This window comes from Microcaecilia unicolor, chromosome 2 (assembly GCF_901765095.1).
Source record: "Microcaecilia unicolor chromosome 2, aMicUni1.1, whole genome shotgun sequence".
Lineage (NCBI taxonomy): Eukaryota > Metazoa > Chordata > Amphibia > Gymnophiona > Siphonopidae > Microcaecilia > Microcaecilia unicolor.
Window position 1 is genome coordinate 366,557,223 of NC_044032.1, and position 144,179 is coordinate 366,701,401.

A 144,179-nucleotide genomic window follows, 5' to 3' on the forward strand; every position below is an offset into this window, starting at 1 on the left:
ACCACCATGCCCAAAGGAGTGGAGGAGTGAGTTAGAGGTATATGCTGAAATGGACAATGTTTACAGCAGAACCCGAATCAGCGGAACCACTCCTAAACACCTATGAGAAATCAACTTGGAGTTTTTGGCTCCCGTGGAGGTTACATTGAATACCATCTGGAAGGCGCTTCAGGACCTAACGGTGGCAGTAAATAATTTTGTTTGAGATATAATTTTATTAGAGAGTTGCATGGACAATTCAACTGAACCCTTTGAGAGTAAAAAAATTGATATAACAAATGATTCTACATGAGCAAGAAGTGGTCATGATTTTGAAAATGATAATAGACCAGAAATTTTGAATAATAAAATGAATATTATTATAGATGATTAATATCGAGATTATTATTTTTCCCAGAGTTGCAGGTATGACTCCTAAAGTTTTCCTCAGAAATATTTCCTCAAATTATTACTTTAAAAGGAGTGAAGCCTGTGAAAACTGGGATTACTTTAATCAGTGGGATTTGAATTAGAGACTTAAGTATATGTATTGTTAAACAATTTCTGGTTTTTAAAAGAGAAAGAATGTAATCAGATGTATTATTTCTAACTAATATTGGACAATAAGTATGTTTTCAATGAATTGATTTGACTATACACCGTATTGGCCTTGAATAAGCCAACCAGATGATCAATGTGGAATAATGAATTAGACGAGTAATATCTGGGGATAATCAGGTTAATACCACAGTTTTTTTTTCTGTTCACTGTTTAATTGATCTCCTTAGCTTGTCTCACTCTCCCTATTTAGTGGTCAAAGGAACAGAATAAAATTATCTGACTGAAATAATTCCTACATATTAATTTCTCTGTATTTCCAGCAAGTTGTTTTATTGCTTGTAAAATTTTAAATGGTTATAAATAAAAAATTTAAAAAAAATCTTCCCAATGGAAAAGCCCCTAGGCTAGACGGCTTCACGGCCCGGTTCTATAAGTATTTTGAGAGCTTGGTTAGTCCTATGTTAACGAGGGTGGGAAATGGAGTTTCAGAAGGAGGGGAGCTCCCGAGATCCATGATGGAGTCGGGAGTGGTGGTCCTGCCTAAACCAGGAAAAGACCAGACTAGGTGCGGGTCCTATAGACCCATCTCTCTATTGAACGTAGATGCAAAAATTATTGCTAAAGTGTTAGCAAATAGATTGAGTAGACTGTTGCCGAAATTGGTCCATACGGACCAAGCGGGGTTCATACCAGGGAGTCAAGTGGGGGATAATATTAAGAGAACGCTACATTTGCTATGGGAGGCTCAAAAGACAGAAGGGGGAATGGCAATACTATCGATGGACGCGGAAAAAGCGTTTGATAGGGTAAACTGGGGGTTTCTACGGGAAGTGTTGGACAGAATGGGACTAGGAGGGAATTTCAGCTTATGGATTGATGCTTTATATAGGAGCCCGAGAGCCTGTTGGGAGTTACTCTGCCTTCTTCCCAAAATGTAGAGGGACTAGACAGGGGTGCCCGGTGTCCCCACTTTTGTTTGCTTTATACATAGAGCCGCTAGCAGAGAGTATACGGGAGCATCCAGGGATGAGGATAGGTGAGAGAGAATATCATATAGCGTTATTTGCAGACGATATGTTACTGTATGTGAAAGTCCCAGGGGGATACTGTTGGTGATTCAAGGGATTTTCGAGGAGTATGGCACATATGCAGGGCTGAAGATAAACATGGAAAAAAGTGAGATCATGGGAATATTGTTACGCAAAGAGGAACAGTCAATGGTGACGGATAGGTATGAGTTTAAATGGACGCCACAAAAAATTCGGTATTTAGGGATACAGGTACCAGGGAACTTGGATAGGGTATTTCAACTTAACTACGGCTGTTTACAGGAACAGATTAGAAATGATTTGTTGAGGTAGAAAAATAAGTGGCTGTCCTGGTGTGGGAGAATGGCGGTGATTAAAATGAATCTGCTCCCGCGCATACTGTTTTTATTTCAAGCATTGCCTATTGCGGTTCCGAAACCGTTTATTAGGAGACTACAAAGTTTTTTTAATGAACTTTATATGGGGAAATAAGAAACCGCGAATGGCACAAAGAATATTATGGGGTGAGGTGGGGAGGGGGGGAGAGAGCGGTCCCAAATCTCGAGTGGTATTATTGGGGAGCCCAAATGAGGATGCTTTTAGATTGGGAGAGGGGGTTGGAGAAACCGGCGGTTCAGGTGGAACAGTCATATTGGCCACAAAGGAGCTTGAGATCATTGTTGTGGACGACAGAGATAATAGGGAAAGGGCAACAGGGGGATCATAGCCCATATCTAAGGCATTTATTAGAACTATGGGGGAAGATAAGGAAACGGTGGGGATGGAAAGGAGGAGTATCCTCTATGGCTTCTATTAGGCGGGAACCCAAGTTCGGGGCGGGCAGGGAAAATGCCGTTTTTGCAAGATGGGAACAGAAGGGGGTGGTGAAATTTCAGGATGTGCTGCATGGGAGCGGAATGCGGAGCTTTGAGGAGGTGTGTGCCCGACACGGGATCCCAGAGAGAGAGAGGTATTTGCGTATATGCAATTAAAACATTTTATGGCTAAAGAGGGGTGGAGGAGGGGATATCCAAGAGAAAAGGAAAAGTCAAGAGAATCTATGGATATTATTGGGGAGAGTCCCAAAACCCATATCGGTAATATACCGGTTTCTCCAAGGGGTCGAGGATAAAAAATACCCATTCCAGGAAGCTTGAGAAAAGGGATTTGCAATGTCAATTTACAGAGCGGGAATAGGAAGCTACATGTGGGGAAGTACAAAAAGCTTCGGTTTGTGCGTTAATACAGGAAAATGCATATAAAGTACTAACACGATGGTATTATACTCCAGAGAGGCTAAAGAAGATGTATTCAGGAGCAACAGACGTGTGCTGGAGATGTAAAAACAGAAAGGCATATTTCTTCATGTGTGGTAATATTCTGGCAGGCAGTGATGAAAACGTTGGCCCGAACTATGGGAGTTTCACTGGTGTGTGGGCCACGGCAGTGTCTACTGGGATTGTATAATGAGCGAGAGGTGTGGGAGGAGAGTAAACTGATGCAGTGGGGATTGGCAGCGGCTAAGTGTCTTATCGTGCACAGTTGGAAATCAGTAGACCCCCCAAATATGGGGGACTGGAAGGTTAAGGTGAGACTTTTGTGGCATATGGAGCGTCTAACAGTATATAGAAGGGAGGGAGAGCTTTGATGTAAAAGGGGATGGGCAAGACTTCAACAAATGATTGAGGGACTTTAAGGGGTTGAGGACACATTCCAGGGAAGGGGGGTAGGCAGGGGGGGGGGGGAATATATAGGGATTAAGGGTTGAGGGAGAGCAGGGGGGATAGGGAGGGAAAGGGCAAAGATAGGGGGCAAAGTTGATCCCACCACCTGTGTTAAGATAGGTGAAAAACAAAGTTGGGGATAATATAGAGAGGAACATGGATGGAGGGTACGGTATTTAGAGAATGGAGTGAAATTAACAAGATGTGTTAATGTTGGTAATATAAGTTAGTGGGACAGCCAATAAATTGAGATGATGTAAAGAAATGGAATATACAGTGGTGTATATTGAATGGTCTGTCTGTTTCAAAATGTTTAAAAATATTTCAAAACATTCAATAAAAATTTAAAGTTAAAAAAATTGTATTGCTTTGACACCCTCCTGTCTCAATGCATATCTCCCTTTCTCTCACCTACCCACCCCCATCCTGTTAGAATGTCACTGAAATGCTTTGATGTTTCACTTATATATACTGTCATCTACCAATATTTGCTTATTTCCAATCTGACGAAGGGCAACCTTCAAAAGCTAATCAAGAAATGTATTAAGTTATGTCCAATAAAAAAGGTATCATCTTATTTTCTTTTCCATGTTTTATTTTGTTTTATTTCTACTGATTACCTTTAAAAGTGGACTAACACGGCTACCACATCTCTCTATTTATTTGTTGCATTTGTATCCCACATTTTCCCACCACTTTGCAGGCTCAATGTGGCTTACATAGTACCGTAAACGGTGTTAACCGATTCCGGTGTGAACAAATACAAGGTGTGAACAATATCAAGGTGATTTTATAGTAGAATGTATGGTAGGTACATGTATGGTAAAGACAATTGGGGAGAGCTTAGAGAGGGATAGGAAGAGTTAGGATATGTCCATTATGGTCTTTGGTTACGTTGTGTCTCAAGAAAGAGGATCTAGGGCCTTGCTGTCACACCAGACGGCAAACCTCCTCCATTTAAAAGAGTAACACCTCTTTGTAGAATCTTTCCTGGAAGCAAGCAAGACTCGGGCGACACCCTCTGAAAGACCCGAGGCGAATTCTAAGCTCTCAACGTCCAGGCCATGAGAGCCAAAGACTGGAGGTACTTAAAACAAGTGAATCTGCATGGTGCACAGTTTAGTGTAGTATTCACTAAAGTGTATAGGCCTCACCCTACAAGGAGAGGCCAATTTCTGTTGCTCAGCTGACCATGAGAAGACATTATTCACAGAGTTATAGAAGAAGAGGCTGAACACAGATCACAAGGGACAGGGCCTGCAGATTCAACATACTGACTACACCCTCCCTAAACATGAAGAAACAAGAACCAATGGGCAGTCCTAGAAGTAGAAGAGGTGAAAACATCTCAGGATCAGGAGAAACCAGAGCTCAAAGCTGAGTGGATGATCATAGCCCAATAAGAGCAGAGGAAGGTGACCAGAGACAGTTGAGAGGATCAGCAGGACAGTGAGCCACTGTCCAGGAGCAATTCGGGCAGAAATGCTGCAGATATTTCCCAGCAAAAAGAGGGAAAGAGTACTGAAGAGGTGAAAATGAGCCTGCTGTGAGAGCTTCAGGGAATCAGGGTGACTAGAATCCACTTAGGGTGCCTGACATGAAAGAAGGAATCCACCCAGGACAGCAGCAGAGTGAAAGGCTACACTTAAAGCTGCAGGAACACAGCCCCAGCCCTGAAGGACTCAGGAGCACCTGCTGAGAAAGGACGCAGAGTAGAGCAGCTTGTCATAAGAGATGCCATGGGGAGAGCAGATCCTGAAGAGACCAGGGGGGCAAGTCTGCATACTTTGATAAGCCTGTTTTAGGGGACTGAAGTCTGGAGCAGGGAGCTGGATAGAGACTCTGCCTGATGAAGCTAAAGACAGAGGAAGGAGTGCAGCCTGATGAACAGAGCCAGTATGAAGTCAGCCGAGCAGAAAGAGTACTCAGGTCTAGATATCCTGATACTGCCAGTACTGCAGCAACTCCTGTGCAAGGAAAAGACAGTGTGTGACAAGAGTGCAAGTGCATTTTTTTGTTTAGATAGAAATCTGAACTATTTTATTTTTTTGTTTACTACCTAGATCCCTAGTGTCTCCAAGGCTGCATAGAGTCAGCCAGAGCCAAGAACTAACCCCATGAGACTTGAAGATTGATGGTAGTAGAGTTGTATTAAATCTAGTTAGTACCAATGGTGTTGCCAGATTTACTATGTTGGGTGGACCCGATTACCACTGGGTTACCGCTGGAGCCCTCACTGCCTTCTAAATAGGAGGCAGTAAGGGATCCAACAGTAACATATAGTAACATAGTAGATGATGGGAGATAAAGACCTACATGGTCCATCCAGTCTACCTAACAAGATAAACTAATTTCATAAGGAATGATGTGATACTTCATATGTATACCTAGTCTTGATTTCTCCTTGCCATTTTCAGGGCATAGACTGTAGAGGTTTGTCCAGCACTGTCGTCGTTCTAAAAAGTCTGAAGTTGTCATTGAAGCCCCTGAAAAGTTCCACTCCATCCCACCCAAATCTATTCAGCCACGATCAGGGTACAGACCATTGAAGTCTGCCCCGCACTGGCTTTGCTTCCCAATTAGCGGTGTTGCCACCAAATCTTTGCTAAGCTTCTTTGGATCCATTCCTTCTGAACAGGATTCCTTTGTGTTTATCCTACACATTTTTAAATTCCATTACTGTTTTCATCTCCGCCACCTCCCGCAGGAGAGCATTCCATGTATCTACCACCCTCTCGGTGAAAAAATTTCTTCCTGACATTATTCCTGAGTCGGTCCCCCTTCAATTCATGTGCTCTACATCTACCACCTTCCCATCTCTGGAAAAGGTTTGATTGCAGATTAATATCTTTCAAATATTTGACCATCTGTATATCACCCTTGTTATTTCCCTTTCCTCCAGGGTATACATGTTCAGGTCAGCAAGTCTCTCCTCATATCTTGCTACGCAAACCCCATATCATTTTCATCACTTTTCTCTGAACCAGTTCAAGTCTTTTTACATCCTTAGCAAGATACAGCCTCCAAAACTCATTTGTTCAGCTGGTTATACCCCTCTCTAAGCATACTATCATCCTTCTGGCCGTGGCCACTGCCTTGTTGCATTGGATTGTTGCCTTGAGATCCTCAGACCACATCAACCCCGAGGTCCTTCTCCTGGGCCAAGGTTACCAATCTCTCCCTTCCTATCTGGTACACCTCTTTCGGATTTCTGTACCCAAGTGCATCACTCTGCAATTCTTTGCATTAAATATTAACTGCCAGACCCTTGACCATTCTTCCAACATTTGGAGATCCCTTCTCATGGTTTCTACTCCTTCTGGGGTTTCCACTCTATTGGCTCTCTTTGTGTCATCTGCAAAAAGGCAAATGTTTCCTTCTAACCCTTCAGCAATGTCTCTCTCAAATATATTAAACAGAATCGACCTCAGCACCAACCCGAGGCACTCCACTGCTCACTTTCATTTTCTCAGAGCGAATTCCATTTACCACCACCCTCTTGTCACCTGTCGGTCCTAAGTTCAGCCCTCTCAGCTTATTCATGAGTCTTCTGGGAGGGACCTTATCAAAGGCTGTGCTGACATCTAAGTAGATTACATCTAGCGCATGTCCTTTATTCAGTTCTTTAGTCTTCTACAGGGCCACCAAGAGGGGGTGATAAGGGGGCAATATTCTCCTGGGACCGGCCTCCAAGGGGGACCAGGGGTCAGGGTCTGTCTGTCTCCTGCTGTGACCCGGGTGATCATGTTAACGCAATCACCCAGGTCCCGAAAGGAGCAAGAGAGGCAGACTCTGGCACCGGGCCCTCCTTAGAGACTGGAGAGGAGCAGACACAGGATTCCAAATTGTGTTTGGCTTTGGGGCCTCTGTTTTGGCTGGCGGAGGTTCCCAAGCCCCGCCGGCAGAAGCCTTCCTTCAGTGCTGTTCTGCGCTGCATTGACTGACCTGCGGCTGCATCCCTTCACATCATGCATGCTCAACTTCATGAAAATAGAGCATGCGCGACATGAGGGGAAGCAGCTGCAAGTCAAGAAATGCAGCAAACAGCGCTGGAGAAAGGCTTCTGCTGGCAGGGCTTGGGGACCGCCACCAACCAGCGTATGTGGAATTGCGGCGGGGGCAGGAAGGTGGGGAAAAATTTGCCAGAATTTGAAGACTGTCAGACCAACCAAGACCACCGCCGCTGTGGAAAGTGCAGTGTATGCAGTCACTCGATGGGCATATCCATTTTTATACATCCAAAGACCTCAAGAAAATACCATTTGAACCACACCTCAGACTGCAACACTCCATGCATTATTTATCTCATTCAGTGCCCGTGCCCCATGTTATACATAGGGAAGACCATCAGAGCAATCAAGACTAGAGTAACAGAACACAGAAGTTGCATTAATAGAAAAATAGAAAGTGCCCCTCTAGTGAGCCATTGGATAAGGGCAAACCACAGCATTTCAGATCTTACGTTCCTGGTTCTCAAGGTATTCGAAACAGATAAAAGAGGTAATATGGACAGCCAGCTTTTGAGAGAAGAACAGAGACTGATATTCGAAATGGACACATTAGCACCTACAGGTCTCAACAATGATATAGATTTTACAGTTTTTTTATGAAGGACTTAGGTTCTCCCTTATGGGATTTTGATTTGAATATTTTGTTTTTTTATTATTTTTAAATATTTCTTCAATAATGTATTTTTTAGTTTTTATTTTAAATTATACTTTTTTACTTTTTATTTGTATAATCAGATGATGATTTGAACACTTTTTTATTATCTTATTATTTTTTTATTCCATTACTAATATGTCCTTTTATAACATATTCTTGTGTTATTATTAGTTATTATTCGTGGTCATGTAGAGGTACAGTTCTTATGCAGATATATTTCTTCTTATCTAGCATGAACGACTCGTAGGCACATTCACGATAAGAATGGGTTTATATTTGTCATTGAATAGAGAGTACAAACTGCTTTAGCTTTTAATTCACTTATGTAGATTTGCATTACCTATCTGCCTGAAAATTTTAACCTTTGATGCTCATCACAGACCATCTCACTATGTTACACTTAAGAAAAGGTTTTATGATGAAGAATGTGTTTTCATTACCTATCTTCTATGACCGTACTCTATGATGAGAGGACCCCTCAATTTTAATACACTTGTGGATATTTTTTAGCACTATGATTAAATCTTTTTTGTTCCGCATCACATTTTTCGTTGTACCCCTTATGAGGCATATATATGGCACATCTTTTAAAACCTATCTTAACAATATATAAAGGTACATTTTTTGAACCAAATAGTAAGCCGTGCAATATCATCTGGATATCGGACTCGCATTCCGTTTACACCTTTTCTTATCAGTAGTTTTTATTTTATTAATTTTTTAAAATTTTTTATTTATCTTTTAATTTATTATATTCATAATATCCATCATAAATGTAGGCAAAATGAAAATTTCCATATAGAAATAACAATTTTTTCCCCTCATATATCACTTAACAGTAATTGACCTCAAACATGAGGATCCAAGAAAGAAAATAATTATTATAAAAGAAAAAAAAAGTTCACTTGAATGAAACTAAATCATTCTTACAAAGGGGGGAGGGTCAATCAGTAGTTACAGCCGGTACCGAGATAATTACAGGAAGCTGTTGAAGGGGCTTCTTCATTTGTTCTCTTAGCTCCAAAAATTCTTGTAGTTTCGTAGGTTCAAAAAAAAGGAAATTATTTGAATCTAAAGAAATAAAACATTTACAAGGGAATCGGACCAAAAAGGTCCCCCCAAGAGCCAAAACTCTCGGTTTAAAAGCCAAGAGCGCACGGCACCTGGCTTGTGTTTCCCTTGAAATGTCAGGAAATATTTTTATCTTAGAACCCAAGAAACTATCAGACATATGGCGAAAATACAACTTCAAAATATTATTCCTATCTAGGTCAAAAGCGAAAGTCACTATAAGAGTAGCTCTATCTGCTACCTCTGACTTCTCCAAAATATCAGTCAAATTCATGTCCACATTCTCAGTCATAGAAGATTTTTTTGAAATATAGATCGCTTTTGATACCACAGGATGGTTATCAGCTGGAATTTGCAAAATGTCTGAGAAATATCTCTTAAGAAGTTCAGCTGCAGATATAAATGGTGTTTTTCGGAAATTAATCAATCGCAGATTATTTTTTTTCAGTTGGTTCTCCAAAAATTCCAGTTTTTTCGAGGAAACATAATTGTCTTTAATTACTAAATTTACTGATTTTTTCAGAGATACCATTTCAGTATTTAAAGTCTCAAAATTTTTCCCCTGAACTTCCACCTTTGTAGATAGGTTTTGACAAATTTCTAAACTCACTTGTTTGCTCCTGTGAAGTTTTGGACATCTGAAGAAGTGAGTTGTTCACACTCTGCAAAGCTTCCCATAAAGCGTCCATTGTAACAATTGTAGGCTTCACCAACCTCAACTCCTCAACGGAAACCGCTCCGGGAATCTTTGGGGAGGGGAGACCACTCTCCAAAGCATTAGATGGCACTTCAACCGGAGTCGATGTTGCACCGGGCCCTCCCTGAGTTCCGTGGCTTCCATAACCACTTTCGGGCGATTCCAGCGGTAGCTGCGACGGTGGAACATAATCATTTCCGGGTCTTGGAGGGGTGGCGCCGGCAGGAGGACTTAGCGTCACTCCTTCTCCACTGGTGTCCGGCAAAAACGCCTTGGTGTTCCCTGAAGTAACCACTGGTGTTCCCGACGTTGTGACCCCGTAGCGCTCCAAGGTAGGCTGAGACGTGGTGGGATTTCCAACAGTGTTCAGGGAGAGATAAACAACTTTTTTCCTTTCCTCTTACCCATTTCCACGGGTAGCGCGCCAAATATTCTCAGAAAGCTTGGAGAGAAACACGAGTCAAACTAACGTGCATCCTCCCTTGTCGCCATCTTGGATCCTAATTTTTATTATTTTGTTTTGTTTTACTCTGACTACTCGCACTACTAGTAACTCTCCGATTGTAACCCTCGATATCATGATGTTGTTCCCTGTTCCTTATAATTAGGCTGCAAGTACCAGTAGGTGTATGGATACTACATTTGTGTGTTTAGCTTTGACACGCACTCAAATTTGGCCATTAAAATAGACGTAAAAGTTTTTCAGACCAAAAAATGTGTTTGAGGAAATGGACGTGCATCTTAATTCGGCTCCGTGATATCACCTCATTTAAGTTTTTACCCCAAAAAATGTGTTTGAGGGAATGGACGCCTATCTTTATTTGGCTCTATGACGTGTATTTCACTTTGGCCATCACAAAAATGTATTTGAGGAGATGGACGTCCATCTCAATTCAGCTCCGTGACATCATCTCATTAACATCTGGTGACCTCATTTCCGTTCTTTTTGGCGCCAAATTAGATTAACTGCTGATATGCTTGGCAGACACTTTTCACTTTTTGCAGATGCAAAAAGATACGTTCTGCTTTTCACTGTGTGCTTAGATCGTAAGGGTCTTTTTCAAGGTAAGCCCCCCCCCCCCAGGTAAGCTCCTTTTGATATAAGTTTGTCTGTCTTACTGAATTACATTATGTCTGCTTTACACATTTTTCCTACTGTTCTGTTTTTGTGCACTCAAATCCATTCAATTTCTGATTACTTATATTTCGCACACTGCATAATGCTCTCAGCGTTTTTAAATACATCTTTTTAGTTGCGCTACAAGTATGGTTACATATGCACAACCATATCCTTAGACTATATGACAACCATATCTTTGGATTCATTTAGCTCTTCTTATAAAAACACCGTGATAAGATTGCAACTCTTCCGATGAGAAACCTCTGGCCCCCATATAAGATTTTATACAGGTTATCGCTCCCGCAGGGTTCATATTTTTTTCTGTAGTGTTTTTTCTGTAGCTCTTCGTTAACCCCTCTGTATTAATTCAAATTTATAGTCCTTTGAATTTACAATCACCAATTTTTTCATCTTCATTTCATACCAGCTCATATCGAGATTATTTATCCATATCAAGACCATCAAAGGTTTGTTATTTTGATTTTTTTACCTCATTTGTAGGACTTTTTTTTATATGTTCCGCTATTTCTAGTTTACTAATATATTATCATATCCCATTAGCAGAATTTTGCAATATACATCACAATCTCACTTTTGGGTTGCTTTCCAGCATAGGAATTGAAGAATACATGATGTTTTAACTTTACATTGTTGGTCCCTTAATGCCCGTGTTAATGTTATCCTTGCTGTACTTTATCTATGGTGATCAGTAGTACATATATTTTTTCTAAAAGAATTCTTTAATTGAAAAGGTTCAGTTCCCCGTCACTAGAGTTATCTGTCTAAACATATGCAAATCCCATATGAAGATGTATAGGATTTTGTGAACCACACTTATGTTTTTTTTTTTTTAAATACAGTTTATTTAAGCACTTATCAATATGACGTGATGCTCATGCTTGTGTTATTTTGTAACTTTTTTTGCTCCTGTGTTACATAAAATGTTTCTATTATAATTTATATTTTTGTCTGATATTTTTACTTACATATGTTCATACATGGCTCATATGTATTTTATTTTCCCGTTTAAATTAATATATTGTTTATATGTCTTTTTAATATGTTTCTTTAGACTCCTGAGGCAGGCCTGTGGCCAAAACACAGTACTATGTTGAGTCGACATTAAAGTTTGTTCATCATATACAACCATGAGTCTTGTTACAAATAGATCTAGAATTAATGTTAACAGCTAGGTATTGCAGTAAAAGACGAAAGCACATAGTTAATGCAATTCACATTAATCAAATTATAAGTAGAAACAATTCTACTGGTCTTTTATAGTGATTAGAATATGAGTGTCTACTCCTCCTCCATGTATATATTTTCTGAAAAAAAACCTCCCAATATAGGTCAAGTAGTAGAATAACATGGCAAATCACAGTATATCAATTTTCAAACCAAAAGTATGCACAGACTATGCTTTTCAAAATTTGCTGGTACCCATACAGGGAAGGGTATGCATGTACTATTTATGTAAGCACTCAGTTATAAAATTACCTCTAAACTAGCATTTTATAACATTTTTGCTTGCAGAATTATGTCAATAGCCAGGCTGGTTTCAGATTTGGAATTAATCAGTTTGTTTTTGGTGCACTATATTGCAGAGCTAGGCTGTGAGATACCTGCTGCTACCTCCTGAAAAATGATCTTTCAAGGAGGAGCTTGCAAGTCGAACAGCAGCCTGAACTGAGCAAAAGACCTACAAAGGTAGGCAGGGAAAGAAATCCTGCTTGATGTAGAAGTGCATCTGTGATCTGAGGGTTTTGTAATAACCCTAAGTGGTGTATTGTGAAGGCTTGTTATCCTGGGGACGGAAAGGAGTGTTGCTACATGTTCTCTTTGTCTAAAGTCTGATTTTTGTTGTTGTTGTTTAAATCTTCTGGGTTTTTTTTTTTTTGTCTGAAGGCATAGAAGAGTTGATATTGGAAAGTAAAAGGCTTTTTAGCCTAGAGGAAAAGTTCCTCCCATGCTTTCTTGGCTCAGAGCCATTCAAAGAAGGAATTCAAATTCTGTAGGCTGGACGGAGGAGGAGGTGAACCTTTCTGGTTTACCATGGAAAGATCATGTATGATTTGTTTTTCTTAGGGCAATGTCTCCAAATGACTTTATTTTATACATACCATTACAAAAGTGAACTTCACTTACAAGTCAAGTTATAATTGAGCATGATCTGAATCTCTCTAATTTACTGCTAGAACTCTTCTTACTGCTTGTATTGTGGCAAGGAGCTTACATCTGTTGCTCCTTTTCTCCCCTTCTTTTTGTGCTCATAGAGTGTAATACATACAAGTAACATATCAAGATGAGCTTCATTTTCTTTTTAATTACTGGTAAGTTGGAACACCCAACACTGTTTCTTCTAAGCTGAGTGGAAGTCCTCCACCTATAGTCCTGCCAGTGGGTGGTGCTGTTTCACTATCATATTTTCAATTGTAAGGAACAAGCAAAGCTCTGAAGGACTCTGGGGAACCTGCCTGTCTCTAGAGATTGAAAACACGATATTGAAGTAGCACCCCCCCCCCTCCAGTAGCAGTAATGTAGTTGGAGGACTCTCACTCAGCTTAGATGCAATTGTGACCCAATACCATTGGGTCTGTTTCTGTATTGGACTCTAATTGCATTTCTTTTCACACCTCAATAGTAGTGCTTGCTCTGCTGAGATTTGGTCTAGATATAATACAGGGTCACCACATGAAGATACTGAGTGTGACTCAGTTCTATTTCTCTTCCCCTCACACCTTTCAAACTGGCTAGCAGGCCTCAAAATGGCTGGTAGGCCTCAAACTGGCAGACTGCTGAGGCAGAGCGCTGGAGCTTGCTCAGTGATCCACTATGCACTTTAGTAGATGTTGCCTGCAGAGGTTGGAAGAGGTTGTTTTATAGCAGTATTGCAGAGTATTCATAGCTAGAATAGGGGAGTAATGCCTGTCTCCTCTCAGTGAAGTATGGGCATGTGAATCAGAAAAGAGTACAGCTGATATACCAGAATAAAAGGTGGTGAGTTATGCAAGACCTCCTCACAGCATTTTCAAAGAGTCTGAAATGACATTAGAGGTCATAGAAAGTGCTGAACAAGCAAGAAAGGCATGTAACAAGGTGACTGGTAGAGCTTATGTGTCATAAAAGATATAAGGGTGTTTATACCGTTACTGTAGCAGATTCAAACAGGTATCTTGTTTTGTAAACATTTGATGAACTCCTTTCCCATTGTAAGGGAAGAAATAAATTCCCCCTAATGGCTTCAGGAATCCTATATGATAATATGATTATAGGAGTGGCAATGCAAATGTTTCTGCCTTAAGTGGGAGGAGTTTGTAATATAATATAAGAGTATATTACCCTTAGTAAAGACGGTGTTCTTGTCCTTTTCCCCCTAGTCTTGGGAGTAACCAGGACAGAAGGAACACTTGGACTCTGGGGAACATGGTACATTAGCCAAGATGCTAAATCTTCAGAAATATGTCCACAGTGTTGAGGTCTATGTCCCAGAAGTAAATTTGAAGAACCAGAGGAACTGTGTGGTGAAAGTTCAGTAAATCAAGAGAAGTAGTACTGGGAACCTAAGGTAGAGAAGTATAGGTTAAAAAATTCATTTTGTTTTTAGTTTAATTTAGGGCACAACTAGATCAAAGCAGCACTGAAATAACACAAAACAAGTCCAGAGATGGGGTAGAAATGTTCAAGTCTACATAGTAACATACATAGTTACATAGTAGGTGACGGCAGAAAAAGACCTGTACGGTCCATCCAGTCTGCCCAACAAGAAAAACTCATATGTGCTACTTTATATGTATACCTGACCTTAATTTGTATCTGCCAATTTCAGGGCACAGACCGTAGAAATCTGCCCAGCACTAGCCCCGCCTCCCAACCACTAGCCCCGCCTCCCAACCACCGGTGCTGCCATCCAATCTCTGCTAAGCTTCTGAGGATCCATTTCTTCTAAACAGGATTCCTTTATGTTTATCCCATGCATTTTTGCATTTCCTGCCCTATACTGGTTCCTCTGGGCCAGACAGGAAACAAGACTAAGATTACCAAAAATATGAAGCAAAAACTAGGCACGGGCCGAGTATAGCAGACTTTCAAAAGCAGAATAACTCTTCCTTGAAAATAGCTGTCTTCCAACCTAATGTCACAGGTATAAGGCTGACTTGTGCATGATAGATAAAATTTAATGACACTGGAAAGAAAACTGTCATTGTGCTGTTTTTTTCCTATTCTTTTGAGCCAGACTCAAATTTAGCTGAGTTTTATAACCAGCTTTTTTGTTTAGTTGACATAGTAAATGAAATGACTGCAGAAAAAGACCTGCACGGTCCATCCAGTCTGCCCAACAAGATAAACTCATATGTGCTACTTTTTGTGTATACCTTACCTTGATTTGTATCTGTCATTTTCAGGGCACAGACGGTAGAAGTCTGCCCAGCACTAGCCCCGCCTCCCACCACCGGCTCTGCCACCCAATCTCGGCTAAGCTTCTGAGGATCCCTTCCTTCTGAACAGGATTCCTTTATGTTTATCCCACGCATTCTTGAATTCCTTTACCGTTTTCATCTCCACCACCTCCCGCGGGAGGGCATTCCAAGTATCCACCACTCTCTCCGTGAAAAAATATTTTCTGACATTTTTCTTGAGTGTCTGCCCCCCTTCAACCTCATTTCATGTCCTCTAGTTCTACCGCCTTCCCTCTACGGAAAAGGTTCATTTGCGATTAATACCTTTCAAATATTTGAACGTCTGTATCATATCACCCCTGTTTTCTCCTTTCCTCCAGGGTATACATGTTCAGGTCAGCAAGTCCTCTCTTCATATGTCTTGTAACGCAAATCCCATACCATTCTTGTAGCTTTTCTTTGCACCGCTTCAATTCTTTTACATCCTTAGCAGATACGGCCTCCAAAAACCGAACACAATACTCCAGGTGGGGCCTCACCAACGACTTATACAGGGGCATCAACACCCCTTTCTTCTGCTGGTCACACCTCTCTTTATACAGCCTAACAACCTTCTAGCTACGGCCACCGCCTTGTCACACTGTTTCGTCGCCTTCAAATCCTCAGATACTATCACCCAAGATCCCTCTCTCCGTCCGTACCTATCAGACTCTCCCCGCCTAACACATACGTCTCCCGTGGATTTCTACTTCCTAAGTGCATCACTTTGCATTTCTTCGCATTGAATTTTAATTGCCAAACCTTAGACCATTCTTCTAGCTTCTGCAGATCCTTTTTCATGTTTTCCACTCCCTCCCGGGTGTCCACATCTGTTACAAATCTTAGTATCATCCACAAATAGGCAAACGTTACCTTCTAACCCTTTGGCAATGTCACTCACAAATATATTGAACAGAATTGGCCCCAGCCACCGATCCCTGAGGCACTCCACTACTCACCTTTCCCTCATCCGAGCAAATTCCATTAACCGCCACCCTCTGGTGCTGTCCGTCAACCAGTTCCTAATCTAGCTCAGCACTTTCGGTCCTATCTTCAGCCTGTCCAGTTTATTTAAGGAGCCTCCTGTGGGGAACCGTGTCAAAAGCTTTGCTGAAATCTAAGTAGATTACGTCTATAGCACGTCCATGATTCAATTCTCCAGTCACCCAATCAAAGAATTCAATGAGATTCGTTTGGGCACGATTTACCTTTGGTAAAACCATGTTGTCTCGGGGGTCTTGCAACTTATTGGCTTCCAGGAAATTCACTATCCTTTCCTTCAGCATCGCTTCCTTTACTTTTCCAATAACCAAAGTGAGGCTTACCGGCCTGTAGTTCCAGCTTCTTCCCTATCACCACTTTGTGAAGAGGGACCACGTCTGCTGTTCTCCAATCCCATGGAACCTCTCCCGTCTCTAAGGATTTATTACACAAATCTTTAAAAGGACCTGCCAGAACCTCTCTGAGCTCCCTCAATATCCTGGGATGGATCCCATCCGGTCCCACGGCTTTGTCCACCTTTAGATTTTCAAGTTGTTCATACACACTCTCTTCCATGAACGTGCTATATCCACTCCATTCTCAAATGTACTTTTGCCAGTCCATCGTGGTCCTTCTCCAGGATTTTCTTCTGTGAAAACAGAACAAAAGGTATCTATTTAGCAAATTGCTTTTTCTTCATCATTATCTACAATAACGGTTCGCAGTATCTTTTAGTCCCACAATTCCCTTTTTAGTCGTTCTCCTTTCACTAATATACCTGAAGAAATTTTTTGTCACCCCTCCTTACATTTCTAGCCATTTGTTCTTTCCGCTTGCACTTTCGCCAGACTTATCTTTCTCTTGGCTTCTTTCAGTTTTATCTGGTATTCCTCCCCGTGTTCCTCTTCTTGAGTTTTTCTGTATTTCAGGAATGCCAACTCTTTAGCCTTTATTTTCCTCAGCCACTTGTTTGGAGAACCATATCGGTTTCCCTTTTTCTCTTGCTTTTTATTTACTCTCCTTACATAAAGGTTTGTGGCCATACTTATAGCTTCTTTCAGCTTGGACCATTGTCCTTCCACTTCTTGTACGTCCTCCCAGCCCATCAGCTCCTTCCTCATGGTATTCCCACCATTTTACTAAAGTCAGCACACTTGAAATCCAGGACTTTGAGTTTGAGTGGCCGCCCTCCACTTCAGCTGTCATATCAAACCAAACCATTTGATGATCACTACTGCCCAGGTGGGCACCCACTCGGACATTTGACACACTATCCCCATTTGTGAGCATCAGATCCAGCGTCGCTCCCTCCCTCGTGGGTTCTGTCACCATTTGTCTGAGCAGAGCACTTTGGAAAGCATCCACGATCTGTCTACTTCTTTCCGATTCCTCAGATGGAACCTTTCAATCTACATCCGGCAGATTGAAAATCTCCCAGCAACAGCACCTCTCTCGTTTCCTCCAACTTTTGAATATCTGCGATCAGATCTTTATCTAATTCCTCCAATTGTGTCGGAGGTCTGTAGACAACACCCCACGTGGACAGAGGTTCCATCATCTTTTAAGGTGATCCATATCGCTTCTTCCTTTCCCCAGGTCCCTGTCATTTCAGGTCGCCGCAATATCATTCTCACATATAGAGCTACTCCTCCACCTTTACGACCCTCTCTATCCTTCCTAAATAGATTATAGCCTGGTATGTTTGCATCCCATTCATAGGAACCATTGAGCCACGTCTCCGTGACTGCAACAACGTCTAAGTCTGCCTCCAACATCAGGGCTTGAAGGTCATGAACTTTATTGCTTAGACTGCGAGCATTTGTGGCCATTGCTTTCCATCTACATTTCCTGGTATGTGTTTCAACATTAGTGATTTGGGGGTGTCTTTTCTATTTGGGTACCTTCATATCTTTTTGTTCCAACTTCATTGCTTTTTTTCTTCTGCTTCAGTTCTATTTTCAGGAACATCACAGTGCTGTAATGGAGCAAAAGAATTCTGTAGGAGCAACACTTGTGAGGGCGGATGCCTTCTGTGTCACATAACAAAATCTGCCTGAGCCTACCGTGAACCATCAATTCTTAGGTGGTTTTATTCTTTGAAGCAGTGGTGAGAAGTTGGTATGATTCTGTGCAGGTCCTAGAAGCTGCTTTAAGTGCATCCAATTCATGCTTTACTTTACTGAGCTCCTGTTTTAAACTAGATAGCTGAAGACAGATAGGACAAGCCTTAAGCCTCCAGATGATGGCCTTGAAACTAAATCACCACAATTATTACAGAGATAAAAGTCATCCTGATTCGTTAAAATGGGTATGAACAGGTGTACTATGTTGGGGTTAACAGTCTGCAAGATTGCCTGAGTATGACTGAGGAGTAATGTTAATGAGTTTTGGCTTGTCTATAAATGAGTGTAAAACCCTGGGGTGGGTGGGTGGGACTATAAGTCCCAGTGAGTCAGCTAAGTGCTGTAGCAAGGAAAGTTCTTTAAGTGTGACCATATAATGGTACAGTCTGATCAAAGAATTTTCAGTTGATTTAACTTTCAAATTCCCTAGAATATACTTTCCTTTTTGTAAATAAAAATAAATAAATCTAAATATTCCCAATAATTATAGCAGTTTCATCAATGTAAAATGCAACTTATAACCACAATGTAGTTTGAAAAGGTTATCCTCTATCAGAGCTAGGCAGGAAAGGAAAAGAGGGTTCACAGGACAAATTAATTAAGCAATAAGCATTAAATTAAAAAGAATATCAGGTATCTAAACCTCTAGCCAAAAAGTTGAGAAGTTAGAATAAATATCACAATTTACTTTGCAATAATTTGGTTCAGGTCCAGCACATGGAATGCTACAAACAAGTGGTCTCTGTCTTCAAGCCCAACCCACCTCCTGCTGTGCAGTGATTTCCTCACAGTGAGGGGGAGATGCACTAAAGACTCGTTAAAGCCCTTCCCGATTCCCTTAGCGAATCGGTAAGGAAACGGGCATGCATCAAGGAAAAGGAATGCAAATGAGCTGCTCGTTGTAGCTCACTTGCATTCTCTATTCCATTGGTAAACAGTCGGCCAGTCGGCTGGTTGAGCATGCGCAGAGCAGCCAAGCGTTAGATGCTGGCTACTCTGCGCATGCCAAATACATCCAAAAAGGACGTCAAGTGCTCATGAGGGACTTTAAAAAAAATAATTTTTTTAAAGTTATGGCACCTTCGCTATGCCTGTGGCAGTCCCTGCGCCTCCCTGTGTCGCCCGGGAAAGGAAGACAACGACGCCGCTCACCCCCTCCACGGCCTGCTGCAAGAACGCTCCGATGCGGCTTGGGTTCCTCCATTCCATGATCTCAGCTCAGCCTGCACCCCTGAGAGCCCAGCCCAGGCAAGAAAAGTGCAAGAGAGCGCAGTTGAGGACCTCCGTCGTTCACGTCTTTGATACCCGTCCATCTTCAGCTCCTAGGTCTCTCTCGGCCAATCACAGCGCGTTTAGCTGGGGGGAAGGCTGAATTTAATGACACTGGAAATAAATATGTCATTTAGGACTAGATTCTATATTAGGCACCTGAAAAATTGGTGCCGAAAATATTTCCACCTAGGTTTCTTCATTTAGAACCTAGTGGTGTTATAGAATATGTCTAGCGGCCCATGCCTGTGGTCTAACTCTAGGGCGTGTCCACTAACGCCAAGCAAAAACTTAGTGTACGTACACCGCGCCTAAATTAGATTGAAACAGGTGTATTCTATAACCCTGCGTGTCAATTTTTGGAACACTCACAGCCCAGCCCATTCTATAACCCCTTTTGGCAGCATGCATTAAAATTTACCGACAGACCACTTTACAGAATATGCCTACAGTGCGTGCGTAAATTCTGATTAATGCCAATTTGGAGGGGCATATCGAAAGGGACGCCCAAGTTTTGCTGAGGACGTCCTCAGAAAATGTCTCGCTGAAAGGGCGGGAACCCGTATTATCGAAACAAGATGGACGCCCAATCTTTCGTTTCGATAATATGGTCGGGGACTCCCAAATATTGAAATTTAGGTCGTCCTTAGAGATGGTTGTCCCTAGACTTGGTCGTTTCTGATTTTCGATGGAAACCAAGGACGACAATCTCAGAAATGACCAAATACAAGCCCTTTGGTCATGGGAGGAGCCAACATTCATAGTGCACTGGTCCCCCTTACATGCCAGGACACCAACTGGGCACCCTAGGGGGCACTGCAGTGGATTTCATAAAAAGCTCCCAGGTACATAGCTCCCTTACCTTGTATGCTGAGCCCCCCAAAACCCACTATCCACAACTGCACACCACTACCATAGCCCTTACGGGTGAAGGGGGGCACCTACATGTGGGTACAGTGGGTTTCTGGTGAGTTTTGGAGGGCTCACATTTACCACCACAAACATAACAGGTAGGGGGGGATGTGCCTGGGTCTGCCTGCCTGAAGTGCACTGCATGCAGTAAAACTGCTCCAGGGACCTGCATACACTGCTGTGATGGACCTGAGTATGACATTTGAGGCTGGCACAAAATATTTTTAAAGATATTTTTTGAGGGTGGGAGGGGATTAGTGACCACTGGGGGAGTAACGGGAGGTGATCCCCAATTCTCTCCGGTGGTCATCTGGTCAGTTCGGGCACCTTTTTGTGCCTTGGTCGTAAGAAAAACAGGTCCAGGTAAAGTCGTCCAAGTGCTCGTCAGGGATGCCCTTTTTTTCCCCATTATGGGTAGAGGACGCCCATGGTGTTAGGCACGGCCCAGTCCTGCCTTTGCTACGCCTCTGACACGCTCCCGAGAACTTGGTCGTCCCTGCGAACGCCCAAAATTGGCTTTCGCTTATACCGATTTGGGCGACCCTGTGATAAGGACAACCCATCTTCCGATTTGTGTCGGAGATGGGCATCCTTCTCTTTCGAAATAAGCCTGTTATTGTCAATTGCTTGTTAAGCGTCAATTATCAGTGCTGATTGGCTTGCTAAGTAATTAAATTGCATACGCAAATCTAGAATATAACCTGATTGGGCATATAAGAGAGCCATACTGGGTCAGGACCAATGGTCCATACTAGCCAGTATCCGGTTTTTCCGAACAGTGGCCAAGCCAGTTCACAGTACCTTGGCAGAAACCCAAATCTTAGCAACACCCCATACTACAAATCCCAATTAAGCAGTTGCTTCTCATGTCTGTCTCAATAGTAGACTATGGACTTTTCCTCACAGGAATCTGTGCAAACCATTCTTTAAACCCAGATACGCTAACTGCTGCTACCACATCCTCCGGCAAAGAATTGCCAGAGCTTTAACTATTCATTGAGTGAAAAAAATATTTCCTCTTATTTGTTTTAAAAGTATTTCCATGTAAACTGATTTACTTCTACTCTTCTACACCACTCAGGATTTTGTAGACCTCAATCATAACTCCCCTCATCCATCTCCTTTCCAAGCTGAAGATCCCTAACCTCTTTAGCCTTTCCTCATACGAGGAGTTCCAACCCCTTTATCATTTTGGTTGCTCTTCTTTGAAACCTTTTCTAATTCCAACTATATCTCTTTTTTGAGATACGGCGACCAGAACTGAACGCAGTGCTCAAGGTGAGGACGCACCATGGAGCGACACAAAGGTATTATAGTATTTTCAATCTTATTCACCATCCCTTTCCTAATGATTCCTGGCATCCTGTTTGCTTTTTTGGCCACTGCTGCACACTGAGAAGGTTTCAGCGTATTATCTACATAGTGCAATTTTGACTGCACTATATAGAATCCGTGGGTTAGGGGTTTATTCCTGTAGTTTTTGGTTAGAAATGACAAGAGAGACATGTTGTTTACATTTCCCATGTTTCAAACAACCTAACCTAAAAAGCAAGGCAAAGCAAGTAGTTTCAGGTTGCTTCTATGATACTCTGGGGCTAATTGCCAAGAGGTTGGGGTGCCTATCTGTCCAATAACTGAAGCATTTGGGGTTTGCAGAGGAAAGAGAGGCTGAGGGGTAAAGACTAGAGTCTTCAGAGAGGAATCCAAGGATCAGCCAACTGGCAGTCTTTGATATCTGGATTGATGTTGATGTGAATCTGAAAGGCTGTGCTGACTGAGACTGGGGATATGACTGAGACAGTAACTTCTACAGAGATAGAGCCTTGCCATTATCTTTCCCATCCAGGGCTGAACCAAGGATATTTGATGCCATCTGCCCCACTCCCCCCATGGTTGCTCAAGGTCCAACTCTCATAGTTCAGCATCTCCCATTCTATTCTTTATTCCCTCATGACCAGCATTTTTCTTTCCCTACCCCCCATATATCCAGCAACTCCCATTTCCTTCCCTACTCCCATGCTCAGCCTCTCCTATTCCTTACCCTATCACCCCTCCAAAAGGTATCCAGAATCTCAGTTCCCTTTCACTATCCCTCCCCTGTACCCAGCTTTTTCACTTCCCTACCCCCAAGGTGTTCAGAATCACATCTCACCTTCCCTTCCCTATGTCACATATCTTCTTCTCCCCCACCCCCCCACTGCCTGCTGCTGCTACTACCCTACTGCCACCAGGCTGAGATTGTACCACAATAAAAGTGCAGCATGGGGCCTTGAGCACAAGCCTGCCCTTAAATTCGGATATTTCCCACCTTCTGTGATGGAAACTTCTTGTTGGAAAAGCATTGAATGATCTGGCAGGGCTTCGACATGGAACTGTGCTGAAAGGTCCTGCACAGTGATGACAGTAGCTTTAAAGTGCTGCTGTTCTGCCATACTTGTGTCCCATTATTGTCTCCTAAATTCTGCCAACCTAAATGGATGCTTAGTCTAACTAATAGTAACACCTGTCCTGTTCTCTCCACTCAATATGGCCCCAGGAATCAGGGGGATAACATGCCAGACTCCACCCTCACAACTACTTACATGCTGTGTCCCCACAATACTCCAAGGATATACCATGTCTGAGTCTATGATAGTTTTAAGGATAAGTTTCTAAAGCAAAAGGATAACGTACATGTCGTAAGAGACACTGGGCCTGATATTCAGCTGGTGGCCGGCAGCACTTATGCTGTCTGTCATCGGTGTTAAACCCAGATATTCAAAGCCAGGCCAGTTCCAGCTACCATGATTGAATATCCAGGGTTTTTCAACCACTAAAAAGTTAACCGGTTAAAGCCGATTTCAGTGGTAACTGTTAACCTTTTAACGGTTAAAGATAGGCCTGCTATTTATGCGGCCTATTTTAACTGCTGAACATAGCCGGTTAAGTACTGAATATCCACACCTAACTGGCTGTGTCACCCAATATAGCCAGTTAGAGGCTAACCTAGGATATTTAGTGGGAAATAATGGGTTATCTCCCGCTAAATTTCCAAGGTTAGGCGCCAATATTCTATTTAACCGACAGTTGGTTAAATAGCTTGAATATTGGGGGAACTGTCTCCAACCTTACTTTTTAAACTTTGGTATTTGTATATAAAAAAAACAAAAACATGCTTTCTATTCCTATTTACAACCTGCTTATCATTAGGAAAACTGAAGCACAAAATACAAGACAATAGGGAAAAAACAGCACTAGGGGCCTCCAGAACTGGGATAGCAAGAAGGTCTTTATTGTGAGACCTGAAATGGAACATGTTTCAGCAAATATGCCTGCGTCAGGGTTTGGTTAATTTTTTTTTTTAAAGCTATCCAAAGAAACACATGTGCAAAATGTCTTTCAAAACTGTGCTGAGCAAACGTGTCTGGTTTCATAATAAAGAACTTCTTGCTATCCCAGTTCTGGAAGCCCCTAATGTTGTTTTTTCTAGTATCACTTGAGTCAATCATGTTTGTTTGGGTCTATATTACATCCTCCTGAGGTACCTCAGTACTTTTCCTACATGCAAATAAGGAAAATAGAACTACAAGATGATACCTTTTTATTGGACTAACTTAGGGGTTCTTTTACTAAGCTGCGTAAATGTCTACACGCGCCCAAACGTGCGCCAAAATGGAGTTGCTGCCTGGCTACCACGTGGTTCTTCCGGTAATTTCATTTTTGGCGCACATTCATACCGCGTCCGAAAAATAATTTTATTTTTGGACACGCACCAAGTGGCATTTAACACACGTAGGTCATTACCGCCCGGTTACTGCGTGAGACGTTACCGCTAGGTCACTGGCTGGCGATAAGGTCTCAGACTCAAAATGGACGTGCGGCATTTTTCATTTTGCCACACATTTTCGGTAAAAATTTTAAAAAGGCATTTTTTACAGGTGCGCTGAAAAATGATTCTGCATGTGCCCAAAACATGCGTCTACACTACCGCAGGCCATTTTTCAGCGCACCTTCGTAAAAAGGCTCCTTAATACATTTCTTGATTAGATGGCAACCTTAGTTCTTACAGAAGAGGACTCAATAGATACCTGGGCTTCTTCAAACTGCACCATAAATTTGCACTGCCTGTCACTTTCTGGTTATCCTAAGATATCAGTTCCTCTCACCCTTTTCTTTCTCATTCATAGCGTCCTTGGAAGGCACATTGGAGGTAATTCTTTAACTGTGCCCCTATAGAGTGCCTATGTGGCTCCTACTTTCCTTTATAGAATACTAACAGTGAAATCATGCATCTGTACTTACGCAGTAGCACTTGTGCCAGCCATGGAGCTGATGTAAGTGCTCGCATCTAAATACCGGAGATATGTACATAACTTATAGTATTCTTATAGGTTAAGAGCATAAGTGTAAGTCCCACCCATGCTTCTCCCTGGTTCTTCTTATGTATACCCCTACCTGTAAAATATGAGCTATGCAAGATTAGCATAATCTATGTGGGGAATCCCTGTTCTCATCTAAAGAAACTACAATCTCTCCAGAACTCTGCCATCAGACTCCTTTGCCACGCTCAACGATAGGACCATGTTTCTCCTCTCCTTCAAATGCATCACTGGGCTTCCGGTTGAAACAGCGAATGATATTTAAAGCTCTTATGCTCACTTTCAAGTCTTTTAGGGTAGGTCTTCCTCATTATTTGTCATTCCTCATGATTCCATATTGCTCTGCTCTTTCAGTGACCACCATCTCAATCTACTAGGCCCTAAACAATCCCAACTAGAATTCCCCAGACAAAGTACTTAATGCAGTCTCATTTTATGGAACATCCCTGCCTCTCCTTCTTCGAGCAGAATAGTCTTTAAGAAATTTAAATCTGCCATAAAGACTTGGCTTTTTCACCTTGCGTTTACTCCCCCTTAGGCTGTTTGTGCTTCTTCCAACTGGGTGCATGCCGGTCCTTCCTCTCTTCTTGCTCCCCAACCTCCCTCCCTACCCCCCCTCCCCCCAGATTTAACTTGCCTGCTATAAATGGAATCTGCACTTCCTGCCAAACATTTGTTGCTCCCTTCCTTAAAATTACTTGCATTTTTTATTTTTATATTGTAAACCAGTTTGAACTGCAAGTTAGCAAAAGCAGTATAGCAAATGTGAATATAACTATATTTACAGAATAGTGTTTAGGTGGAATTTTGTATTTACGCTCATATGTGCACATGTGCACTATATATTATTATATATGCTAATCATTCACCTGAGTATAAATGTTAGTGCATATTACCCTCTCTGGGATCAATTCTAAAAACAATGTGTTACCATTTATGGGCCCAATATTCAGACGCCGGTGATCAGCATTTTGCTGACCACAACTGGCATTAATGCTGGGCTATATGTCTGGGCACTGGCACTGAATTTCTGCATTTACGGAGATGGCTAACACATAGCCGGCTAAGGGGTCCTTTTACAAAGCTGTGGCAAAAGGGGGCCTGCGCTGGCATCAGTACGTGTTTTTGATGCGCGCCAAGGTCCATTTTTACCGCAGTGGGTAAAAGGTGGGGTTTTAGGAAAAAATACTGATGTGAAACACTTGCTGCACACCCATTTTGGGTGGAAGCACTTACCACCACCCACTGAGGTGGTGGTAACGGCTCCCACGCTATCCCAGCGGTAACCGGCCATTCCATATCATCAAGCTGATCAATCCATAGACTGGTGGGTTGTGTCCATCTACCAGCAGGTGGAGATAGAGAGCAAACTTTTGCCTCCCTATATGTGGTCATGTGCTGCCAGAAACTCCTCAGTATGTTCTCTATCTCAGCAGGTGGTGGTCACACACAGCAGCAGCTCTGGCTAGGCCTCCAAGCCTAATCCTTAGGTTTTGTTGAGGCCTGGGGTTGAGGGCTCTTTTGAGCAAGTGCAAACCTGGTGGTGCCAGGTCCCTCCTTTTCTCCCCCCTCCCGCTGGCTCCGTTAAAAAAAAAAAAAAAAAAATTTAAACGTCTTTAAAGGCGTTTATTTCGACGTTTATTTAAACGTTCATTGCAGCTACTCACTGGGACACCAGTTCGTTACAGCTCGGAGCGGCAAGCAGGTAATTTTACCTTTTATAGCGGGCAGGGGGTTCCCCGATTCTTCTCCTCGTGGCATATGGCGTCGGAGGGCGAGGGTGCAAAGGGTCGCTCCCCGGATCGCTGGAGCGCTTCTAGAGGGGATGCGGGGGTATTAAAGCCTGATTCGCCCTTGTTGGGTGACAGTTTCGTGAACCGATGAATGTCCCGGTCCTTCCTCCGGCGCGGCGGTTTTTCCCGCCATAAAACGCCCATCCCCCGCTCCTCGCCTCCGCCATCTTGGCCGGCCACGGCGGCTCGGACGGCTTCTTCGTGGGCCGCCCTTGAGGTTGGAGACATTAATGCCATGAACGCCCTTAATTTGGGCGACGGCACAAAAGCGGCTAAAGTTAAGCGCCGTTCTTCCCGCGCGGCTCCTTCGTGGAGTGTCGCGCCGGACGCCATTTTGGATGCGCAGCATGTCCTCTCCCCCGCTCTTGCGAGCGCCGGTTGAGAGTGCGTCTAGGGCTGTTGCCCAGGCTGCGGAAGTGCACAGTCTGGGGGGTTTCTCCCCCGAGTTTGTTTTGCTGCTGCATCAGGCTTTCCTCAGGCAAAACGCTGGCCCTGCTCCCTCTTCTGGTAAAGAGGTTGAGGTGTCCCAGAGGTAAACGCCCTCGGGTTGATTTTCAGGCCTTGGAGGACTTGTCTCCTCCGATGTAGATGAGGGCAGCGTGTCTGAGGTCTCCCAACGGTCCTTTGCGGATTCCTTGGAGGAGACGGATCCCCGCTCGGATGGAGCGGATGACCCCTCTGCAGCGCGGCTTTTTAGCCCAGAGGATTTGCCCAACCTGTTGTTACAGCCATGGACACTTTGAAGTTTCCTCTCCGGAGGACGTCTCTCCCTCAGCCCCTGTTGGCTCTGCCATTATGCTGGGGACGAAGCGCCCGCCTAGAACCTTCCACGTGCATGATGCCATGCACACCTTAATTTCGGCTCAATGGGATGTCCCGGAAACGAGCCTTAAAGTGGCTAGGGCTATGTCCCGCCTCTATCCTGTGGCTGTGAGTGAACGTGAGGCCTATCTGTGGCCTACCGTGGATTCTTTAATCACTGCGGTGACTAAGAAACGGCGTTGCCGGTGGAAGGTGGCACGGCCCTAAAGGACGCCCAAGACAGAAGATTGGAGGCGGCCTTAAGGTCGTCCTTTGAGGCAGCTGCTTTAAGTTTGCAGGCCTCAGTTTGCGGCTCCTATGTGGCCAGGGCGTGCCTGACTATGGTGCAGCGGGCTTCCCCCTCGGATCTTTCCTTGAGGGCTGATTGGCCGGCCCTGGAATCGGGCTTAGCCTATTTGGCAGACTTGCTGTATGATGTCTTGAGAGCCTCAGCTAAAGGCATGGCTCAGACAGTCTCTGCGCGGCGGTGGCTTTGGCTGAAACATTGGTCTGCTGACCACGCCTCTAAATCCCGCCTGCTAGATTGCCTTTTAAAGGCAAGCTGCTCTTTGGGGTCGAGCTGGACAAAATCGTGACCGATCTCGGCACGTCTAAGGGCAAGAAATTACCAGAGGTCAGGGCTCGGGCTAGTACTCGTCCCGGTACCTCCAGAGGACGTTGCAGGAAGCCCGTCGGTACCGCCCGGGCAAGTCGGGTTCCTCTGCCCCCTCTTCCTTCAAGAGGAATTTCTCCCCCAAGCAGCATTCCTTTCGCAGAGACCGCCATCCCGGAGGTGCTCCCTCCGGTCCTCCCCCAGGGTCTCGTACCCAATGACGGGGCCTTGGTCCACGCCCCAGTGCAGATTGGAGGACGGCTGGCCTCGTTTCTGGGCGAGTGACCACAATAACTTCAGACGCTTGGGTGCTGGAAGTCATCAGAGACGGCTACAAGCTAGAGTTCTGCCGACCCTTAAGAGACGGGTTTGTACCTCTCTCCTGCAAGTCTCCGGTCAAAGCTGTGGCAGTGCAGCAGACCTTGGACAACCTGATCCGCCGGGGTGCGGTCGTTCCGGTGCCAGAAAATCAGATTGGCAAGGGGACGTTACTCCATTTACTTTGTGGTACCAAAGAAAGGAGGTTTTGTCCGGCCTTTCCTTGACCTCAAAGGGGTCAATCAGGCCTTGAAAGTGCGGCACTTTTGCATGGAGACTCTCCGCTCTGTTATAGCGGCAGTGAAGGCAGGAGAGTTCTTGGCTTCCTTGGACATCAAGGAAGCGTACCTGCATATTCCCATCTGGCCTCATCCTGCGTTTTGCAGTCCTGGGACGACACTTCCAGTTCAGAGCCCTCCCTTTTGGGTTGGCTACTGCTCCGCGGACCTTTTCCAAAGTAATGGTGGTCATAGCGGCCTTCCTGCGAAAGGCAGGAGTACAAGTCCATCCTTATCTGGACGACTGGTTGATCCGAGCCCCTCTTATGCAGAGTGCGGCAAAGCTGTGGACCAGGTAGTTGCTCTTTTGAGCTCCCTGGGATGGATCATCAACTGGAAGAAGAAGAGCCAGCTGCGCCCGACTCAGTCCCTGGAGTATCTGGGAGTTCGATTCGACACCCAAGTGGGCAGAGTGTTCCTGCCAGACAATCAGGCTCAGGTGGACTAGTTCCTAGTAGCCTCTCCTCTTCGGGCTTGGGACTATGTGCAGCTGTTGGGCTCTATGCCGGCCACGATGGAAGTAGTGCCCTGGGCCAGGGCTCATATGAGACCACTATACTCTCTCTGCTGCAGCGCTGGACTCCGTTGTCGGAGGATTATGCTGTGCGCCTTCCCTTGGACCCAGCAGTGCGCAAGGCGCTGAGCTGGTGGCTGCAGACAGTCAAGTTGTCTGCAGGAATGCCTCTGGTGACCCCAGAGTGGATTGTCGTCACGACGGACGCCTCTTTGTCGGGCTGGGGAGCCCACTGTTTGGGAAGGACAGCGCAGGGGCTCTGGTCTCCTGCAGAGGCAAAGTGGTCTATCAACCTCCTGGAACTCAGAGCCATTCGGTTGGCGCTTTTGGAGTTCATCCCGGTACTGGTCTTGAAGCCAGTACGGGTCCTGTCGGACAATGCCACGGCTGTGGCCTATGTCTACCGTCAGGGAGGTACCAAGAGCGCCCCTCTAGCCAAGGAGGCCATGAATCTATGCCAGTGGGCGGAAGCGAACCTGGAGCAGCTTTCAGCGGCCCACATTGCCGGGGTCACGAATGTCAAGGCGGTCTTTCTCAGTCGCCATACCTTGGAGCCCGGAGAGTGGCAACTATCTGCTCAGGCGTTCTTGGACATCACGAAGCGCTGGGGCCAGCCGAGCCTAGATCTGATGGCGTCATCGGCCAGTTACCAAGTGCCGCGCTTTTTCAGCAGAGGACGGGACCCTCGATCCCTGGGAGTAGATGCTCTTCTCCAACAGTGGCCGACACAAGAGCTCCTCTATGTGTTCCCGCCCTGGCCCATGTTGGGCAGGGTGCTAGACCAGGTGGCAAGCATCCCGGCAGGGTAATCCTGGTGGGTCCGGATTGGCCCAGACGTCCCTGGTATGCGGACTTGATCAGGCTCTCAGTCGACGATCCTCTGCGGCTGTCAGTGGAGCAGGGCCTGTTACATCAGGGTCCCGTGGTGATGGAGGATCCCTCCCCCTTTGGTCTTAAGGCCTGGCTATTGAGCGACAGCGTCTGAGGAAGAAGGGCTTCTCAGACAAGGTCATCGCCACTATGCTAAGAGCGAGGGAAGCGCTCTACTTCTACTGCTTACGCCAGGGTTTGGCGTATCTTTGCAGCGTGGTGTGAAGCAGGCTCACTTTCTCCCTTCACTGCTCCAATTTCTTCAGTGTTGGCGTTCCTGCAAGAAGGTCTGGAGAAAGGCCTGTCGCTCAGTTCCCTTAAAGTCCAGGTGGCGGCTCTGGCTTGCTTCAGGGGCCGCCTGAAGGGTGCTTCCCTGGCTTCGCAGCCAGATGTGGTGCGCTTCTCAGGGAGTTAATCACCTGCGCCCTCCTCTGCACTCAGTGGTGCCTGCGTGGAATATCAACCTGGTGCTAAGAGTATTGCAGAAGCCGCCTTTTGAACCCTTGTCAAGGGCATCTCTGAAAGACCTGACGTGGAAGCAGTCTTTTTGGTGGCTATCCCTTCAGCCAGAAGAGTTTCCGAGCTCCAGGCGCTCTCTTGTCGAGAGCCTTTTCTGCAGTTTCACTGAGGCAGGAGTGACTATTCCGCACAGTGCCTTCCTTTCTTGCCCAAGATTGTTTCTCGCTTCCATGTGAATCAGCAGCTCTGTCTCCCTTCCTTTCGTAGGGAGGACTACCCAGAGGAGTACTCTGCTCTTAAATATCTGGATGTGAGGCGAGTCATCATCAGATACTTGGAAGTGACCAATGATTTCCGGAAATCTGATCATCTGTTTGTCCTGTTTGCAGGTCCTCATAGGGGTCTGCAGGCTGCTAAGCCTACAGTGGCAAGATGGGTCAAGGAAACCATTGCAGCGGCTTATGTGGCCGCAAGGAAGGTGCCGCCTATCCAGCTGAAGGCTCACTCCACGAGAGCTCAGGCGGCCTCGATGGCAGAGGCCGGATCCGTCTCCTTGGAAGAGATATGCAAGGCGGCAACTTGGGCTTCGGCTCATACATTCTCCAAGCATTACCGTTTGACGGTGGCTGCACGGGCGGAGGCCCGGTTTGGAGCTTCAGTGTTGAGGTCAGGGATTTCAATGTCCCCCCTGGGTGAGTACTGCTTCGGTACATCCCACCAGTCTATGGATTGATCAGCTTGATGATATGGAAGGTAAAATTATGTATAATCATACCTGATAATTTTCTTTCCATTAATCATAGCTGATCAATCCATAGCCCCTCCCAGATATCTGTACTGTTTTTATTCTGGTTGCATTTCAGGTTCAAGTTTAGTCTTCGGTTACTTCAGAAAAGACTTCGTGTTCAAGTTTTTTCACTTGGATTCTTCAAGAGTTGAGACGAGTTTGTGTTACAGTGAGCTGCTGCATTCCTCTCCCCCCCCGTTTTACGGGGCTGGATTGAGACATAAATTCTGCCGGCACTCCCTCCCGCTTCGTGCGGCTGTAGGGCAGCTTTGTACCCCTCTCGCTTCGGCGGTGTTAGGGTCAGTCAGCTCCTCCCGCGGTTTGCGGTTGCAGGATAAGCCAGATCCCCCCGCATCGGCGGGTGTGGTGTCCCTCCCCCGCTCCGCGGGGATGAGCTGGACGGATTCCCCTCCCCCACTTGTGTGGGGATGAGCTGGGTTAATTCCCCTCCCCCGTTTCGGCGGTGGTGAGCTGGGCAGAGTGTCCCTTCGTGGGTGTAATTCTTTAAGTGCTGAGTCCTGCGGATGGAGCTTTGATATCGACATACTGAGGAGTTTCCGGCAGCACATGACCACATATAGGGAGGCAAAAGTTTGCTCTCTATCTCCACCTGCTGGTAGATGGACACAACCCACCAGTCTATGGATTGATCAGCTATGATTAATGGAAAGAAAATTATCAGGTATGATAATACATAATTTTACCATGTGCGGTACTGCCTGATTACCACCAGGTACATACCGGTGCTACAAACATTTTTTTTTAATTTTGCAGCGCCGGAAATGGTGCGCGCTGGGGGTGGGAACTGTTACGATTTTGCCCATGTTTCAGGCTCTCATTCATCTCGCCCCCTGCTGGCAGGACCTGGTGGCTGCTGTGGATTAACTACTTGCTGTTTCCCATGTTCCAGAAGTCATGCCGGTCCGGTTCGGGTTTTCCAGCCTTCCAGACTGGCTTGGGATTTTTGGAACTAAGCAGCACCCTTACCTGGTGAACTCCCTTGTTGTTTGCCTTTATTAACCACCTGGAAGCTTTCTAGTTTTCTTTGCAACAGAGGTCCTCAGTGGAGTCTTAGACTGTGAGAGTTTTGTTGCAGTGCTACCTTGCTACTCTTTGTGTCAGCTAGACCTTGTCTGTTTCCTGATTTATTTCTTCTGCTTGCTGCCTGCCCCAGACCCGGCTTGTTCACCTGGCTTATTCTTTTGCTTGCTGCCTGCCCCAGACCCGGCTTGTTCACTGGCTTATTCTTCTGCTGCTGCCTGCCCAAGACCTTGTTTGATTCGTGGACGTTTCTCCTGCTCGCTGCCTGTGCTTCTGTTCCAGTCCAGTCCTGCCCTGTTTGGTGGGTCCTGCCGGCCGCCTGCAGCCAGGGGCTCAACTCCTGGTGAATAGCGGCTAAGCGCAGGTGAAGACTAGGGTTCCTGCTTTGCCTGGTCCAGCTCGTTGCCTCTGCTGCTACTCCTGTCCAGCTGCTCCAGTCCGGTCTGTGTCGTGCTGCCTGTTTGAGGGGTTCTCCTGCCACTGCCGGCCATCGGTAGTGGTCCAAGGGCTCACTGTTCATGACAGGCGTGGAAGCGTGACAGGAACTACCATCGGGCTGCTGCGGTAGCCCGGCGGTACTTCCCTTTTAGCAAGAAGTATCGTCGCTTTGTAAAAGGGCCCCCTAAGAGTGATATTCAGCTTTTAGGTGGTCCTATTTATGTGGGTAACCTGGCCAGATTAAGTGCTGAATATCAGCACGATCAAACGCTGATGCTAGATCTAGGGAAACTGTCAGCACCAAAAATCCCTGATCCAGAATTTCATGAGTTTCACTTAAAAAAAACAACTGATAATTGATTCTGTACTGGTGCGCTTTCCTAAATCCAGCTTGTCTCGGTTGAAGGACATTAGTAGATTCCAAAAATTAAGCAATTGCTTGAGTACTACTCGCTCTAAAACCTTAGCCGCAGAACATAAATTAGAAATTGGTCTATAGTTCTGTATGTCAGTAGGATCTGTCTTACAGAATGGGGAATGAGAGAAGCAAGAACAGTATTATAGGAAGAGGCAGCCTCATTGACAGACTTGGATAACATAGAGGGGCATTTCGATATGATGTCTAAGTCCGATTTTGGACATTTTGCACAAAACATCAAAAATCTGAATAGGAAAGGAGGTCATTTTCGAAAAAGAACTACTATCTTTTTCCAAAAATACTGTGTCGAACAAGGTTTTGAGCTTTGGATGTTTTTTCGTCCATTTTCAAAAAAAAAAAAAAAAGCCTGAATAAGTGCAAAACGTAGATATTCATGCCATTGGGATATAGGAGGAGCCAGCATTTGAAGCAGACTGGTTCCTCGGACATCGCAGGAGAGCAGTGGGGCACCCTAGAGAGTACTTCATAAAAATGCTCTCAGGTACACATCTCACCTTTTGCTTCTTTATCTTGTCCCCTGAGCCTTCCAAAACCCACCCAAAACACACTGTCCCCCACTACAATAGCCCTTATGGGTGAAGGGGGCATCTATATGTAGTTACAGTAGGGTTTTGGTGAGTTAGGGAGGGGTCACAGTTTCCACCACAAGTGTGACAGATAGAGAAAGATAGGAACTTGGGTCCCCCATTGTGCACTGCACTGACCACTACTCTACTCCAGGGACCTTGTAATACATCCCTTGGCTGTACTGCTGGTATGAAGTCTGGTTGAGGTATTTTCTTGTCTTTGAGGAGGCTGCTGCAAAAAAAAAAAAAAAAAAAAAAAAAAAAAGCTTACTGCAATCCCAATCCAGTCCGGGATTTCAGTCTTGCTTGTCAGGGTAGCTTCCAATAATTCTTTGTAGAAATAGTTCTGCAGTAGTGCACAGTACTTGTCTATTTGTTCTTCTAATATCCAAAAACAAAGGAAGGCACACTTCACCCTTCTCCCTCCCAGTAAAGCCCTTTTATAATCAGTTTGTTTAAGCTCTGTCCTTCAGAAGGGCTGGAAAACCCTGAAGCAGCACAGTCTTGTCTCAGGACAACAGAACTAAAGCACGTCCACTGTTTGCCAGTTTAAAGTTAATTTCACAGTTTCAAATAGTTAATAGCTTTTCACATATTCACAGACAGCCCCAGTATATCTCTAGCTGGTGGGCTCATCCCATCACCGTCCTCCTGTCACTGGGACAGTGTGAAAAATACAGAGTTCTTCCAGCCACTGAAGCTCCCAACAGTTGGTTTCATTAACTCTGGAGACACCTCCTTTCTCTCCTCCTCTTCAGGAAAAGTTGTCTCTGGAACAGTCTGAGATACCACCTAATCATCCCACTCAATCTCAGTCTCTTCACTTCAATGACATAGCCAGATAGCCAGTTCTGGGTGGGCCTGAGCCCAAAGTGGGTGGGCACAAAATTTTCTTTGCCAAACCCTACCCCCACCTCAAAATATAAATACTTTAGCTAATGAGGATCCCCAAGCTCTATCAGTTGAAGACTTTTTCTGAAGGTAGCCAGAACTCTTTTACCAAACTTGGCAGACAGCAGCGATGACCCTAAACCACTGATGCCGAAACCCCACACATACTTAGTTGTCAATGATTCAAGGATGCTGTTGCCAACTCCAAAGCTTGGTAGAAGGGAGTTCTGGCCGTCTTTGGAGGAGGTCCTTAGCTGGGGATGTTTGGGGATCCTCACCAGCTATATAGCAAGGGACAGGACTGATGTTAGACCTGCTTGGGCCCAGGTCAGAAAATAAAGGGAGGGCCCCCTCCCCGATTTCCTCTCCTATCCACCTCCCCTCTGATTTCCCACCTGCTATTACTATCACACCAACAGACCCTCACCAAATATAGAACAAGGGATCACAAATTAGAAATAAAAATGTTTAGATGAAAATTAAATGGGAACCCCAAAAAGTTAAACTTAGCATTACTGCAACACTGGAGACATAAAACAGAAATGCATTTCCTTTTCTACTGAACAAAATACAAAGACATTTGCTATGCACATTTCCAAAAGCTATTCCATTTAAAACAATCAAAATAAAATGCTTTGTTTCTACCTTTGTTGCCTGGACATTTTATTTTTCCATCTTGCTGGTTCCAATTTCTTTTTTCTGCTTTACTGTTTGTCATCTGCTAATTCTTCTTCAAGCAGCTGCAGACCATTTGTCTTTTCTCCTCGCTCCTGTCCATAGACATAAGTACATAAGTACATAAGTAATGCCATACTGGGAAAACACCAAGGGTCCATCGAGCCCAGCATCTTGTCCACGACAGCGGCCAATCCAGGCCAAGGGCACCTGGCAAGCTTCCCAAACGTACAAACACTCTATACATGTTATTCCTGGAATTTTGGATTTTTCCAAGTCCGTTTAGTAGCGGTTTATGGACTTGTCCTTTAGGAAACCGTCCAACCCCTTTTTAAACTCTGCTAAGCTAACCGCCTTCACCACATTTTCCGGCAATGAATTCCAGAATTTAATTACACGTTGGGTGAAGAAAAATTTTCTCCGATTTGTTTTAAATTTACTACACTGTAGTTTCATCGCATGCCCCCTAGTCCTAGTATTTTTGGAAAGCGTGAACAGATGCTTCACATCCACCTGTTCCACTCCACTCATTATTTTATATACCTCTATCATGTCTCCCCTCAGCCGTCTCTTCTCCAAGCTGAATAGCCCTAGCCTCCTTAGTCTTTCTTCATAGGGAAGTCGTCCCATCCCGCTATCATTTTAGTCGCCCTTCGCTGCACCTTTTCCAATTCTACTATATCTTTCTTGAGATGCGGCGACCAGAATTGAACACAATACTCAAGGTGCGGTCGCACCATGGAGCGATACAAAGGCATTATAACATCCTCACACCTGTTTTCCATACCTTTCCTAATAATACCCAACATTCTATTCGCTTTCCTAGCCGCAGCAGCACACTGAGCAGAAGGTTTCAGTGTGTTATCGACAACGACACCCAGATCCCTTTCTTTGTCCGTAACTCCTAACGTGGAACCTTGCATGACGTAGCTATAATTCGGGTTCTTTTTTCCCACATGCATCACCTTGCACTTGCTCACATTAAACGTCATCTGCCATTTAGCCGCCCAGTCTCCCAGTCTCGTAATTTTTCACAATCCTGTCGCGAGTTAACGACTTTGAATAACTTTGTGTCATCAGCAAATTTAATTACCTCGCTAGTTACTCCCATCTCTAAATCATTTATAAATATATTAAAAAGCAGCGGTCCTAGCACAGACCCCTGAGGAACCCCACTAACTACCCTTCTCCATTGTGAATACTGCCCATTTAACCCCACTCTCTGTTTCCTATCCTTTAACCAGTTTTTAATCCACAATAGGACATTTCCTGCTATCCCATGACCCTCCAATTTCCTCTGTAGCCTTTCATGAGGTACCTTGTCAAACGCCTTTTGAAAATCCAGATACACAATATCAACTGGCTCCCCTTTGTCCACATGTTTGTTTACTCCTTCAAAGAATTGAAGTAAATTGGTCAGGCAAGATTTCCCCACACAAAAGCCGTGCTGACTCGGTCTCAGTAATCCATGTCCTCGGATGTGCTCTGTAATTTTGTTTTTAATAATAGCCTCTACCATTTTCCCCGGCACCGACGTCAGACTCACCGGTCTATAATTTACCGGATCTCCCCTGGGGCCTTTTTTAAAAATGGGCGTTACATTAGACGGTCAGTGGCCCAACTGTTTGGGGAGGCTAAAGGGGGCAGAGTTAGGGGTGGTGCTTATATCCATAATTGTTTGACAACACACTGGAAAAAAAATAAGTAAAAGTAAAATAGTCACAATACCTTTTATTAAATTTAGATATTAGATATGTATCATATATCAAAGAATAAAGTGGTTGTTCAAAGCACATATTAACCAATGTATACTATTCAAAAATGTTATCAATTATTAAACACTGCTATTTCCATCCATTGAAAATCCCAAAATGAAATGGTCACATTAGTAAAGTAGCATTATGCATGAAAAGGCAGCACTGTAAATATTACACTGGGCAGACCCTAATACACCAAAATACCACCCATATGGAAAACACAGACCAACAATATGAAACAATGGATCATAATACCACAATTCCTCACATACAGCCACAAAACAACCTGTTAGGGTGGATAGTGTTCACAATGAATTCCTTTTATTAATGACCAGATAGAGATAAGAGTTTTCAATTTTGGTACAGTATAAGTCATCACAAGAACAAAATATAAGAAAGCCAATGGACTGCATTAGGGGATTATAGCCCATTTAGTTATGTTTAAACAAAAGAGATTTGCATGAAACAAAATATTTTTGACTTATAAAACCTCTCTCTCTGCCCCAATTCAACATTGCCCCATTGACTTGCCCCCACCATCCAACATTGCCCCTATGTCTCCTCATCTCTCTCACCTCCTTTCATCATCCAGCATCATCAACCCATCCCCTCACCAGTCTCCTGTTCAACAAAGCAATTTAGCAATAGGAGACCCAAATCAATGGACTGCATTAGGGGCTTATAGCCCATTTAGTTATGTTTAAACAAGAGAGATCTGCATGAAACAAAATATTTAATTTTTACTTTAACATATAAAACCTCTCTCTCTCTGCCCCAATCCAGCATTGCCTGTCTTGCCCCTCACCACCATCCAACAACGCCCCTATGCCTCCCCATCTCTCTCGCCTCCCTTCAACATCCAGCATCCCCTCACCAGTCTCTTGTTCAACAAAGCAATTAGAAACCCAAATACTCCTTACTGCTTGCTTGCGCAATCCGCTGACTCCCTCCCTGGCTCGGTCGGTGTCTGTCTGATTGAAAAGAGCCGCAGCATGCTGCAACACTCAGATTCACAGTCACAGCCAGGCTCTGACATGGGAAAGGCAGCAGGCAGGAACTGTGTTACAGGTGGGAGGTTCCGTTCTGGCAGAGCTGGAACCGCTGGGGAAGGAGCCTTAGGGATATATCGAGTCAGGTAGGCAGCCGGTCAGAAATGAGCGGGAGGGCGGGGGCGGGTGGTGTCGGTACCGGCAGAGAGAGAAAAGTACAATTTTGGTTCTGCCCTGCTGAATTCGAGAAGGCAGGGGAAGCAGGCAAGCCTCTTATACTACTACTACTACTTGACATTTCTAAAGCGCTACTAGGGTTACGCAGCGCTGTACAGTTTAACATAGAAGGACAGTCCCTGCTCAAAGGAGCTTACAATCTAAAGGACAAATGTACAGTCAGTCAAATAGGGGCGCCTATGCTCCTGTCTGTTCCCTTACTACTCCTGCCTCTGACATATTGATCATTCCTTTTTAGCTCTTTTCTACCTCTCTCTTGCCTTTCTTCTCCTCCTTTTACTTTTCAATTACCTATCAAATTTTCATCTTCTTTCACCCACTAGCTTTCCCATTCCCCATCTCACTCTTCCCCCTACATTCTCTTTCATCATTAATCTACTCCCCATTACCATATTTCTACCCTCTGAAATCACTGTCCTCTGATTCATTTCCTTGCCTCCCCCTCCTAGTCTCTCCCAGAGTTCCACCATTCCCATCGTCTTCCTCCCTCCATCTTTCTACCTAGCATCTGATCCCTCTTCTTCCCCTCTCCACCCCACTTTGTAGCCTGACATTTTTCCTGTCCCTTCTCTCTTCCCTCCTGCCCTCTCCCCGATGGTCCAGTATTTTGTCTCTTTCTCCACTCACCACCCCCTGTGTACCTCTCCCTCCTTCTCATCCACCCCCATGTCCAACATCTCCTCCTCTCATACCACTGTCCACCATCACTCTCCCCTTCTCGTGTTCTAGGTCCAACATCTCTCCCTTCCTCCCCTCTACTATCATGTCCAACATTTCTCTCTCCACTCCACTCTATGTCTAACATTTCTCTCTTTCCTCCACCCCTATGTCCAACATTTCTCCCTCTCTTGCCACCTATCCCCTCTCTATGCAGCATGTCTCCCTCCCCTCCACCTCATATGCAAGATTTCTCCCTTTCTCACCTCTCCACCCCTTTGCTGCATATCTCCCTTCTTCCCCCGGGCAGAATCTTCTCCCCCTATGCAGCATTTTCCTCACATGTTCCCTCCCCCCGCCATACAGCATCTTTCCCCATGTTCCTTCCCCTGTTCAGCATCTGTCCCCCATATGTTCCCTGTCTTCCCTCCCCCGTGCAGCATCTATCCTCATCTTCCCTCTCCCCGTGCAGCATCTTTCCCCATCTTCCCTCACCCAGTGCAGCATCTATTGTCCCCTTCTTTTCTCTTTCCTATCCCACCCACAAATCTCCTTGTGTTTCAAAGAGTTGCCAGCAGTGGCAGCGATTTCTACATGCTGCCTACCACTCAACAATCTCCTTGCAGCCGCTAAGCGCTAACCCAGAAGCCTCTCCTCTGCTGCATCTTGACACTGACTGGGTAGAAACCGGAAGCTGCAGCAGATGCTTCTGGGTTAGAGCTTTGCAGTTGTAAGGAGGTTGTTGAGCGGCAGGCAGCATGTGGGAATCGCTGCGAGCCTGCAACCAGTGGAAGCTACTTTAGGGACATCGCTGCTGGGTGAGCCTGACTCCAAACTGGGTGGGCCCAGGTCCACCCATGGCTACACCTCTGCTTTACTTCCAATTTCTTCTTTATTATTAGCCCATGGGAGCCCCTCCTCTTCCCAGCTGTGGCCCATGTCCATATTATATTGCCTTGCCAACCAGGGAGCCTGGGCTAATTCGGGATCATGGGCTGTCTGTAGGGTTTGCCTCTGAAACTGTCAGGGATCTATCCTTTTGGGTCCCTCCCCTTTCTCTGGCCAGGCTGGGTTTTCTACCTCTTTCAAGATACTATGCTGGGGCCGGGGGTAATACAGGTTAGAACTTTCCCTGCTCTGCCTGTCACCCTTAGCAAGAGCCCATGAGTCATTACAACCTGCATGCTGCTTTAATATACAAGACTTTAACATTTATTTATTTGTTGCATTTGTACCCCACATTTTCCCACCTATTTGCAGGCTCAATGTGGCTTACATAGTACCGTGAGGTGTTAGCCACCTCCGGTGATGAAACAAATACAGTGTGATGTTGTTACAGAACATTGGAGAATCAAGAGAAGAAGACTGATATATTGTTCATTGCAGGTTATGGCTTTGTTGTGTTGCTGAGTTCAGTTACTTAAGTTGGATCAGTAGTGTATGCCTTTTCGAACAGATCGGTCTTTAGTGATTTCCAGAAATTGAGGTGATCCTGCATTGTCTTTATGGCTTTTGGTAATGCGTTCCATAGTTGCGTGCATATATAGGAGAAGCTGGGTCTGTAACTTGATTTGTACTTGAGTCCCTTGCAGCTAGGGTACTGAAGATTTAGGTATGTTTGTTATGTTCTAATTGTGTTTCTGCTTGGTAGGTCTATGAGATCAGCCATATAACATCTGAGGCTGTCACAGAAGCTGGTAAGACATTTTTATTCACATTTTTTGGGGGGTGGGAGGGGTCAATGACCACTGAGGGGGGTATTGGGGGTCACCCCTGTTTACCTCCAGTGGTTATCTGGTCATTTAGGGCACCCTTTGTGCCTTATTCGTTCTAAAAACAGGTCTAGGCCAAAACGTCTTGGTTTTAGTCCTGGAAGTTTTTGTTTTGTTCCATTATGGTTGTAAAACATCCAAGTGTTAGGCATACCCTAACACCCCCTTTGAACCACCCCTGGCAAGCCCCCTTCTGATTTGGCTGCACTGTAGACAAATTGCATAGATAAACGTCTGCAAAGTAAGTTTTGGAAATACTAATTTGGATGTTTTTAGAAGAACTGGTGCTTTATGAGGTTATCAGGTTCCACATTAGGAGTCACTGACCAGGAAAAGGATGTAGGAGTCATCGTTAATGGTACTTTGAAACCCTCTGCTCAGTGTGCTGCGGTGGCAAAGAAAACAAATAGAATGTTAGGTATTATTAGGAATGGAAGAAAAAATAAGGATTTTAAAATGCCTTTGTATTGCTCCATGATGCGACCGCACCTTGAATACTGTGTGCAATTCTGGTCACTGCATCTCAAAAAAAGATACAGTGAAATTAGAAAAGGTACAGAGAAGGATGATAAATGATAGAAGGGATGGGACGACATCCTTATGAGGAAAGGCTGAAACGGTTAGAGCTCTTCAGCTTGGAGAAAAGACGGCTGAGGGCAGATATGATAGAAGTCTATAAAATAATAAGTGGAGTGAAACAGGTAGACGTGAATCACTTGTTTACTCTTTCCAAAAATACCAGGACTAGGGGGCATGCAATGAAGCTACAAAGTAGTAAATTTAAAATGAATCGGAGAAAATATTTCTTCACTCAACATGTAATTAAACTCTGGAATTTGTAGCCAGAGAATGTGGTAAAGCAGTTAGCTTAGCAGCCCTTCCCCATCCCCTACCTTTAGGTGGAGGAGGGAGGTGGCCTCCCTTATCTTCCATCGGCGCCGCCTCGAAAATGGCGGCGCCCAGCCCTGCCCAGGACGCCGAAGGAAAAGGAGGGAGGTCACCTCCAATTGAAGGTAGAGGGGTGGAGAAGGGCCACTAGACCACCAAGTGGGGGGGGGGGGGGGATTGACCCCTGGCCCACCAGCGACATCTGAGGGTATGTTGGGGGGGGGTTAGGAATGTTAGAGACCCACTGGATCTCCAGCCCCCGAACTTCTGTCCGGGGGGTCGGGGAGACAGGAGGTCCGCCGGACCTCCAGCCCCCTGTCACTGGAGGGGGGGTCGGGTCAGGGTTCCCATGGAGGGGGCTGCTGTATTGGTGGGAATGGGGGCCTGCTAGCATGCAAATGCATGCTGGATAGGGCTCACCATTCCTCCCCAATGGTCTGCAAACCCTAACACCAACTCCGAGCTGGCGTAGGGTTTGCCGCGACCAGTGTGCCAATCTTTGGCGCGCTGGACGCTGATCATTGGAGATGAATAGGTTTAGCATGCATTTGCATGCTACTTGTGCTGAGCCCTGTTTTGCATGCATTTTGCTTGCTAGTTGTGTTCAGAGCCCGCGTTGTTTCATGCACTCAGGGGCTGTTATCATGGGGTGGTAGCAAACGCAGGCGCTAGTATGGCACTTACAGCCTCTAGCACCTGCGTTTGCTTCTGATCATCGGCCCATTAGTGGAATGCACGACTTGGTATGAGAGGTAATGTGCTGGGGCTGCTTGGCAATGGTGATCATTACATCAATAATTTGAGATAATAACTGAAGTGAAGATACTAAGGTAATCTACTGCATCAAAATTTAACATTCTAAAGGGAAGCTATGATAAAATGAGGAAAATGGTTAAAAAAAAAAAAAAAAAAAAAGCTAAAAGAAGCAAATGCAAAGGTTAGCAGTTTACATCAGGCACTGACATTGTTTAAAAATTCCCTCTTGGAAGCCCAGACCAGATTTATTCCACATATCAAAAAAGGTGTAACGAAGGCTAAATGATGGCCAGTATGGTTAAAAGGTGAGGTAAAAGAGGCTATTTAGAGCCAAAATGCTAGAAGACTAAAAAATATTTTGCTCAGTGTGCGATGGTGGCTCAAAAAAGCAAACAGAATATTAGCAATTATTAGGAAAGGAACAAAGAATACCATAGTGCCTCTGCATTGCTCCATGGTGAGACTGCACCTTGAGTATTGCGTGCAATTCTGGTCACTGCATCCCAAAAAAGATATAGGAGCTCATTTTCGAAACAGAATAATGTCCAAAAAGTGGCACAGAGCAGCATTTGGATGTTTTATTTACCAAAGCGTCCAGATCACTATTTTCAAAACACATTTTAAAGACATTTTTCTATGCAGTTCATCTGCAGTGCATCCAAACCACAAGGGGGGGTGTCCAGGGCATTTTGGGGGCGAGATTTGGGCATTCTCAAAATTTGGATGTTTTTCTGCCAAAATGGAACAAAACAAAAATGTCCAGGGCTACAATTTAGATGTTTTGGTGTAGACCTGTTTTTATCACAACTAAGGGCCCTATTTACTAAGCCGCACTGTAGGCGCGCTATTGTTTTTAGCGTGCGCTAATGCTAGACACCCATAGGGGTGTCTCTAGCATTAGCACGTGCTGAATTTCAGAGCACCTTAGTAAGCAGGGCCCTAAGTCACAAAAAGGTGCCCTAAATGACCACTGGAGAGATTAAGGCAGGACCCCTCCTTACTTTCCCAGTGGTCACTGACCCCCTTCCATCCCCAAAGATGTAAAAGAAACAGTACATACCAGCCTCTATGACAGCTCCTGATGTTATGCTCAGTCCTATTAGAGCAGCAGAAGGTCCCTGGATTAGCCTAGTGGTCGGTGCAGTGTACTGTAGAGAAGGGGACCTCGACTCATAACCCACTCTGTTACACATGTTGGAAAGTGTGAGCCTTCCAAAACACACCAAGAACCCACTGTACCCACATATAGGTGACATTTGCAGGCATAAGGGCTATTGTAGTGGTATACAATTGGTTACAGTAGGTTTTTGGTGTGTTTTGGAAGGCTCATCATACAATATGGGGGTAATTGTGAGATGTGTACCTGGGACCTTTTATGTGAAGTCCACTGCAGTGGACCCTAGGTTGTTCCACAGCTCTGCTGAGATGTCTGTCTGGCCAGTCTACTAAGAATGCTGGCTCCTCCTACATCCCAATGGCTTGATCTTGTGTGTTTTTCACTTGCATTTTTTTTAAATGGTCAAAAAAGATAAATGCACTAAGCACAACAATGTCTAGCAAAAGGCCATTTTCAAAACAAAGAGAGAGACATTTTTCAGGTTTGAAAATGGCCATGTTCACTACTTGATTTGAAAAGAAACTTGTTGTAGAGGCAAAAGCTCAAAGCAAAAACTTTTTCAGGTACATTAGAAGCAAAAAGCCTGTTAGAGGTCAGTTGGACTTTTAGATTATCAAGGAGTAAAAGAAGTACTCAGAGAAGGCAAGACCAAAGTGGAGAGACTAAATTAATCCTTTCCTTCAGTCTTTACAGAGGAGGATGTAAGAGAGTTATCTGTGTCAGAAATAGTATTTAAGGGTGACAATACAGAAGAACTGAAACAAATCTTGGTGAACCTGGAAGATGTGATAAGCCAAATTGACAGGTTGAAGAGCAGGAAATCACCTAGACTGGATAGTAATACTGAAATAAATAAAAAAAATAAAATTAAAGATCTATTGGTAATCTAGAACCTGTCATTAAAATCATTCATAATACCTGAAGATTAGAAGGTGGCCATGTAACACCAATTTTTTTACAAGGATACTTTAGAAAGAAAGTACCTCCTATAGCCATAATCTTAGACTTCGGGCCAAGAAAGGACTTTCGTCTTGAGTACTCCTAGCCACATCAGGGAACAGTGAAATTGCCTGACCACAAAATAACACAGATTTCTTTGGGAAATATGACTTGAGGATAGAGAGCTTCTGATCAACTGATTGAAAAGTCATCACTAATGTGGCTCTTTTAGGAGTTAATTCTTGAGAGGATTCCAAAAGTCTAGAAATATCTAGGCTATCTGGAGAGGCAATTTTATCAAGTTCCCCTTCCTCACATGTCATATTTTTGCCATAAGGCAAATAAAAAGCGCTAACTACAACCAACAAATCAATATTTGAATAAGATAACACATCTTTCACATAAATCTTAAACAATTCTAAAGGAGAAATAAAACGTCACTGGAAAATTTAACAATCTCAGCGTCTTGGTCCAATGTCTATTCTCAAGTGCCTCTAATTTCATATGAGCTGATAAATTACCTTTTATAGATGATGTTACAACTGCTTGAACATTAGACAGCTGAAATTCTGATTTAGACACTCACTGTTCAACCATGATTATTCTCTGTTCCTGCTCAGCCACTGTACTAGCTTAGTCCTGAGTAAACTTAGAAAACTGATGAACAGTAGCTTCAAGACTCTTCTTAATTCTAGTTATCACAGTCAGAACTTCCTTAAAGATGGACTCTGGTTGAGTATGACAGTCCGCAATCATTGAAGTAATATTAGTAATAGCAATCGGTCTGGCAATGGTAACATAGTATCAGAAGTAGAATTGTCTTGCAATAAAGCAGAGACCTCCTGAGACTGATTAACCCGGTCAGGATCTTCAGGCATGCCAATTACAGTGAGCCGCTCTCTTTCATGTAACAATGCTGGTTGAGTGGGCGGAGTTCGAACTCCCAACATGGGTGAGATCTCAGGGGAGGAAGCAATACTCACATGAGCTGACTCCAGTGCTCCAACCTACACCCGAACATGCTGGTCCATTGGTCTATGAATAGGGGTAAACCTCATAGCCATACCAATAGAGACTTTACCCTTCTTATTAGGTATGGTCAATGATGAAGGATTTTAATCGCAACTAATTGCATGATTAAAACTTTTAATTGTGCAATTAATCATGGCATGCATTTTGGACATTTCTCTTGCCCTTGCCCCTAGTACAAAATAAGTACCTGAATATATGTAAACCGCTTTGAATGTAGTTGCAAAAACCTCAGAAAGGTATATCAAGTCCCATTTCCCTTTCCTACTGGCTGTCTCCTATTAAACATAATCATTTTCAAGTCATGAGTAAACAAGCAGGACTGAGGGGAAGGGGTGTAGGAATCATTCAATTTTAAGTCCCTATATTCAATGAACACTTTGGGGATGATTTTATAAAAGTTTTTCATGCACATCTGCCAGCACATGTGCAAAACGTACCACTTATAAAATTATCCCCATACAGTGCATTTTCGCTATTTGCGCATTCAACATTCACGGACATGTATACGTAACCAACAAATCACCTTTTACACTAAGTTCCCAGCCATTCACAGACATGTGCATTTTAAAACAAGTTCTTTTGCTTTCGTCTTTTGCGTCATTTCCAGATATTTGTGGACATGTGCATTTTAAAACAAGTTCTTTCTTTCACTTTGCTGGCATTTATATCAGAACTGAAAGGAGTGGAGTCACTGGTGGTTCTAGTTTGCTGCTGATATAGATATCAGAACTGAAAATGTCACTTATGAATCCTGCAAGTGAGTCTCAAGATAGCATTCATAAGCGGAAGAAATCTGTGATGTGCCTTAGTGATAGAGTGGTAGGAACCTAACTCTGTATTTCCCATAGGAACAATGCATCACTTTTTGTGATTTCAAGGTTCACGCTATTTTGTGTGAATAGTGTGAACGCACTATATACAATATATATGTTGTGACAAGAACACATGTTCTTGCATGTGACTTAGGTATAGACATGTTCGCAACTGGAGTTTGGTGGAATGTAGGTGAAGTCCTGTGTCAGTTTAGAGGAAGGAATCCCTAGATGAGAGAGAATTCCCTCGTTGTCTAAGTATTTACGTCTTTTATTTTTGCTACAAAGATTGTAAGCCCACTATGGACAGAGAAAGTACCTGCATATAATATATGTAAACTGCTGTGTTTGTACCCATGGCCCTTTGTCCCTTTTAACCATCCAGCAAGTGTATTTGCTGGTTTGAGGGTTATAAAAAATGGTTTATCAAGGTGCTTTAAAAATGAAGCACATAGACTTACAAAGTTACATGAGTAAGTTATGTAACTTTATAAGTTTATATGCTTTGAAAATGAGCCTCGTGCACAGCTTTTAAATAAAATAATAAATTTATTACAAATTTTCAGGCGTTTTGGATTTTCAAATGTGGGCTAAAACTAAACATAGTACTTCTGATTGTAGGATAGCCAGTATTGATAATTGCTTGATTGTTGAATTTGCGAGCAAAATGTTACGATCACTGCTTGCCCTGGGATTGGTAGCATGGAATGTTGCTCCTCTTTGGGTTTCTACCAGGTACTTGTGACATGGATTGGCCACTGTTGGAAGCAGGAAACTAGGATGGATGGATTATTGAATGTCATTACAAATTGCACAAACAATTGAGTCTTGTTTCTATTTTCTTAGACTGCTGCATTGTTTAGATCCATTTTTGGATTGTGTGAATGTAATGAAGGTAAAATTATACTTTACCTGCTGATAATTTTCTTTCCTTTAGTATCAGCAGATGAATCCAGAACTGGTGGGTTGTGTCCACCTACCAGCAGTTGGAGATAGAGATTACAAAGCTGAAGACAGTGATGCCAGATGGTCAGCTCCTTCTTCACTTCAGTGTATGTCTCATCACCAAGCAGAATCAGACAAGAAACCAGGAAGCCTTCTCACCAACCAAACACAACAGAAACTCGTCAGTCTGACTTAGAGAAACCACGACTGCAATGGACTCCTCTTCAGTGGTTTCTGTTCTCTCTCTTTTTTTCTTTGCTTTTTTTGTTTGTTTTTTAAACTAAAGACCAGAACACAAACAGCCGTGCAAAACAGTCAAGGCTGACAGAGAGCGGGATCCTGGATTCATCTGCTACTACTAAAGGAAAGAAAATTATCAGCAGGTATGGCATAATTTTACCTTTGTAAGCATATGCAACAGATGAATCCAGGAACTGGTGGGATGTACCAAAGCAATCCCTAATTAGGATGGGACGTAAAATATACCCCATATGAAAAGGAGCTGAGGGCCACAGCTTCTAATATGATGCACAAACCAACCTTAAACCTGTGACCTTCAGGTTGAAAGCTAGCTGTCTTCTAGAAAAAAAAACTATTTTACTGAAACTACTGTAGCTGGAGGTAAAGCCCCCATGGCAGCACTGAGGTTCCATGGTTACCATGGAGACCAGAACACTAGCCCCAGAAAATAATAGGTGGAGCCAAAGGCACTAAGCCTAGAAACAACCTTGTAAAGGTACAGAAAAAAAAAAAGAAAACCTACAGTATCTGGTATTTCCAGGCAGTCTCCCATCCAAGTAGAAACCAGGGCCCAACCCTACTGAGCTTGCAACATCAGAGGAGATCAGACACACTCAGGGTGGTATGCGCAGGAGTTACCTTTACTGTCAATATAAAGAGAACTCCACAAAGGAAGTGAGGGAAACTCTCTGGGTGTTTAAGCAACTACCCTCAGAGAAAAAACTGAGGGGACTGAAAAGTCTGTAAATAAAAAATACTAAATAGGCCCTTTCAAAGGCCCAACACACAAGGAGCCCCGCTCTGCTGCTGTTCACTGTTTCCCCACACCAGGAACAGCCTTTAACCAACGCAGGAACTGTAAGAAAATCTTAACTCATCACAGACAGTAAGGCCTAATGGAGACTGCTGCCATCAATGCACCCACTTAGGCAAACATGGCTTTCCAGCTCAGGCGATTCCTGCTGCCTCTGTGCAGAAAGAGACTGCCCTGAAAAGACTCCCTCCGAATAGAGGAAGACAGGGGAGCCATGGACCCTACTGCTGAGCTGGAGTGTAAACATCTCCTTTTCGGGGCAGGGTCCATCAGTGGAGACTGAGACGGGGAACAAGCCAGAAATTTCCAAAGGCTGAACTAAAAAGGAACTGTCAGTTCTCCTACCAGATTTCTGTAACATATAGGCATATGGAGCCGCAGAATGAACTCGGGAGAAAAGGTCAGAAGCCCCCCAGTCCCAGAGAAGCCCCCAGATCAGCTGATGTGCATCCCGAAAAACAAGGTTCACCGTAGAAGGACTATCAGATTCCTTCTGGAAAGCCTTGCTGACTGGAACCCATCTGCCCGAGATGGGCGTAAAACTCTCTTGAGCCCGAAGCTATCGAGAGGGAACCAGAGAGGGGTCTCAATGACCCCACCTCCAACACGGCACCCAGACACCTCTCCTGGGACACAGGATGTACCGCAGAGGGTAGCAAGGCCACTACTGTACCTGAAGAAACCCTCAAAAGGGGCGGGCTACAGACAAATGCTGAGGGGGCAAAAGCCACTTCACCCAGTGGACCTGGAGAAAAATGAGGACAAAATCTGGGCACAAAACAATTCCCCCCAATCAGGAGAGGTCAGTACAAAGACTGAAGAGGTCAACATAGCAGAGGCGAAGCTGCCAACATAGCCAACAGCCGGAAAGTGGGAGCCGCATCAGGAGGCGCCAAAAGAAAATGCCTCAGAATGGGAATCCTGCTTGAGAGAAAGAAGTCCCTGGTACCTGCCTGTGCACCTGGCAACACACGTCCCTGCTGCCACCAAAGCTTGCTCACAACACGAGCCTCCTATGGTGGCCTCCGCCAATACCGCACGTCCCCCAATGGCAGAAAAAAATGAACTCACTGGAGAGGCAAAGCCAGACTTCCTACCGACAGCAGGACTCCCAGGCAAGCCTGTCATCAAACAGGCTCAGCAGGCTACACACAAACACAGCGACTCCAGAGACGCTGCCCCCACGGCTCCTCTTAGCAACCTGCTGCCCTGTTGCAGCTGCAGAGTCTGCATCCCAAATCGCTTTTTTTTTTAACAGCTAATAACAGCAGCAAACACAAGGCCTGTTGGGTTTTTTTTGTGTGAGGAGGGCTACAGCCAAACAACAGCCCAAACTCTGGGAAGAAAGGGATCGCGGGATGAGGCAGGGACCCAGGTCACCAGGTATGCTCCTAAAGTTGGCACAGAACCCAAACACCCCCTAAGCTCAACTGGCCAAAAGGCCCAGGAGCAGGTGAAGAGATGAATCCAGGAGCTGGACATAGAAATATACTGAAGTGAAGGAGGAACTGACCTTCTGGTATCACTGCCTTCAGTTTTGTAATCTCTATCTCCACCTGCTGGTAGATGGACACAACCCAACAGTTCCTGGATTCATCTGCTGCATATGCTAAGGAATAAGCATTAACTATTGTAACTCTTCACAAAGACCAATTTAAAGCAGCTACAGAAAATTCTAAATGCTGCAGTCAAACAGGCTGGAAATTAAAAACACGATCATTTTACTCCATTGTTTATGAAATGTCATTGGCTTCCTATCAGGTTTAAAATCCTATGCTTGCGCTATAGATGTTATGATATGGATAGATCACAGCATTTTGCTAAGTTTTGGTGCCATGTAAACCAGTCAGATCTCTAGTCATCTCAGATGGGACTGTTATAGTTGTACCCTCCATCTGAAGTTCATTCTGTGACAACCAGACAAAGTGTGTTTTATTATGCTGGCCCCAAATTTTGGAATGTTCTTCATTTAGAACTTAGGGAGGAGACAAATTTCCTCCATTTTTTGAAAAATAGTTAAGGGTCCTTTTACTAAGGTGCACTGAAAAGTGGTCTGCACCGGTGTAGACGTGTGTATTGGATACGTGCAGGTTCATTTTCAGTGCACCTGCAAAAAAAGGACTTTTTTTAAGCTGAAAATGGATGCTTGGCAAAATGAAAATTGGCACGCATCCATTTTGGGCCTGAGACCTTATCGCCACCCATTGACTTAGCGGTAAGGTCTCCCACGTTAACTGGGCGGTAATCATCAACACATGTATAATGCCGATTACTGCCCAGTTAGCAGCACACACCGGAAAATTTCTGGCGTGTGCATTGGGCACGCGTAAAAAATTAGATTACCGCCTGGGCCATGTGGTAGCCAAGCGGTAGTTCTGAATTGGCATGCGTTGGGCACGCATTGGCGCCTACGTGGCTTAGTAAAAGGGCCCCTCAAAGACTGAACTTTATACTCAGGTGTTTGAAAAGGTGGGGGGGGGGGGGGGGGGGGGGGAGAGGGAAGGGAAGATAGAATAACATAAAACTCCAAAATCAATTTAATATACTGTATTGTTCTATTTTTATTGCACTGTAATCTGCTTTGATTTTAAAAGCAGAAAATTAAATATAATAAGGTAGCTCAAACCTCCCAGTGCATTATTTTTTCTCCCCTCTGCATCATATCTAGAAGAATCAAACTCTAGCTGGATATGGACTGGTTCAACAGTCAGAAGTCTGGGAGTAGAGAGAAAAATGAAGGTCAAACGAGGAGAAAACCTAAGGGGGAAGATCAAAAGTTTTAATTAGTGTAGTCAAACCTTAGGCACTGTCAAATGTGAGGCAACGCACAGCAACAACATTACAAGTTAGAAACTAGAATCAGGGTGTCAGTAATCTAGTAAAGTCTAAAATGAATAGTTTTTAAATGATTTATTATTTTTTATTTATTTGCATTTATAACAAAGATTCACACTTATTCCAGGTAAACCAAGGTCATATTAGCAAAGGAAAATCAAGAAGAAAAAAAGTAAATTTCCAAAAGAGGAAAAAAATGTTACAAATAATAAAACCTTTCCTTAGACCACTATATTAAGGAGGAGTTAACAGAAAGATAAGGAACTCTTAATAGGAAACATAGGGATCTTTTTACTAAATGGCTGTAAAAGGGGCCCTGCGGTGGCATCGGCGTGCAGGTTTGCTACACACTGAGGCCCCCTTTTACAGCTGCTGGTAAAAGTTTTTTTTTCTTTTAAGAAAGGAAATGGCTGTGTGGTAAGTTAAACATTTGCTATGTGGCCATTTCCTGGGTGAGCCCTTAGGAGGCTGTAGAAGCTCTGGTGGTACCCAGGAGCCCTGCAAAAGGGCTGAATTGCCATGCGCCAAGTTGGCTCAACCCCTATCACCATTTTGCAAAAGGGTCTCATAATTTAGAAATAGGTAAAGGCAGTGGCGTACCAAGGGCAGGGCGGTGGGGGCGGTCTGCCCCGGAGCACGCTGCTGGAGTGCTGCAAAGAGCAGCCGTGTGGTTGTCAGCTCTGCTGGCTCCCTGCTTCCTCTGCCCCGGAACAGGTTACTTCCTGTTCTGGGGCAAAGGAAGCAGGGAACCGTGCGGCTGCTCCCAGCAGGTAAGAATGCATCTGGGGGGGGGGGGGGGGGTGTCGTGCTGCACCCGGGGGGACGGACAGACGCCGCTGCACCTGGTGTGGGGGGGGGGGGGGGTGCGCAGCGGCGATCCGCCCCGGGTGGCAGCCGGCCAAGGATCGCCACTGGGTAAAAGCTCTACCTAAATGACCCCACAATTCCAAATACTTCAATCAATCTAATTAAGCTGTTCCAGAACTACCAGAAAGTCAATTGTAAAATCTGGAAAGAGAGTATTCTTCAGAATCTGTCAACAATTTTAGAAGACTCATTATCAGAAGTTCCTACAAGAGCCACTTTGCTGGCCTTATTTGTGTTTGAACAAGATCTCTGGGGTCCTTTTACAAAAGGGTGTTAGGGTTAGCGCTGGCTTCCGAATCCTGCTGCATATCAATTCCAGTGCTATAAAATATTTTTAAATTTTCTAGCACCTTGGGCATGTCCAGCGGTAATCAAGCAGTGCTGCTTGGTTACTGCCAGGCTACCGCCAGAGCCCCTACTGCTTCCAAAATAGGAGGCAGTAAGGGCTCCCCCAGGAAATGGCAACACAGCAAGTGTTTAGCTTACCACACAGCCATTTCCTTCCTTAAAAGAAAAAAAAACTATCTGCGGCAGTAAAAGGGGGCATCAGTGCGCAGCAAACCCGCACACCGAAGTCACCGCAGGGACCCTTTTACCGCCGTTCGGTAACCCCTAACGCAGTAATTAAACTTTTTTTTTTTTAGAAATTCACAACTTTTATTCTGGGTTCAAAAATACAAGTATTTCCTGATTTTGCACGAGAGACTCAAAGAAAAAGAAAGACATTTTTGTTGTTAAAAGAAAGAGTATTGCGTATAGGTGGCACCTTTATGTTAAGGTTCCCCTGTAAGTGTTATATTTCTTTGAATTCTGTTAATTATATCTTTTTAGAACCTGAGAAATTATCAGATTTTGTTTCCTCTAAAGAAAGTACTGCAGTAGTTCCTGAATGATAGCGTGAAGCCCAGCTGCAATCCTCTAGGCTCTGTCTGTCTCAAAAATGTATTAATTTACCTTTAGTTTACCTATACTTATATTTCCTAGTTCTTGGATCAATATTATGTGGACTAAATTGTTATTGATTTTGCCTTTATTAAGGGAATTAATTCCCATTTCAGATATTTGTTTTATTTCTAGAAGTGATTTATGTTGATTGCATAAATGTATTGAATAAATGTAAAAAAAAAAAAAAAAAAAAAGAAATTGTGGATGTTTCCTGCTGTTACAAAGTCTACCCAGAATAGCAGAAAACAATTTCTATTATTGAGGGAGGAAATTAGATCCCTAGGGGCCTCTTACTTGTTAGCTTATCCATGTAAATGTATAGTTCGATATCTGGGTGTGAAAAATGTTTTGTTTTGGTGTTTTTCACACTGAATCATCTTAAATCTTTTGTGGACTTGAAGAAGGTATCTGGTAGTTCTGGAACAACAAAATGATGAATTTTGGGGTGGGTGAACAGCAGACTACAGCATTTTCAAAAATTACCAAACCAGTAATAATAATTTTAAAGAAAAGTAAATATATTCATATTCTGTATGCTTAGGTGAATGGGTGATGTGTGTGTTTGCACCTCTCATCATGCTCTGGCCAAGATCATTTCAGTATTTGAATTGTTACATCAGGGTTCTTAACGTGATATACTGTACACGTGTGAGATGCAGCTGCTTGGTGTCACAAGTGAAGAGACTTGAGAGAGGGCAAAAGATCACATGTGCTTTCAAAAATAGCCCAAGGGAAATGAACCTGACATCATGACCTACAGTCTCTCCGTATCTCACTAAAATTGCCGATCTGGCTTAAACACATCATATGAAACTGAATCCCTCCAAATCTGAAGCCATTATTTTTTCCATGCAGTCCCCAGCTCCATCTTATCCCTCTCCACCTAATAATGGTGTTAGCATCCCTTTCAAGGACTCAGTTAAAGTCCTTGGAATTACCCTGCATGCATTTCTATCCTTCCTCACGTAGGGGGTCTTTTACTAAGTCGCGCTAAACGTTAGAGAAGCCAATGCATTCCTAAAAACTACCCCCTAACATAGTGAAGTGCTTTTTCATTCTATGACAAATCCATACCATATGACCAATTCTTAAGTGTCTTCCCTACAGATTTTGCTTTTGTCTCTGGTTATATCAAAATTGATTTCTGTAATTCCCTTTATCGTGGTCTCAGGGCTGGACACACAGGGGGCCCAGGGCAGAAACTGGGGAGGGGACTCCAAGGCCTACCTGCAGGCTATTCCTCCTTCAGTTTGAGGCAATCATGGGGCCCCTCTGAGGGACAGGAGCCTAGGGAAGGTGCCCTACTTGCCACCCCCTAAAGCCAACCCTACATAGTCTACCATCTACCCAACTCTGGAGACTTCAATTAATTCAGAATACCGCTGTCAAATTATTCTTTAACAAGAAAAGGTTCAACCATGTCACCCCCACCCCTATGTCCTCCTGCATTGCCCTCAAATCTTTAATCATTGTACATCAAGTTGTGCATACTCGCTCACCCTCCTTATTCTGTAAGTTCATTTTCGTACCCTTTGCTCCTCCAGTCAGCATCTCCTTACAGTGCCTTCATTTCGCCATATCTTGCTTGATGCTATTCGTCACTCCTGCTTTAAGCACTGTTGCCCCATCACTTTGGAACTCATTCCCATCCCCCCTCAGGGCTGAATTATCTTACCTGGAATTTAAAACTGCCCTTAAGACTCATCTCTTTAAACAAGCATTTCTCATAACCTGATTTATTCTTTGTTCTTTCCAGAATTTTCATGCTCGCTTGTTGCAGCACACCGTTATGTGTTTTTCCACACCTACTTTCCTTTTATAAGATTATTATGGCTCTGTAACTGAGTTTAATTCTTATTCCTTTTGTATGTTTTTATCTTGCCTTCCCTGTTTTGTATTTTATTATTTCTATTCCCTTTTTAAAATATTTTGTTAACTGCTTAGATGTATATTTATATGGATTTGTGGTATGTCAAAAATAAACTGAAAATTGAAGCTTGAAATTTGATTAGCACTATGCATATGATTGTGTGATAGTCTATGTGGAACAATGCTGCCATCTACTGTACAGTTAGGTCATCACAATTTCTAGTCCCTACAAGGTAATAAATAGAAATAAATCAAAACAGAGAAAAGAAAATAAGATGATACCTTCTTTATTAAACTAACAATACATTTTTGATTAGCTTTCAAAGTAATGTGAGGAGATGCCAGGGGGTTAGGGGGGGCTGAAGACCCACTGGAGCTCCAGCCCCCAGGTCGCTTGGGGGGGGGGAGTGTCAGGTTGGGGTTTGTGCTCCTGCGGGGAGGGGGGCATGGGCTGCGGCATTGGAGGGAATGGGGGGCCTGCTACCACGCAAATGCATGCTGGACAGGGCTCACCATTCCTCCCCAATGATCTGCAAACCCTTACACCAGCTCCGAGCTGGCATACGGTTTGCCGCTGACAGCGCGACAACATTTGGTGGGCTGGTCGCTGATCATTGGGGAGAAATAGGTTTAGCATGCATCTGCATACTACTTGTGCTAAGAGCCCTGTTTTGCATACATTTGTAAGCTAGTTGCGTTCAGAGCCCTCAAGCACATTGTTTCACATGCTGGGGGGCTCTGATCATGGGGTGGGAGCAAATGCAGGTGCTAGTATGGCGCTAACAGCCTCTAGCCTGCATTTGCTTCTGATCATCGGCCCAACAGTTAACATTGGACCACTTACCACATCCTAAATAGGAAGCGCTGAGTGCTTCCATGATAACTTGGAGCAGGTACCACGCATTAATTTAAATGTTAACACATGACCTGCAATAAAAAAAATAGTGAGAATGCCCCTTCTTGATGCAATATTAGTTTTGGGCTTGCTCTGCATTAAAATTCTGTATTATAACTCCTTAAGCCCCAAACGTAACGTATTTTACTAGAAGGGCCCCCAAGAATTCTGAGCACACCTTCCTGTTCCGTTTCTATTTCCTGGAGTTAAAAGTACACAACCTATGAAAACTATCTGTCCGATATTCAAAATCATTTAATTGGCCAGGAACGCCACCTGGTTGGTTAAATGGTGCTTAACTGGCTATCCACTGATATTTAGCATGAGATAACCGGATGTCTCCCGCTGAATATTCCTGGTTAGTACTTAGTGGATAGCCGGTTATATCACGTGATATAACCAGCTATCTGCCAATTTTCAGCGCATCACTGTCTGAGTGTGGCAGTCAAATCTGGCCACATCAGTATCCGGTCTATCTTTAGCCACTATGAACTTAGCCAAATAAGTCAATATTCAGCACTGTCCAGCTATGTACTTAGCAGCCAAAAATAATCCGGATATTCAACAACGGTCACCGGAAACAGCCCGGCATTCAATATCCAGAATCACCGCCAACCGCAGGAGTTAGCCAGGCTATCTCCTACGGTCTGAATATCGGCCTCTATGTACAGAATTTTAGCCACTGAGTGACGGGGAGTTTCCAGCCCAGAGAATTTACCCACATAACTACCTTTGAAAGCTGTCAATACCATATCCATTTCCTTTCAGAGGCACCAAAGGTAGGTAAAGCGAAGATACTTACCTGTAGCAGGTATTCTCAGAGGACAGCAGGCTGATTGTTCTCCTGTGTGGGTCGACGTCCGCGTCAGCCCACGAAGCGGCAATTTTTTCAAGCAAAAAATATATGTTTTGCCAGTCTTCTGGTGCGTGAATCACGCGCACCATGCATGCGTGGAAGACTTCCTGCCCGTTGCGCGAGCATGCCCCTTCAGTTAAATCAAAAAGCATACAAATAAACTAATAACAACTCAAAAGGGAAGGTGGGCGGGTTTGTGAGAACAATCAGCCTGCTGTCCTCAGAAAATACCTGCTACAGGTATCTTCACTTTCTCCGAGGACAAGCAGGCTGCTTGTTCTCACATGTGGGGTATCCCTAGCAACCAGGCTCAGCAAAACAATGAACATTGGTCAATTGGGCCTCGATGACGAGGACATAAGAAAGATTGACCTGAAACCATAAACAACAAACAGAGAGCAGCCTGGAAGAGAACAAAAATGGGTCTAGGGCGGGTGGAGTTGGATTCTAAACCCCGAACAGATTCTGCAGCACTGACTGCCCAAACCGACTGTCGCGTCGGGTATCCTGCAGAAGACAGTAGTGAGATGTGAATGTGTGGACTGATGACCACGTTGTAGCCTTGCAAATCTCTTCGATGGAAGCTGACTTCAAGTGAGCTACTGACGCCGCCATGGCTCTAACATTATGAGCCGTGACATGGCCTTCAAGAGTCAGCCCAACTTGGGCATAAGTGAAGGAAATGCTATCTGCTAGCCAACTGGAGATAGTGCGTTTTCCGATGGCAACTCCCCTCCTGTTGGGATCGAAAGAAACAAAACAATTGGGTGGACTGTCTGAAGGGCTTCGTCCGCTCCACGTAAAAGGCCAATGCTCTCTTGCAGTCCAAGGTATGCAAACTGCTTTCGCCAGGGTGGTTATGAGGACAGGGAAAAAATGTTGGCAAGACAATTGACTGGTTTAGATGGAACTCCGACACCACCTTTGGCAGGAACTTAGCGTGCGTGCGGAGGACTACTCTGTTGTGATGAAACTTGGTATAAGGTACATGCACTACTAAGGCCTGAAGCTCACTGACCCTACGAGCTGAAGTAACAGCCACCAAGAAAATGACCTTCCAGGTCAAGTACTTCAGATGGCAGGAATTCAGTGGCTCAAAAGGAGCTTTCATCAGCTGGGTGAGAATGACGTTGAGATCCCATGACACTGGAGGTTTGACTGGGGGCTTTGCCAAAAGCAAACCTCTCATGAAGCAAACAATTAAAGGCTGTGCAGAGATAAGCTTACCCTCTACACACCAATGATAAGCACTAATTGCACTGAGTACGGTGTTGGTCTTGAGGCCAGACTTTGGTAAGTATAGAAGGTATTCAAGCAAGGTCTATGTAGGACAAGAAAGAGGATCTAGGGCAGTGATGGCAAACCTTTCAGAGACCGAGTGCCCAAACAGCAACCCAAAATCTAATTATTTAACGCAAAGTGCCGGTACTCATTATGGGCGGGGTCATCACATATGACTCCACCCCTATGATAGCCACACCCCTTACACCAGCCATGGTGCATATAAACAGACATCATTGAACATATGATACTAGTATAGGAGAAAAAAATAACATGATTTTCTTTCATTATAAATCATTTCTGTAAGCTGTTACAGCTCCAGTATACCCATTGCAAAATAAGACAGCAGATGTAAATTGTCAAATTGGACATATTCCAAACACTAAAATGAAAATAAAATGATTTTTTCTACCTTTGTTGTCTGGTGATTTTGTTTTTCTATCCATATTGGTCCTAGTCGCTGATTCTGCTGCTCTCTATCTGTTCTCTTAACTCCGTTTCCAGGGCTTCCTTTCCATTTATTTCTTTACTTTCCTCCTTCCTTCTTCATTTCTTGCCCTCCATCCATGTCCAGCAACCCTCCTCTCCCCTCCAGCCACCCATGTCCAGCCACCCTCCTCTCCCCCCTGCCCTCCCCTCCAGCCACCCTCCTCTCCCCCCTGCCCTCCCTCCCAGCACCAGGCATCCCTCCCTCCCATCCAGCACCACCCAGCATCAGGCCTCCCTCCCTCCCACCCAGCAGCAGGCCTCCCTCCATCCCACCGAGCACCAAGCCTCCCTCCCACCCGCCCAGCATCAGGCCTCCCTCCCACCCAGCACCAGGCCTGCCTCCCTCCCTCTTCCAACCAACCAAACAAGCATCAGGCCGCCCGCCCGTCCTCCCTCCCTCCCTCCCAGCACCAAGGCCCCCCTTCCTCCTCCTCTGAAACTTAAAAGGCGTACCTCGGGGTTAAGGCGGCGTCGGCAGCGGAAAGCGTGTTCTTTGCTCGGCGCGCCTTTGGCCCTATGAGGGCGGGACCAGAGCTTGAGAGACAGAAGGGAAGGCCGAAGGCGCGCCGACAAAAGAACACGTTTTTCGCTGCCGCCGCTGCTGCCGCCACCTTAACCCTGAGGTACGCCTTTTAAATTTCAGAGGGGGGGGCCCTGGTGCTGGGAGGGAGGGAAGGCGGGCGGGCGGGCTGGCTGGTGATTGCTTGGTTGGTTGGAAGAGGGCAGGCGGCCTGGTGCTTGGTGGGAGGGATGGAGGCCGGCCTGGTGCTCGGAGGGAGAGTGGGTGGACCAGTGACGGCACGCGTGCCCTCTCTGGCACGCGTGTCATAGGTTCGCCATCACTGATCTAGGGCCTTGCTGTCACACCAGATGTGAAACCTCCTCCATTTGAAAGAGTAACACTTCTTCGTGGAATCTTTCCTGGAAGCAAGCAAGATCTGGGAGGCAACCTCTGAAAGACCCAAGGAGGCGAACTCTAAGCTCTCAACATCCAGGCCGTGAGAGCCAGAAACTGGAGGTTGGGATGTAGAAGCGACCCCTCGTTCTGGGTGATGAGGGTTGGAAAATACTCCAATCTCCACGATTCCTCAGAGGACAACTCCAGAAGAAGAGGGAACCAAATCTGGCGTGGCCAGAAGGGAGCAATTAGAATCATGGTTCCGCGGTCTTGCTTGAGTTTCAGCCAAGTCTTCCCTACCAGAGGTATGGGAGCAAACGCATACAGGCCTGTTCCCCAATTTAGGAGAAAGGCATCTGACGCTAGTCTGTCGTAGGCCTGACGCCTGGAACAGAACTGAGGGACCTTGTGATTGATCTGAGTGGCAAAAAGGTCTACCGAGGAGGTGCCCCACACTCGAAAGATCTTGCGGGTTACACCCATGTTCAGTGACCACTTGTGAGGTTGCATTATCCTGCTCAGCCTGTTGGCCATACTGTTGTATACACCTGCCAGATAAATAGCTTGAAGAAACATACCATGACGGCGCGCCCAAAGCCACATCTGGACGGCTTCCTGACACAGAGGGCGAGTTCCGGTGCCCCCCTGCTTGTTGGTGTAATACAGGGCAAACTGATTGTCTGAATCAGAATGAGTTGACTGGACAGCCAATCTCTGAAAGCCTTTAGAGCGTTGCAGATTGCTCGTAATTCCAGGAGATTGATCTGAAGACCTTTTTCCTGAAAGGACCAAGCTCCTTGTGTGTGAAGCCCATCTACATGAGCTCCCCATCCCAGGAGGGATGCATCCGTCGTCAGCACTTTTTGTGGCTGAGGAATTTGGAATGGGCGTCCCAAGGTCAAATTGGATCGGATCGTCCACCCCTGAAGAGAAGTCTGGAAGTCGGTGGACAGCTGGATCACATCCTCTAGATCCCCTGCAGCTTCATACCACTGGGAAGTGTTTTAATTTTAGGGTTCAGAGACCCCCAAGAAGGCTGGAGTGACCTTAAATCTGACTCCATCTCTAAATAGCACTAGTACTGGGGTAATCAAGGAGTTGTGAAGTTCTAAAAGGAATTGCCACTAAGAGAGATGTTAGGTCTAAGGAAAAGATACCAGCCTTATGACAAACTGGATTTAGATTACAAGTTATACAATGCAGCAAAAGATAGCCTGATATAGCAAAAGCATTTATACTTACAGCCTTTCATCATTAAGTGAAGCCCACAGAACATCATTTGGGATGAGGAGTTTATTTGCCAAGATACAAGTCAAATCAGTGATTGACAACAGGCACGTACAATCAATTAGTTATAGGAATATAATAATCCAGCTGCAAACAGGTGTTAATTAGTTCCTAATCTTTTATAATTTCTTTTACCAATTAGAGGTTTTACAAGGGAAAGCAATTAGGTAATTTGTCAATTCTGCTGGACACACTGGTTTCCCTTGGAGAGAGAGAGTGGCAACCCTTCTCTCTAACTTAAACCAGGAAATACCCTGATTTTTATAGGTGCCCTCAGGATATGGATAATATGACAGTAGATATACCTGATTGGATCTATGCTAATAACAAAAGAGAGGGAACGAAGTACAAACTAAAGTCCAAACAAAGAAAACAGCACCACGGGCCTTTAAAAATGGAACACAGTTCTTTAATGAATGAGCCTTGACAAAAAGACCCGACACGGGCCGTGTTTCGGTGACTAGCACCTGCGTCAGGGGTCTACATAGAATACAAAACATAGAAATAATATATTTTAAAAAAATTTTTAACATATAATGAATAAAACCAAAGATTAATATTTAGACTCATCAAGCATACATATATAAGCCTATATAAACACCTAAAGCATTTAATATTTTAACATTCTCATATATTATTATATAGTAATTTGAAAATAAATGGATAATTAATCAAAACAAAAATGGTAACTCACCACAGTGATGACGTGGAAAACTTGGGGAATAACTCGAATATATTCCTCTACAATATATTATTCCTTACTTTTGGACAAAAAATTATTTTCATATATTAATATTATATGTTTAAAACGCTTATTTTAATTATTTATAATATATTTTATAAAAAGGTCATATTATATAATACTGGCTATAACTAAATTTCATATTCATAAAAGCTTAAACTAACAGGTCAAAAATAATTTTTTTTAAAACATTTTATAATATACAATAAATTTCAAACATTACACTGATAATATCATAAACCTTCAAAAACATTCAAATCAGCACAGAAATGAATAAATATATACATCTTCAAATATAAAAAAGCCAAAACTATAATATCTAGTGGCATTACTTGATCTTAATTAAAAAAAAAAACATTTAAGATCAAGTAATGCCACTAGATATTATAGTTTTGGCTTTTTTATATTTGAAGATGTATATATTTATTCATTTCTGTGCTGATTTGAATGTTTTTGAAGGTTTATGATATTATCAGTGTAATGTTTGAAATTTATTGTATATTTTAAAATATTTTAAAAAAATTATTTTTGACCTGTTAGTTTAAGCTTTTATGAATATGAAATTTAGTTATAGCCAGTATTATATAATATGACCTTTTTATAAAATATATTATAAATAATTAAAATAAGCGTTTTAAACATATAATATTAATATATGAAAATTATTTTTTGTCCAAAAGTAAGGAATAATATATTGTAGAGGAATATATTCGAGTTATTCCCCAAGTTTTCCACGTCATCACTGTGGTGAGTTACCATTTTTGTTTTGATTAATTATCCATTTATTTTCAAATTACTATATAATAATATATGAGAATGTTAAAATATTAAATGCAATGTTAAAATATTAAATGCTTTAGGTGTTTATATAGGCTTATATATGTATGCTTGATGAGTCTAAATATTAATCTTTGGTTTTATTCATTATATGTTAAAAAAAATTTTTAAATATATTATTTCTATGTTTTGTATTCTATGTAGACCCCTGACGCAGGTGCTAGTCACCGAAACACGGCCCGTGTCGGGTCTTTTTGTCAAGGCTCATTCATTAAAGAACTGTGTTCCATTTTTAAAGGCCCGTGGTGCTGTTTTTTTTGTTTGGATCTATGCTAATGTCATGGTTGTCACTGATTGGCTCATGCTAATGAGTAGCTTCTATCTTGCTAACATGGTTTTGTCTTTAGCTCGCTTGACCACAAATCTTAAGCAAGACCCTGCATCCAGCTACACCTTTCCTTTCTCACACCATGGCTGACCACAATCCTGCTCACAGGAAAGTCTCCCTCCCCTCTTGGACAGCTAGTTCCCTATTTTCTTTGCACCTGGCATGACTCACTCATTTCTCAACTTGTTTTCCTAACTTACATTAGAGAAAATTCCACTTTGTAACAGATATGGGCTTCCATTTTGTGCTGATATCCTCCATTTTGTTTCCATACAGTGGGGGAAATAAGTATTTGATCCCTTGCTGATTTTGTAAGTTTGCCCACTGACAAAGACATGAGCAGCCCATAATTGAAGGGTAGGTTATTGGTAACAGTGAGAGATAGCACATCACAAATTAAATCCGGAAAATCACATTGTGGAAAGTATATGAATTTATTTGCATTCTGCAGAGGGAAATAAGTATTTGATCCCCCACCAACCAGTAAGAGATCTGGCCCCTACAGACCAGGTAGATGCTCCAAATCAACTCGTTACCTGCATGACAGACAGCTGTCGGCAATGGTCACCTGTATGAAAGACACCTGTCCACAGACTCAGTGAATCAGTCAGACTCTAACCTCTACAAAATGGCCAAGAGCAAGGAGCTGTCTAAGGATGTCAGGGACAAGATCATACACCTGCACAAGGCTGGAATGGGCTACAAAACCATCAGTAAGACGCTGGGCGAGAAGGAGACAACTGTTGGTGCCATAGTAAGAAAATGGAAGAAGTACAAAATGACTGTCAATCGACAAAGATCTGGGGCTCCACGCAAAATCTCACCTCGTGGGGTATCCTTGATCATGAGGAAGGTTAGAAATCAGCCTACAACTACAAGGGGGGAACTTGTCAATGATCTCAAGGCAGCTGGGACCACTGTCACCACGAAAACCATTGGTAACACATTACGACATAACGGATTGCAATCCTGCAGTGCCCGCAAGGTCCCCCTGCTCCGGAAGGCACATGTGATGGCCCGTCTGAAGTTTGCCAGTGAACACCTGGATGATGCCGAGAGTGATTGGGAGAAGGTGCTGTGGTCAGATGAGACAAAAATTGAGCTCTTTGGCATGAACTCAACTCGCCGTGTTTGGAGGAAGAGAAATGCTGCCTATGACCCAAAGAACACCGTCCCCACTGTCAAGCATGGAGGTGGAAATGTTATGTTTTGGGGGTGTTTCTCTGCTAAGGGCACAGGACTACTTCACCGCATCAATGGGAGAATGGATGGGGCCATGTACCGTACAATTCTGAGTGACAACCTCCTTCCCTCCGCCAGGGCCTTAAAAATGGGTCGTGGCTGGGTCTTCCAGCACGACAATGACCCAAAACATACAGCCAAGGCAACAAAGGAGTGGCTCAGGAAGAAGCACATTAGGGTCATGGAGTGGCCTAGCCAGTCACCAGACCTTAATCCCATTGAAAACTTATGGAGGGAGCTGAAGCTGCGAGTTGCCAAGCGACAGCCCAGAACTCTTAATGATTTAGAGATGATCTGCAAAGAGGAGTGGACCAAAATTCCTCCTGACATGTGTGCAAACCTCATCATCAACTACAGAAGACGTCTGACCGCTGTGCTTGCCAACAAGGGTTTTGCCACCAAGTATTAGGTCTTGTTTGCCAGAGGGATTAAATACTTATTTCCCTCTGCAGAATGCAAATAAATTCATATACTTTCCACAATGTGATTTTCCGGATTTAATTTGTGATGTGCTATCTCTCACTGTTACCAATAACCTACCCTTCAATTATGGGCTGCTCATGTCTTTGTCAGTGGGCAAACTTACAAAATCAGCAAGGGATCAAATACTTATTTCCCCCACTGTATCTATTGACCTAACTTTTCCTAATTTAGCTTATTTAGGCCTCAATCTGGGCTACAAACTAGGCCATACTTTTCCAGTAAGCTCCCAGTTATGTCAGCCATCAGATTTCTGACTCAGCCAAGGTCTGTAATGGCCTGAGCTCTATGACTGGGCCCGCCACCATTCCAGTGGGGGGGTCTCTGGCTGTACCATAATTATACAGAAGCTAGGGTCCATTGAGCTGATTTGATCTCATATGTAGATGTGCCATGGGAGTTACATGAACTGTGGAAGCCATGTGCTCCAGAAGTCTCAACATCTGCTGAGCCGTGATCTGTTGAGACGCTCGAACTATGGACACCAGGGACAGGAGGTTGTCTGCCCTTTCTCAAGCTGTCTGAGTATTCAGTAGAGCTCCAATGAATTCCAACTTTTGAACTGGGGTGAGATGGGACGGAGTAATTGATCACGAACCCCAGTAGTTCTAGCACCTGAATAGTCATTCGCATGGACTGTAGAGCGCCTGCCTCCGAGGTGCTCTTCACCAGCCAATCGTTGAGATAAGGGAACACATGCACCCCCAGTCTGCGTAGCAACGCTGCAACTACCGCTAGGCACTTTGTAAACACTCTGGGCGCAGACGCCAGACCAAAGGGCAATACGCGGTACTGAAAGTGCTGTGTTCCCAGCCGAAATCGAAGATACCTCCTGTGAGCTGGAAGTATCGAGATGTGTGTGTAAGCGTCCTTTAAGTACAGAGAGCATAGCCAATTGTTTTCTTGAATCATGGGAAGAAGGGTGCCCAGGGAAACCATCCCGAACTTTTCTCGGACTAGAAATTTGTACAGGGCTCTTAGGTCTAGGATGGGACACATCCCCCCCTGTCTTTTTCTGCACAAGGAAGTACCTGGAATAGAATCCCAGCCCTTCTTTCCCTGGTGGAACGGGTTCGACCACTTGGGCCTTTAGAAGGGTGGAGAGTTCCTCTGCAAGTACCTGCTTGTGCTGGGAGCTGTAAGAATGAGCTCCTGGTGGGCAATTTGGAGGTTTGGATTCCAGATTGAGGGTGTATCTTAACCGGACTATTTGAAGAACCCACTGGTCGGAGGTTATGAGAGGCCAACTTTGGTGAAAAAATATCAACCTCCCCCCAACCGCCAAGTCGTCCGGTACGGACACTTTTACTGAGGCTATGCTTAACTGGAGCCAGTCAAAAGCCCGTCCCCTGCTTTCGCTGGGGAGCAGCAGGGGCCTTAGACGCACGCTGTTGATGAGAACGAGCGCGCTGGGGATGAGCCTGGGCAGGCTGCCAAGAAGCAGGAGTGTACCTACTCCTAGCACAGGCATAGGGAGCACTCCTCTTCCCTCCAAAAAACCTCCAAGATGAGGAGGTAGTAGCAGAAGATGCCCGGCGGGAGAGAATCCATAGCATCATTATGCTTCTTGATCTGATCAACAAGATCCTCTACTTTCTCACCAAAAAGGTTGTCCCCCAGCAAGGAACATCCGCCATTCGCTGCTGGACCGAATGATCCAGGTCAGAAACACGCAGCCATGAGAGTCTGTGCATCACTATACCTTGAGCAGCAATTCTGGATGCTACACAAAAGTGTCAAACGTAGCCCTGGCCAGGAATTTTCGACACACCTTCTGCTGCCTGACCACCTGGCAAAAAGGCTTGGCTTGCTCCGGAGGGAGTGCATCAACCAAGCTAGACAGTTGCTTCACCGAGTTCCGCAAGTGGATGCTCGTGAAGAGCTATTATGATTGAATTTTGGCGGCAAGCATAGCGGCCTGATACATCATCCTACCAAAAGAATCAAGAGTCCTAGCTTCTCTGCCTGGTGGCGCCGAAGCATAGTCTCCAGTACTCCTGGCTTTCTTGAGGGTGGAGTCCACCACCATAGAATTGTGGGGTAACTGAGACCTCATCAATCCAGGTTCACCGTGGATCCGATACTGGGATTCAACTTTCTTCGGGATCACAGGGCCAGACAGCGGGACCAACCAGTTCCGCATAATGACTTCCTTCAGTACCTTATGCAGAGGAACTGTTACAGCCTCTTTAGGTGGAGAAGAATAATCCAGGACTTTGAGCGTTTCAGTCCTGGGCTCATCCTCAACCTCCACAGGGAAGGGAATAGCCGTAGCCATTTCCCGGACAAAAGAAGAAAAGGATAGACTCTCTGGTGGAGATAGTCTCCTCTCTGTTGGAGGGGAAGGTTCAAAGGGAATCCCATAGGACTCATCAGAAAAGTAACTGGGATCTTCCTCTGACTCCCACGAACGCTCCTGTTCAGTATCGGATAAGACCTCTCTTAAGGTAGTCCGAGACTGAGCCTGCCTCGACGCCGAGGAACGACGTCCTCAATGGCGATGTCGAAAGGCCGACGGCCGCTCGGACTGCGGCGAAGCTTCCTCCACCGGCGAAGCTTCCTCCACCTACGTCAAAGTGGAGTCGACCTGAGTGGCAGCTGATGCCCTTGCCGTAGGCAACACTAGGGCCAGGGACCTCACCGCAGGAGAAGGGCCAGACACCACTGCAGCAGACGGTACAGAAGGCGCAAGCACCCCCAACACCGAAGGTGACTGACGTAGCAGTCCTTCCAGAAGTTCTGGAAACAAGGCCCGGATGCGCTCATCGACAGCTGCCATCGGAGAAGGCTGCGGGGTCAGTGGAGCAAGCGGTGTCAGAATCTATCGAGGCTCGGGAGCAGGTACCAGGCTGCTAGAAGACCCACGCATCGGCACCTCCTGTATAGAGGGGGAGTGATCCTCTCAGCACCGACGCTTCTCGGGTGCAGACTCTCTCGATGCCCCGGAGCTCCTGGCACCATGAGTTGAAGGAGAACGATGACGGTGCTTCTTTGCTTTCGCTCAACGCCAGTCATCGAGACTCCTCGGTATCGATGAGGACGTGGAATCCTCATGGGTCCTCGGGGATGGGTCCAACAAAGGTCGGTCCTGGGGGCCCTGCATAACAGGAGGCATCGAGGCAGGTCGATACCTACTCGACACCTCACTGCTCCCAGCGCGCATTGGTCTCTCAGCAGCCAACGTCGATGCTCTTGATGTCAACGCCGCCGCCGACCTCGGTACCGATGTTGATGTCGAAGGACCGGACCGAGCCCCAAAAAGCTTTTCTCGGGCTTCTTGAGATGCTTTAGTCCGTTTCTTCATATGAACACACAGACTACAAGTGGCTGGGCTATGGTCGGGCCCAAGGCACTGGATACACCAGGCGTGGGTCTGGTTGCACCGAGTACAACGTTTGAAGCCGCTGGGTGTCTTCGATGACATGGAAGGAAAAACGGCTTCGGCGAAATCAAAAGATGCGATTGTGCCTTTGAAAAGAAAAAACGGCACAAAAGAAAGGGAAGAACTGAAGGGGCACGCTCGCGTAACGGGCAGGAAGTTGTGTGCACGACTCGCGCGCCAGAAGAGTCTAGCAAAACATATTTTTTTTCCTTGAAAATATTGCCATTTCCTGGGCCGATGCGGACGTCGAGCCACATGTGAGAACAAGCAGCCTGCTTGTCCTCGGAGAAATATTTTTATGTTGCTTCTTTAATTTACAAAACTGATTATGACAGTTACAGCTTTCTAAATTTATACCTTGGTCCTAAAAAAACCCCACTCTTTCACTTTCATTCTTTTGAGCAGTAAATTATACTTTTGGGATGTTCCACCCTGGGCATCTCTGAGCCCATATTCAGCCTCAAGGTAAAGGAAACACTGCCCACTTCAGGGATACATTAAAGGAGAACACCAAATTTATCATCAGTCCAGTTGTGTCTGTATCTTTGGGGCCGATGGTGCTCTCTAGACCTTCTTACAGCCTCCTTCTGCTCCCTCACCTTGTGCACATTATAGCCTCCTCCTGCCCACCTTCCCAGACCAATTAGACTCACTTCTACCCCCACCTCTGGAACCGCATCACAATCTCCTTCCCTGAACCACATCACTGCCTGTTCCTCCTTCCCCCTAGACCAATGGTTCTCAAACCTTTCCTTGGGGACCATCAGCCACTCAAGTTTTCAGGATATCCCAAATGAATATGCATGTTGATTACTTATATAAAAATAATTGAGCAATTAGAATACATAAATCAATCCTTTATTAATCATATCACAACAATATCTTAAAATTTTTCACTATTAGCTGACTGGCTAGACCATCCATTCTCACAGCATCAAAATACTTTGACCAAATTCAAAATATTATAACCTCTGAGCTAGACAATGAAATCACTATACTAATCTAACACAAGATATGCTTAAACAAATGTTCTCTTCTCAGCTGTTTAAGGCAACTTGATTAAAAAAGTCCCTTTAGAGTCAATACTCAATGTCACTTCTTGTAGAGCCGCCAATTAAGCCCTGCGTTTTTGCTCGTACATTAATTCCTTGAAGTATTTTCACTTATCAAAGCTCCTTCGACAGACAATCTTAGCATCAGTCGCTTAACACTATCTTTAAACTAGGGCAAAGAGGGAAGCTTTAAAAGCATTGCTAAGTGATCAAACCATAGTAATAATGCAAGCAGATAAAGGGGAAGGCATAGTAGTTCAAGATAAGCAGCAATATTTAGAGGAAGCTAATAGATATTCAGTTTTAACAGCAACTGAAACTAGATCCCACTAATCATTATTTGGAAACAGTTAAGCAAATTATTTACAACATTTGAAAGGGGGATGGCATCGTCAACTGCAACATGGATTCTCTGGTGGACTGGTCTAGCAATGAACCACAGAATCCATTCAGAAGTTAAAACAGTTGCATATAGAAAGTGTGGTAAAAGCATCATTGAGAATAGCCTCACAGCTCACCAGAGAATCCATGTTGCAGTGAAACAATATAAAGGCTTTAGGCAGAAGGGTCTCCAGCCCCCCTAGCATCCCCTCAAATAGAGCCCTGGTGTCCCAGTGGGCCACGGATCAACCCCCCCCCCCCCCCAACTGGTGGTCTAGCGGCCCTCTTCCCCACCCCCCTAGCTTCATTGGAAGAGGGAGGTGGCCTCCCTCCTCTTCCATCGGTGCCGCCTCAAAAAATCCCTGCTCAGTGCATCCTTGGATGCGCTGGGTGGGGCTTCACACCAGAAACTCCCTTATATGGTGTGAAGCCCTGCCCAGCATATCCCAGGATACACTGGGTAGGGCGCCACGATTTTGGAGGCGGCACCGAAGGGAGGTCACCTCCCTCCTCCAACAAAGGAAGGGGGTGGGGAAGAGGACCACTAGACCACCTGGTCAGGTGGGTTGACTCGCAGCCCACCAGGCCTCTATCTGAGTGAATGTTAGGGGGGCTAGAGACCACCGGATCTCCAGCCCCCCCCCACCTGAACTTGTCTCCAGCCCCCATGTCGCTTGGCTCAGGGTGGGGGTACTAGGACACCAGAGTCATGCTATTTGGGGTCTGGTGGTCCCATGGACCTCCAGCCCCTGTGTTTGACAGTTGACAGCCCAGAACTGTCAAGCAAGTGCGGGAGGATTGTGCCCGATGCTAAGGCACAATCCTCCCACACTTTACCCTATGATCAGAGATAATAATAGCATTCAAATTTATGCACGCTATCTCTGATCATAGGGGCGGTAAAGCCCAGTGCTGTTCCACGCTATTTTTAGAGTGCTGGTTGGAACAGCACAGGGCTTTCCGTCATCTGCCCCTTAGATTTTCTGCACGTCATGTTTTTATTGGTTTTGGATCAAGTATTCCTTGTTTTCAACTGTTTTTATAGGTTACTCTATATACATTATGAATGCATGACATCAGCAGGCATATAAGTTAGGATGACAGAGCAAGTTTGTTTTTAATGCATTCACAGCGATTTTATAAGAAATTGATCCCAGAATATGTAAGTACACTGAGATTTTTTTTTAATGGTTTTACCTTGTTTCAGCCTAGTATGGCTGTTTTGATAATCTGTGGTGTTTGTCCCCTTTAGTGCTTGCTATGTTCTAACAGCTAAACCAGCCAGGCTGATTTTTGCACTTTACACCAGCTGGGTAAGCCATTTGTTTGAACTATTTCACAATTGTGTATTGTTTGAGTACCCAAATACTAGGTTTTAATATGGTACCATTGTTAAAGGTGCTTTTTAGAGTTCCTCTTGTGTTTTAAGTTCATTCATTTATTTATTTATTCATTCTATTCATTATTTTCAGAAAGACACTGAATGATTTTATTTTCATTTACAGTGACCTACTGCCCCTGACGCAGCCATTTGTACTGGCAAAACATGGCCATGTTGGGTATTTTCTGTTTAATTTCGGGCAGCTTTTAATCTATTAATAAAGACTGTTTCTTTACAAGATCTGCCTTGTTGCTTTACCTTCCGTGTTTAATGTATTGCACATTTTCAATTATTTTATTGATATGCTTTTTATGTATGCTTTTTTTGTTTGTTTTTAGACTCCTGATGAAGGCTTTTTAGCCAAAACACAAATTCGTGTTGAGTAGCTCCCTGAACAGAATATAGCATCACATCTTTACACATTCATCATTTGGACTCCTCTGTCACCTTTGCTGTTGTTGTTGTCGTCTTCTGCTTAACTTTGCATAGCTAGACCTTACATGCATATGCTATTGCTTTTATCCTCAATTATTTTTATTGATGACATATAAAAGAAGTCCACACAAACAGTTAAGTAACATTCTAACCATATCATAGATACTTCACATTTTTGCTTTCTCTAAACAGCATCATCAATTCTTTAACATTTTTCCCCCCTCCCTTGAATAACAAGATTTAATGTCTAAAAGCAAAATTCCGGGTGGGGTAGTCCCGAGGGGACTGGACTCTGATGTCCCCCCAAGACTCCCCAGGCCGGCACATTATTATCTACTTATTCCCTCCCTCCCCTCCCTGTGACTCATTATTTAGTTCTGGGAATGAATGTCCGGGGCTGCATGAGCCAGTCATATGTTCAAGAGGGAACTCTTAGCTCTTGGGGGCATAGAGTCCAGAAACGGACCCCATCTCGAGCAGAATTTGTCCAACTCAGTCGGATTTCCGTCTTTTATCATCATTCTCTCAAAGCGTAACAGTTGCACCATCCGCATTCGCCAATTCTGGAGTGAGGGACCTTTTGGGGTTAGCCAATCCACCAGAATAGTCTTTATTGCAATCATAATGACTCGCTGTACAAAGAGAGTGAGCCCTTTTGGCCGGGGAGCCCGCAGGCAGGGCTTCCCGAACAACAGCATCGGAGAACAAGACCACCTAGTCCTCCACAAGGCTGAAACCCGTTGTAGTAAAGTCGTCCAAAAATTCTTCACTGCAGGGCAAGTCCAGTACATGTGTCCCAAGGTCGCTCCCGCAGTATGGCACTTGGGGCACGCCCCATCAGGGGAAACCCCCACATGAAACGCCCGTCGAGGCGGCATATGCATCCGAAACACAAAACGATACTGTAGTTCCCAATGATCAGTTAAGGGTGACACTCTGTAAAGGGCCAATACATGTTCTTTAAGCAAGCCTGATGAAATGTCTACCTTCAGGTCTCTGCTCCAGGCCTCAGCATATTTACCAAAGTCTGGCTCCACAGCTGTGTCTTTAATATGTCGGAGGTGAAACCTCAATGGGATTTTTTGTTGTGATCCCAGCGAGAATGCCAGTGGTAATTCCTCCTGCACATCTTCAGCCAAGGCCTCCCAAGTCAAACTCTTCGTATAATGCAATAGTTGCCAATAATGAAAGTAGTCTTTAGGGCGGAGCAGCCCTCGATCCTGCAGTTTCTGAAACGATTGCAACTTTCCTTCTCGTGTTAAGATCTGGTGTAGGTAGATTATACCTCGCGCTCTCCATTGTTCAAAAATGTTATATATCAAACCAGGCTGAAATTCAAGGTTCCCGCAGATTGGCAGCAGTGGGGTGACTTTTGGCGAAAATTGATGTAATCTGCAAATCCAGCTCCAGGCTCTCTGTGCTTGCAGCAAAAGGTTTGAAATGCGTAGTACTGGAGAGGCCCCTCCACTCCCATGTAGGCAACTACTAAAGTGAGTGGGTGCAAACAACCGTAGTTCTATTGTGGTGGCCGAGAAATCCGCAGAGTTGCGGAACCAGTCTGTGACATGTCTCATTGCACAAGCAATCTCTTAATGTCTCACACTCTGCAGGCCCATCCCTCCGTACTCTTTCGGTACATACATACTCTCCAATGGGAATCTCGGCTTTTTTCCCCGCCACAGAAATTTCCTTAACATTCCATTCAATCGTTTCTCGTCCCTGTTGGTAAGGTGTAGGGGCAAGGTTTGGAACATATATGACCAGCAGGGGATAATCATCATGTTGTATAATGTTATACGTCCTGACAAAGAGATAGGAAGACCCCGCCATTGCTCAAGTTTCCTTGCTGTATTTTTCATTAATTTTTGGATATTTATCTCATACAAACCACTTAATGTATTGGGGATTAATACACCTAAGTACTTCATCTCTGTCCTTGCCCTCTGCAGCGAGAAGTCATCTGGGTCGGGGCCATCCAGTCGCTCAGGTAGCCTCATTATACGTGATTATTCCCGGTTAATTTTGAACCCTGACAGTACACTAAAGCATTCTATCTCCTCGAGCAGTGCTGGCAGTGCCGACCTCGGGGACTCTGATATTATCAATAGATCATCCGCAAAGGCTAACACCTTTACTTTCTCTCCGCTTACTGTCACCCCTGACACCCCCTCTCCCTGTTGGATATTTTTAATCAATGGATAGCACAAAAAGGAGCGGAGAGAGGGGGCAGCCTTGCCTAGGCCCCCTCGCGATGGGAAATTGTTGTGTTCTAGATCCATTAACCAGCACAGCTGCTCGAGGATTTGAGCATAGCGACTGGATAGCCCCATAAGCCCAACCCCCTACACCCACATGCCTCAACACCGCAAACATATAATCCCAGCCTACTTTATCAAATGCTTTTTCAGCGTCCAGGCTGACCAGCATCGCTTCACCGCCTGAACGCTGAATTTGGGCTTGGGCTAGTAGTAATCGTCGCACATTAATTCCTGAGTGCCTATTGCGCATGAAACCCACTTGTTCCTGCCCGATAAGACTGGGTAGGCACTCCTGTAGTCTATTAGCTAGCAGTTTAGCTAAGATCTTTATATCTACATTGATTAAGGAGATAGGCCGGAAAGAGCCAGCCTGGTTCTCCGGCTTTCCTGGCTTTGGCAATAGTGTTATTAGTGCCTCATTTGCATAAGCAGGAAACTGTCCTTGAGCTACTACCTCCTCAAAATACGAGTGCAGGGGGCCCACTATGTGCGGATTTAAGATTTTATAAAATTCACTAGAGAAGCCATCTGGGCCTGGAGCTGAATTCGCAGGGAGTGACCTAATGATATCCTGAAGTTCCCTTCCTGTAATAGGCCTATTCAGGACCTCTACCTCCGCTGCCTTAAGTGTCAGCATTCTGGCCTTCCGCAAATAATCTGTCACCGCCTCCAATGATGGTGGGGATATATTTTTATATAGTTCACTATAGAAGTGCTGGAACACCTGTTTTACTCCTTCCCTCCCATTCTGAATATGTCCTTTCCGGTCTTTCACCGCCACTATCGCTCTAGGGCCACTCCAGGCCTTGACTACCCTTGCTAACATGGCACCTGATTTGTTCCCATACCTCTGGAACCGGAATTTCCTAACTGCTAGGGCTCTCGAGGCTCTTTCATGTAAAAGTGAATTTAATGTTATTTGAGCTATTTTCATCTGCTCCTTATTAAAGCTCGATGGAACCGCCGCAAATTGGCGCCTAGCTCTCTCAAGTCTACGTTCTAGATGGATAATTGCCCCATTAATCTTGCGCTCCCGTTGTACAGTAAATGCAATCACTGCACCCCTCAAAACTACTTTCGCCGCTTGCCAGAATAGTAGGGGAGTATCCCTATGTTCTTTGTTAAATTGTGAGTATTCCCCCCAACTCTTTAGCAGGTGCTGTTTAAATGTTGGGTCTGATGCTAGGTACGTGGGAAATCTCCACCCTCTTCCCCCAATCCCCAGGTCTCGATCCTCTAAATCCAACCACACCATGGAGTGGTCCGAGATCTCTTCCGGGCCTATCTCCACTTCACTCACATAGGGAAACACCCGCTGATCCACCAAAATGTAATCTAGACGAGAGAAAGTCCCAGGGGCCCTAGATAGGTGGGTGTATTCTCGCTCCTCTGGATGTAAAGTGCGCCAAGAATCCACCACTTCAAGTGCTTGGATGAACTGTGATAGAGCCCTCACCTCCGGGCCTCCCCGGGTTGCCCTTCTAGGGGACGAGCAGTCAAGTGTGGGGTCAGCCACTAAATTAAAATCCCCCATCACAAGCAGCAGCAGTGACCCATGAGGGAGGCACACTTGGACTAGGTGGTCGTAAAAGGATCTGTCATATAAATTTGGACCGTATAGCGCTACTACTAAGTACTCCACATGGTGCAGCCAGAGACGCACCACCACATATCTCCCCCCCTGGGTCACTACCCACCAGGTGTGTTTTCGCCACTACTCCCTTTCGAATTAAGATTGCAACCCCACTCTTCCTTCCTTCGGCCGCTGCCCCGTGTACCTCACCTACCCATGTTCTCTTCAACTTTTGTAACTCCTCTTGAGATAATCTCGTCTCTTGGATACAAGCCACATCTGCATGGTGTCTCTTTCAGGCTTGCAAAATCTTTGCCCTCTTAATTGGGGATGTAATGCCCCCTACATTCCATGTTATGAATCTAGTCCGAGCACCCCCCCTTCCTGAATGAAGTTATTTCCATAGTTACCAAACCACATTAAGAGTATGGGAGACTCCGGTGCCCAGCTCCACCCGAGTCTCCCCGCTCCATCACCCGACATCTCAAGGACATTCCCCGTGCACCCAGTCCCCTTCTGTTCTGTGACCCTCCCTTCCCCCCTCTCCCCTACCCTCCACCACCCCAAACTTCCCCCCTACCCCTAATTCCTCCCCCCCCTTATCACCTTTGACCTCTCCTTTCGCAACATCTACTAAGAGAGCTCCGGTCAATTAATGGTAGGGGCCCCCCTCCCCCATTTTTCTCCTTCCAATCCTCTCATCTTTGCTGCGCTAGAATTACAATAATTTACAACAATTCAACAAATCCGCAAACATACAGATCCAAGTTAACTTCATAACATTTAACTGTGGTACAACTCTGTGCAAGCTTTGCTCTAGCTGCGTTACAGCTGCAGTGCGCCTGCGATCTTAGACCATCACAGCCTGCTACCTGCTCATGTGTTCCCCCTTCAGCCATTGTGACCAGGGGAGGATGCGGGATTGTCCCGTAGGAGGGACTGGGCCTCTTCTGGAGAGTGATACATCTTCCAGTCCCCCTGTTCCAACACCTTGAGCTGAGCTGGATACAATAGCATGAATCTTTGGTTTTTCGCTGCCAAATGGCGGCACAGAGGTCAAATGCTTTCCTGCGCTCCTGTAGGGCAGCGGAGTAATCCTGGAAAATTTTTACTGCTGTTCCATCAAATGTGAGTGAGTCCCATTTGGATCTGGCGCCTCTCAGAATTTCTTCCTTGTGCAAGAAATTATGAACTTTTATGATGACCACTCTCGGTCTGTTTCCTCCTTCAGTTCTCCTGCCCAGACGGTGTGCTCTCTCCAAGCACAGTGGCCCACTGCTATCAGAGAGAGCAAATTCAGATTTCAGCCAACTCTCCAATTGCGTGGGCAGAGTGCGATCTGACACTGATTCGGGAATTCCAATTAGGCGAAGATTAGACCTGCGAGACCTGTTTTCCAGGTCATCTAGATGTTTTGCCTGGGCTCGCAATGAATTCTGCAGGTCCTGCAGCAGTGATCCTCTGCCCGTGTTTGAGTCCTCCAGCTCCGAAACTCGTACTTCGAGCTCCCCCGTCCTCCTCATCGTTTCTCCCAGTAGCGATTCTACACCCGCAATCTGGTCAGATAATTTTGTCAGCTCCTGTTTCAAAGCCTCTCTCACCGCTTCTGTTATCTGTTGAAGCTGCAATGGGTGGAATTGTGGAGGGCGTTCGGGGACTGGGCTGGGCGCCATCTTGGATTCTTCCGATCCTCAGTGCTTCTCAGCTGTTTTTTTCGCCGATTTCGACGCTGAAGCCCGGGTTTCCTTTGTTACAAAGGGATCCATATATATGCACAAGGTGCGCTCACGTTTTGTAGTTATTTTTCGTCTGGTTTTCGCTCGTTATGCGGGGAATGGAGAAGAGGGAGCCCCAGAGAGAAGATAGACGCGACTTCCTCTCTCAAACCATCACGTGACCTACTGCTATTGCTTTTTATACCAGTAGTTCCCAAACCTGGTCCTGGAAGCACCACACCCAGTCAGGTTTTCAAGATACCCACAATGAATATTCACGAGAGATCTGCATGCACTGCCTCCACTGCATGCAAATCTATCTCATGAATATTCATTGTGGATATTCTGAATACCTGACTGGCTGGGGTGCCTCCAGGACCAGGTTTGAGAACCACTGATTTAAACCCAAAGGTGAAACCTAAGGGTGCTTGAACAATTAGGTATAAACTGTGTTGTTTCTAACTTGTTTTGTACTGCTTTGGGTCCTACTGATCTGTACCTCTGCTGTCTCTTATTTTGGAAGATGGAAATAAGGAAATAAAAAGTTTGGGTGTACTCTACAAGTTGCTGTTTACTTTTGCAATGTGTGTATGGATGCCTGTTCTGCTGTGTACATGTGATAATGTTTGAATAACATGTCTATGATTTCTGAACATGCAGCATTATTAATAGGAGAGACTTTTAAATGCCCAGTTAGGTATATATGTGTTACGATTGTGGTCGTGACCCCTCTCAAACTTACCTTATTTCTGGTGGTCAGCTTCTTAGCTGGCTTCTGTTTGAGTTAGCTCTGTCTCTGTGTGCTGGCTGCTTCCAGTGTGGCTCTAATTACTCCACTATACTGCACCTGTGTGTGTTAAGCCTCTCTGTGCTTCAGTATACTTCTTGCCTGTGTCTAGTAGTTGTGACATCATCAGTTAGGGCCTTGATAAGGAAGTGGTGTTCTTCCATTCAGGGCCTTTGCAAACGCCAAAGGTCCAGGTTAGTGTTGGTGCAGTTAGCACTTCTGCCTTGTCTTGCTTGCCTTGAATCCTATCCTGATTCCAGTCCTGTTGGCTCCCTTTCCCTCCTGTCTGAGAACCCTGTATTCCTGGTGCAGTTAGCACTTCTGCCTTGCTCTTGTCTGGGTGCCTGGTGGCACTTCTGAATCCTGTCTGCTTTTGGCTTCCTTTCCCTCCTGTCTGAGTACCCTGAACCTCTGTCTGCCTTGCTTTTGTCTAGGTGCCTGTGGGCACTTCTGAACCCTGTCTGCTCTGCTTTTGTCTAGGTGCCTGTGGGCACTTCTGAATCCTGATTCCTGGTGTTCCAGCCTGCTAGTTCCAGTACCAATATCCCTCCAAGTCCTGCCGCCTGCCTGCACCCAGGGGCTCAACCCCTGGGGAACGGCAGCTAAGTATAGGTGAAGCCTGGTTCTAGTCCCGTGTGTTCCTGTCCAGTGTGTTCCAGTCCGGTGCGTTCCACTTCAGTGCGTACCAGTCCGGTGCGTTCTAGCCCAGTGTTGGTTGGTGGGTTTTGCCTGCTGCTGCCTCTCCTCGTCAGCAGCCCAAGGGCTCACGATTACTCCAGAGTCTGTGCCTGCGTGTTTTGAACCTGAGAACCTAACAATATGCTAATCTCAATTTTGTTAAATGTTTTGAATATATCCAGTGACTTGCTCCCAAGATATTACTGAATTCTATTATTCTATCTCATTGTATCTTCCAAATGTAAGCTACACTGAACCCGAGTATCCTGGGACAATGTGGGATATAAATGTATTTTTAAAAATCCTATATCCTCCACCTTACCCCATTCAGTTATGTTTAAACAAACAAGAGATCTGTATCAAAATAGTTATTTTTATTATTTTTGACTTATAAAACCAGTTGTCCCTGAAACAAACATTCTCAAAACAGAACAATCCATTATCTAAAATGTAAACTTCTACAAAAGAGCTGAAGTGAAGATGTGATTCCATGTGTCCCAATAAAAGGAGAGTTTAATTTGACTTCCTTTTAATTTCAATATAGTCCATCTATATAACACCAGGTTTCCAAAGGCAGATTAGAAGAGTAGTTAAGATGAACCCCATCAGGAAACAGGATATCTTCACTGTAATTTAGCCATGTATTACTGTATTCTATGGGCACAAAATACAGAGTTTATTACTGCTGTGTCTACCAGTCTACAATAATTTTTTATGCTGTTTTTAGTGATTTTCAATTTTATTTCATGATATATATCTACATATGGGAAGCTTTCAAATAACTAAAAAAGATAAAATTCTTTTATCCTCCATCTTTTAAGGCCCGGGCTTTTCAACTGGAACCAGTGGCGTAGCCAGACCTGACATTTTGGGTGGGCCTGGAGCTAATATGGGTGGGCACTATGTATATAGGTATGAGTAGCACTTAATGATGGATTTCTAAGTAGTCTGCCCAACAGCTGCCCTGCATCAATATAAACCACATATATACTTAATAGAAAAACAGATATTGGTAATACAGTTACATTATCCCATATCTTAAACTTGACCAGACATAAGTCTGCAATAATGGCAAACATCTCAATACACATGACAGGATCCTGCAATATAATTACAGCAATAGCATAGATCCTTCAAACTTTGCTTTATAACAAATGCCTGATTAAGTAAACGTTGAAGTCTTTTTCACTTCCTCTAGTTCTACTCTATCTCCCTTCTGATGCTGACAAAATAAAATGACCACGGTTCGGTACATATCCTTCAACTTTACATTATAATAAATATATATGCCTTATTAAGCTGTATTAATCAAACATTTAAAATGTGGTAAATATACCTTTGAAGACTTCTTCCTTTTCTACCTACTATGGAATTTGTCGCATACAGAGAACATAGCTAGAATGTTTCCTCTTATAGCTTTCCATAGGAAAAATGTATTTAAATTCATGTAGCACCTCAATAATAGCAACACAAAATCCCTTCACCTCTAGGTACTTTGTGAAGTTACTACTACTACTACTACTATTTAGCATGTCTATAGCGCTACAAGGCGTACGCAGTGCTGCACAAACATAGAAGAAAGACAGTCCCTGCTCAAAGAGCTTACAATCTAAGTTACAGAAAATCCTGCAAAGAAGCTTCTTGAGTCTATGTTACAAACCTTAACCAATTCTGAATACAAATGCCAATAACAGTACCTTTAAAAAGGCAGCAGTGAATACACACAACAGCAATACGCATCTCATTGGAAAGGCCAGACAAGTCAGACTCCTAGATCCCCCACACAAACTACATGCCAGCAAAATCTCTCACCTGCTGGTTCACATACAGAACACAGACCAACCCTCATCAATTATAGAATTAAGGACCAAAAATCAGAAATTGTCTTGTAGCCGGGCATCAATCCTTCCCTTCCTTACCCCCCTATCCATTCTTGTAGCCTGGCATCGGCCTTTCCTTTTTCTATCCCACCATCCAGCCCTTCTACTCTACCCCCACTATCCATTCCCATAGCCCAGCATCAGTCCTTCCCTTCCCCACCATTCATCTGATAACTAGGTATCTACCCCACCCCTCCCTGCACGCAGTCTAGCATTAGCCCTGTCCTACCCCCTTACCCATAACTCCCTAGTATGGCATCCCCTCACCCCCAACCAGAAACCTGCCAACATTAAATATAAAGCTTTTAAATAATAATTATTATTATAACCTGGGCACTGCAGAGATTTTCCCCACCCAAAAACCCACCAACATAAAAAATACAACTTTTTTTTAAAACTTGGGCATTGAGCCCACCCCCACCCAAAAACACATTTAAATTTGTTGGTGGGTGGGCTCGTCACTGTCTAGGGGGGAAAATGGTATATTTAATGATTTAAAAAGTTTTTTCCTCTAGGCAGTGAATAACCCACACCCGCCAAGATGCCCACCACCAGCATTACACTGTACATTTAAAAATATATATTTTACCTGGGCAGCTGGGCCTGAGTTTTCAAAAGTTGTATACACGTGGTGGCAAGTATCTCAGACAGCAGACTGCTGTGCTCTGTGTACTGGCTGGGTCCTGTTCCTGTTTGTAGCCACAGAGGAGTTCTGAGGCCTTGAGGGCTCAACTAAAGGCTGAGTGAGCTCAGCAAAGGCCCAACAACATCTTCTCCAGCCCCTCTAGCGCCACACCACCACTGCTGCCACTGAAGCTGTTGAGCACTCTGCTGACAGTCAGTAAGGATGCATGTCTTTTTTTTTTGTTACATTTGTACCCCGCGCTTTCCCACTCATAGCAGGCTCAATGCGGCTTACATATTATATACAGGTACTTATTTGTACCTGGGGCAATGGAGGGTTAAGTGACTTGCCCAGAGTAAGGAAGAGGGAGTGATCAATGATATAAAATACAGAAGAAAGGTCAAGGAAAACAATCAAGAGAGGTATGTATAGAGTCATTGAGGGCTACAAGAGTCGTCTCAGTGCTATGTGAGTGACGAAGGTTGGACTGATATGGCTGAAGGGCGTTTGTTCTAGAAGACAGTCAAATTAGGAGAGAACTAGCTTCTCAAGAATTTTAGAAAAGAAAGGGAGATTACAAATGAGGCAGTAAGAGGCAATGACAGGGTGGAGACTGGGTTTCTTGAGCATGGGACGCACTAAGGCATGTTTCCAGGATGAAAGGACTGCACCAAGGGAGAGGCTAGCACAGAGAATGGGAATGAGACGTGGAGTAAGTAATGGAAGGAATTGACTAACTGAATGCGTGGGCCAGGGGTCCAGCCGGTGAAGAAGCGACATTAAGAGAATGCACAGAACAAGATAGTGAGGCTAGTGATGGAAGCTTGAAAGTGCCAGGAGTCACAGAGGGCAGGAGAAGGGGGAGATGGAACAGTTGTAGAAGTGGAGGAAGAAACAGAAGCTGGACATGGAGGTATCTATAAAGGTGGGGGGGAAGAGACTGATGGAGGACATTTTACTCATCCAGGAATCTGCCAGGGTGGAATGTGGAATAACAGAGGGATCATAGGATGGGGAGCTGCAAAAGCAGGGGAGAATTGGTGTGCAGGATACAAAAGTCTGCCTGTGTGTAGTTTGCAGAGGCAGAAATGCAGCGATTGAAATACTGATGTTTAGACTTGAAAAGTTCTGAATAGAACAAGCAGCGTAGTAAGTGAAAGTGGTTGCTAGAAGCAGGGGTGGGGTGTTTACGCCAGAAGAATTTAGCACGCTGAATGTGAAGTCGGAGGAGCTGGGGACTGGTGGTGAATGAAGGAGTTCGCAGGAAAGAGGAATGAGAGACTGGACCGCGGGGGGCATTGCCTTACCCCTCCCCCCGTGCTCCATAGGCCGGCACCACAAGAAATTTCTGCTGCCAGTGCTGCAGCACAACCGGGTGTTCTCCAGCCGAGCTGCAACACTGGCGGCAGAAATTTCCTTGTGGCACCGGTCTAAATGCCGCGGGGAACGGGGGTAAGGCAAGGCAGGCATCCTGACGATCGGCGTTGGGGCGAGAGAGAAGCAGAGGACTCAACAGCGGCAGTCGTAGCAGTGGTGGTGCGGCGCTAGAGGGGCTGACTTCCTGACCTGCAAATTTGGCTGGTAATCGGTCGCAGTCTCGCAGGTAGTTGAAAATAAATGGAGAGGAGAGCTCCTGTTTTTTCATGCTGCGTGTCGACAGTATGTGTGACTATGAGCAGAATCAATGAGGCTGGAGTCGGAGCCGTGGCAATTTCCTTAACGGCTGTGCACTCCTCCCACTGCAGCCTAAGACGGAATCGATTGGAGGATCAGGCGAAACTGGGTGGGCCTGAGCCATGATTGGGTGGGCCTGGGCCCACCCAGGCCCACCCGTAGCTATGCCCCTGACTGGAACAGCTTCAGAGTTTTTTTTTTTTTACAGATGAACCACACACGGGCAGACCCTTATTTCTACTAAGCGCTTGCTATTCTTATAAGCATTTGCTATTGTTTTGGATGATGCAATATGGCGGCATACTCAGCCTACTGGATTCAGCTCAGTAATAGGCTAAGCATGCTCCTGCCATCTCCTGTCTTTTTAAACCTCCTTGCCCCAGCATACTTCTTCTCTCTCTACCTGTCCAACACAAAACCCTTCAAACGGCCACTCAAGATCAAGTAATGCACATTAATCCCCCATTTACTACGCTGTGCTGACTGGTGGTGGTGGTGTGCTAATGCTGACACAGCCCATTCACTTTGAATGACTATGTTAGCATTGCCACGCGGCTTAGCAAACAGGAGGGGTAAGTGACATTTTTCATTTGCTAAAAATTGAAAAATAAATATTTTGTACCTTTGTCTGATCACTTTGTTTTTCCATTTGGGTTGGTCCTGGTCTATCTTTAGCATTTCCTCTTGTTTTCACTTAAACCTTTTTCTAGACATTTTCTGTTTCTTCACTCCTCCCATCTTTTTCCCTTTCTCTCTGGCATTGATTCTTCTGTTTCAGCCTTTTTCTCCACTTCTCTTATTTTCCTTTTTATTTTTAGTTAGATTTTATTCCTTCTTCCCTCCCTCCAATCCCGTCTCTCTATCATATGCTTACTTCTCGAGTCTTGCCATTCCACCTGTCCAGGGGTGTGCTGGTAAATTTTTAACAACGGGCTCTCTCTCCAGGCATAGCCGGCCCTGAAATTGGGGGGGGGGGGGGGGGGGGGAATACATGCCTCTCTCTCCCCTCCCTTGTGCGGGCACACTAGGAATACCTTTGCCGAGCCCCACCAGCCAATAAATGGACTGCCACCATTCTCTGCTGCTTGTTTCTGGCTCTGAGCAGCATGATGGAACCTTCTTGTGTTTGCATGAAAAGTCCCAGCCTGATGCTCAGAGTCAGAAACAAGGAGCAGGGAGCAGCAGTAGTCTATTTACTTGGCTAGTGGGGCCAACATCACTGCCATCAAAGTAAAAGAGAATTCAGGAGGGGGCCCAAGCCCACATTTTGGGAGTCAGTTGTTAAAGTAGCCATGGGGAGGCCTACTTTAACAACCGGCTCCCAAAATTCTTAAAAACTTAACAAACGGCTCTCGCGAGCCCGTGAGAGCCCGCTCCAGCACACCACTGCACCTGTCTCTCTCTCTCATTCCCCATTTTCAGCCACCTTCTAGCTCCCTGTTTCTACCTTCTGTAGTCATACCCAAATCTGCATCATCTACCTCTGTCTCTCATCCCCTCACCACCTCCAGACTCTCTTACATCTTATCTAGGCTTCCATATCCCTTTATCCTTCCATTTCCACTCTCTCTCACCTTCCTGTCCCCTTCCTTTGTCTCTCACCTTCACACCCCTCTGCCTCTATGTTCCCTTTCCCCAGCATCTATTACCTCCCCCATCCGTATAATCTTCCCCAGTATCTGCCTATCTACCTCCTCCTCTTCCTCCATTATTCGTTTGCCCAGCATCCATCCCTCTGCGCTTATAGCTCCATCTTCCACACTCAAACAGGATGAAAATCCAAACAGAGAAACTGAAATTGTCTTAATCAGTAGTTCAGAAGTAAACCCATATAATATCTGAAATAAAACAAGCAAGCAGCTTTAAAAATAATTCTTTCCCTAATAGGAAGCCAATGTAATTGTCAATATGATGAAACACTGCAGCTTTTTGGAGTATTTAGAACTGATGCCCAAGAAAAGAATGGGGTAAAAAAGGATAGGATGCAATGGTATAGTGACCCCTTCCATAGGAGGAGACTCATACTCCAGGACAGATTGCATCTCTGCCATGGGCTCTCCCTCCATCTCTAACTTAAATGGGATGGCTGAAGTAAACCGATGAAAGAGATCCTAAGGTGAAGATTTACATTTCTCCTGAGGAGGGGAGGGATCAGAAGGTTTCCCGTAAGACTCCTCCTCTGAAAAGTAAAGTGGGTCCTCCTCTGAATCCCAAGTCCCACTCAGACTTCACTGTACTCAGGTTGTACTGAATCAGTCTGTGCCTGCCTCGAGCAGTGGATCCCTGTTCATGTCCTGAAGAGCGCGGACGTACAGCCCTACTCTGACTCCGGGGAAGCCTCCTCCCTCGACATCGAGAGTGCAGGCTTCGAGGGCATTTTCTCTGAAGTTTTCAATCTAAGGGCAAGAAGCACCAAGTGCTGCTGTGGCGCTGCTGACTGCTAAGTTCCAAGGCTTGGGCATGCAGGTGATGGGAAGGAAGGAGATGCACATGGATGGAGGGGAGGGGGGAGATGAGAAATGCTGGACATGGAGTGGAGGAAAGAGAGGAAGTAGATGCACATGGAGGGGAGGGGAGAGGAAGGGAGAAATGCTGGACATGGATGGAGGGGAGGTAAGTGAGATGAACATGGATGGAGGGGGCAGAGAGAGAGGAAAAATGCTGGACATGCATGGAGGAGAGGGAAGAGAGAGGAAGGAAATGCATATGGATGGAGGGGAGAGAAGAAAGAGGAAGGAGATGCATACTGATGGAGATGAAGGAAAGGGAAAAAAGGAGAAAAACTACATATGAATGGAGAAAATAGATGCTGGATGGAAAGGGGGAAGAGAGGGCGCAGGCGCTGGATGAAAAGGGGAGAGAGAGGGCGCAGACGCTGGATGGAAAAAGGGGAGAGTTAACATCGAGGAAAGAAGAAACAGGAGACTGGGACCAACACATTTAGAAACAGTAAACGGCCAGACAACAAAGGTAGGAAAAATGAATTTTATTTTTAGGATAAAGTAGTGTGGTAGCTGTGTTAATAAATAGAGAAAATGGAAATAAGGTAATATCTTTATTGGACTAATTAAATTCTTCTAACCTCGCAATGCAGTCACAGTGCACTCTCTGTCAAAGGCTGGCTTGGCAATGTCTGTGGCTTGTGCTGATGTCACAGGGGAGGGGGGCCTCTCTCGCTAGCTTGCTTCTATCCTAGCCCTCCTGTGATCTGTGTGGTGCTGGGATGGGGGTGGAAGGGGAAAGCAGTCTCTGAGCTTTGGGGCTAACTTCCCATTCCCAGCTCAGAGAGCCCTTGTGCTGTGCTGGAGGGGGGGGGGGGGGGGGGGGGGGGGGCGCAACACTAGCTCTCTCTCTCAGCAGGATGATCAGCTATATCTTAAGATGTCCTCCTGAGTCAGGCCCAGATGCACAAAGGTCCCATTAAGATTCTAGCTGTATTTCCAAATCGGTAAAAATTTACCGATTCAGAAACACAGAGGGATTCACAAAAAGAATTGCATGCACCGATTCAGAAACCACAGAGGGATTCACAAAGAGAATCGTATGCAAATGAGATGCTTGTTGCTTTTGTAACCCAGCTCATTTGCATGTGATATAGGGAAGCCAGTCGGTGAGCTGAGTATGTGCAGAACAGTCAATTGCTATGCGTGACTGCTCTGCGCATGCTACAGACTGCTCTCATACACACAGACAAGCTGCATGTATGAAAGCAGTAGATATACCCTTTTTTTGTAAAGCACAAAACCACTTTTGGGGGGGGGGGGGGCAGACCTGTGTTGGGGCTCCCTGCCTCCCCGCTGCTGGGAAAAAGTGGAAAAAGTCTCTCTGCTGCTCTCCACTCATTTTCTGTGAGAAATCAGCATCAGCAGGGCTTAGTTCCACCCCCAGCAGGGTTGCCAAATAAAAAAAAAAATTCCCACACAAAATCGTCAAAAACCCGCCCAAAAACCACACACACCCCACCCCCGCCGTCATCAACCCCGCCCCTTGTCATCAACCCCGCCCCTTGTCATCACCCCGCCCCACCGTCATCAGCCCCGCCCCCACCGTCATCGCCCCGCCCAATACGTCAGCAAACCCCGCCCAAAATGTCACAAACCCCGCCTCTGACGCCATTAGCCCCACCCCCGCCGGCCGAAAAACCGCCCCAAAACCTGCACAGAAAAAACAAAACGAGCCCAAAAAACCGCAACCTGCCGCAGGCAAAAGTTTCCCGCGGCGGGTTGCGGAAAACCGCCCATCTGGCAACCGTGACCCCCAGCAGTTCCTGCCTTGCAGCTTCCTTCTATTGGCCAGCTGACATCCTAGAATGCCCATCTCCCAGAAGATGGACTCTCATTGGCTGGCTGCTGTCCCAACTCCTCCTTCCTGCAGGGCTTCCCTGATGACATCACTCTAAACTGATTGGATCCGAACTACCTAGTGTCCCCCCTCCAGTAGTGAGTGGGCGGACATCCCAGGCTGACACTGTCCAATTGGTTTAGCCCCTCTCTGTTGTGCTTCTAGCATGGGGGATGCTGGTCCCCACAGACACTGTTTGATTAGGGTTACCATCTGTCCGGATTTCCCCGGACATGTCCTCTTTTTGAGGGCGCCGTCAGGAGTCCGGGCGGGTTTCTCCATTTCCTGGATTTGTTTCAGTCTTCGGGTCATCATCACATGACCTGTCCTCGGTCCAACTCCTCTGGCTTTGAGACTGTATGCACGCATGCTGTGTGGGCCAACGCAGGCAGGCTACAGGCAGCGTCTGTGCGCGTGCCAGCCAGCGCCCGATCAGCTGATGATTCTCCTGCACGCTGCACGCAGGCGCAGCGGTTTTTACTGTCTGCAGCCTGCTGCCTTCTCTGCTTGCAGCCGTCACGCCGCCATAATCCTGATTCAACGACGAGGCTGCAGTGTCGTGTGTGTTGCCAGAGGCCAGCCAGCCTTGCCCTTACCCACTGCCATAACCTGAGGTAGAACCCAGCCACAGTAGCTCCTTTCTGAAGAGATATAACTCTGATTTGACTCAGATCGTTTGAAAGATTTAGGGTGATAAAACTGACTTTTTTTCCCTCCATAGAAACAGAAATCTGAGCCACTCTATCGTACAGAACAAAAGAATAGAAAAAGGTTACAACTGGCAGCTATTAACAAAGCACGGTCAACATTTGTGGCAGAGCCGGTGGTGGGAGGCGGGGCTGGTGGTTGGGAGGCGGGGATAGTGCTGGGCAGACTTATACGGTCTGTGCCAGGTGGTTTGGAGGCGGGGATAGTGCTGGGCAGACTTATACGGTCTGTGCCAGAGCCAATGGTGGGAGGCGGGACTGGTGGTCGGGAGGCAGGGATAGTGCTGGGCACACTTATACGGTCTGTGCCCTGAAGAGGACAGGTACAAATCAAGGTAGGGTATACACAAAAAGTAGCACATACGAGTTTATCTTGTTGGCAAGACTGGATGGACCGTGCAGGTCTTTTTCTGCTGTCATCTATGTTACTATTTGCTTTTTTTGGCAACCAGGAATTCAATTTCTTCTGTATGATATAACATTTTTAGGTCTGAGATTGTGGCATAGCTGGGGAAAAGGCCACAGTTTACAAAAGCAGTTCAGAAGCATCTCTACTACTACTACTACTACTACTATTTGACATTTCTAAAGTGCTACTAGGGTTACACAGCGCTGTACAATATAACATAGAAGGACAGTCCCTGCTCGAAGAGCTTACAATCTAATGGACAAATGTACAGACAATCAAGTAGTGGCAGTCAAATTGGGGCAGTCTAAGGTTAGGTGCCGAAGGCAACATTGAAGAGGTGGGCTTTGAGCAAGGATTTGAAGATGGGTAGGGAGGGGGCTTGGCGTAGGGCCACAGGAAGTTGATTCCACGCATAGGGTGAGGCGAGACAGAATGGGCGGAGCCTGGAGTTGGCGGTGGTGGAGAAGGGTACTGAGAGGAGGGATTTGTCCTGTGAGCGGAGGTTTCGGGCAGGAACGTAAGGGGAGATGAGGGTGGAGAGGTAATGAGGGGCTGCAGACTGAGTGCATTTGTAGGTGAGAAGGAGAAGCTTGAACTGAATGCGGTATCTGATCGGAAGCCAGTGAAGCAACCTGAGGAGGGGGTATTATGAGTGTATCGGTTCAGGCGGAATATAAGACGAGCAGCAAAGTTCTGAATGGATTGAAGTGGGGATAGATGGCAAAGTGGGAGGCCAGTGAGAAGGTTGCAGTAGTCAAGGCGAGAGGTAATGAGGGCGTGGATGAGAGTTCGGGTGGTGTGTTCAGAGAGGAAAGGGCGAATTTTGCTGATGTTAAAGAGGAAGAAGCGACAGGTCTTGGCTGTCTGCTGGATATGCGCAGAGAATGAGAGGGAGGAGTCGAAGATGACTCCAAGGTTGCGGGCAAATGAGACGGGGAGGATGAAGGTGTTATCAACTGAGATCGAGAGAGGAGGAAGAGGAGAGGTGGGCTTTGGTGGAAAGACTATAAGCTCGGTCTTGGACATGTTCAGTTTCAGGTGGCGGTTGGACATCCATGCAGCAATGTCGGACAAGCAGGCCGATACCTTGATCTGGGTCTCCACGGTGATGTCTGGTGTGGAGAGATACAACTGGGTGTCATCAGCATAAAGATGATAGTGGAAACCATGAGATGAGATGAGTGAGCCCAAGGAAGAGGTGTAGATTGAAAAAAGAAGGGGTCCAAGGACAGATCCCTGGGGAACTCCTATAGAGAGCGGGATTGTAATTTGTCAACGGAGACGGAAAGTGGGGGAAGTGGGGGAAGAGGAGAGGAGGGTTTGGGTGGAAAGACAAGGAACTCAGTCTTTGCCGTGTTTTTTGTCTATTAGATTGTAAGCTCTTTGAGCAGGGACTGTCTTTCTTCTATGTTTGTGCAGCGCTGCGTATGCCTTGTAGCGCTATAGAAATGCTAAATAGTAGTAGTAGTAGTAGTAGTAGTAGGGTGGATGAAGAACCGTGAGAGTGTACTCTGAAGGTACGATGGGAGAGATAGGAGGAGAACCAGGAGAGGACAGAGCCCTGGAACCCAAATGAGGACAGTGTGGCAAGAAGTAAATCGTGATTGACAGTGTCAAACGCAGCGGATAGATCAAGGAGGATAAGGATGGAGTAGTGGCCTCTGGACTTGGCAAGGAACAGGTCATTACAGACTTTAGAGAGTGCTGTTTCTGTCGAGTGTAGAGGGCGAAAACCGGATTGAAGTGGATCGAGGATGGCCTGAGAGGAGAGGAAATCGAGGCATTTGGAGATGATCTCCAAATGAACATCACAGAATGAACACTTTGTTCTTAGCTCTGAATCTGCTTCTGTCCACACAGGAAACATATACATGGATACATGGACTACGGTGGCTGAGAAGGTCCTCTAGAGTTATTAAGGTGTCCTTTTATTAAGCTGTGGTAAAAAGTGGCCTTATATAGGTTTTGCCCATGCGCTGAGGCCATTTTCACTGCAGCAGTAAAATGGCCAATTTTCCCATTTTTGTCTTAATGGCCGAGCACCAATGTTGCGATCAGTGCAAGAGAAAACACAAATTAGTAGGGTGTATGATGCCCCTTCCAACTAGGGTTACCATAGGTCCAGATTTCCCCGGACATGTCCTCTTTTTGAGGACATTCCGGGGCGTCCAGCGGGTTTTGCCCGCCCGCCTCTTTGTCCGGATTTCTGGACAAACGGGCAGGCGGGAAGGCAAGCGGCGTCGTGGGTCTCCCCTCTCCTTACTCACTATCTGCCCTGGTGGTCTAGTGACCTCTTTGGGGCAGGAAAGAGCCCCCTCTTTCCTGCCCGGAGCGCTGCCTACCCTTGCCCTGCATCCTTCTTGGCTCGGGATTCAAAATGGCCGCCGAGAGTTGAAGCAGCCTTGCCAGACTTCAACTCTCGGCGGCAATTTTGAATCCCGAGTTGAGCCTGAGAAGGATGCAGGGCAAGGCAGCACTCTGGGCAGGAAAGAGGGGGCTCTTTCCTGCCCCGAGAGGTCACTAGACCACCAGGGCAGTAGATAGTAAGTAAGGGGAGAGGAGGGGAATATGTGACAGCGGGCGGGGTGAGAGCGAGAAAGGGCGCGGCAAGGATCTGAAAGGGACGTGGTGTGGGCAGGGCAGGGGGCATGGCATGTGTCCTCTTTTTCAGAGGACAAAATATGGTAACTCTATGTTTGATGGACCCTTTGTCTTCCTTGCATTTTTGGTAAGTCACCATTACAGGGTCAGTGTGGGAGGAGGCAGGAGGTCAGCAACAGCCCAGAAGCAAGGAGGAAAGATGAAATGCTGGCAATCTGGAGAGTAGAGAGGGGAAGAGAAGATCTAATTTACTCTCATGTGGAATTTATATTCCACTAAATTCCTTACCATACAAAGTGAATGGTGGCCACAATTGGGGGGGGGGGGGGGGGGGGGAGAGGTGAAAAATAGGCTAAGGGAAGATACCGGCAACCTGGTGTACAGTCAGGTCCCACAGGTACATAATCTAGACTGTGTTGAGTCCACTAGGGAGAGAGAAAGTACCATACTTTGGTTGTACCACATGACCCTTTACAGATTCACCTAGGGCACCTGATATTTTTGACTTAGTCCTGATCCCAACTGTTTCTGTTATTCTACCAGCCGGTCACTCTAAGTCTTCTCTCAGCAAAACTCCTGAACTAAATACCTACTCTTACGATGGTCCTATTAAAAGATACCCCAGCCTCGGATTCTCAAGATAAACTGTCATTTTACAATTAGAATGGAACACGAGTGGGGACACCGGGGTTTAATTCCCAAGTCAAGTCTTCCATTCCCAGCACCTATTGTCAAACTCAGGGCTTACAACTGAAAACGGTCTCTCGAGGACACTTCCCTCCTACCCAGCAAAGACAGCTGAGTCACCAAACCATGTCTCCTGGGTTAACACATGGCAAATTAAAGAAGAAAAAAGGAGAATATATCATAACCACAAATGAACTTGGGCCTGATATTCAAAAAAAAAAGAGCTCCTAAATTTCTGTCCTAGTTCAGCCACTTAGAAGCCTAAGGGCCTCTTTCACAAAACCGTGCTAGTGATTCCCAGCGCGGCAAATGTGACAGTCTATTTGGTTTGAACGGGCTGCCTCGTATTTGCTGCATGGGAATTGCTAGCACAGCTTAGTAAGAGAAGCCCTAAATTTTCAGCAGAAAATTAATCTTAAAATTTAGGCTTTGAAATTAATGTCCATTATTCATGTGCCTCTATTTATGAGCCTAGTGCCTGGCTTAGTAAAAGGGCCCTAACTGATTAGCGCTTGAGCCTTTACTGCTACAAAATAGGTGGCAGTTAAGGGCTCACGTGCTAACTTTTGGTAATGACTGCATTAATGGCAACATTAGCGAATGGCAATTAATTTGGAAAGTTGGCCTTTCTGGCTGCAGTAAAAATGGCTTTAGCATGCGGCAAAGACTGCGTAAGGATGTGCTAAGGCCACCTTTTGCCGCAGCTTTGTAAAAGGGCCCTTAAAAGAAACGCTGTACACAGCATTGTGTTAAATATGAGCTTAATGTGCTGGAAGATCCTGTGTTAGAACGTGCTAAGCCTAGATTTTACTACACTTTAGTAAGAGCCCCTTAGAAACCTAAATTTAGGCACTCAGATTTAGTGCTAAACTTAGTTTTTAATGAAAAATTCTTAGCATAAATTTAGGAATTCAGCCTAGTAAATTTTCAGAGAGACCATTAGGTATAACATAAGAACACAGGAATAGCCACACTGGATCAGACCAATGGTCCATCTAGCCCAGTGGCCAAGCCAGGTCACAAGTACCTTGTAGAAACCCAATTAGTAGCACCATACATGTTACCAATCCCAGGGCACTCAGTGGCTTCCCCCATTTCTATCTCAATAACAAACTATGGACTTTTCCTCCAGGAACTTGTCCAGACCGTTTTTTAAAGCCCAGACATGGTAACTGCCGTTACCACATCTTCTGGCAACAAGTTCCAGAGCATAACTATTCTGAGTGAAATAATGTTTCCTCCTATTTGTTTAAAAAGTATTTCCATGCAATTTCATTGAGTGTCCCCCTGGTCTTTGTACTTTTTGAATAAGTGAAAAAAATCAATTCACCTCCACCTGCTCTACACCACTCAGGATTTTGTAGACCTCAATCATATCCCCCTCCCCCCTCAGCTGTCTATTTTCCAAGCTGAAGAGCCCTAACCTCTTTAGCCTTTTCTCATATGGGAGCAGTTCCGTTCCCTTTATCATTTTGGTTGCTTTTCTTTGAGCCTTTTCTAATTCTGCTATATATTTTTTGAGATACAGCGACCAGAACTGAACATGATACTCAAGGTGAGGTTGCACCATAGAGCAATACAGAGGCATAACAATCTTTTTGGTCTATTTTGAATCTTTCTCCTAATAACTCCTAGCATCCTGTTTGTTTTTTTTTTGGTTGCCGCCACACACTGGGCAAAAAACTTCCAAAATTAAGAGAGTAAACCTTTTGAATAATATCTGCTTTAAGTTTTTTAGGCAACACTAATTTGGAAAGCGATTTATTACTGAAGGGCCCATCTCTGCAGAAACAACAGGTGGAATAAATCATTGACAGTGGTCCTGAAGTGAAGCAATGGGTAAGATATCGTGCTTAATAACATAACATTCTGAACAGCTTCCTATCACATCTCCAGTAAAATCTTAGTTTTCATCCTTTTTTAGTAACATTTGATTTTCTGCCATTTTTCTTCTTCCAACAGAGCAGGAGGGATGGTCTTATATCCAAATGCCATTAATACTGTCAATACTCACTACTGATATAGGAGAAAGTGGGATGTTTGACCACAGCAAAACAAAGCCTGGAGAGATGAATCTCAAGAACACTTGTTTATTGATGAAAAAAAGACTCGACACAAATGTGTTTCGGCCGTAAGGCCTGCATCAGGAGTCTACAAAACACACATATAAACAAATAAACCTTGAATAAAAATCAGAAAAAAATTAGATAAAAGCAAACCAAATCACATGTCAGAATACTCAAAAGCAAATGGTAATGGAAAATATCACAAAATATAACTGTGTTCTCCTATGTGGCGTTCGGGTTCTCCACTTCACTACGGATTTGTTTGAACAATACTCAATACTGAAGCAGTGTACAGTAACTGCTGCTATAAAATCACATTTATACTACTGCTAATAATGCTGGTACTAGTCATAATCCAAATTGAAATAATTAAGGGTCTTTTCCAGTACTAAATATAATGACAGGATGATTAAAGTACCTTTAAAGGGACACTGTCCGATTCCCCACTTAAAAGCATATCTACCATCATGGCGCTGTCACCACTTAACCGGCCCTGTCACAATGCACTAACAAGATGAGACAAATATCTGCCTTGCAGGAGCCTAGGACTCTGGCAGATGCTCTTCAGAATACAGTGTTTAACAGTGAGCAGAGTTACTAGGCAGCTTTTATTAGTAACTGTACTCAGTCTTCCCTGGTTAAGGAATAAAATTACAACATCTCATCATATTTTTTCACACTGTATTAGGCCCAAATCAGTCACCAGAAAAATCAGAACTGTGTATCTCATCTAAGATAAGAAATACCTCAACAAGCAGTATGACAGAACACACAGACCTTTCAAGTTGGGATGAGCCACAAATGAAACATTATACTACTGCTATTATGAATATGTCTTCTTACATTCCACTATATCCTCTAGAGTTCCAAGCCTTTAATACTAGAAAACTGGAAAGTAAACAAATTGTAGATCTTGCTCTAGAAAGAGAGCCAATCATTAAATTGAACAAAATAGGCGAAATAGACAAACCCTGGGGGATGCCACAATCTGGAATCAATTCATCAGTTAGTTTTCCCTTCATTTTCACTCTATAATGTCTGCAGGTCAAAAATCCATTGAAGCAATTACTGCACCACTGATGCCATAATAATCCAAGACGGTTAGTAGGACCCCAGGTCAAAGGCACAAGACATGTCGAATTGCATTAGGAGGAATCTCTCCCTCCTCTCTTCTGTTGATAATGTTGATAACACTGTCTCCTTGGCTATATCCACTCCTAGAACCTGATTGTGAATGATTTAAAATATCATATCGGGTCAAATAAGCAGCCAACTGTTCCACAACCAATAGAGAGATGGATGCAACAGGTCTGTAATTTGACACACTATCCAATTGCAGTGATCTTTTTGTAGGAAAAAGATACAGGTACTCATTATGGGTGGGGTCACCACCTATGGCTCTGCCCCTACGATAGCCACGCCCATATCAGCCATACCCAATATACCAGCCATGATGCATATAAACAGGCATCATTGAAATTATTATAGCAGTATAGAAGAAAAAAATAACTTGTGATCTTTTTCCATTATAAATAATTTCTGTAAGCTGTTACAGCTCCAGTATACCCAGTTCAAAATAAGACAGCTACTACTACTACTATAAATCACTTCTATAGCGCTACCAGTCATATGCAGCGCTTTACAATTGAACATGAAGGAAGACAGTTCCTGCTCAAAAGAGCTTACAATCTAAATCAGGACAAACAGACAGGATCAATAAGGATAAGGGAAGGACAGACAGAAGGACACAAGGATAAGATAAAAGTGACAAGTCAGGTGTCGAAAGCAGCATCAAACAGGTAGGCCTTTAGCCCGGATTTGAAGGCGGCCAGGGATGGAGCTAGACGTAATGGCTCAGGAAGCCTATTCCAGGCATAAGGTGCGGCGAGATAGAAGGAGCGGAGTCTGGAGTTAGCGATGGAGGAGAAGGGCGCAACTAGGAGAGATCTGCCTAGTGAACGGAGTTCTAGGGAAGGAGTGTAGAGAGAGATGAAGGTGGAGAGGTAGTGAGGGGCTGCAGAGTGAATGCACTTATAGGTCAACAAGAGGAGCTTGAATTGTATACAGAAATGGATAGGGAGCCAGTGAAGTGATTTCAGGAGAGGGCTGATATTGGCATAACAACTTTGGCAAAATATTAGTTGTGCGGCAGAGTTTTGAACAGATTAAAGAGGAGAGAGATGGCTGAGTGGAAGACCTGTGAGAAGCAAGTTGCAGTAGTCTAAGCGAGAGGTGATGAGAGTGTGGATGAGGGTTCTGATAGCGTGTTCAGAAAGGAAAGGGCGAATTCTGGCGATGTTATAAAGGAAGAAACAACAGGTTTTAGCAATCTGTTGAATATGGGCAGCAGATGTAAATTCTCAAATTGCAATATTCCAAACACTAAAATGAAAATAAAATGATTTTTTTCTAACTTTCTTGTCTGATGACTTTGTTTTTCTAATCATGTTGGTCCCAGTCTTGGATTCTGCTGCTATCTGTTCTCTTAACTCCGTGTCCAGGGCTTCCTTTCCATTTATTTCTTTACTTTCCTCATTTCTTCTTCATTTCTTACCCTACATCCATAAATAAAAGCTGGGTCCTCCTCCGTGGAATTGACTGGAGGAGGTATAACGTGGATCCAGCTTTTGCCTATTTTCTCCATCCATGTGCAGTTTTCCTCCTCTGTCCTCACCTCCCATCCATGTCCAGCACTTCTCCTCTCTCCTCCACTCCATCCATCCATCCATGTCCAGCATTTCTCCTCTCTTCCCTCGCCTGTATCCATACCCAGCAATAATTCTCTCTCCCCCACTCCCCTATCCAAGTCCAGCATTTCTCCTCTCTCCCCTACCTCTTGATCCAACCATGTCCAGCAATTGTCCTCCCTGCCCTCCATCCATCCATGTCTAGCAATTCTCCTCTCTCTCCTGCTCTTCTCTCCATCCATGTCCAGTATTTCTCCTCTCTCTTCCCTCGTCTGTATCCATATCCAGCAATAATTCTCTGCTGCTCTCCTCTCCATCCATTTGCAGCATTTCTCCTCTCTCCCCTGCCCTCCCCTCCATCTATGTCCAGCAATTCTCCTCTCCATCCATTTGCAACATTTCTCCTCTCTTCCCTGTCCTCCCTTCCATGTCCAGCAATTCTCTCTTCCCTGCCCTCCCCTCCATATCCAGCATTTCTCCTCTCTCCCGTCCTCCTCTCCATGTCCAGCAATTCTCTCTTCCCTGCCCCCCTCCCATCCATGTCCAGCAATTGTCCTCTCTCTCCTGCCCTCACCTCCCATCCATGTCCACGTCTCCTTTCTCCTGTCCTCCCATCCATGTCCAGCAATTCTCCTCCCTGCCCTCCATCCATCCATGTCCAGCAATTCTCCTCTCTCTCCTGCTCTTCTCTCCATCTATGTCCAGTATTTCTCCTCTATCTTCCCTCGTCTGTATCCATATCCAGCAATAATTCTCTGCTGCTCTCCTCTCCATCCATTTGCAGCATTTCTCCTCTCTCCCCTGCCCTCTCCTCCATCTATGTCCAGCAATTCTCCTCTCCATCCATTTGCAACATTTCTCCTCTCTTCCCTGCCCTCCCATCCATGTCCAGCAATTGTCCTCTCTCTCCTGCTCTCCCCTCCCATCCATGTCCACGTCTCCTTTCTCCTGTCCTCCCATCCATGTCCAGCAATTCTCCTCTGCCCTCCCGTCATCCATGTCCAATGATTCTCCTCTCTCCCCTGCCCTCCCCTCTCATCCATGTCCAGCGATTCTCCTTCTCCTGCCATCCATATCCAGCGATTCTTCTTTCCCCCCTGTCCTCCCCTGCTATCCATGTCCAGCGATTCTCCCTTCCCCTGTCCATTCTCCTTCTCCCACTGCCTGATTGAGAGTCCAGGCCCCCAGCATCATCAGCCAGTGCAGCAATTAAGAGAGGCTGACGGCATCGGGGCCTTCCCTCTGAGTTCCGCCTACTTTGTTTCAGTTTCCTGTTTCTTAACAGGCAGGACTCGCAGAGGGAAGACCCCAACGCTGGCAGCCTTTCTTAATCGCTGCACCGCGCTGCCAAGGGTAAGGAGGGTCGTGGGGAAGAGAGGAGCGAGAGAAAGAATGCAGGCCAGCGACTCGCTGGCAAAAAAAAAAAAAAAGGTGCCGGTAAGCTGTATCGGTGTATACCGGCACACAAAATGTCTTGCCCAATTGTAAAGTAGGATTTTTAGGAATGGGAGTAAGTACAATGTGTCCCTTTGCCTCTGGGAACCTGCCTTCAGCCAACATATTTATAATTCCATGGTGTAAATAAGGCAAAAACCTCACCAGGTCCCTCCCACAACAAGTAGGCCGGACAGGTATCCAGTGAGCAGTGAGACCTAGCGAACTTGTGTAAATATGATCCAATTGTATTAAGGGACGGATAAGAAAATTACTTCCAACTTGCTACCGGTTATAACTGGGACAGCCAGACTGTAATTTCAATTGGCTGGAAAAACAGTGTAGGAATTCCTCATTTGAAGGCAAACCTTCAGCTACACATCCCCACATCAAGGGGCAGCTCAAGCCCCACTCCCTCCCCCATATGCAGCAATTTCCCTTCCCTACCCTTCCATTTGGAGGATTTCCACAATTCTTGAGGTTGGTTTGTAAAAGACCAAATCTTCCCAGCCCCATCCACCTATATATGTTGTTTTATAGCATATACAAATTTGACCACATCATCCTTACTTACAATTTCACTTACAAAATATAAGTTTTACAATTTTAACTGAACGGACGTCTCTCAAGCTGGCAACCGTAGCTTGAGGACACTATCAGAGGCTGGGCAGAGCTGATTAGCAACCATTATTAGCTCACTAACCGGATAGCCAATCAGATAAGATTAAGATAGCAAAAAGGCTGCCTAACTTTATCCGGTTAGCTACCCAGTTAGCAGTCTGATTATGGCAGCTAATACATCTAGATCAACACTGAAACCAGCACCAGATAGTATTTGGGTACTTGCAGCTTCCATTTAACCACAGCATCTGGTCTTTTTCCAGAACGCTGGGGCTGCAGTTAAATATGAGGCAGAAGGTTTCTGTGTACCAAAGAGCCACCAATCAGCTGGAAATAAACACCTAGGGGAGAATTCTTTAACAGGGTGCCTCCATTTAGACTGCGCAGGGGGTGCCTATTCCATTTTACAATATTAGCGTAAACGCACGTAGCGCATAATTTCTGCCAGGTCAATGGCAGGGGCACATGCAACGTGCAGAACAAGAATTCTCTAAGCTGGAGACACACCCATGTCCCTCTTATGCTCCTCCCACATATAGGCTCCCTTGCAGTTATGCAGTACAGCACTTTCATGCTATCTTACAGAATAACATGTAATGCATTTACACTCGTAAATGCTGTTTTCTGTGCACTTACGTACACCTGCACACATCCTGTTATAGAATTGCCCTTTACAGTTTACAATTTATAAACACCTAATATAGAAGCCCTAAATATACCCACAATTCAATGAACAGCACACTTATGGAACAGCCAGGACTGTCTCTAGCGTTAATCTATACATGCAGTTTCAACCAACAATTCCGTTTCCGCTAAGTGATGCTCATCTAATTACTTCAAACCCCTTTCAAACCTTTGTGCATTTCTACTGTACAGCCACCACTCGAAATACATATGATTCTTGCCTAATGCCTACAGCCTTGCAGTATCATCTGAAGAAGGGACCTATGTGAACTTTAAAGTTTATGGATATCATCTAAGGAGAATTCTTACGTGGATCTAAGAAAAGGTTATCACATTTGAGAACAAATCCAGTTTTCCTTGAGCCCAGTACAGATGCTTGAACTCACCACTATAGTTCTGCCACAGACTTCCCTCAGCTAGAAACGCCTCTCTGATTCAAGTCCCATATGCACATGTCCCAGTCACTACTGGGATGAACTGGCCTATCAGGATCCCTCAGTTCCTCAGTCAGTGTCAGCGGTGACGTATGTTGTCTATAGGATGCCTGGGAGAAGAGAGGGAGAAAAAAAAAGAAAAGAAAAGAGACTGAATTAGAAAGAATAGCTATTTGGTATGCTCTGCTCTGTCTATTCAAATCCTCTTCCCTCATGTTTCTTGTAGGCTCGCTAAGGACGCAGGGAACTTTCTGTTCTGAGGTGGTGGGATGTGGCAGGCCTTGAGCATGTGGTCTGCTCAAGACCCCATACTAACTGCTCTTATTTCCCTTCAAAATTGGTCTGGTAGAGGGTGGCAGAAGCAGTAGACCCAGCAGGGACAGCATTCAGGTAAAAACAAAAGAGGGCAAATGTTGGACACCTGGGGGAGGAAGGAAGGGGATAGGCTGGACACTTGGGGATGGATAGAAAAGGAGGGAGGCTGTATGTCTGAGGGGTAGGTAAGGAGAGATGCTGGACATGCGAAGAAGTGGTAGAGAAGGGGAGATGCTGGACTAAGAAAGGGTACAGGAGGAGGAGATATTGGACAGAAGGGTGAAAGGCCTTAAACCGTTCTTTGAGAAGGGGTCACGGCTGAAGATTTGCCTCAGGTGTCAAGTACCCTACAGCTGGCCTGTTGGGGAGTGGAAGAGAGAAAACTATTGTGTACCTGCTCATCTACATTGAATCTTGGGGTCATCACAATGCAAAAGTTTTAAGTGCAGCATATGCACAGAGGTGGCTGCTTAGAGAACGAGGGTGGAAGGAAAATCTGTTGTTCAGATTACATAAACACACTACTGGCAGTTCTATAACTAGGTGCTCACAGGTATGAACCCTTTGTGTGCATTAAGTGCAGAGAAAAGTGCCACTTACACATATAAGGGTGAACGTAATTGCTACTGCATGCAACAGCAAGGGGGGTGCAGACATGGACGGGACTCCCAGTTACACTCAACTTACATAAGTTACACATGCCTTTGCTGCATTGAGGTGCCTGCAGTTATGACAGGTCGGTGGTTGATGTAAATGAGCACCTAAATATAAAGCACATCAACTGAGTTACACGAGAATTCTATAATGGTATCTGGGCGTCCAGATGCCAATATAGAACAGGCTCTCACTTCTTGGCATGGGGGCACATAAAAGGCGGCATCCACCACAGAAATGCCACCACTGAGCACAAGAAATTTAATCAGGCCTGGCAGTGTTCTCTGAAGAGGGTAAGTACATAAAATGATGAAACAAAATGTTTATAAAATGATGAAATAAAAAGAAACTTGGAAAACTAAACAGCTGTGATAGAGAAGAATATAACTGATAAGATCAGGGCAAGACTAATGCCTAGGCAAGTTAGGAAAATGCCTAGGACCCAAACGTTTTGGTCAGATCCTCAGATATGCTAATTCAATGGTTCCCAAGGCACATTTTGTCCTTAAGTCAAGTCAGTATGCTGCAGAAATAAGAGTTTGGGGGGGGGGGAGGCAGTCAGAGTTATAGCTGCCTGCAGAAATCTGTCTGTTCTCCCCACCCCCTTGTGTATTGCTGTCCAGTCAGCAGAAGGAGTCAGTGAAAAGCATTTTTTAACTGCTGCTGCCTTCTCTGCAGTACCAACCATTTGGCCCCAGTGCTCTTATCTGCCAGCAAGGGTTGATCCTACTCAGGACAAGACAGGTTAGACTTGTAGCAAAAGGAGAAAATTGAGTGAAAGAATAAGTGGTGAAATATGGAAACTCAGAGCCAGATGCATCAACCAAACGTAAAAAAAGCAAAAACGTAAAAGCTGTTACCGAATTTAAAAAAACGAATGCAGCAAAAAAACAAGTCGCACATGTTTGGTGCGGTATTTGAAAGTACAATGCATCAATCTGCTGGAATCCCCGTCGGTAACTGGCCCCTAAAGCATGTGCGGAGCAGCCAAGCGTTATGCTGGCTGCTCTGCGCATGCCACACACGTCAACCCCCACCCCCCCCCCCCCCCCCCAAAAAAAAAAAAACCCAAAACACAAACACGTGGATCGGGGGGGGGGGGGGGAAAGGCGCTCGTCAGGAGCGTCCTGTATGGACGTCCTTGCCCCCCCCTCCCCCCGGGTGTGAGGCTATGAATTGTGCTCAAGAGGTTAAGATTGACAACTGTCTGGCTTTTTTCAGAAGAGAGCCGAATTTCATAGACAAAGTTGGAGATTTAAAACTAATGAGTGAGAATTCTCACAGGCCTCACAGGTCTTAAACCAGGTCTAGCATATGTACATACCAAAAAACTGACAAATTCCAATTGATAAATAGAAAATAAATTTTCTACCTTTGCTGACTGAAATTTTACTTTTCTAATCACGTTGGTCGCGTCTCTTGGTTTCTGCTTTCTTCCATCTTAACTGTGACAGCAGATAAAGACCTGTACGGTCCATCTAGTCTGCCCAACAAGAAACACTCATTTTACATGTTGCGATACTTTATATGCATACCCAAGTTTGATTTGTCCTTGCCATTCTCAGGGCACAGACTGTACAAGTCTGCCCAGCATTCTTCTGGTACTAAAAGTTCTGAAGCTAACGTCGAAACCCCTTAAAATTTACACTCAAACCCATCCTTATCTATTCAGTCATGATCAGGGCATAGACCGTAGAAGTCTGCCCAGCACTGGTTTTGCGTCCCAATTACCAGTGTTGCCACCCAATCTTTGTGTTTATGCTTGCATGAACACAAGGTGCCGATGTCACACTGTTTTAGTGCAAACTTCTCTCTCTGTGGTGCATGTTCACTTACAGGCTCACTGATTCTGCCTGCTGGCAGATGATGGGACAATTACTGAAAAAGTGATCTCACACAGGAAAGAGAAATACTAAAATGTCAAAAACTTAGAAAGTAACTGAGAACACTTGAAAAAGGAAAAGATTTCTTCAGTTCTCACTCTGAGGAAAAACCTAATACCAAATCAGGGGATTTCCCAACTGTGGCAAAATTCAGAGACAATACAAAAGCATAAGCATTGTAAACATTTGGTCAAAGTCTGTCTGTTCCTGCATGAATCAATAACACAGTCTCGAACAAGGACCAAGAGCTTCCTCATGTACCCTAAAATGGGGAACTGTTCCAGAATTTAAGGATAGGTAAGCAGCATTACAAGGCACCAAAATACACACATCAGCACAGTTTCAGGATGCAGATATCCTTGTATCAAGTTATCACAACAGGTCAGATTTCTTCAGTTATTTCTTGGAGAACATTCTATTGTCCAACACCAGAACTCTTCCCCTTGGTCCTCCCTCCACCCCCTGCTCACATCACCTGCCAGATAACCTCCTCCAAAAGAAGCACCATAATTCATCCTACCCCCACATCTGCTGCCATCCCAGAAAACCCTGCGTCCACCTGCCTCCCACCATCCTGCTCCCCAAGCCACAACCGCTCTCCTCCAAGTCAGCCATAGCAGCTGTGAGCCACATGATGCACGAGCACTGGAAAATAACATGCTCATACCACAGCAACACCCCAAGCCAGGCCCGGGTATTAAAAATATAAATAAAGTACTTAATGATGAAGCTATGCACAGCTACACTCATTTCTCAGGACTCTTATTAGCAATGTGTTTAGCACCTTAATCTCAGTCCAATTTTATCAATTTCTTAATTTGCAAGCTTCAATTGACATAAGCTCTCCTGAATCATTTAGCTTTGTGCTGCCTCTGTAGAGAGTTCAACTAGAGTTGAAATCAGTGAATAACTGCAGGGGATTAATTCTGGGCTACTTAAAGTGTTTCCTTATAGGGTAGGGACAGGCAACCTTGGACCTGGTGTATGCAAAAAGATCTCACACATATTCATTAGGGAAATCCTGAGTTCAACCCCTCGAGGACCAAGGTTGCCCACCTCTGCTATAAAGGAAAAGGCAAGGGCCAAGGTCAGAGCTGATGCAAGGATTGTGATAAAGGGGGGTATTGTGAGATAGACTGGGAGAGGGTTATAAATGTCAGCTGCACCCTCCAGCTTGCTGTGGGTTTATAGTTCAGGCGATAATGCAAGTGATGGAGAGTGAAGGCATGGCGGAGAGGAGTGGAGGCAGTCGAAAGTGTATAGAATACCAGCATTTATTTATTTATGGTCTCCCCTTGCTTACTATCTGCCCCGCACCATCTTTAATTTACTTCTGTCCCAGCGTCGGCCGCGTCATTTCAAAGCCCGCCCTGCTGCCCGTCTCTATTCTTCCCTCCTTTCTCAACGTGAATTCGTTCCGCAGAGTCCCGCCTTCTGACATCATTTCCTCGAGGGCGGGACTCTGCGGAACGAATTCACGTCGCGAAGGGAGGGAAGAATAGACGGGGGCGGGCTTTGAAATGACGCGGCCGACGCTGGGACTGAGGTAAATTAAAGATGGCGCGAAGCAGATAGTAAGCAAGAGAAATGGAGGGAAGGGGACACTCACGGCGCCGTTCGCCCGCCCAACACCCCCCCCCCCCTAATCTTTTCCTGCTGCGGCTCCTCAAGCCTCTTATACCGGGCGCCTATGCTCACAGCTACTAAGGCACTAGGGAAAAGTAGGACAAGGTATGGCTCCAAGGCCTCCCTCACAAAAACTCTCTTCTGTTCCTCTGCCCTACAGGGCATCCTCCCCCCCCCCCAGGTTTATTTTGATCTCTTGCCGCTAGCAGCAGGATACACCGGTGCCCCTCTGCTGGCCACCGTTTCGCAGGACCATGCCGCTTGCTTGAGGGAAACTTGCAATTGTTCTCTCTCGCTTATATGAACTAACTGAGCACTAAAGTGTTTTGAGTATCAATAAATATAAAACATTAATTTCCACCCACTGAGAGAAAAATGTCTACTACTGGTAGACCTTACACTTGATTTCGGGCACAATAGGGGAAAGAAAAGTAGCGTCTATTTGCTAGCACACTGAAAGAGAAATTCTATCACCACAGTCGAAAGTGTATAGAATACCAGCATTTATTTATTTATGGTCTCCCCTTGCTTACTATCTGCCCCGACCCATCTTTAATTTACTTCCGTCCCAGCGTCGGCCGCGTCATTTGAAAGCCCGCCCTGCTGCCCGTCTCTATTCTTCCCTCTTTTCTCAACGTGAATTCGTTCCGCAGAGTCCCGCCTTCTGACATCATTTCCTCGAGGGCGGGACTCTGCGGAACGAATTCACGTCGCGAAGGGAGGGAAGAATAGACGGGGGCGGGCTTTGAAATGACGCGGCCAACGCTGGGACTGAGGTAAATTAAAGATGGCGCGAAGCAGATAGTAAGCAAGAGAAATGGAGGGAAGGGGACACTCACGGCGCCGTTCGCCCGCCCAACACCCCCCCCCCCCGGACACCTAATCTTTTCCTGCTGCGGCTCCTCAAGCCTCTTATACCGGGCGCCTATGCTCACAGCTACTAAGGCACTAGGGAAAAGTAGGACAAGGTATGGCTCCAAGGCCTCCCTCACAAAAACTCTCTTCTGTTCCTCTGCCCTACAGGGCATCCTCCCCCGGTTTATTTTGATCTCTTGCCGCTAGCAGCAGGATACACCGCCGGTGCCCCTCTGTGGCCTGACCCAGAGCTTTTTCTGTGACCCAACTTCCTATTTAGGGGCTGGTCGAGGCCGTCTGAGAAAAGGTTCCCAGTCAGGACGCAGGATCTGTATCACTGCTGCTACTGGCGACAGAGATTGACAGACATCAATTTTAAAGTTAGGGGGAAGGGGGTGAGACAGAAGAGAGCTGAGCGGGAAGGAGAAAGAGACTAACCTGATTAGGTTCAATTCTTTTATTTCATGTCGTCTCCCGCTCGCAACCAAACGCAGCACCTTCTCCCGTTCCCCCTCGAGTCCATATCTCTCTCTCGGCTTCCTAGATGATTCATTCCCTCACCAGCCATCCTTCAAAACCTTCCTCTCCCAGCAGCTCTAGTGCGTATACGCTGACAGGCCACCCCTGTGTTACTGCCCACCCGCTCTCCACGCTGATGCAACGTCCTGCTTCCGCGTGGGCGGGATCTGGCAGAGAAAAGGCGCTTGTTTGGCCAGGCAGCCTGTTACTACTAGCAATGTTGGACAAACGGTGGTTTGTGCTTCAACCTTGGTGAAACGTTCCGTTCCAGCTGCTCACCGTAATGAGCCCAGTAGAACTCATAAAAGTTAAAAATGGCCGGTGCAGAGGTGGTGGTCTGCATCCTTTTGGGGGAGGTCGGGTTTTCCACCTTGCTGAATAGTTTGTCAGCGCTGCGCATGTCTTCCTGAGTCAGGAGGCTGACAAACGGCGGTAAGGTGAAAATGGACCTGAGGGAGGATATGATGAGAGAGCTGCGGTATGCTGAACTCACGGGCAGGTGGGGGCCGGGGGTGGAGGGAGCGAGGAGAAGATAAAAAAACCTCACAGATGTTTGTGTGCTGGCTGCCTGGCTCCATCAACAGCTGGCCAGGGCCGCCGAGAGGCTGGGCCAGGCCCGGGACAAGGCCGCCGGGCCCTCTCTCTACCCCCGGGCCCTCTGCACTCCACTGACATTAAGCGCCTTATCGTCTCCTTCGAAAGCGCAGCGGAAGTTATGTCAGGCGAGGGCGGGACACGGAAGGAAGGAGTGGTCTGCCGCTGCTTGCTGCGCTTTCGAATGCTTAAGGTCAGTATCAGGGAGCGACAGAGGGTGGGCCGGACTGCAGCGGCGGCACCAGGCCCGGGGAATTTTATCCCCCTTGTCCCCCCCCCCCCCCTCGGTGGTCGTGCAGCTGGCTTTTCAAAATTTAACAACCTGCTCGTGCGAGCCAGCTGCAGCACACTACTAAGTGTAGACAGTTATTCAGATATTATCACATGCAACACACCAGAACAGGCATCCAAACACACATTGCAAAGGTAGACAACAACTTCTACAGATTCCATCCAAAATTTTTCATTTTCTCATTTCCATCTTCCAAAATTCCAGATAGCAGATGTTTCCAAAAGAGGAAATGAGGGCAGGACCAGAGGCAGAGCGAAGAGAAGGAAAGACAGCCTTTCACTGCTGCCACTGGGACCCCGGTAAGATGACTTTTAATTTATGGGTGTGCGGTACGCAGGAAGGCAAGGGGCAGGCAAAGGACTGTTGTGGGAGTGGGAGAAGAGGTCGGGCAGGAACTGAATCGAGTCAGAGGGAGGGAAGGCGTGATGGTCTGGAACAGGGAGGGCGGCGGGGCCTGGAACTGGGAGGGAGGGCCTGGAACTCGGAGGCGGGGCCTGGAACTCGGGGAGGGAGGGGAGGGTGGCCTGGAACTCAGAGGAGAGGGGGAATGCACCACCTGTAAAAAAAACCAAACAAAAAAACAAACAGCACCCCCAAACATTTTGAAAAGTCAGCTCCTATGGCCGCCAACACGTCTAAACCGCCACACACCCGCGCTTTCAACACGCTCCACACTCTCTCACCCCACCCCCCAGCAACGCTGACCCCCCTTCGAGCCCCCCGCCACTCCCTCACAGTTCCCCAGCAATGCACCCCCCTCAAACATTCACACACACACAATCTCTGCAAGCACCACGCCACACCCTCCCACCTTGCCAGCACCCCCCACCCCCCCCATACAACATTCTCACACACACACACACACACAAAGTCTTATCACAAACACACACCGCAACGCTACAGTAATGACAGACAGCAACAACACGGTCTGAAGGATAAGTGAGCATCGCACCACAACCCACCCTCAAACATTCACACACACACACAGTCTCTCTCCAAGCACCACGCCACACCCTCCCACCTCGCCAGCACCGCCCCCCCACATATAACATTCTCACACACACACATAGAAATTGTTATAAAGAAATCTTACACATGTAAACAACAATTATATTCAGAATACAACTGTGGAAACATTAATGGTAGGAAGTCATTACCTTGCTAGCACCCGTTTCATTGCATTCAGAAACAAGCCTTTTTTACTAGTCAATAATAAAATAGTGATGGAAGTCACACAGCAAGCAGTCTGAGCCAATAGATTTATTTTCCATTGAACTTTGGCAGCTAATAGTGTGCTGAATTGGACAATGTTGGCACATTTATGGGGTTGTTTACTAAAGCTTAGTGCAAGTTATCTGCAGCAGGGCCCATAGGAATAAAATGGGCCCTGCTGCACATAACTGAAGCTAAGCTTTAGTAAACGGGGGGGGGGGGGGTAGACTGCTTCTGCACTGAACTTCTGCATGAAGGAAGACCCTACCTCATTATTCAACTAGTAAAAAAAGGCCGGTTTCTGAATGCAATGAAACGGGCGCTAGCAAGGTAATGACTTCCTGCCATTAATGTTTACACAGTTGTATTCTGAATATAATTGTTGTTTACATATGTAAGATTTCTTTATAATAATTTGTGTGAGAATGTTTTATGGGGGGGCGGTGCTGGCGAAGTGGGAGGGTGTGGTGTGGTGCTTGGAGAGATTGTGTGTGTGTGAGAGAGAGAGAGACAGAGAGAGTGTGTGTGTGTGTGTGTGTGTATGAGAGAGAGAGTGTGTGTGTGTGTGTGTGTGAGAGAGAGAGTGTATGAATCCCTGTGAGACAGGGAGAGAGACCGAGTGGAAACCTATTATCTTCCCCTCCCCCCTGCCAGCCTGAGTGTGTGTGAGAGAGAGAGCGCGAGTATGTGTGAGAGAGTGTATGAATCCCTGTAAGACAGGGAGAGAGACGGAGTGGGTACAATAGAGTCCGTTTGGCGCAGGAGTCGGGACGTTGGCAGCGAGTTGTGTGGCGAGTACCGCGCTCGCCCGCCACAGTGCTGATTACAATGCAGTTGTACCGGCGCTGGACTATTGATATCAACAGGCAGCTTTTTCTGCTAGTTGCTGCCTCATGGCCATTCTGATTTTCACATGGCGCTGGGTGAGCAAGATAAGCCTACGCCGTGGCGCGTGTGCCCCCATCACCCTTATTTCGGTGGCCGTTTTGTTGTGTGTGTTGCTAACCTCCCCTGACGTCAGCTGGCTGCACAAATTGTACCTATGGGTTTCTTGTTTCCAAAATTGACATATCCCAATCGCTAAACAACAAACAGGGTCAATTGGGTCTCGCAATGGCGAGGACATAACAGAAATTGGCCTACGAGGAACAACTAACTGGGAGTGCAGCCTGAACAGAATAAAACCGGGCCCAGGAGGGTGGAGTTGGATTCAAACCCCAAACAGATTCTGCAGCACCGACTGCCCGAACCGACTGTCGCGTCGGGTATCCTGCTGGAGGCAGTAATGTGATGTGAATGTGTGGAAAGGTGACCACGTCGCAGCCTTGCAAATCCCTTCAATAGTGGCTGACTTCAAGTGGGCCACTGACGCTGCCATGGCTCTAACATTATGAGTCGTGACATGACCCTCGAGTCAGCCCAGCCTGGGCGTAAGTGAAGGAAATGCAATCTGCTAGCCAATTGGAAATGGTGCGTTTCCCGACAGCGACCCCCTTCCTATTGGGGTCGAAAGAAACAAACAATTGGGCGGACTGTCTGTGGGGCTGTGTCCGCTCCAGGTAGAAGGCCAATGCTCTCTTGCAGTCCAATGTGTGCAACTGACGTTCAGCAGGGCGGGTATGCGGCCTGGGAAAGAATGTTGGCAAGACAATTGACTGGTTAAGATGGAACTCCGACACCACCCTTGGCAGGAACTTAGGGTGAGTGCGGAGAACTACTCTGTTATGATGAAATTTAGTATAAGGAGCATGAGCTACCAGGGCTTGAAGCTCACTGACTCTACGAGCTGAAGTAACTGCCACCAAGAAAATGACCTTCCAGGTCAAGTACTTCAGATGGCAGGAGTTCAGTGGCTCAAAAGGAGGTTTCATCAGCTGGGTGAGGATGACGTTGAGATCCCATGACACTGCAGGAGGCTTGAAAGGGGGCTTTGACAAAAGCAAACCTCTCATGAATCAAACGACTAAAGGCTCTCCAGAGATGGCTTTTCCCTCTACACGATGATGGTAAGCACTAATTGCACTAAGGTGATGTTACGTCTGTGCTTTCCTCACCCTCTGGTGGCCAGAACGGGTGGCTGCTATGGACCATCACCCGTTCCAGATTTCTGCTTGGTCCGGATCTTCCAGGCTGCCAGGTTTGCTTGTGTTGTTTGAGCCTGCACAGCACCCGTAGCTGCCTGGTGATTGCAGCAGCTGAGCCGCACCTGCTTCTGGGCTTATTAGCCATCTTGAAACACTTCTGCTTGGCCTTTGCATTGCGTCTAAGGCCCTGGTATGTTGGTGCTTGTTGCACTTCTGCTAATCCAGTTGTTTGCCTGAGATTCTTGCCTGTTTCTAGTTAGTCTGTGTTTAGTTTAGGTTTTGCTTGCTTTCCTTGCCTGGTTTCTTGTTTGTAATTCTGTGTTTAGTTTCTGTTTGTCTGTGTTCTGGCTTTGGGGCTGCTTGCAGCTCTTAGTTCTGTGTCTTGTTAGTCAGTGTTTGTTCCCTGTTTAATGGCTGTTCTGCAGCTTTCTGTTCTGCCCTTTAGCTTTCCCTTCCTTGCCCAGTCTCCTGCCTTGCTGCCCATGTTCCTCCCTTTCCCCTCTGACCCTCAGTCCCTGTGCTGCCTTGCTGTTATCCAGTCCTCCTGGCCACCTGAAGCCCAGAGCTCAACTCTGGGTGAAAAGTGGCCAAGTGCAGGTGAAACCTAACTGCTTGCCTGAGATTTGCCGTGTCTCCGGTGTGGGGTGGTTTTGCCTGCCACTGCCGCTCCTCGGCAGTGGTCCAAGGGCTCACAACCCAGTTCCTGCTTTGTATACGTGACAGGTGATTCCTTACTGAGTTGGTCTTGAGACCCGACTCTGACAAGTGTAGAAGGTATTCAAGCAAGGTCTGCGCAGGACAAGAACGAGGTTCTAGGGCCTTGCTCTCCCACCAAACGACAAATCTCCTCCACTTAAAAAAGTAACTCTTCTTAGTGGAATCCTTCCTAGAGGCATGCAAGACACGGGAGACCCCTTCAGACAGGCCCAATGAAGCAAAATCTACGCCCTCAACATCCAGGCCGTGAGAGCCAGAGACTGAAGGTTGGGGTGCAGAAGTGCTGTATCATTCTGCGAGATGAGGGTTGGAAAACACTCCAATCTCCACGGTTCTTCGGAGGACAACTCCAGAAGAAGAGGGAACCAGATCTGACGGGGCCAAAAGGGCGCGATCAGAATCATGGTGCCGCGGTCTTGCTTGAGCTTCAGTAAGGTCTTCCCCACCAAAGGTATGGGAGGATATGCATACAGGAGGCCCTTCCCCCAATGGAGGAGAAAGGCATCCAACGCTAGTCTGCCGTTTGCCTGAAGTCTGGAACAGAACTGAGGCAGCTTGTGATTGGTCTGGGAGGCGAAAAGGTCCACCGAGGGAGTGCCCCACTCTCGGAAGAGCTTGTGTACCACCCTGGAATGGAGCGACCGCTCGTGGGGTTGCATGAGTCTGCTCAGCCTGTCGGCCAGACTGTTGTTTACGCCTGCCAGGTACGTGGCTTGGAGAAGCATGCTGTGCTGGCATGCCCAGCGCCACATCCTGACGGCTTCCTGACACATTGCAACCTGATTGTCCGAATTTGGATAATTTGGAAGGACAGCCAATCTCTGAAGGCCTTCAGCACGTTTCAGACCGCTTGGAGCTCCAGGAGATTGATCTGAAGACCTGCTTCCTGGAGGGTGTGGAGCCCATCGACATGAGCTCCCCACCCCAGGAGAGATGCATCCGTCGTCAGCACTTTTTGCGGCTGAGGAATTTGGAACGGGCGTCCCAAGGTCAAATTGGTCCGAATCGTCCACCAGCACAGCGAATTGCGACAACTGATGGGCAGGCGGATAGCATCTTCTAGATTCCCCATGGCCTGGCACCACTGGGAAGCTAGGGTCCATTGAACAAGTCTCATGTGAGGACGAGCCATGGGAGTCACATGGATTGTAGAGGCCATATGGCCCAGGAGTCTCAACATCTGCCGAGCTGTGATCTGCTGGGACGTTCTGGCCTGGGAGGTGAGGGACAGAAGGTTCTGAGCCCTTGCCTCGGGAAGGTAGGCATGAGCCGTCTGTGAATTCAGCAGAGCTCCTATGAATTCGAGAGATTGGACTGGCTGGAGATCGGACTTCGGGTAATTTATTACAAACCCCAGCAACTCCAGGAGGTGAATAGTGCACTGCATGGACCGAAGAGCTCCCGCCTCTGAAGTGCTCTTCACCAGCCAATCGTCGAGATACGGGAACACGTGCACCCCCAGCTTGCGAAGGTACGCCGCATCCACCACGAGACACTTCGTGAATACCCGTGGTGCAGAGGCGAGCCCAAAGGGCAACACACAATACTGGAAGTGAAGTGTCCCCAGACGGAATCGCAGATACTGTCTGAGCTGGCAGTAGCGGGATGTGAGTATAAGCATTCTTTAAATCCAGGGAACATAGCCAATCGTCTTTCTGAATCATGGGGAGAAGGGTGCCCAAGGAAAGCATCCTGAACTTTTCTCGCACCAGATATTTGTTTAGGCCTCTCAGGTCTAGGATGGGGCGCATCCTCCCCTGTTTTCTTTCCACAAGGAAGTACCTGGAATAGAATCCCTGCCCTTCCTGCCTGGGTGGCACGGGCTCGACCGCATTGGCGCTGAGAAGAGCGGAGAGTTCCTCTGCAAGTACCTGCCTGTGGTGGGAGCTGAAGGATTGAACTCCCGGTGGGCAATTTGGTGGGGTGGAGATCAAATTCAGGGTGTATCCGCACCACACTATTTGGAGAACCCACTGGTCGGCGGTTATAAGAGGCCACCTTTGGTGAAAAACTGTCAACCTCCCCCCGACCGGCAGGCCGTCCGGCACGACTACCTTTATGGCAGCTATGTTCCCATGGATCCAGTCAAAAGCCCGTCCCCTGCTTTTGCTGTGGAGCTGCAGGGGCCTGCTTAGGCGCATGCTGTTGATGGCAATGAGCGCGCTGGGACTGTCCTTGTGCCTGAGGAGGCCTTCGGGCCGGCTGGTTGTACCTACGCTTGTTGTAAGCGTAGGGTGCAGCCTGCCGAGCCCGGGAAAAATGTCCACCTGTGGAGGTGGATGCTGAAGGCGCCTGGTGGGAGAGCTTGTGGAGAGCGGTTTCCCGCTGGTGCAGTTGGTCCACCAACTGCTCAACTTTCTCGCCAAAAATATTATCCCCCCCGGCAAGGGACATCTGCCAGCCGTTGTTGAGTCCGGTTATCCAGGTCAGAGGCACGCAGCCATGATAGCCTGCACATCACTATACCCTGGGCCGCAGCTCTGGATGCCACATCACAGGTGTCATAAATACCCCAGGACAGGAACTTTCTGCACGACTTCAGCTGCCTGACCACCTCCTGAAAAGGCCTGGACTGCTCCGGCGGGAGTTTGTCAACCAGGTCCGCCAGTTGCCGCACATTGTTCCACATGTGGATGCTTGTGTAGAGCTGGTATGACTGGATTCTGGTCATGAGCATGGAAGAATGGTAGGCCTTCCTCCCAAACGAGTCCAGAGTGCGAGACTCCCGCCCTGGGGGCGCTGAGGCGGTATCCCTCGAACTCCTGGCTCTTTTGAGAGCAGAGTCCACGACCGCTGAGTCATGTGGTAGCTGAGACCACATCAACGCCGGGTCTGTGTGGACTCTGTATTGGGACTCTGCCTTCTTAGGAATGGTGGGATTAGATAAGGGCTTCAACCAGTTCCGAAGCAGTGTCTCCTTGAGGACATTGTGCAACGGTACCGTGGAAGACTCTCTAGGTGGTGATGGATAGTCGAGGACTTCGAGCATCTCAGCCCTCGGCTCATCCACGGTAATCACTGGGGAGGGAATGCTAATAGACATGTCCCGGACAAAAGAGGCAAGGGAGAGGCTCTGTGGAGGCGAGAGTTTCCTCTCCGGTGAAGGCGTGGGGTCAGAGGGAAGACCCGCAGACTCCTCAGAGGAGAAATATCTGGGGTCCTCCTCCCCCCATGAGGACTCCTCCTCGGTGTCGGACATGAGCTCTTTGAGCTCAGACCGCAACCAGGCCCGTCTCGACCCCGAGGAACCACGTCCTCGATGATGGTGCTGAGAGGTAGACTCCCACGCCGGCGTGGACGAAGCTCCCTCCATCGACGTCGACGGGGATTCCACCTGAGTGGCGATTGAGACTGGCGCTGCAAGCAGCACCGGCATTGAAGACCGCATCATGGGGCCAGAGCCAGCCGGCGCTTCCATCGACGGCACTGGGGGCGCAAGCACCCCTGGTGCCGGCAGGGCCTAGCGCATCAGCCCCTCCAGGATACCTGGGAGGATGGCTCGGAGGCACTCGTCCGGGGCCGCTGTCGGGAGAGGCTGGGGAGCCGGTGCGGGCGTCGGTGCTCGAAGCTGCCCGGGTCCAGGAGACGGTACCGGGGTACCCGACGACCTGCGCATCGACACCTCTTCAATAGAGGGGGAGCGCTCCTCTCGGCGCGGGCGCTTCTTAGGGATCGAATCGTCTCTTGACGTCCCTGAGCTGCCCGTGCCTTGCGCCGTGGGCGACCGATGACGGTGCTTCTTCGCAACCTTCTTCCGATGCCCGTCATCGGCGCTCCGTGGCGAGGAGGAGGTGGAGTCTCCGCGCCCTCTGGGGGTTGGATCAGACATGGTTCCATCCCGATGGCCCTGGGCGGCGGGAGGTCGTTCACCACCGCCATCGCTGGCAGGTCGTCGGGCCAAGGAAACCTGTATTCCTGGGGTCGATGCCATGCTCGGCGTCAAAGTTGTCGACATCGGTATCGATACCGAAGTCCCAGCCGTCGATACCGATGCCGCCGACGTCGAAGGGCCGGCGCAAGTTCTGAAAAGACGGTCCCGAAGAACTTGCCTCGCCCCTTGTGTCCGCTTTTTCAAGCCGAGACACAAGGTGCACGCCTTGGAATTATGCTCCGGGCCGAGGCACTGGAGGCACCAAGCGTGAGGATCGGTCTGCGAGATCTGCCGGCCGCACCGACCACACTTTTTGAATCCGCTTGAGACCTTCGAGGACATCGACGGAAAAATCGCATCGGCGATGTCAAAACCGTCGATGGTGACGGTAAAAATAACACCACAAAAGAAAGAAATCGGACGTGCAGCCACAAGGCCGCAACGAAGCGAAATAAAAGAAAAAACTCGACGATAAGGACTTTTTTTTTTAAAGAAAAGAAGGGGCGCGCGAACGCGCGTAGAGTAAAAGGAAATCGTGGCTAGGCCGCAAAAACGGTTTTCCGGGGCTGACACGGAGAGGGACAAAGCTACGTTTCTCTCCAGCGCGGAAAATCGAAAACTGAGCGGGAGCAGTCGTGCATGGGGGGGAAGATGGCCGCGCATGCGCGGTGGGCGTACCCCGCGTGCAGGGCCTGCCGCAAGATTTTTCTTCCGGTTTCGAGGGGCTGCCGTGGTCATCGACCCAGTCGTAAGAACATGCAGCCTGCTTGTCCTCAGAGAAAAGAGGTGCCGAGTCATCTGGCAGCTTGGTACCGGCTCTCGAGCCCTCTCAGATTTCGGCACCGACTCCTGCACCGGGTAGATGTGAAGTGTCTGTTCATGCTTTCCAAAAATACTAGGACTGGGGGGCATGCGATGAAGCTACAATATAGTAAACTTAAAACGAATCGGAGAAACTTCTTCTTCACTCAATGTGTAATTAAACTCTGGAATTCGTTGCTAGAGAATGTGGTAAAGGCGGTTAGCTTAGCGGAGTTTAAAAAAGGTTTGAACAGCTTCCTAAAGGAAAAGTCCATAGACCGTTATTAAATGAATTTGGGGAAAATCCACTATTTCTGGGATAAGCAGTATAAAATGTTTTGTACATTTTTGGGATCTTGCTGGGTATTTGTGACCTGGATTGGCCACTGTTGGAAACAGGATGCTGGGCTCGATGGACCTTTGGTCTTTCCCAGTATGCAATACCTATGTACTTATGTAACGATGTCCCAATGGGGCTGCACATCGACACCTAAACTTTTATTTCTAGACTACAATTTGTCAGCACCCAAACCATCTTGTCTCGCGTCATTTCTCTACAGAGCAGTGTTAATTGCCAAGCGGGTCATATGGCAGTGGAGAGAAAAAGCTCCACCTCTGTATTCTGCTTGGCGCTTGCGGATGATAACTCTGTTAGCGTTGGAGAGGATGGATGTGAAAGATATTGTTTCTGAAAAGGGAAGTAAGCAAATGTGGTAGCTGACAGTATATGTAAGTAAAACATCCAAGCATTACATTGATAGTCTAACAGGGTGGGGGTGGGTAGGAGGTATTCATGGGGACATCAAAGCATTACATTGATAGTCTGGGGGTGGGTAGGCGAGGAGGGTGATAAACAGAGGAATACAACTTTATGGTTTATAATGGGCTAGAAAACCCAGATCCTTGTTAAGTCCTGTCTGTTGGGTGTCAAAATATTCAATCATTCTGACTTCAAAGGTCTTACATTCCTGTATTGTGTTAAAGTTACCTTTCAGGATTCTTACCGTGAAATCACTGGTACAGTGATCTGGTCTTGTAAAGTGCTGCCCCACAGGGGTAGGAACCCGGCTGGCACCAGCATTCTTCATGTGATGTCTATGTAAATTAAATCTTGTCTTAAGCATCTGGCCTGTTTCTCCAATGTAGCATCCTTCGTTACATTTTTTACACTGAATGATATATACCACATTAGAAGATGAGCATGTGAAAGATTCCTTTATGTTGAATATCTTTCCTTTGTGGATGACTTTGGGGTCCTGTGAAATATTTTGGCATAGTTTGCAACTGGATATATTACAGGGAAGTGTGCCCTTACCTTCTTTTTCAGTCTGTGTTGGGAGTTTACTTCTGATTAGCTTGTGTTTTAAGTTGGGTGACTGTCGGAAGGCCAGCACTGGTGGGGATGGGAATATCTCTTTCAGTAATTCATCCTCCTGGAGTAGAGGCCGTAGATCTCTTATGATTTTCCTCAGTTTTTCCAGCTCTGGGTTGTATGTCAGTACAAGGGGGTTTCTGTCTGTGGCTTTTTTTTCCCTTGTACTGTAGCAGGTTTTCCCTGGGTGTTTTGAGGGAGGAGGCAACATTCTTGGAGATTATTTTGGGGTTGTAGCCTTTCTGTTTGAAGGATGCAGTCAGGATTTCAAGGTGTCTGTCTCTGTCCACTGGGTCAGAGCAGATATAGTGGTATCTTGTGGAACAAATTAAACGGGCGCTAGCATGTGGCTTTTTTTTTTTTTTTTGGCATTATGTTTAAATCTTTTTTATTGAAACTTAATTGCAGAAATGAGTAAATACAATTCACAACAGGAACATGAATACATAATGTCATCAAAGGAACTCATACCAGCATATATACTAACAGTTATATTATTTTTATAGTGTAACATTTAGTGATGGCACAGCAAAATATACTGCCTTTGTAATGGCTACGCAAATAAGTCTAAAGAACCGTACCATTATGAAGTCCCAGTAATGCCTATTACCCTCCCATTCCCCCCCCCCCCTTTGTTCCAACCCCCGCTTCCCCCCATCCCCTCCCTCCCTTACTTTCTTCATTCTAATAATAACTCCCCACTGATGATGACAGAACCAAGCAGCATTTATAGCCAGCAAATCGTGGCCCAAACAATCTGTAAACATGCCCCAATAGATTATTGTTCATCATGATGTGCCTCTCTGCCTTATAGCTGGCTGATGAGAATTGCGCTACAAAAGTAGTATGCCCTAAGACAAAAAAAAAAACAAACTCAAAGACGATTTAAGATGAAGCTGCGTGCTTTGGGTGCTAATGATTGTATGTAGAGCTCCCATACCCCCAAAAATGCTTTCCGCCTCCTCGGGGAGGATCCCACCACTCTGCGCTCCTGGAGGAGCAACTCATGCAGGCGATTCCTCCAATGCCAAAAGTCCGGTGGCTCCGACTGCATCCACCCAGACAGGATAAGCTTCTTCCCTATAATACCTGCTTTACGGAAGAACTGTCGGACCCCTCTGGGATGCTGCGCAAATACTTCATACCTGTCCAGTAGAAACCCCTGTGGAGAGGGATGGACCCTACCATGCACCACTGACTCTAGGTAAGTTATAATTTGCCCCCAAAATAGTTTTATTTTTGGACATTCCCAGAAGGAGTGAAACCATGTGCTCTCTTTCAGTCCACACTTGGAGCACAAAGGATCTGGGACTCCTCCAAAGCGAAACACCTGGAGCTTCGTCATATATGCCCTATATAATATTCGAAATTGGCATTCCCGCAATGTGGCACTTCCTGACAGGGAGGGTATCCTGGCTGTCAATTTCTGAAAATCCAAGGTCAAATTAGGTCTCTGAAGGTCGCAAGCCCAGCGCTGCAATGTGCCTCCTGTGTCTTTCCTGCCACTGTATTTCCCCAATACCCTCTGCAAACCCGAGACCGATAGGCGCTCCCCCGGAACTGCCCTAAAGAATTCCCTGAGGCGGCTCCCATGCCTACCTTGCAACTTCCCGGAATCCAGAGTCCGCACATAATGAACTAATTGGAGATGGGCGAATATGGCTCCCTGTTCTATGCCCACCCCCAGCGCTCCTACCTCTAATAATTGCCCTCTCCCTCCTAACACATGCTCTAACCTAGTTATTCCCAGAGCTGCCCACCTATTAAATACCACACTCTCCATTCCGGGTGTAAAACTCGGGTTACCCTGAAGGGGCAACAAATCGGAAGTGTCCGCTGTCAGGCCCCAACTCTTAGTCAAATCTTTCCAGGCCTCACGCAACGGACTTAATAAAACACTCCTCCCCACGTGAGGCGGTATGGAATCCCTGGAACAATGCAATAGATAGTACAGGTGAAACGGTTTGAAATAGTCTTGCTCTAGCGTTCGGGGTGTGAAATCTTGCCTATCTAGAAACCAATCCCCTAGATGCCTTAGCAAACATGCTTGATTATAACGACGCAGATCTGGTAGGCCCATCCCCCCTTCCCTCCAGGGCCCCATCAACATTTTTAACGGGAGCTTCGGCTTTGAGTCTCTCCAAAGGAATTTACGGAGATGTTTATATATTGTGGTTAAATCTTTGCACTTAAGCCTTAGTGGGAGGACCCTCAACAGGTAAAGCCACCTTGGGAACTCTATCATCCGGTACAGGTGTAGCCTCCCATGCATGGAAAGCGTCAAAATCCTCCATTTCGCCAGTCTTCCTCTCAATACCTCTATCATGTTGGTCACATTGGAGTGGTAGAGAGCGGATGAACACATGGGAATCCAAACGCCCAGATACCTAATGGACTCCGCTGCCCACTTCAGAGGAAATGCAGGGCCCCATAAGTTACGCACTTCCCGACTACCTGTCAAGGCCTGGGATTTTGAATAATTTATTTTGAAGCCCGCAAAGTCTCCATACTCCTGAAAGAGTTCCAACACTGCTCCCAAAGATTTTTTTGGCTGAGTAAGATGTACTAAAATATCATCCGCAAAAGCAGAGACTTTAAACGAGGATTTCCCCCAGGTCACTCCCTCCACTTCTGGATGCGCGCTTATTTCTCTGATCAAGGGGTCTAAGGACAGGACAAATAGCAACGGCGATAAAGGACACCCCTGACGTGTGCCGCGTCTGATTGAGAACAGTGTCGATTGCTCCCCGTTTATCCACATGTAAGCTTGCGGGTTTACATACAGAGCCTTTACCGCACTCCGGAACACCCCCTCTATTCCCATCCGCCTAAGTACTTCAAACATAAAATTCCATACCACCCTGTCAAATGCCTTCTCTGCGTCAAAGCTGACTAACAGAGAAGGGGAACCCTGCATTTCTACAGTCTCTAAGGAAGCCAGTAGTGCCCTGATGTTTTTAGTGGCCGTTCTCCCTTTTACAAAGCCCACCTGTGGATCTGCTATTAGATCTGGGAGTACCCTGGCCAAGCGGTTCGCTAGAATCTTAGAATACAATTTAATGTCACTATTTAATAAGGAGATAGGTCTGTATGACCCGACTTCCAGGTCATCTTTCCCCGGTTTTAACAACACTACCACTTTTGCCACATTTAACGCGTCCGGCATTTCTCCCAAGGTAGCCATTACATTAAATAGATTGAGTAGTGGGGGTGTGACTTGTTCCTGCAACAACTATAGTATGTATAGTATACATACTATACTATACCCATCGGGTCCCGGTGCCTTGTGCAGACTACTTTGTTGCATTGCTACCATAAGCTCCCCTTCCTCGATTGGGCTATTTAGGGCTGTCTTCTGTGCCTCCGTGATCTGTGGTAACACTTGATTAGTCAAGTATATTTCGCTATCTGCTATAACATCTTCCGGCTCCTTATAGATATCCTGATAATATCCCCGAAAACGCTCTATTATGTGTTGAGGCTCGCGCAGAATTCTACCCCCCCGGTCACGCACTTGCAGTATCTGCGTCGGCCCTCTGGTCCCTTTAATCAACCTTCCCATTAAGGCTCCCGCTTTATTCCCGTACTGAAAAAGTTGAAATTTATAGTACAAGTGTGATTTCAGTGCCCTCTGATGCAATAGTTCATTTAACTCCCTCTGTGTTGTTAAAAGTGCTCTCTTGTTTACCTCCGTAACTTCTCTCCCTAATCGCAACCTCTGCTTCCGAACCTCTCTTTCCAGGTGAAGGATTTCTTTGTCCCTCAACTTCCTTTTCCTTGCTCTGTACGCTATGATCTCCCCTCGCATAACAGCTTTTGCAGTTTCCCAGTATAGGCTTGCTTGGTGCAGATGTCCACTATTAGCCATTGCAAAATCCTGCCATTTTTCTCCTATGTAAGCCTTAAAATGGGGATCTCTGTAAAGATCAAAAGGGAATCTCCAACTGCCCCATCCCCCCCCTGCTCCCCGCGATTGTAGTTGCATCCATATTATCGAATGGTCCGAAATCTCGCACGCATCTATCGCAGCATCCGGCACCGCGGCGAAGAGCCCCCGTGAGATTAGAAAATAATCTATGCGGGACTGCGACAAATGTGCGCGAGACACATGGGTATAGTCCCTCTGCATTGGGTGTAATATCCTCCACACATCCAGCAGATCTAATGTTTCACAGAGGTGAGGCAGGCCTCTCTGGGAATGCTGCACCTTCAGATTGGAAGCGCCACTTCTATCTACCCGAGGGTCAAAAACCATGTTAAAATCTCCTCCAAGAATTATATTGTCCCCTTGGTATGGCCCTAGCAACTCCAGCAAATGTTTATAAAAGTTTTTGTCATAAACGTTGGGCGCATATATGTTGCAGAAAATATAGGTGTTTCCACCCCTCTCCACTTCTACTAAAATGCACCTCCCTTCAATACCTCTCTTAACTGCCTTAATCTTCATTTGTAGCCCCTTACGAATCAATAATAGGACTCCTCCCTTTTTTCCCACTGCGGGCGATCCTTCTGCTATCTCCACCCATCCTGTCCGGAATTTCTGATGCTCAGTCGCCGACAGATGCGTTTCTTGAAGAAAAGCGACGTCTGCCCTGCGCCTCCTCAGCGCCTGCAACACCTTCGTGCGCTTTATAGGTGATGAGATCCCCCCCACGTTCCAAGAGATTAATTTAAGGGAGCCCTTCCTGTTGTATGGGAACTAGACCCTTTGATAAGTGTGATCTGAAGCTTGAGGCCCACCCCCTAGCCCATGGGTGCGCCCCAAATTGCCCACAGCAGCTCCCTTGTCCTGAATGATATATCCAAGCTCTCCATCTAACCAAGTAAAGTAAAGGAAATTGAATTGCATGAAAAAGAACCAACAGGAATCGAAAAACTCCCCCCCCGCCCGCCCCCCCTCCCTCCTACCTCCCTCCCCTTGTCCCACCCCCAGCCTACTCCACCCCTCCTCCCTTCCTTCCATAACTTTCCCCCCCCATTGTACCACAGGTAGTTCTCGCTAGAGAACCGGTCACGCCTCTGCTCCGCCCCTGCCCCAACGCCCCCATGTAACATAATAAACAATCCCGCCCTCAAAAAAGCCTTACAGAATTAACAATAATGCACTTAAAGACTGTTGAGCCATACGCCACCGGCCATTGTATACATGGCTAGTGCCTCCAAATTCTTGCTCACCAATAAGGCCCACTTCTAGTCCACATAATAGCTTGCATTATGTCTGTGTTTCCATCTGGCGTTTGCCAACCTCCCAGCTTGATACTGTTCTGTGTAGCCGACCCCCTTCAGGTCTTCCGTGGACTGGTATCCGTGGGGTGCACATTTTCCACTTCAGTGGTCTCCCTCAGCCGATTAATAAATTGTAAAGCCGCCTCCGGGGATTCAGCGACATGCTGCTTCCCAACGTGATAGATGCAAAGCTTTGCTGGGAACATTAGGGCGAAGCGGATCTTCTGCTCGTGTAATCTCTTGCAGGGCTCCGCATATTTGCGGCGTTGAGCTGCCACGGCGGCTGAAAAGTCTTGAAAGCACAAAATTCTGTGAGATTCATACTGCACTGCTCCTTTCGTACGCCAAGCTCTTAAAATCTCCTGCTTGTGCATATAGTTTAGCACTTTACAAATAACCACTCTCGGTCTTTCAGATTCCTGTCGTGCTCGTCCCAGCCGGTGCGCTCTTTCGATTTGTAATCCATGTGCCATGTTCCCCAAATTCAAAACTGTCGGCAGCCATGTTTCTAGAAACTCACGAAGGTCCACTTCTCTTAAAGATTCCGGTAAACCTACTAGGCGAAGGTTGTTTCGTCTTGATCTGTTTTCTAAATCTTCAACCTTAGCTGAAAGCTCTTCAACCTGTTTCTGCAGCTGTTTTTGCTGAGATTCATTTTGTTGATAGTGGTCCTCCATGTCTGATAATCTTTGTTGGAATCCCGTCATATCTGCAAGCAGCCCCACAAACTTTCCGTCCAGCTGCTCGATCTGCTCAGATATTTTTTGCAGCTTACGGTCTACTGAGCCTTCCAACAACGTGGAGACTTCCGCTGCAATTTCGGCGGCCCATAAGGAACTCACCGAATCTCCCGCGGGTCCGGCCTCCGCCATCTTTCCTTCTCCCACGCAACCCCGAGTTCCGTCTTTCCGACCGGATTTGGAGGTCATAATCACTGTTTTGTGGGCTCGCGGGACCAACACTCGCTGCTTGGGTGTTCCGATTGCAGGTATTTTCTCTGCGGGCTTATTAGTTGAATTTTAACGGCGCTGCAGGCTAGATGTTATAATCGGGGCCTCGGAGCTGTGTGATGCGGCGTCCTTCCCCTCAGCCATGACTGCATGTGGTTTTTATTAAAAAAAAAAATTTTGTTTGAGATTAAGGGATATAAGTGTTTTTTAAAAAAAGCCCACTTTTTTTTAAAGTTGTATTGTATTGTAATTGTTTCTTACATTATGAACCATTGTCAACAATATGTTTTGTATAATTTTTGTTACAATCAGGTAAAAGGTGTCCTTGTTGAGGTCCCTCTATCAGTTTTACAATTGCATCACAAGAGTTCTTTACTCTTGAAAAGGCAACATATAGTTGTCCATGTGTAAATACTGGTTCAGGAAGGAAAATCCCAACTTTGTCAAAAGTTTGTCCTTGTGACTTGTTAATGGTCATTGCAAAGGCCAATTTGACAGGGAATTGTCTTCTAGATAGTATAAATGGTAGGTCTGTGTTTGATGGTGCTAGGTCAATACGTGGTATGAAAACAGTACTGCCAGCACTTAATCCACTGAGTACTTGACTAATGATAAGGTTGTTTTTCAAGTCTTTGACTATTAGGCGAGTTCCATTATACAATCCTTTTTTGGTGTTTAAATTTCTGAGTAGTATAATTATTGCACCAATTTTCAAATCTAGTTTATGTGGTGGCATCCCAGTAGGAGTTTGTTGATGAAGAAATTCCACAGGATATAAGTGTTGTTGTTCTTCTGTTGAGTCATGTATGGAATCTGTACTTAAGTAAGTGATTGTGTTTCCTTGTAAAATATTTAGAACGTCGTCATTTATTTTGTCTGCATGTGTGTTTTTTGGGCAAAGAATAGTCTTTTGTACAAAGTTTGCAACTGTGTCTGCAGTAATTTTGTGTCCAAAGACAGCTTCAACTATATCTGTGTAACAAATGTGCTGATCAGGTATTTCAATCATATCTTGGAAACCATGTGGACATGGCAGATTCCCATTAGCTAAATCCATTAGCCAGTTGTTGTACTCTGGATCTGTACAGCTTACATTGTTGTGTAATTTAAGTATGTTAAATTGTTTCCATAGTTTATTAAATTTAATGCTTGATTCAATAATGTGTGCTCGATTAGCATGTTGTACGACTGGTAGAGTTTGTCTGAAATCTCCACCTAGTAGAAGAACTTTTCCCCCAAATGGTTTCTCATTCTTCATGATGTCTTTAAGTAGTCTATCTACAGCAGTAAGTGCCATAGTGGGAGCCATAGTTGATTCATCCCAAATTATTATGTGTGCATCTCTAAGGATTGAAGCATTATCGGAGTTTAATCTGATAGTTGATGTAGAGTTTTCAAGTAGAGGAACTGGTAATTTAAATTGTGAATAAGTTTGTCCTCCAGGAAGTAGGTTTGCTGCAATTCCTGTAGATGCAACAGGAAGTGCAATGTCACCTTCTCCTCGGATGGTACTGAGGATAGTTTTATATGTATAAGTTTTGCCACTTCCTGCTGGGCCATCTAAGAAAAAGCAGTTGTTGGTTTGTTGTTTGACATTGCATGCAGAAAGTATAGTTTTGAAAACTTCTTGTTGCTCATGGTTTAAGTTTTGTTGCATTATTTCGGCGTTATGCTTTTTTTCTGCAGCTTTGAATGCAAGGGTAGGATCTTCTATCTTGTGTGTTGTTGTTTGTAAGCCGAAGTGTTGTAGGATTTTGCCATGTGTTTGAAAAATAGTTTGAATTTTGAGAAGGCATAATTGTTCACAAACAGTGCATTCTTGTGTGCATCCATGCATATGTGTAAAATCTTCTTGCATAAAAGTTTTATATTTTTGATAAATTTGTAAAGCATTACATGGTGCTGCAAAAACTTCCCGTATTTGCTGGGGCATGCTGCTTGTGACTGCGTCGTCTGTGTTTTCCCACACTGCTTCATCATGAATGAGTCCCATTTTTTTGCTGCATCTTGGAATGTATTGTAAACAGTATTTTGAACTGTTTTTAAGTCTTGAAAACACTTAGCACCAGGTTGGTGTAGTAGAATGAGTCTTAGGCAATAACGTTCAGGATCTGTTGCTAAATTAACTGCATACATCCTGCCAATTGTTTTATTATTTTCAGTTTTTCTCTGTTTCCACTTTCGTTGTGTTTTGTTGAAGGTATAGTACATAGGAATATCAATGTATAAAATGCTGTTTGCAGGAGGATGTTCAGCATTAAGTTTAAATCATGCTGTTAAAGTAGTGTCCCTTGTTTTTGCTGTTTGTACTGCAATGTCAATGTTTTTTGGATGAAAAACAATGCTTTGTTCATCTGGCAAGTGGACTTCTAATCTTTGGATAGTGTGTGATTGGTGATGCATTTCAAACGCGTTAAGTCACCATGCAGCTTCAGGAGCAGTAACATATCTTGAGTCGGTGAAGGTTTTTATTTCATCGTGTTGTAAAATTTTATGCTCTGTTATGATGACATTAGCACAATCATGTCCTTTATATACATATTTGAAAAGGTATTTCACACTTTTAATAGATGCACATATTTCTACATTAATATGTGAATTGTATTTCAGTAGTAAGAAAGGGTTATAGGGGACTACCCAAGCGTTATTAATGAGTTTTCCATGTAAAAGTATTCCAGCACCATTATCTCTTCGACGGTATTTTGGGTATCCATCACAGTTTTGAATAGTTTCATTTTGGAAGGATTTGGGGAATTGTTTTAAACACTTTCCAGAAACCATGCATGGTAAATGTAAGGTGGTGTCGTTGCAAGGGCCATGTATCATATGTTTAGCAACAATAGCATGGAGATGTGGGTTTTTTTGTACGTCAGGTATTTCTGCACATACGATTTTATCAATTAACTGTGTATTTTTTGGCTTGTGCTCTTCTTTTAATATGAGCAAAATATGTGCATGAGGTAATCCACGTTTTTGAAATTCTATCACATGTATATTTGCAAGAGGGATACCAAGTATGTGTTCTTTGCATATGTCTTCTAGTAATTGTTTTAGTTTTAAATGAAACACCCTTGCCAATAAGTCTGGTCGAAATTCTGGTGTCTGGCCTTTTTGTAGGTTTTCAGTAATTTCTTCCCATCTGGGGTTGCAGGTCATAGTGATAAATAGATCTGGTTTTCCATATTTCCGAACTATAGCCATTGCATCTTGATAATTTTGGTGCATATTTCTTGGGCTGCCTGAGAATGTTGATGGTAAAATGAATGGTTGTCCAGGTGTAAATTGTGGGTCTGTACTTTCACTTGCAAGGTGGTCCATTAATCCTTTGTATTTTTCTACTCGTAAAAGTTTTTGATTTTGTCTAATATAATTGAGTCTGTTTGCCTCAGTTTTAATATAGGCATCTACAAAGTATTGTTGGGTTAGTTTTCCAGCTGAAAGGAAAGGATTGAACTCATCTCTTATAGCGAAACGGTATGCGTAGTACTGCATTTGTGTAACTCTATTTCTTTTGTTTGTTTGTTCGTTGCACATGTTCCTCAGACATTCAGGTTGCTCAGACAAAGGAATATTTATTCCCCAACTCTGATCTCCATGTGGGAAGAGTAATGGATATACCATGGGTTTGAGGTTTGGATCCAACACACTTATTATTTCTGTTTTGTTTTTTTATTTTCTGTGTTTCAACAGTGTATTATGAGATCTCTTTGTAAAGGAGGTTCGCCTTCACTGTTTTGAAAAATGAAAGCAACCTCATTGGCTCTGGGTGCATTGTATCGCCTTGGATCATGTTTCCGATCTTGAACAATTGCCATAGAAATTATAGGTGGTTCTATTGTTAGTCGTTGTGCTTCAGCTATACTTTCATTCTCTACTTCATACAGCATTTTACAGGCGTGTGCAAATGGATTCTCAGTTGCCATAAAGTTGCTTAATTGTGTCATTAATGTCTCATGGATGTGTGCATTTGGTAAGATTTGTAGTCTTTGAACAGCTGCTTCATCTGGATCTAGAATATATAGTTGAGCATACTGTCTTTGTTTGTCATTGTCCGGATGAAGTGATGCTGTTCTGTGGTAAATAGTGCCATTTATTCTAAAGCAGTAAGGGCCATATCCAGGTGGATGTGAAATGTTAGCTCCCATAGATGCAAAGGCTAAGGAACTATTAATGGAGCGAATGTTTTCAAAGAAATTTTTTGAATACTGATGTTCCCCAGACAGGAGCTGGTTTATAAATTTATTAGATCTAATAGGTGGAAGATGTACTTTTCCTTTACTACAGCATTTTGTAAATAAGTTGTCAGTAGGTGTTTCTTGTTTAAAATGTTTAGCTTTGCAAAATATACATTTAGCATTCATTGGTCCACAGTTGTAATACAGAGTGTTGCTCTCATTTATAGACTGTGTTATTGCAATTCCTGTGTTTGAAGTTGTAGTATTTGTTTAGTTTTGTTTTTTTGGTTGTTCTTGTCTGTCTCTGTGAATCTTGTTTTTTTTTTTTTTTGCAGCACGCCTTTTTTTTTGTGCTTGTGTTCTTTTTTGTGTACGCATACTGTGTTCCTCGTCAGTTAGTGTTTTAGTTTTTCTTTTCCTGGTCATTTTGCTTCCACTGGCTTGTTGAGTTAGGCATACATATTTTTGGTGAGTGGTGGTAGCACATGTTTTTTTTGTGTGTTTCTGTTTTTTCTTGACGTGTCAGTTTTTTTAGTAGTTGTTGTCATTTCATTTTCTAATCTTAACCGTTTAGTTTCAGTTGGTTGTTGACTTACATGTGCCTGTTGCTTGTGGATCATTGAGGCATGTCTTTTTCTTTGACCTTGTGTTTGTTGTTTATGTTGTTCCTTTTGTTCATTAGGTTGTGTTAGTTTTTGTAATGTTGACTTTTGATTTGCAGTTGCTTGTTGACGTTGTTTTGCCTTTTGCTCGTGGGTCATAGAGGCACGTCTTTTAGTTGTTCTGGAGTTAGTGTTGTTTTCTTTTGTCTCCTGGAAGTTTTCTGTGCAGTGGCTTGACGTATTTTGTCATCCTCTGTTAGAGATGCTCGCCATTTTTTTTGTGCTTCTTTTTTTGTTTACGTGTTGCTAGCTCATCAGAAGTTATTGGTGTTTTAAACTTGTGTTTCCTGCACTTTTTGCTTGTAGTGTGTTCTTCATGTTGTTGTAGGTGTTTTTCTTCTGTGAAAGTGGTTTGGCTTTTGCATTGTCCTTCATCTGTTTGCTGATGTTGTGGCTGTTGGTTTTTAGTTGTTGTGGTTATATTTTTTATCCTAGAGTGTTTACTTTCACAGTGTTCTTGATATTGACGTGCCGTTTTCCAGTCTGTGTTGATTTGCTGTCTTTTTTTCTTTGGTTTTTGCTTTTTTTTATTTTATGTTCAGCCTCTTGTTTAGCAGTTAGTGGTTGCTTTTGATAGTTGTGTTCTGCTGGTAGACTTCAACTGGTACTGTCTTTGTGGTATCCATATTGTCTTGGTCTGCTGTATGCAAGTGTTTCTGTCTGAAGTTCAATTCTTCTTTTGTCAGTGTGTTGCTTGGTATGTGTTTGTCCAGTATTCTGAAAGAAATTAAAGGGGCAATATCTAAGTCTTGTTGTTATTTCTGATATTGGGATGTTAGAACAGAGTATTTATGTGATGCTTTGAAAGTATATGTGAGACAGATAATATGTGAAAGATTGTGTAAGTTCTAGAAACAGTGTCGTCGTGTTTGTGAGTGAGTGTAAAGTTGTTGTTTTTTATTTTGTCCCCTTCATGTTTGATGATGAATCTCCATACCTGGTAGTGTATTGTGTAACGCCAGTTTTCCGTAGTGTGGTTCACAGGAAGCTGTTTGTTTTCTATGTCTGCTTTTCTGAAAGAAATTAATTTGTATGTTTACAAAGTACTATATATTCAAAGTTATATATGAATCTTGCAGGGTATTGAAGCAATGGTATGATAGCGAGTAAAAAAGATAGTATATGTTGTAGAGATAGTGAGTGTGTGTGTGGTAGAGATAGAGTGAGAGGGAGGGGAGTGAGTATCGGTGAGCTTGGTTCGTGGTTTATTTTGTATCCGTCAGATAGTGTGTAACAGGGTTCATAGTTGTTTGTAGGGAGGAGGTGGGAAGATGATTGGAGTGTGGTTATTGTTAGGGGTGTGTGTGGTTTTTGTTACAGTAGTTTTTTCAGCCACTTTGTTTGATGTGGTGTTTTGTTTCAAGGGTGAAGTGAGGTGGAATGATTAGAAACGGAGAGGGGTTTTTATTTAACTTGTTTGTTATTGGTGTTAGAAATTGAGTGTGTTATAGAGAGACAGGGGGTGATATTGTGTGTATAAGTATTTGCTCCATGAGTGTTCATACCTGGTAATAGAGGGTGTGAATATGTTCTTTCACAGTGTGACCATAGAGAGTTGTTTTTTTTTTTTTTTTGCACGGTGGTCATTTGGTTGCTGTCTGGTTTTTTCTTATTTTCCTGTTGTGAAACAAATGAAACAGGCATTATTTGAATGTTTGTGAACAGTAAATATGAGACTGTGTGAAGGTTGGTCCTCCTTTCAGTTATGTTGCCTTCCTCTGTAGTTGCATTCCTGCATTAAAGAAAGTAAAATGGAACAATTTAGTAAAGCATTTGCGGCATAGGGTCCATAGTTTCGTCAATGAAGTTGAATGTCTGAAAAGTTGTGGCATGACCCAGAGCCAGTAGGAGGTGGCTGATAGTGCTTCTGTGTTCTGGCGTTTTCTTGTTGAAGTTTTTTCTTGGTAGTTTTGCCTTCTACTGCGGTGCCTTTGGTGCACTGAAGAAGGTAAAATACAACAATTAAAGGAAACATTGACGTCATAGGTGCAATACAAAATATCAATGAAGTGTGATACAGAACAGTCATTGCGTGACCCATAGCCAGCAGAAGGTGTGTCATATTGTGTAATGAAGATGTTGTTTATTTGGTGAACTTTTTTCCTTGTTTTTGTTGTGTGATTTTGAGCAATTTAAGGGAGCATTCATATCCATAGGTGGCTTAGAAAAGATGCATTTCCATATTGAAGTGTCCTGTGTTGGCTCTCAGGGAGCAGGAGTTTATGGTTGTACTGCTGTGACATAGTTGTAGTTGAGTTAGTGAATGTGAACATTTGTTGAATGCATTCATGTGGATAGGTCCCTTTTTAAATTTTTTGTGAAGTCCCATACTTAACGTGTTTATGGTATTGTAATAAAACAGTCCTCTAACGTTGTGAATCTGTGTGGCTTCATTGAATGTTTTGTGAGTAGTCTATGCGGCGGAGAAGTTTTGCATGGTGTGATCATAGTATAGGGAACCTGGTGACAGTGTTTCGGAGCAGTACAATAGGACTGTGGTTAGTTTTGAGTAGGAGAGTGTAAGGGAGGCTGCCTTGTTTCAGTTTTTGAATGAAGGGGTTGGTGGGGGTGGGGGGAGTGTTTGTGTGTGAGTGAGAGACACGTTTAGCAAGGCCTGGTTTATAAACCATTGAAATGGTTGCTAGGAAGGTAATGTTTTTGTGCGAATAATGTTTCTGCAGTTGTATTAGTGAACCCCTCCCCCACTTATGAATGTAATTGTTGTTTTATTGTTAATGTATTTGTGTGTCACAGAGAGAGATTGTGTGTGTGTTTCTGTGAAATTGAGAGAAGTGGGTGTAACTGAAAGGGTGGTGGTGAGTGTGTCAGAGATTGTGTGTGTCTGAATGTAAGAGGGGTGAGTGGCTGTTTAATTGCTAGGGTGTTGTGTCCTGTTTCCCTTAAGCGTGTTTTTGTTGTTTTGTTTGCATGTGTACGTTGTGCGATGTGTTCCTATGTGTGTTCTTGTGTGAGAGTGTATGTGAGACAGAGAGACAGAATGTGTGTGTCTGTGTGAGTGTGTGTTTCTCAGAGAGATACAGTGTGACAGAGAGTGCGTGTGTAGTTCCAAGTTCCATGACCCCCTCTTTTCCTTCCCTTCCTCTCCTTCCGTCTGATGAGACAGTGGTGAGTCAGAGTGCATGAGTGTGTGAGAGTGTGTGTGAGATATGAGTAATTGTTTATGTGTGTGTTAGTCACAGTAGGGGGTTGCCGAGATAGGGTACTGTGACTGTGCATGAGTGTCTGTGTGTGTGGGGCAGTTTTTGATTGAAGTGGCTTTTTTTTTTGTTTGGTTAAATAAAGCTGTACCTGGTTTGTTTGTAGGGAAGTCAGCCTTTATTGTGTTACAGGAGTTTGCAGGGGTTTTTTTTCCTATTGCTGTTATGTGTGGAGAGTGAGAGAGTGTGACTGTGTCAGAGTGTGTGTCAAAGAGTGTATGGGAGACATATTGTGTGTGTAAGAGTGACTGAGTGTATGAAAGAGTGTTTGTCAGAGAGATAGTGTGTCAGTGAGTGTATGTGTGTAGTTTTAAGTTCCATGACCCCCTCCTTTTGTGGGCAGGAGTGTTGGTTTTTGCTGCTGCTTGGCTGATATTTTGAAGGGGGGGGTTCACTCTGGGCATTTCCCTTTTGTTTTTCTGCTGCTGTGCCTATATTTTGAAGGGGGTTTCTTTTAAAGTTGTTGCTGAGTGGTTAGATGCATTTGTTGAAAGGGTCTGTGCATTTCCCTTTTGGCTGCTGCTGTGCCGATATTTTGAAGGGGGGGTTCGTTTAAAGTTGTTGCTGGGTGGTTAGATGCATTTGCTGAAACGCTCTGGGCATTTTCCTTTTGTTTTGCTGCTGCTGTGCTGATATTTTGTAGGGTGGATCTTTTTTCCTGGGGCGTTTTTTTTTTTTTTTTTGTTCTTGGGGACGATTGTGTAGGTCCCCGAGCGGGGCTGGATGTTCCGTTTGCGTTTTTTCGACAGGTGAGGCAGTGTCGGGGGCCGGTTCTTTGAGGAGCGCTGCGATAGCCAGCGTGTAGTTTTTGTACTCCCGGGGAAGATTGGGCACGTCCCTGGGAGTGAAGTGCTGCAGCGAGCGGGTGCAGTGTTTTCGGGGTGTGGGTGGAGGGGTGGAGTTGTGGCAACATGTTGTGCTGAGCGTCTGTTCCTTGCATCCCATTCCACCGGTGGAGTGGCTGTGGCAGCTGGTTGAGGCTTTTTTGGGGGCTGGAGCACTGTGAGAGGCATTTGTGCTGTAGGCATTACATACCTGGAGAAGGAGCACAGGCGTCAGTGATATTCCTTGTCTCACAGCTCCACAGAATCTGCTCGTTCGCGCTGTTCTTTCTCCTCCCTTATTCTGCTTCTGTTGGTTTTCATTGGTTCCTTTACAGTGCATTTGGTTGCGTGGCAACGGTTTGGCGGTCGCGTAGTAAGGGGTTGTCGGTGCCATTCCTTCTGTGTCGGTGTCCCGCCCTAGATGTCATCACGTTCGACGCGTGGGCGGGGCAGACACTCATGGTGGAAAATTGATCTCTGGCGCCTCACTTTTAGAACGTTGAGAAAGTGAGGCTTCATTAGAACGTTGGCGGTGTGTTTTATATAGAGAGAAGATATGTATAACTTAACTGGTTAACTAGCTACTCAGTGCTGTTAATTATGGCTTTGAGATTTACATGCAAAACAGTGAGTGTATTCTATGCCCCTGCAACCTTAGGACACACGTTTTCGGACTGTCCTGAAATGCAAGTCTTTTGGAAGAATATATTGCAAACAAAGTTAATAAAGGGGATGGGACGACTTCCCTATGAGGAAAGGCTAAAGCGGCTAGGGCTCTTCCCTTTGTCCCGCCCATCCTAGAAATAGTGTATTATTCCCTCGTCCATTCAATAACATTCTATGGCCTTTTCTTCCAGAAAGCCGTCTAACCTTTTTTTTAAGTCCATTAAGTTAACCGCCTTAACCACTTTTTCCAGCAGTTATAGAAGAAAAGTTTTAGGACTCTAACAGACTCAGTCCCTCAAATAGTTTAGTAAGAAAAGTTTTAGACCACAGGCAGACTGCTACTAAACCAAACCAGCTCTAAGAATCCCACAGGTTTAAGGAAAGTGAAGCTCCCTCACTTACCACCTGGATATACACTAATCACCCCTCCTCCTCTATCTGTTATGCAAATGTTATACTTCACTGGGTAGAGAAAAGCACAGCCCCAGAGAGCACTCCCCACATGAATCTGAGGAGTGCTCTCTGGGTCTGTGCTTTTCTCTACCCAGTGAAGTAAGCCATTTCATTTGCATTAACAGAGTCTAGCGGGCACTGCAGGATCTGGTTTTCATTCCTTGTCATCAAGCAGATGCAGCCATTACAGATGGGTTGTGTCCATCAACCAGCAGAGGGAGATAGAGAGCACACTTTTTTCAGTGCCTCATACCAGCTTGCTCCACTGCCTCTCTTCAGTTTTCTCTATCTCCCCTAGCAGAGTGGCTGCAGCTTCTTCGAGCTCCATCTAAAATCTGCCTGGAGGTTGCTCCTGTGCTTTTGCCAGTTGTTAGCAGGGGTGTTGGAGGCTATAGCAGATTCACTTTAAAGGCACATAGGTTCGCCCTTTCCCTGCCTTTCCCACTCACCTGAGCCTCCGGAGTTCTATTTACCTCTGCTTTCCTCACAACGTTAAAAAAAAAAAAAAAAGGAACAGAGGTTTTTCCTTGCCTTTTTCTGTGGGACCGGAGCTGTGATACTCGGTCCAGTGAGGTAAGAGTGTTTTCTGACTCCTCCGGGGTGGGCCCGCGATCGGGGCGATTTTGAATTTTACCGCCGTTTTTGGCGATGGCTGCGGAGACAGTAAAGCGCTGTTCCAAGTGTGGCAAGCGCAGATCAGCAGCGGGGCTCTGTAAATCATGCTGTACAGACGTTAGAGCCGGTCCGAGCATGGCGAGCGACGATTCTTCGCGCTCTGAGCAGGCAGCGGACGCCATTTTGAATTTACCACATGGCGCGACCTCCGCTGAGACGGAGAGTCCTGAGCCCGGGGGGAGGCCTCGGAGGGAGGCTGATATGGGAGCTACTAGCCCCAGCAGAGATCCGGGTGCCCAGGGTGAGTTTTTCTCCCCTGATTGTGCCTTATTAATGCATAAAGCATACATGCTTAAAAGAGCTCTCCCACAAAGCCCGGCATGGGCCTCTTCTAATGCCCCCCCCCCCCCCCCGGTGGATTCTAGCCTGGGTATGTCCTCTGAGGCGTTATTCCCTGATAATTGGCAGAATATGAAGCGCAGAAGGGCTCATTCCCCTTCAGAAAGTGCTGCACCTCCATTCCCCCCCCCTTCCCCCCCCCGTGGTCGGGCTGCGAGGATTTGGAGGACTCTGGCAGGCCTTCATGGTCTGAGGAGCTAGAGTCTGGTGCAGAAGTGACTCAGGATCTGGACGATCCCTCCGCGGTGAGGATTTTCCACCGTGATGAGCTGCCAGCGCTTATTTCTGATGCCCTGCAGGCTCTCCCTATTGAGGACCCTGCCAGTGGCACAGCCTCCTCTGTGAATCCTAGGATGGCTAGTACCAAAAAGCCTGCTCGAGCCTTTCCTTTGCATGTCTCCATCCAAGAGCTTATTTCGGCTCAATGGGCTGACCCCGAGGGACCTTTGAAAGTTTCCAGGGCTATGGGGCAATTATACCCTCTGAGTGAAGAGCATATGGCTCGCTTTGCTATGCCTAAAGTGGATGCCCTAGTCACAGCTGTGACAAAGAGAACTACCCTCCCTGTTGAAGGAGGTGTTGCCCTGAAGGATATTCAAGACCATAGACTGGAATCACTACTACTACTACTACTTAGCATTTCTATAGCGCTGCCAGGGTTACGCAGCGCTGTACAAGTTTAAACATGGGGAAGGATGGTCCCTGCTCAAGAGAGCTTACAATCTAAAGGTAACAAGCTATGTAGTCAGTATAGAGTGGCTAGGCGCCAAAAGCAAGGGAGAAGAGATGGGCTTTGAGTAAGGACTTGAAAATGGGCAGGGAGGGTGCATGGCGTATGGGCTCGGGAAGTCTGTTCCAGGCATAAGGTGAAGCGAGGCAGAAGGGGCGGAGTCTGGAGTTAGCGGTGGTGGAGATGGGTACAGATAGGAGTGATTTGTCCTGAGAGCGGAGGTTACGGGTGGGGACATATGGGGAGAGGAGGGTAGAGAGATAATGGGGGGCTGTAGATTGAGTGCACTTGAAGGTCAGTAGGAGAAGCTTGAACTGTATACGGTAGCGGATCGGGAGCCAGTGAAGTGACTTGAGGAGAGGGGTGATATGAGAGTATCGGTTCACACGGTAGATGAGACATGCGGCGGAATTTTAGACAGATTGGAGGGGGGATAGGTGGCTAAGTGGGAGACCAGTGAGGAGGAGGTTGCAATAGTCGAGACGAGAGGTAACGAGTGAGTGGACGAGGGTTCGAGTGGTCTGTTCAGAGAGGAATGGGCGAATTTTGCTAATATTATAGAGGAAGAAGCGGCAGGTCTTAGCTGTCTGCTGGATATGGACAGAGAAGGAGAGGGAGGAGTCGAAAATGACTTCGAGATTGCGGGCTGAAGAGACGGGGAGGATGAGGGCGTTGTCAACGGAGACGGAAAGTGGGGAAAGAGGAGAGGAGGGTTTGGGTGGAAAGACAAGGAGCTCAGTCTTTGCCGTGTTTTTTGTCTATTAGATTGTAAGCTCTTTGAGCAGGGACTGTCTTTCTTCTATGTTTGTGCAGCGCTGCGTATGCTTTGTAGCGCTATAGAAATGCTAAATAGTAGTAGTAGTAGTAATGTTCAGTTTCAGATGCCGGTTGGACATCCAGGCAGCGATGTCTGAAAGGCAGGCCGAGACTTTGACCTGGGTTTCGACTGTGATGTCGGGAGTGGAGAGTTAAAGCTGGGTATCATCGGCATAGAGATGGTACTGGAAACCATGTGATGAGATCAGCGAGCCCCAGGGAAGAGGTGTATATCGAGAAAAGGAGCGGTCCAAGGACAGATCCTTGAGGAACCCCAACAGAGAGCAGGATGGGGGTGGAAGAGGAGCCATTAGAAAATACTCTGAAGGTGCGTGGGAAAGATACGAGGAGAGCCAGGAGAGGACGGAGCCCTGGAACCCGAATGCGGACAGTGTGTCAAGAAGTAAATTATGATTGACGGTGTCAAAGGCGGCAGATAGGTCGAGGAGGATGAGGATGGAATAGTGACCTTTGGATTTGGCAAGGAACAGGTCATTGCAGACTGTAGAGAGTGCTGTTTGTCATTGCAGACTGTAGAGAGTGCTGTTTCTGTCGAGTGTAATGGGCGAAAGCCGGATTGAAGCGGATCGAGGACGGCCTGACAGGAGAGGAAATCAAGGCAGCGGCTGTGGACAGCGCGTTCAAGTAATTTGGAGAGGAAGGGTAGAAGGGAGATGGGACGGTAATTGGAGGGACAGGTGGGGTCAAGTGATGGTTTTTTTTAGAAGTGGTGTGACTACAGCGTGCTTGAAGGTGTCAGGGACAGTAGCAGTGGAGAGAGAGAGGTTGAGGATGTGACAGATTGAGGGGTTAACCGTAGGAGAGATGTTGGTGAGCAGATTGGTGGGAATGGGATGAGAGGATCAGGTGGTGCACTTAGAGGAAGAAAGAAGGCGAGCAGTTTCCTCTTCGGTGATCTCGGGGAAGGAGGAGAAGGAGGCCGGGTTAGGTTGGTTGAGGGGGTGGGTTAAGAAATCACAGGGAGGAGAAGGCTTGGAAGTGAATTCGAGGTTTATCTTCTGCACTTTTTTTTTTTTTTTTTTTTTTATTAAGTTTAATCTTTTATACAGGTTGATAAACAAATCATACTTGTTGAAACACAGAAAGAATTTTTTCACTGAACATTTTGAACCTAAACGGCTCCAAAGATAACAATATTACACTTCCTTAGACCACAATATGTATAGATAGTAAGGGGGAGTATTTAAATATGATACAAAGGAAAGTCCTCTAAGAGGACAAAAATGTAAATAACCATAGTGGCTTAACATCTGTTGTTACCTTATTTTTCTTCATAATATTATTCCTAATTTAAGCTTTTCCTATCTACAAAAATCTGCAATTGGTTAGATTCATAGAAGATATACTTATTTCCCAAATATTTTACCACACATTTACAGGGATAGGCTAACAAGAATGTTGCACCCATCTCTCTCACTTTCTCACGCAATAACAAAAACTGTCTTCTCCTTTCCTGTGTAGCTTTAGTCACATCAGGGTAAATCCATATCTTTTTACCATAAAATGGTTTCATTGAATTCTTAAAATAAAGCCGCATCAAAGAGCTAAGGTCTTGGTCGAATATTAAGGAAACAATTAATGTTCCACGTGTCTCCACCTCAGTAATGGATTCTTCTAGAATTGCTGTTAGATTTTGAAGATCTATTTCATTTCCCCTTCGTCCAGGAGACTCTTTTTTTTTAGGTATCGGCAAATAATAAATTTTATTACAGGGAGGAATAGCTTGTGGAGATATCTCCAGATTCTCCATTAGGTATTTTTTAAATAAGTCTATTGCTGTTATTCCTGGAACTATTGGGAAATTCAGTAACCTCAAAGTGAGTCTTCTATTGTAGTTTTCTAAATTTTCTATTTTTTTATGAGTCAGGAGTTTGTCTTTTACCAAAGAGTCTGTTGTGTTTTTAACCGATTTAATCTGCTCCTGATTCGAAGTAATTTTTTCCAAAGTCTCAGAACGTACCTTTTCCAAGGAATCCGTTAGTGAAGACATCTGGTGAACCATTGAAGTAGTCTCTTGTGCGGTTTTATCAACAGTGGTTTTTAAATCTTGAAGGACCTTCCATATCGTAACCAAAGTTATTTCTCTAGGAAAAGCCTCTTCCACGCTTTTCTCCTTGCCAGTATCAAGGGATGCACTACCTGGCTGAGGGTTTCCGTTGACGCCTTCCGTCTCTAGCCCTCCTTGCTCTCCTCTTGATCTGGCAGGGCATGGAGGTGGAATAACACCCGGAGGCGACAGCGTAATATCTAGGCCCTGAATCGCCGCTACTTCCGTGTCGGCGTCCATTGCGGGCCCCGCTCCTCCGGTCACATAAGGTTGAATCGACACGTAACGCTCCAACGTTTGCTGCACTGGAGAGGAGGTTCTGGCTGCCGGCAGATAGCCTTTCGTTACCCCCTTCCTTTTCGTATGTGGCATCTCAGGAAACAGTATTTTCAGCGAAGAAGCTTCCAAAGGCAGCACGAGCGTTAATGTGTAGGTTAGTTCGCCATCTTGTCACGCCCCCTATCTTCTGCACTTTATCGCGGAAGTAGTCAGCAAGTGTTTGAGGGGAGAGTGAGGGGGAGTGGGGGCGGAGGGCACCTTAAGTAGGGAATTGAGGGTGGCGAAGAGGCGACGAGGGTTGGAGCTAAGAGAATTGGTTAATTGAGAATAATAATCCTGTTTGGCAAGGAATAGGGAGGACTGGAAGGAGGATAGCATGAATTTGTAATGGGTGAATTCTGACAGGGTGCGAGATTTCCTCCAGAGTCGTTCAGCAGATCGGGTGCAGGAGCGAAGGTAACGGATGCAAGGGGTTAACCAGGGCTGGGGATTAATGCGCTTAGTGGGGCGAGAGACAGATGGTGCTAGGGTATCCAGAGCAGTGGAGAGAATTTCATTGTAGGTAGAGACAGCCGTGTCGACAGATTCAGAAGACGAGATGGAAGGGAAGAGATTGGAGATGTGAGAGGATAGGGTAGGGGGGTCGACAGCTTGGAGATTCCTGAAGGCAGTGGTTATAGTTGGGCGAGGTTGAGGGGGAGGATGATGAAGTGTGAGGGTGATTAGGTGATGATCTGAGATAGGAAGGACTGAGGTGCAGAAATTGGAAGGTGAGCAGGAAGAGAAGAGAACGAGGTCGAGACAATGGCCATCACGGTGAGTAGGGGTGGTAGAGCATAGTTGGAGGTTAAAGGAGGATATCAGAGTGAGGAATTTAGAAGCGTAGGAGTTGGATGGGTTGTCAACGTGAATGTTAAAATCGCCAAGAATGAGGGATGGAGATGCGGGGTCAAGAAAGACGGTGAGCCAAGCGTCGAAGTCAGTAAGGAATGAAGAGAGGGGCTTATCAGGGGGGCGGTAGATGACTGCAACTCTGAGTGGTAATGGGTAGAATAGCCGGATGGAGTGTGCTTCAAAGGACGAGAAGCAGTGAGACTGCGGTGGGAGGAGGGGTTGGAAACTACAGGAGGGCGAGAGAAGTAGCCCGACGCCTCCACCGCGGTCATCTGGGCGGGGAGTGTGGGAGAAGAGATAACCTCCATGACAGAGGGCCGCGACCGAGGCAGAGTCGTCAGGGGAGAGCCAGGTTTCAGTTAGGGTGAGCAGATGAAGGGAACGAGAGATGAAGAGATCATGGGTGAAGGGCAGTTTGTTGCAGATCGAGTGGGCATTCCACAGGGCACATGAGAAGGGGAGGGAAGAGGGGGGGAGGAGGGGAATAGAAACGAGGTTGGAGACATCACGGAAACGTTTGCATGGATAGGAGGACAGGTGAGGGGGGCCTGGATTAGGATTAATGTCTCCCGTGGATAGCAGGAGAAGGAGCAGGAGAGTGCGGAGGAGGGTGGGGGAGGTCGGGCGACGAAGGCGACGAAGACAGGGTGCACTCAGGAGGAATGGTTAATGGCAGGAAGGAGGTGTTGAAGATTAAGGGCTAGGAAGGAGGAGGGGGACAAGAGAGATGGTGAGGTGGTGAGGGATGGGGGTGAGTAGGGTATAGCCGAGGCGGGCAGGACGGGAGGGCACACAGGTGGGCAATGAGTTCCAGCGGTAGACAGCGGTAGGGGGAGGGAAAAAAGATTAGGAAGGGACAGGGCAAGGAAGAGGATGTGGACAGGGGCCATAAGAAGTGATTGTAACAGGTGTAAGTGTAGTGACTGGGGTGAGAAGCAGATGGATGGAGCGGAGAGCCGGAGGCTTGGAATTGGAGAGATATAAGGACTGGAGAGCAGGTAAGTCAATAGCTGACAAGTTAGCAGGCAGGCAAGTGAGGCAGTGGCTGCCAAGCTTGCAGGCGGGCTGGAGCAAGCTGGTGTGGATGGACAGGGACGAGCCGGAAGAGGCTGGGGGGCAGGTAAGTCAATGGCTGACAAGTTAGCAGGTAGGCAAGTAAATCAATGGGTGACAAGCTAGCAGGCGGGTTTAGGCATGCTGGAGCCGATGGACAGTAACGAGCAGGGAGATGCTGGAGAGCAGGTAAGACAAGGGCTGACAAGTTAGAGGCAGGCAGGTAAGTCAATGGCTGACAAGCTAGTAGGCGGGCTGGAGCATACTGATGCAGAAGGACAGGAACGAGCAGGGAGAAATTGGAGAGCAGGTAAGTCAGTGGCTAATGAGTTGGCAAGCTAGCAGGCAGGCAAGTAAGTCAATGGCTGACAAGCTAGCAGATGGGCTGGAACAAGCTGGTGCAGGTGAATAGGAACTAGCAGGGCGAAGCTGGAGCAAGCAGGCTGGAGCAGATGGACTGAAACAAGCAGGGAGAAGCAGGTTCAGGTGGATTGGAACACGCTGGAGCAGATGTACTGGAGCAGGCTGGCTGGAGCAGGTGTACTGGAGCAGGCAGGCTGGAGCAGGTGTACTGGGACAAGCAGGGAGAAGCTGGTTCAGGCGGACTGGAACACGCTGGAGCAGATGTACTGGAGTAGGCAGGCTGGAGCAGGTGTACCGGAGCAAGTAGGCTGGAACAAGCAGGGAGAAGCTGGAGCAGGCGAACTGGAACACTGGAGCAGGCAGGGGAAGCTGGATCGGCGGACTGGAACAAGATGGGCTCAGATGGACTGGAATACGATGGGCCCAGGTGGACTGGAACAAGCTGGGATCAGGTGGACTGGAACAAGCTGGGATCAGGCGGACTGGAACAAGATGGGTTCGGGCGGACTGGAACAAGATGGGGTCAGGCGGACTGGAACACGCTAGGGCAGCTGGATTGGAGCAAGCAGGCCGGGGCAGATGACCAGATCAAGCAGGGAGGAAGCCGGATCAGCGGACTGGAACAAGCTGGAACCGTCAGACTGGATCAAGCAGGCAGAGAGAAGCTGGCTCAGGTGGACCAGGGAAAGCTAGAGCAGCTGGGCTGCTCTCAGAGCAACCGATCTGGGCTGCCCTTAAGCAGCAGAGCCATCAGGGTGCTTGTGGAAGACAGCCTCGCGCCACCCCAGCAGCCTAGTCAGGAAAACTCGTGGTGCAGGCAGGCGAAGTCACTTCGACTCCAGCCGACACGGTCCCGGGCAGTTCCTGCCGGGGGGCGCGATGGCCGAGGGTGAGCTTACGGATCAGCGAACTCAGTGCCAACCTCCAGGTCTTTTGCTGTCGTAATTCCTTCTCTGACGCGCCTATTGGGATCGCTTCGGCGGCTTGATGGTGCAGCGCGCCTCGCGCTAGGCCTACTCAACGGCTTGCGTTCGGTGCTGCGCTGGTCCACCGGAGAGCATGGCGGCGGCGTGAGAGCTTCGGAGCTCGTGTCTCGGGTTCTCCTGTTGCTCGATTGTGGCAGTGAGGCGGTGAGGAGCACTGGTAAGCCCAGCTTCGGTGATTCTCTGATAGAGCTCCTTATGCGGGCGCAACGGGGTTATTGAAGATCTCTCTGATGTCGCACCGGTTCCTCCGCTGGGTCTGCTGGGCACCAGCCAGGCGGCGGGGGGGTCGGACGTAGGGCCCGGTTCGGTCGGCCTGGAGGTGTACCACCTGTGAGACCCGATCGGCCTTCAGGCGGGAGATGCGGTTGCCGTCTGGTGCCTTTGTTGGGAGGTGTGGGAATTGGTCTCCCCACGTTACACAATCCTCTCCGGCAGCCAGTGGTATCAACGTGGGAGAGGGTCAGTTTATCTCTCTCCGTCTCCGGTGCTGTAAGGGATCAGTTCTTGCCCGAGTCGCTACCACAAGGTGGGTCGGCAGGAGCCTCGGTCAGTCCTCACTGTTGTCTCGCTCGTTTAATCAGCAATTAAACGGTCATTTGAAATTGCAGGTCTCACTATTCGGGCGTCTGCATGCAGTTGTTATGCTGCTAGAGCCTGCCTGGCTTGGTTGCAACAGGCAGTGGAACAGCCCGGTGAATGGAGTGGAGCCCTTTTCAGATGTGTTTCCGCGGATGGAGTCGGCCTTGTCCTTTCTTGCTGACGCCCTTTATGATATTGTCAGAGCTTCGGCTAAACACATGGCAGTAGCAGTGGCGGCTCGCCGTCTTCTTTGGCTACGGCATTGGGCGGCGGACATGGCCTCTAAGCAAAGGTTGGTGAAGTTGCCCTTTCAAGGCCTTCTCCTGTTTGGTGAGGAGTTGGAGAAAATTGTGAAGGGCCTGGGTGAGGCTAAACTCCAGCGCTTGCCCGAAGATAGGCCTCGGCCTTCCTCTATGGGCGCGGCGGTCCACTCCTCTTGCAGACCTCGCTTCCGTGAAGCTCGAAGGTACCGCCCGGGGTGTTCTGCTGGGTTCACTTCTCGTGCCCGTTTTCAGCAGAGGAACTCCTTTCGCTCGGACAAACTTTCCACAGCCACTGGCTCAAGGCCTGGAGTTCAGGGGCGACCCTCTCAATGATGGTGCGCTGGCCCTCTCCTCGAGTCCTGTCATCGGAGGACGTCTTTCCCTCTTTGCCGAGGAGTGGGCCAACATTTCCTCAGATCAGTGGGTCTTGGACCTGATCAGAGACGGTTACAGAATAGAATTCGACGCCCCTGTATGAGACGTGCTTGTGGAGTCCCGATGCGGTTCTGCCGCCAAACGGGCGGTGGTAGAGGAGACTTTACAAGGTCTGATTCAGATAGGGGCCGTGTCCCCGGTACCTCCTGCTGAACACGGCTGCGGCCGCTACTCCATCTACTTTGTGGTGCCGTGAAAAGGAGGGTCTTTTCGCCCTATTCTGGACTTAAAAGAATTAAGTCCCTGAGAGTGCGGCATTTTCACATGGAAACCCTGCGCTCCGTCATTGCGGCGGTACAGCCAGGAGAGTTTCTCACGTCTCCGGACCTGAAAGAAGCTTACTTACACATTCCAATTTGGCCCCCACACCAGAGGTTTCTGAGGTTTGCGGTGATGGGAAAGCATTTCCAGTTCCGGGCCTTGCCTTTTGGCCTCTCCACAGCTCCCCGCACCTTTTCGAAGGTTATGGTGGTAGTAGCTGCCTTTCTAAGGCGAGAGGATATTCGGGTTCTCCCGTACCTGGACGACTGGCTTATTCGAGCAAACTCTGCTGCACAGAGTCAGCAGGTAACAGCCAGAGTGGTCTCAGTACTTCAATCTCTGGGCTGGGTTGTCAATTTGGCCAAAAGTCACCTGACCCCCTCGCAGTCTCTAGAATATTTGGGGGCCAGGTTCGACACAGCCTCAAGTATGTGTACCTACCCGAGCAAAGGCGGTGCAAGCTTCAGAACCAGGTCCGTCTACTCCTGAGGATGCCCCGCCCGCGAGCTTGGGACATTGTCCAGCTGCTTGGATCGATGACGGCCACCATGGAACTGGTGCCCTGGGCGAGAGCGCACCTGAGACCTCTACAGTATGCTCTACTCCAAAGATGGTCTCCAGTATCTCTGGCTCCCTGCGGCCCGACTCAGCATGGAGTGGTGGCTTTCAGACAGCATGCTGCGGCGAGGAATGCCGCTGGCGCTCCCCGATTGGTGCCTAGTGGTGACAGATGCCAGTCTGAAAGGCTGGGGCGCACATTGCAAGGGGAAGCATGCCCATGGTCTATGGACACCCGAGGAGTCGGAGTGGTCCATCAACCGCCTAGAGTTGAAAGCGGTGTTTCAGGCGCTTCTGGCCTTTCAAGTGACCTTGGAAGGATTGGCTGTCAGAGTGATGTCGGACAACACGACAGCAGTGGCCTACATAAATCGACAAGGTGGCACTCAGTGCAGAACTCTAGCCGCGCAGGCCGAATGGATTTGCCACTGGGCCGAGCTGCATCTACAGTTTCTGTCGGCAGCTCACATTGCAGGTCAGAGCAACGTGCAAGCCGTTTATCTAAGCAGGCATCAGATCGATCCAGCGGAGTGGGAACTTGCAGACGAAGTGTTTCTGCAGATATGTGCCAAGTGGGGCAAGCCCGTGATGGATCTAATGGCGACAAGCACCAATGCCAAAGTCCCGTGCTTCTTCAGCAGACGGAGAGATCCTTGTGCGGCGGGGTTGGATGCCTTGGCTCAACCCTGGCCTCCGGGCCTACTGTATATGTTCCCTCCGTGGCCCTTGATAGGGTGAGTGCTCCTGCGGATTCGGCTGCATCCAGGAGAAGTGGTTCTCGTTCGCCCCGGATTGGCCCAGGAGGCCTTGGTATGCGGACCTCCGACAGATGCTCGTAGAGGATCCCCTTCAGTTACCTCTGGTTCCCAACCTGTTGTCACAGGGTCCGGTGACCATGGAGGACGCCGGCCGATTTGGTCTTATGGCCTGGCGATTGAGAGGGCGCAATTGAGAGGCAGAGGCTATTCCAATAAAGTAATTACCACTCTCCTGCAAGCCCGCAAGCGTTCCACTTCCGTGGCTTATGCCAGGATTTGGCGCCAGTTTGAAGTCTGGTGTGCTTCCAGAGAGACCACACCCCTGCGGGCTCCTGTCTCGCCGATTCTGGACTTTTTGCAGAATGGTGTACAAAGTGGCAGCGTTGGCCTCCCTGCGTGGCAAGGTTGAAGGCGTGTCTTTAGCTGCTCATCCGGATGTGGCACGGTTTCTTAGAGGGGTGCTTCGGCTCCGTCCTCCCATGCATGCACCTTGTCCAGCTTGGAACCTGGGGCTAGTGCTGAAGACCCTTCAGGGTGCTCCCTTTGAACCGCTTCGGCGTGCTTCAGAGAAAGATTTGACACTGAAGGCCGTCTTGTTAGTGGCCATTACTTTGGCGAGACGGGTGTCAGAGCTCCAGGCGCTGTCCTGTAGAGACCCTTTTCTGCAGTTTTCAGAGTCCGGGGTCACGGTTCGGACCGTGCCTTCCTTCTTGCCTAAGGTGGTTTCAGCGTTTCACCTAAACCAACCTATTTTCTTGCCCTCCTTTGTCGAGGAGGAGTTTCCAGAATCTTTTGGGCAATTGCACCTGTTGGACGAGCGCAGGACTCTGCTGCAGTATCTGCGAGTTACTAACTCTTTCAGGACCTCTGATCATCTGTTTGTTTTGCTATCAGGTCCTCGCAGAGGGTTTCCAGCGTCTAAAGCCACTATTGCCCGCTGGCTTAAAGAATCTATCTTTTCAGCTTATTTGCTTGCCGGCCAGCCTCCGCCTGATGCCTTTAAGGCGCATTCCACTAGAGGAATTTCCTCTTCTTGGGCTGAAACTGGAGCACTCTCTCTTCAAGAGATTTGTAGTGCAGCAACATGGGCTTCTAAGCTCTCTTTTGCCCGACATTACAGGCTGAATGTGGCTGCCAGGAGGGATGCAAACAAAAAAAGCAAACACTGAGCCTTCAGGATTGAGAAAAATGTAGTCCTTTAATATCACAAATACCCCTCTGAGTAACTCAATACATTATCCCAATTCCTGGGTATTTGTGATATTAAAGGACTACATTTTTCTCAATCCTGAAGGCCCAGTGTTTGCTTTTTTTTGTTTGCCTTGTTGTATTTGTATGCTGTTTTCCCTCTCTTTTGTGACTGTATATGCCAGGAGGGATGCACATTTTGGAGCGCAAGTGCTGGCGCGTGGTGTGGCTTGTTCCCACCCTTCTAGGGATTGCTTTGA

The 144,179-nt window shown here is 46.1% G+C and overlaps 1 long non-coding RNA gene across 1 annotated transcript; it reads right to left on the reverse strand.

Annotated features, from left to right (window-relative positions):
- Positions 1–49,940: 49,940 nt before the first annotated feature.
- Positions 49,941–105,275, reverse strand: LOC115463775. Its single transcript, XR_003941076.1, has 4 exons — positions 104,477–105,275; positions 98,658–98,815; positions 50,989–51,119; positions 49,941–49,971 (listed from the first exon to the last, which is right to left on the reverse strand). It is a non-coding gene; the product is annotated as an uncharacterized LOC115463775 (long non-coding RNA).
- Between the last annotated feature and the right edge of the window lie 38,904 nt (positions 105,276–144,179).